We start from the raw sequence: 144,179 nt of genomic DNA on the forward strand, positions 1-144,179 counted from the left end.
ATGACTTAGTAAGTAACAGATCAGTAGTGCGGGACAATGGACCTACTTCTAGAGTGACTGGCTTTGATATCTCATTTACTATTGGTTTTCCTGAAAATCCAAGGGAAACATTTCTTGAGCCTGAGAGCGGAGCCCCTGGAACTTCGGCGTGACTAATTGTGGTCCTACTTGCCCCTGTATCGATCAAAAACTTTCTGTCTTTCCCTAATACTTGACTGTGAACATAGGGACCTTCTTGATCTACAGGTATCTCGATGAGAGGCAAGCCTACCTCCCTCTCTAGGCTGTTTCATGAATATGGCTGGTACTCTGGATACTCGGACTGTGCATACTGGTACATCTGCGATGTAACGTGCTGTGTTGCAGCAATGGGCTGCGGTGCGGGAACTGTCTGTTGTGCATTCTGTGACTGAGGAATCTGTGAGACTTGTTCTTGTCTAGGCGGACGTGGTCTTTCTTTAGTCTTACCAGTAGCTATATTATGTTTCAGAACTGCACACTCGTTTACAAAATGACCTGGCTGTTTACAATAATTGCAGTTCCCTTTAACGGGAGCTGCAGGATGACTGGCTTGATTCGGACCCCTCTTCTGACTGTCTTGCGGAACAGATTGTGCAACTAGCACTTTCATTTTCGTGTCTTTCATACGTTTTCTTTCGTGTTCTTGCTCTTCCCTGATTCTATTCTGGTGATACTGGAGCATCTGGAGCATTTGGGACGGAGTATTTGCTTGCCAGGTGCTTTCGACTTTCAAAACTCGATTTTTAATTTGTGGACTTGAATTCTCGACTAATTTGGTAACAAAAAGGTGAGGGTATGACTCACTACTTGTCTTGAGACCACTATTGATACTGAAACATTTCTCAAATCTAGAATAAAAATCACTAATATCTTCATCTTGTTTCTGTTTACAGGCTGAGATTGCATCCCAGTCTTCTTTTCTCGTTGTCAATAATCTGGGTAAAACTTGAATCAATAATTCTGGTAATTCTTTACATTTATCTCCGAGACCGGTACCTGGTACTCGTGCCTTGTCTTCAGCTTCTAGAACTGCCCAATCGATCTTTTTCTCTCCCACCTCCCATTCTTTTTCCTTTAACTTTTCATACACCCCTGCGGGTAACAGGACCTTTAACATTTTAATGATATCTGGGTAAGTGTATTCTCCCATACGGAGCATGTCCTTTAATTCTCTATGGAACCCTGCTGGATCTTTGTCATGACAGGGAATTAATTTCTTCATTTCAAGAAGTTCCATCTTTGAAATCGGAGTGTATACAAACACTCGTTGCATTACGCCACCCGCCCCTTGGACTGGGTGGACTTCTCGTAACGGATTCTGTCTGTCTATGTAGAATGATTTACTTTCTGGGGGTGAGACATGAACAAAATGCGGGTTCAGGAACGTTCTATATTTGTGGCGCTGTTCTAGAATGACACTAATTAAATCGGTACCTAGACCTCTCCATTTATACTGGAGTAACTCGTTCAGGATATCGTGTAACGGGCCTGGATCAGAGTGTTGACCCTCATACAGAGTAATAAGGTGTTGGATCATATACATTCCCACCAGTCGTTGCTCGGCTGGGGGCAATTTCAGGAACATTTGTGCCACTATTTCGTCTGGAAAAGTGGTAGAATCAGTAATCCATCGGACTGCTGATCGGGCTAGTTCTTGTTCATGCATGGTACTTAACTCACTATAACCGACTCGTGATTTCAGAATGTGGTCGGTAGCTTGGAATACTTGTTCTAGGGAACCTTGTTCTGGCGCTGAATGATGAAAAATAGACTTGGATTCTAGGCGTAAATGGCGATCGGGAAATCTGGATTTTCCTACATACGCTATTCTGGCGGGATTCTCGTCTTCCTCTTCAGGATCAGAGATACTTTCTTTCTCGCTTACTTGTGCTGCTTTACGTTGTTCGTGTATCTTTATTATTTCTTTACGGATTTTCTTGTACATACTCTCCATAGCACTGACGGTCTTGTGCTTACCCTCGGCTATATTATCACTCCACCTTGTCAGGATTCTCATTTCGGCGGGATCTTTAGACGGATAATCTTGTTCTCTTATTAGACAATTGATCAGGAACTTTAATATCATGAGCTGAATCTCGGCTTTCCTTTGAGACATAATCTCGCCAATACTTTCTGGATCATCCCCTGTACGGATGAAACGATATATTCTGTCTAGATCTTCTTTCATATTCGGTAAGGTGACTAGATACTCGGTCACCCTCCTTACGCGTACGGAATATAAAACCATATTATACTCGCCTGGGACTGCGTCATAGACACATTCGCCAAGGGCTTGTCTGATTTCTGTGACAGACTTATTACTTTTAGGAGTACGCTGTGATGCTTGAGCATGTAATTCGAGTGCTGATAAACGCTTGTGTGGCGGCGGGGTTTGAGGAGTAGCTCCTCCTGTGGCCCCTAGACTGGAGTCGTCTACTGAGGCTCTACGTCCTGGCAGAGTGGGAAATGGAACTGTAGGCTGGACTTGTATGACGGGCTGGACCGGGGGTACCGTAACAGGTACTCCGGTGTCTGGAGGAACGGGAAGTGCCTGATTTACAGGGATAGGCGGAGCGCGAACAGGATTCGCATATTCTGGGACTGTGTCGTCCAAATAGGACGAAATAAAAATATCAGCTGCGGTCGGTTTGTGACGTAGCTTGGTCGGAACTAATGGTGGCGGGAAATTACTGGACGCCTCTGGGGTCGCTTTTGGCAAACCTTCGGCAAGAAGAGGATACATACCCTTAATGAGGGCATGCCTCTGTCTGTCTGACTGTTCGGCTTTGACTTGTTCACCGATCTCGATTAATTCTCTTTCTTGGGCTCGTTCTTGGGATTCTCTACTTAACTCTGACTTTCTGACTTCCTTTTCGGTTCTTCTATGCGCTTCTTTACGCCATAACTCGATGGCATCTTTCTGTGACTGTCTGGCTTTCTTTTTCCATAATGCTTCTTCTACTCGCATGATACATTCGGCATCCCATGTACCCGATACGGGCCATCTATACTTTTCTTCTAACTGTTTGGTATACTCTACCCATAAATCTAGATACAATATGGCGCTTATGCCATGTTTCTGATACATAAAGTGACCTGGACTGTCCCTAGGCGGAACAGGAACTGCTTCTTCTAATAAACCCTTTCTAGTTTTTAACTGTCGTAACTTGGAAAAGAGCGGCATTGTAAACTTGAATCGGAACACAATACAATACACAAAGAACAATAACAATTGGGAAAACAATTCAGGCATACCACGACATTGGGAATACATTGAACAACATCATAACATAACAGTTCGGACAGAATACTACCTGAAAATACTGAGAACAGAAACGGAGCAGATTTTCTCGAGAACGGAACAGACTAGAGTTACTGGATGCACTGCTGTAACAGTACGGAACATACCGGTCCCATAAAGGGACGCATCAAGACCCGTATCCACCTAGGTGAACACTTCGTTTGTGAGTCTGGGCACCACCAACCCACGGACCAGGAGTCAATTTAGATTGGTCCTGTCTAGATACTACCCCAGCAATGGTACTCACCGGGCAGCACGGAACGGAAGGCCTCGGACGGGACTGGACTGCTACGACGACGAACTTCGGACTTCAGTTACGGGTGGGCCTCCGGATACCTCGGACCTTGGACTCTCGGCTTGGGCTCTGGTCGGGACTCGCCGCGTTCCTCCACCGTCTCGTTCGGATGCTGGACCGCCTCCTCCGTCTCCTCCGTGGGCCTGAGGGATACTTGAGCAGAAATATCTGCCACTGCGCAGAAGAGTTCCGTCACGACTGCAGAGGGTCAGGGGGTCGGCGTGGCTTCACCGACGCGTGGGGAAAGGGCAAGTCCCTATTCGGGCGCCATTATGTGGTAAATAAATAAATAATACCCTATTTTTGACTAAGCATATATCATAGCAGGTAGCTCAATAAATAAGAGTCAAGATTCGAGGTAGTAGGAGTTTCTGCAGGTTTATTACAGCATAAGGACAGGATCGGGACAACCTGCATAGGATGACCCAGCAGCTGCTGGGGCCGGGTCTAGGATGAGCGCGCTAGCTTTTAATAACAATACATGGACTTATATACATAGCGCAAACACATAGCATTACATTGCAGTAGGCGTAGCAGTGGGTGGAACAGAAGGCGTGACGCGTAGCAGTCGCGAAAGATAACAGTAAAAAGAGGTGTAACTGGGAGTATACATAGACATGTGATGCAAACGTAACAGAATATGTCATGAATGGGCGGAAACATTGGAGGGGGCTACCTAAGGAGCCGGGACCTCTAACCTGGTGGTGCGCGAAAACTGGCAATGACGTATCACTAAGAGAAGCTGGGGGCTATGAACTCTGTGCTAGGAGCAGAGACTAGAGTCTGGAGGGTCGGAGCGACATGTACCTGAGCCCTATCTGGTATCTGATGTTTAGGGAACATGTTGATATAAACTAGAAGTCATGAGGGGAAAGGCTAACTTGATTCTAAGACTGGACCATGCATTATTCTACATGTAGTGCGTGATGAAGAATATTAAATGACCATTAAATACAGTATTTCTCTAACGTGGAGCCGCATAGGCTAGACAATGACGGAAACTATTGATGCAGTTCAGTAGCTTAGGAATGCAGAGAAGGAGGACTGAACTGATAACTGGAACCATAACATACTTTTGGTAGACTCAGAGGCAGAGCCAGGCTGCACCGGGCACTGCGAGGCAGGAAGTAAGTGAAGGGTCGAGGATACAGGTGGGGGCTGTATCGCTCCTCAGCGAGGCTTTCAGGAGACAGGAGCTGAATCTGATGTCCGGGCCCTTTTGAGGCCTGGAAACGGGGACTTTACAATGGAATAACGTGCACACTGAGAAACGTGGCAACGTAGCTTTACATAGGCCTGATATTCGTAGTATTCACGAGGACTGGAAAATGACATACCAGAGGTGGACACAACTGGAATTGCGTCATTAATCGGACATGGGGAATAACATATGCATATTGGTCATGCACACATAACATATGATGGATGAGGCGTAGGGACACAGAACATGGCAAAATTTACTTTTCCACAGTCTCAGGGACAAAAGACTTCATCTTCAGCTCCCCTCTGAATTTTCTTGCTGGGAATTCTCACTGCAGACATTTCCGTGTCGCTGGGAGCTGGAAGCGCGAAGCATCTCAAGGAAGCATGTCGCCGCCGCAGCTGAGATTGTCGCATTGCCGGAGATGCGTGCTACAGTCGCATCTCCCTGGAAGTGTGTCTTTGTCAAACCTGCCTGCTGTTGCATCACCGGAGAAGCGTGACGCCATCGAGAGAGTCGCCATCGCCACCGGAGAAGCGTGTCGCAGGGCCTGTCGCGGCTCCAAAGTACAGAGTCGTCGCAAGGCTGCCAGGGCGCCTACGCATCATCATCGAAGCATCATCGCATCGTTGCATCAAGGGCGCCATCTTCTCGCATCGCAACTGGATCATTGCATCGCATCAAGGCACCATCTTGCGCATCTCCGCGGGCCTGCAGGCTGAGAATCTACCATCAACCCCGCACCAGTTATTGATCACGACGCATCCCCTACTCTGCACAAGCATTGAGGCACACGCATCCTTTCCCCCGGATTACGGAACCAACGCATCTCCCCTTTTGCAAGCCTTTTGTTCACTTTGCTGTATGCATCCAGGTACTTTGTTGAGAACTTTGTCGCATTGATCATCAACTTGGACTAAGCAACTTTTAGCTTTAAGTATAGTATTGTGGATTTTTGTCGTTTGTGGTCTTGTGTTGAGTCTGTATAAAGAATACTTATTTTGATAAAACCTGTGTTGTGTCCCTCTGTAGTGTTTTCACTGTATTACTGTGTATATTCAGAAATGCTTAACGCACTGCCTCTGAGATAAATCTGTCAGATGGTGCCAAGCTACCAAGGGGGTGAGCAGGGGTTATTTAGGAGTGTAATCCCCTTATCTTGACTTGGAAGTAAGGGTCCCTATTTGGACATAGGTGAATACCATTGCCAACTAGAGACACCCAGATCTAACAGTTTTGCTCATGCTCTAGCTTACAAAGGGAAATTTAAAACAAATGCCCCAAAGTCACTCTTGAGAGCAAAATTGCCTTATGGCACTCAATATGGCTGAATCAGGAAGCTAGCCTGAACCAGTTAGTTATTAAACACTGCTTGTCTTGTGACCAGGACCTTGGCATTCCTTGGCTAGCTTTTAGAGCTGTCTTTGAAAACCCTTTGCTTGCCATAAGCATGACAAAAAGTTAATGCCATAAATTCTTTGAACAAGCGCGCATCACATGAGATTCCTTGGAACATGGGATACCAACACTATTAGCCTAAACAAATGTAAAGAATTCTAGTGGATTCGAATATTGTCTATCCCTAACCAAGGGCTCTGTGAGAGGTCTTTGCTGTTCCGCCTCAGAGCAGGAGCAGTCATATTTTTACTCTTTTTCCCATTAGGATACCTCAAAAATGTCTCAACCTGCACCTGCACGTGTGAAGGTAAGGCTTCCAAGTATTTATTACACTTTTTCTTTATAGAAATTAAACAAAAGGAAGCACTTAATTCGACAGATTAGAGTAGCATTAAGATATTTGCAATTGCTGCCTGATGCAGACAGCTGTTATTATGTGGGTTCCTTTTTGAAGTCAGCTGTGCGCTCTTGAAGCAACTAGATTTTAACTGTTAGTGTTTTTATGTGATATGAGTTGATGGGATCCATTTTATCACTGAGCTGTACAAAATCTGTCTTATGAAGTGTGTGCTGATTATTTTATCTTTTTTGATGTACATTTATGGGTGTTTTTAACACTTAAATAAAGCTTCTTTGATTTGATTTGCAAAAGCTGTTCTGATTGGGAGCATCGGCCACCTTCCATCAAGTGCTGTCAAATGGAATTGAACAAAGTGGACCTGGTAAACACTGTCTTGGCTCACCAGCTGTGTTGGACAAATTACAGAAATTTCTGATCACAAAAAAAGAGTTCTATAATATAGCTTTATTGCCCGCTTCCAAAGGCTCTACTGGTTGTTAAAGGAGCTGAACCAAAGATACAGGACCGAGCTGCTGGAGAGGGCCTATATCAAGGGAAAGGGCTTTTAACAACTGGGATAGCCGAAGACGGAAGGGATACAAGACAATTAGAACATTCCATCCGCTAAGGGTAGAATGTTCTCAAATAAAAAGGGGGAAACATGAAGACAAACATTGTAATGTTGGAGGTCCGGGCTTATAGCAGCCATTATAAGCCAGGAGCTACTGTATTGTCTTCAATGGAGCTCACAACATTCCAATGTTCTAATATAGCCTTAGAGCCAGACCTAGCGGGCTCTACTGGCCATTAAAGGCCTGCTCCAGCGTTAAAGGCCTGAGCCGAAGTCGAGGGCCTTTAAAAAGGGAGTGGGCCTTTAATGGCCGGTAGTGCCCACTAGGAGGGCTTTATGGCTATTTGAACATTTCGCCCCTAGAGGGCAGAATGTTCTAACTAGTCAAAACAAAGGCCTCTCGGAGTCTGAGGGGATTTAAATCCCCTCGGGCCCCGAGAGGCCTTTGTTCATAACAGCAGCTGTGAAAGTAAAAAAACATTGGAATACTGCACTCTTGGCTTCTACCAGTCAGTCTACAATGGAGTGTGAAACATTCTAATGTTCTAATATGCAGCTGCTGGAGGATATCTGACAATATAGCTCTATTTATGGTGTCAAATGCTGTTTGCAGGTCCTTGAAAGCTCTTGTTTATTTGGTGATTGCTGGAAATTAAAATGATAATCAAGTTTACCCACAGCAGACCTACTCTCAGTTTGGAGAAGAAGGATGAATTTGTTTCCTTGTCTCACCTCTTTATGAGGGCCATTAAGAATATTGCAATAACATATTGCTTTAAGTTTGTGTTACCAATTTGAAAAACATCCCCAAAAAATTAATATCGATGATGTATAGCATAGTTCTCCAAAGTTAATTTAACAAGGGCTACTTCTGATCAATGAAAATAGCCCAAGGTACTAATGACTTTAATAACTGTTGCAACAGTGACCACATCCGAGACAATCACAATAGTGACCACACCTGGTAAGATTACCAGTCGTGATCACCCAGGTGTTTGTCAGAATGTTGAGAAATGCCAAAATATCATATCCAGAATACTGACTAATACAATATCATGTCAAATTTAAGATAGGCAGTACTGGTTTCAAAGACCGCACATCTCAATTCGCACAGTATAGGGAATATATCAAAGACTTTTTAACCATATGTAAGTGGTGCTGTAATGGTACAATAGCACCCTACTATCAAAGGTGCCTTAAGACATTTTGGTATAAAAATAAAATACCTCCATGTAAACTTAAAAGAACTTAGTACCCAAGCACTCAAAAGAGAAGTCCAAGTACAATAATTTGAACTATCACAGTCTTGCTTATCTTAGCCACTGTTAGTTCAAATGAAAGACAGACGTTTGTTTCTATAGCGTATATTCAACACAGAAACAGCCAACACGTGTTTCGTCACAATGAGGTGACTCTTCAGGGCTAAGATGACAGTCATTCTGTCAATCAATACATGTCAATTGTTGTTGGTAGAGTTATCAAGTCAAAATTGGTCCAAATAATGTTTAGTCAAATCATGAAAAGACATCGCTAAGGATTCTTATTGTCACCTGCTTTAGTGAATTTGGAGATCAATTTAGAAGAGTATGATTAAAAATAGGTCATGTTAAACCTGTGTCAATCTGCCGTCCATTGATAAGTATGAATTCATAGACATCCTAATAGCTTAGATCTTGATCCTTGATAAGTTTCATAAACATAATTTCTTAGTTGTGCGTGCTCCTAGCATCCCGGAAATCACTAAAGTAGCACTTCGAAAAACTTTGTGTCTAAGACCTGCCACTGTAGGCCTAAGTAAGGGTGGGCGATAAATGTCACTCCGCCGATGGAGTTCGCAGAGTTTTGCCTACTCTGAGTTACACTTGTCACACAGAGTTTTGGCAAAACTCTGTCAACCGCCGTGTGGCAGAGTTTTTTTTTGCATGGCTCGCCAACAGCAAGTTGGCGAGTGTGAGTGAGAATTGGCATCCCCAGCCACATTTTCTCAATGTGGGATAGTTATGACCGTTCGTGGTAAGAAAGCTGCCGCTTGAGTAGAAAATCTACTTGAGCAGCAGAAAAGAAGCAGCGTGTTCTGGTGCGCCACGTGGTGCCACGCACACTGTTTTTGCAGCAAGCAACAAGCTCCCAGTGTTAAAAACAGCACAAGCAGTGCAACGTGCCAATTCCGCCTGCTCGCAGAACTCTGTGGAATCTCGTGGAGTTTTCATGTAACTCAGTAGAATTTCGCAGATTTAAACTGCGCAAAATCCACCCACCCCTAGCCTAAACCTTCCTTTTTTAATACTTATAAATCATCCCTAAGTAGCCTCTATAGGCTAATTGGGCAGGGTGCTTTTTATTTAAATAGTATGACATGTGTACTTAAGTTCTACGGGCCCGATTCACAGAACTAACTTCAGACAAAATCCTAAACTTACTTCCATTTTGGTATTCACAGAAGGCTCTTACTCATTTCGGTATCCGAAATAACCAGACAACTACTTGTCTGATTATTGTCAAGAATTAAGGGGCATATTATCAAGGACGGCGTTAAAATTATCACTGGTTTAGCGGCAGAAAACTGCAGCTAAAGCTGCGATAATAGGCTTGATAATATGCCCTGGAGAATTCCAATAGAAGCCCATGTTCACACCAGAACATTGACTTCTATTGGAATTCTCAAGGGCATATTATCAAGCCCATTATCGCCACTTTAGCGGCAGTTTTCTGCCGCTAAACCGGCGATAATTTTTAGCAACATCCTTGATAATATGCCCCCAAGTCATGTCTCTTATGTAGGTGTTCATTTTCAGCACGCTGGGTTGAAGATATTTATCTAAAAATGTCCCTGTGGGTTTGTGCATGCTTCCTCTGGTAGATACCATCGGTCTGAACAGAGGGTTGTTTACATCTTTATGGATTTTTGGTAGCATGTCCATTTCTGAGCTTCTAGGATTAGGATGTATGAGATATCGTTTGACTCGTTCATTAATTACACCTTTCTCAACGGCATTGTTGACAACATTCTTCAGTAGGTTTAAAAACTGATCCGTAGGGTTGGCATCAAGTTTTGAGTGTGTGCATTCATCATGAATATGGGCTTCGACTTGGGTTTCATAATGTGTGGTGTTTAACACAACAAAGGCTCCTCCTTTGTCTGCTTTAACACAAGAGGTTGCAGTGTGTTTGCTATGTTTTGTAATACCCTAAACTCTTTGTTGGTTAAGTTCACTCTTCGAGATCTTTTCTTAAAATTGAGTTTGTAAAGATCTTGTTTGACAAGATTTTCAAAACTGTCAAAGCTCTTGTGTGTGATAGGCGCCATGTAAGTGGTTCCAGGTTTGAGGTCCAAATGTTGGTCTTAAGCTGGATTTTTACAGTCTTTCATGACATTTTCAAAGAAATGCCTTAAATGTAGATTTCTCAATAATTAAAACAAACTTATTTCCGATTCCAAGCAATTCGTATGGCTTGTGGGCACAAAAGAAGTGCCTTTCTGTAAGATTAAAAGTTCTGTTTCGGTAAAATGGTAATCTGATATGTTTATAACGAGATTTAGCTTGTCCTCTTCCCCCTGTCCTTCTTCCCCGTGGTGGTGATACTCCGAGTTTGAGGAGGTTCTTGTTCTATGTTCTTTTCTTTTTCTTTGGCCCGCTGGGTCGCCTTTGTCTGCTAGGCCAAATCCTAAAAAAGACACACCAGATGTTTGGGGAGATTTCTCAGATTGTATAGAAGTATCAAGTATTTTCCGGGGTTGGTTTGAAGTTGGTATTCATTGAATATGGTTTGTTTTGTCGTCTCCAGGCATAAACTTCTGCCCAGTTGTACACCTCGCCAAGTTTATAGTCCACCGTATCCCTAGGGAATTTTCAGATTTTTCTTTCATTAATTCCTTGCGAGTGTTTGTTAGCTTTGTTTACTTGAATATTAATATCCTCCAGAATTTTCGACCATTCGTCTGTGGACATTGATTGAGATAATTCGGTTTTAATGCTCGCAATTTCTTTGGATAATTCCTCCAATATGTTTGCCAGCTCTTTAATGATTAATAAGATCAGATAGGCTGTGGCCTCCTGATTTCCCCCGCCCCACTTTGTCTGTGTGACGGCACCCGAGTACGAGGTCTACTGCCTTTCATTGACAGAACCACGCCATGAATTTAAGGACTGGCTGTGTTTGCTAAATAGTTTTTACTCCTTGGGTTGTCTCAAACAAGTATAACCAAACGGCGTCTGGAATATATTTCCTGTTTGAGACCTCTTCATTAAGGGCTGAGAGATAGATCACTTTCCATTTTTGGGAACATTGGAGCCCATCATTGCAGCGCCTTGAGACCCTTGCGGGTGAGTAGCGTGCTCTTTAAATGTGTTTAATTGATTGATTGGTGGCCAACCTCATTGCTGGGACGCTGTCTTACTACAATCTAGGTCCCCCCCCCAGTCCGTCCTGAGGAAGACCCGTAGCTGAGGTGTTGATCCTCCCTCTACAGCGCAAGGGTCGAAACGTCGATGATCTACCCCATTTTGAAGCCTGCACCCCTGCTCCCCCTCGAAAATTATAAGCAAATTGTATGACTAAATACGTGGGGCAGGCTCATACTAAGGGAATAGAACCTTAGCTCTTGTTACAATTATTGGATTATCTTTTACATTCATTTTCTCTCTTTCACTTGAGCACGTACTTTTGCATTTTCTACTGCACCTGGCAGCATTTCCCCTCCCCAATCTCTCGATTTTAAATATATGTATATATAAATGTGAAATAGATTGCAAATCTATATTGACCTATGCAACTTTGTGTTCAAAATTATTTTTGGGTATCATTAATAAGACCAGATACGCATTTGGCTTTCTGTATGTTCTTTTCTCCCTTTGTATTTTTCAGGATCAAGTCCCGTGAAATAACTCAGATTTAAAATGAGTATTACATTTCAATGTGTTGAATAATTTATGTCCAGGACCACTTTGTTTGCTATACCACCGCGGGTAAGGGCACCGCCAAAAATCTTGGGGTTTGGTTCGATGAAAACCTGAACTTCTCGACACAGGTGAAGAAGCTGACAGGGACCTGCTTTGGCACCCTGAAAATCTTGAGAAAATGTCTTCCTCTCTTGCCAGCTAGCGTCAAAGAGACTGTGGTCCGGGCCCTGATTTTGTCCCGATTAGACTACGCCAATGCTCTCTTGGTTGGCAGTCCAAAATATCTGGTTAGGAAACTGCAAGTAGTTCAAAATTCGGCAGTCAGACTGCTACTGGGACTCTCATCCAGACAGAGTGTCCGTAACCATCTACGTAACTTGCACTGGCTCCCAGTCGAATCTCGACTAAAATATAAAATGCTGTCCATTGCCCATCGGGCCCTACATGAGCTAGGCCCTATTTATCTACATAAGAGATTTCCCTTTTATAAACCCACTAGACAACTTTGATCGTCTGATCAGCTACTAATACAGACTCCTCGGTTCAAGCGCCAGAGGCTTGGTGGGAGCGCTTTCTTCGCAAAGCAGGCTTGGCTTGGAATAAGCTACCGCTGGCTCTTTGGAGTATCCAAGACCCTTTGCTTTTCAAGAAAAAAACTAAAAACGCTGCTTTTTTAGCTTTTGATCTGAGTGTGGATTAACTTTCCGGAGCAAGCGCCGGGATACTTCGAGTAGCCGTGCGCTGTACAAATTAAATATAACATAACATAACAGATTGAGGGAACATTTATTCAAAATAGCGTACCAGTGGTCTTTGATTTTCGGTATGATCTTACATAGTGAAGGCTTCAGTGGGATTCTCAGGCCTCGTGCAATCCGTTGGACACGATGATACTTTATGAGTGTGCTTGTGTGTAATCTTTGAATAACTTCACGTTGAGAAAGGTAGATTAATTGTCTGATGTTCTGTTCTTTGCTGCAGGTTGTTGAAACGTGGGCGGCTTCCTCATGTATTAAGGCGTAAATTCTGTTCGCTTCATCACTGGAAAAGGCGAAGGTATCCGCATGTATTTCAGTCAAGTTCGAAATGTCTTCATAGACAGTGTTGGTTGTCATTGTGTGCTATGTACATGGAAGCTGAAAACATTAAAATAGCTTTCATTACAGAATCCTGGACGGATAATGCTTCCGGCCCAGACCTGGTCAAGGCGACGCCTCCGAATTGTGTTTGTCATAATCTGAATAGGCCTAAGGGAAGAGGAGGTGGTCTAGCGATTATCTACCATTCCTCCCTTATTAGGCATTACACTTCTTCCACCTATCTCCCCACTATACTTTTCAAGGCTCACTTGTCTACAGACCACCAGGCCCTAGAGGCCAGTTCATTGAGCAGGTGGTCAAACTCATTGAATCCGGTATCCTGGCTAGTTCCTATACCATTCTAGGTGATTTTAATTTCCATTTGGAAGCTTTTTTAGATCCTGACTCAGCTAAACTACTAGACGTGATGAACAACCTAGAGCAACTGGTGATGGAGGCGACTCATCAGGCAGGACACACTCTTGATGGTATTTTTTCTAATAACTCGTAGTTATTAGTCACCAAGATTACTGCACTTCCGTGGTCAGACCACAAAGCCGTGTTATTCAATCTCTTTGTTCCAGAGCATCTTTCGCAGAAGCCAGTTGTAAAAAAGAAACTGGTGAAAAGAGCGTGGAATAAAGTGGTGGCTGAGGATCTGTGTGATACCCTAAATAAGACCATAGGCATGCCCCCCTAATTTAGAAGATGCAACACTCTTCTTCTCTAGCTGGTTAGAAACAGCAGGGAATGTGCTTGCCCCTAAACAAATGTTCTATCCCACCAGACCGCGGCCATCCGCCCCATAGTATTCACAGGTTGCAAAAATTGATATGTAAACATCTGGAGAGAAAGTGGAGAATAGACTATAAGGATACCAACAAGAAGAAGTATAAATGCGCTCTTTCCATTTACAAACAGCAGGTTCACCAGGCTAAACTTCTATTTTTCTCCATGAGGAATAATAGAGCAAAAAACTCAGCGAGGGAACTGTTCAATACAGTCACTAGCTTTGCCAATCCAGTGACAATCACAGCTATGCCTAGTCAGGAGTTATGTGAAAAACTGGCTAGTTTCTTTTTTGAGAAAGTGGATGCTATCTTTTCCACTTTTTCCAATGCTACAGCTAAGAACATGGCAAAGCAAACTGTCGATCGACAGAGAGAGATGAAGGCGGTATTAGACAAATTTGTTCCACCATCAGCATTAAAAACTGGTAGACTTCTCAGTCAGGTGAAATCTGAATCCCCTTCGGACCCATGTCCGATTGCTTTATTAAAGCTAGCGGCTGAGCCAGTATCTCAAGTTCTGACACCCATTTTCAATTTAATGTACTCAGAGGGATACTTCCCGTTAGATTGGAAAAAACTTCTATTCTGCCCCTCCTGTGGAAACCTAATCTTGATTCAAAAGACCCAAACAATTATAGTTCTATTTCTAGACTCACGGTTCCTGCTAAAATTATTGAGAAAAATTTAAACATGCAGCTTAGCCAATTCTTGGAGTCCACTCAAGCCCTGGACCATACACAATACGGCTTTCGAGGGGGCCACAGTACTGAAGCTGCCCTCTTGAAATCAACAGAAGAGATAAGGACTATTCTAGATCTTGGCGGCAAGGCGGCCCTGATCCTGTTAGATCTCTCTGCAGCATTCGATACGGTCCATCACGCTTTGTTGATGGATCGGCTGCAGGAGATCGGGGTACAGGGCTCGGCCTGGAGACTCCTAAGATCATTTCTATCTAACCGGACTCAGCAGGTGGCTTTGGGAGAATTTGTATCCAAACCTTTTTCATTACCATGTGGGGTCCCTCAGGGGTCCTCACTGAGTCCGACACTATTCAATATTTATGTGTCCTTCCTCGCACCCCTTATTCAGTCCTTTGGGTTTAGACTGACTAGTTACGCAGATGACACCCAAATAGTGGTGTCTTTTCTTCCAGCCGAACTAAAAAGTACGGCAGTCCGTTTTAAAGATTGCATGAATGCAGTGGGAACATTGATGGCCCAGAACTGCCTTAAGTTAAACTCCAATAAGACGGAGGTGGTATGATTTGGGAATGATCCCAATTTCTGGACGCCAGAATGGTGGCCAGATACCCTGGGTCCTCTTCCCACACCTAATAGGAAGGTTAAAAATCTAGGGGTGTGGATTGATCAGAAGCTTAATTTCAAAGACCAGGTTAATTCAGTGGCTTATGCCACTTCTTTCGCCTTGAGGTTCTGCAAGAAAATTCATCCTTTGCTACTGACTGAATGTCGTAAAACAGTGATCACAGCTCTCACTATGTCAAGGCTGGATTACTGTAATAGTCTGTACTCTAATATCCAGGAAGGCTCATTGCAGAAGCTGCAACTCTTACAGAATTCAGCTGCTAGACTGCTGCTGGGCATTCCTAAATATGCTCCAATAGCGGAAGAGATTCGAAAACTACACTGGCTGCCACTCAGGAAACGTACTATGTTCAAGGCGATGTGTTTGGTCCATAAGGCTCTTTATGGAGTAGGGTCTGCCTACTTAAAAGAACGTCTTTATTGGTACAAGCCAAGCAGATTACTACGTTCATCTGATGCCAAACTGGTTTATATTCCATTTGTTAGAAAGGCCACTTGGGGTGGGAAAAGCTTTGTGGCAAATGCACCCAAAGCATGGAACAAGCTTCCCCATTGGCTTAGAGCTATACCGAAACTTTTTACCTTTCGAAAAGCTTTAAAAACTAGGCAGTTTACGGAATAGTTTACTAAGGATCATGTTACCGGCTGGACCCTCTGGAAAGATTTCACACAGCGCCAGGACACCCATGGGTAACAGTGCGCTCTATAAATGCTATAAATAAATAAATAAAATAAAATGTAGAAAGGATCGGAAAGTGGCATAGAATGAATAAGTGTACTACGTGCACAACCTAATTTTCCAAACAGATTTTAGATAGAGTGCAAGATTTTTGATGTGCTGCCTAGGTAGCGTTCTCTGTTCAAGAATGTGACACAAATATCAGTAAGTAGCATGCCAAGCCATAGGCGTGTCACCCAGGGCACAATCCTAACCCTGGACAGGATTTTTCAAATTATAGTCATTCAAAATAAACAGAGTTTAGAAAGTTGACATTTTCTTGTCCAGACCATTTGTGCCTTCAGCCGGCGTCCTGGATCACATGACTGTGAATGGCTCTGCTGCTGGAGTTTGTGTATTGCTTCCAAACAGTAACACAAAGAGGATTTAGGTGTGGACAGGATGGATTATCCTGGCAAGATGACTGGGGAGTGGCCAGTTCGTTCCAAGACACCACCTTCCACAACAACTGCCAATGCGACGCTCTAGTATAACCTGCACTCAGCATCAACAGCAACCGCCAGCAGCAGCCAGCAATGCAATACCAGCACTTCACAATATGGTACCAGCAGTGCATGACGACTGCCAACGTAAAGCTAAAGCAATGACCATCCATGGTGCTTGACCAGTCTTTGCTCCACATCAAAGACCATCCTTGACGTCCGACCTACTCTTCGTCCTAGAGTGCTGACCATTTGTACAACTCATCCTGCTCCTTTTGGCCTCCTCCAACGCAAATGGAACATTGTGCGTTCAGCTTAGAAGGTAAATCTGCTGTGGAACTAACCTGGGCCCTTTACCCAACATACACTACATCGCGATTGGACTGAACTTGTGACTTTCTCATGGACTAGCTCGACCACATGACCGTGAAGTGGTGCTTTGTGTTTCTAGGTGCTATTTTCACTTAAAACTTTACAATTTACTATCTCTGGTTCCACCGATTGGATTTTTGTTGTTCTGGTATTATTTTATTTATTAAAATGAATTCTATAATTTCTTTAATTGATTTGGGAGTTTGCTTGTGTTTTGTTTTCACTTTATTACTGTTTGTGTTTATGCATAAATACTTTACACATTGCCTCCAAGTGAAGCCTGAATGCTTGTGTGCCAAGTTACTCGAGGGTTAGGCACAGGTTAATTTATTGACTTTCATGGTTCACCCTGATAAGGATTCTGAGTGCTGCTTGAGTGGGTTTCCCACCCCTCTCAACCAATAACCCAATTTTTTTACACACACATAGATAGGTAAGTGTAGATTTGCTATTCTAAATTCCACATCTACGTACCTTGAGATATGCATAGCTCCAAGATAAATAGATATGTTCTTAAGAATTTAAATAAAACCATACCCTCTTATACATACTTACTTTAATTATATTGCAGTAGTTTATATTGTAGGTACAATTTTCTGGGTGGACGATATTTGAAATTCGAGATTAATGTGATAGACCCCCAACTACCGCAGCGCATCAAACAGGGTTACTAACTGCAAGGCCAGGAAAAGCTTTATCGTAATAAAATGCCTATACATGACTAATAAATAGCAGTTGGAGCAGAAAGTGCCGATTGGTAAAAATTAAATATTAAAAGCTGTTCACATATGTGTATGAACTACCATTCAAAGTGCAGCGTAAATATGTTTTGAATATTCAATTATTTAGTTTCGAACATCAGTATCCCACTTTCTCAAAATACATGTTTTTCTATCAAATATGCACTTTACATTTCAGGTTAACATACTCAAAGAAAATCTTATCTTGTTCTGAAAACCTCATTTTTTGCCTCTAAAATCAGATTTCATGCATGGTTTCTAAATATCAGCTTGTCATTACCTTAGTACAAATGCATCACATAGACAGATTCTGTTCCATCTGCCAAATCGTTATCACCACATGCAAGGATGCCTTAATTGGGCCATTGCTACCCACCATAATGCTAAGAATTCCCACATCCTGTCAGCCATGGACATTCTTATTTCATGGATGGGCAAGATGAAGTTATAGATGGTCACAATTAGAGCATGCATACTCACAATATGTCAAGGATACGTGTGATTCTGACTCTAAGGATGCCAAGCATATGTCAAGATTGACCATTATCATGCCCGTACAACATTATGTCAAAACTAGACATGTTTGTGGCAGAAATGAACCCATTGTTTTGCTGGCACCAGATATATTTGATACACCAGAAAAGGCTTCCAAGAATAGACAGTTTCTTTCAAGGAGAGTCACAATGCTAGTCACCCACATAAAAGCATATTATGCATAAACATACACCCAGAAACCCTTAAACAAATACATATACATACATATATACACCATCCCTACTGTCTGAAGCATATAAAGGCCTTACCTGTCTCCACTCTCAATCTAGCCTTTGCTCTCCTTCACTGATGGATTGGTAATGTATGGTCCTCAGTATCTTTCACTGTAGCACTGGAAATCCCACACCCTAGAGCCTTTAGTCTGGCTATTGTTACCACTTGTTTTCTGGCCCAGTTTGCACATGCATTGTATGACTGAGAGAGTGGGACTTGCACAGTGACCATTCTGCATTTGACTTTGCTACATTGAGAACAAACACAAGTACTGCAGGGTGTTACAGTATGTTTTTGTGTATAAGCATGTCACCCTAAATGTGATTTAATTGGAGGTTACACCAAGGATTTAGAGATGTATAGCGCTGCCCCCTTAAATATGGCTATAGCCTCTGAATTACATACTGTGCTGGGTGCCTTATATGGAGCTACTTCCAGTTGCCCTTTGGAGACCCCTGATATATACCAATTTGCCAGCCATAGGATCTTATGACAATCTATACCCTAGACCTCCTATTCTGAAGCTTGGATGTCACCAACATCTGCGAAATACACAGTGCCACAGAAACGCTTCTAAATGACTAGATGAATGTCATGTTAAATGCCATCATAAAAGTCACCACAATTCCAAAATCCATCAGCTGTGCACAGGTGCAACAAGGAACTGAACACCCATAAACTGTAAAAACAATGCCATACCCCAGATCCTCTACAAGCTTTAAAATATTTTTTAAAAACTCACAGCAAGCTTGGGCTTTACTTAGAGATTACAGTAAGAGACAATTGTAAACAAGGGGTAGCATCTTTCACGAGATTGGCTCCACAATACTTTACCCATTGTGGAGGACATTTAGCTGGTAGATTGTACCCTGTATTTGGAGTTTCCTCCAGAAATTGGAGATTTGCATTTCTACCTGTTAGAACTGGCTATTTCTGGTAGGCTAAGGCTGACGCCAAAGCCAGGCAGCAACCACCATTCTAGTCAGGGCAAGGAAGTCACACGCCAAGATAACCCCTGCTCACCCCCTTGGTAGCTTGGCACGAGCAGTAAGGCTAAACTCGGAGGCAATGTGTAAAGCATTTGCGCCAGCACACAACAGCAACAACATCCTAGGCACACCACAAAAGGAACTCCACACAAGGTTATATGAAAATAACTTCTGTATTGTCAAAACCACATCAGATAGAAATCACACATGTACATTGTGCCAACTGGCACGGGCAATATTCATAAGGGATTATTTACAGGACAGGGCCACATGGGTCACTGTCAGAATCAACACATTTAGAAATAGTACTTTGTAGATCATAGAAAATAAGAAATGAAACAAAATAACAGTTATAAATCACATCCAGTAACTACTGGGAACAGGTAAGTACTACCTACGCAACCCTAACCACCTTAGGAGAATGTCACGCAGGGAACCAGGACCTCACTAGGACCACCTGTACTAAAAAGAACAACCACCAGGTATCACACAGCATTTAGGGGTATAAACAAGAACACATTACCCATGATGCATGAAACACATTCAGAGGAGTAGTAAAGGAAAACACATGATGCATAAACCTACACATTCAGCGGTGTTAAGAATAAAGCACATGATGCATCACAAACACATTCAGAGGTGCAGCGCTAGGAGACACATGACGCCTAAAACATTCAGAGGTGCAGCGCAGGGAAAGAAAGACACAACTCAATAGCGCAAAGACACATGATGCCTAAAACATTCAGAGGTGCAAGGAAAAACCACACAATTGCGCAAAACCTACATAAGCCACCACCTGTGGCAGTCCCTAGGCCAACTGGCCTTGTTGGGGCTAGGACACCCTTTGTCCCGATGTCAGGAGCCTAAACGGTGCAGGTGCCCACTACTTGCTGGGCACCTGTGAACATCCCAAGACCTAAACGGTGCAGCTGCCCACTAAATGTTGGGCAGCTGGAGATCAACAAAACTGTGGCATGGGCTCTCAGTAGCCCTTGAACATAAAACTGCGCCACACGGAGCCACACAGGCTCTGACAACAACTGTGCCCCCTTGAGCCTCTCTGGGCTCGAGATCAATGGGGCCTTCTGGACCCCCTCTGGGGCCTCTCTAAACGTACATAGCCCCACTGAGCCACACAGGCTCTCTACACAATTATGGCCCCGTCGTTGGAGCCATCTGGGCTCGGGACACACACCTTCCCTCAGGGAGCCTCTCGGGGCTCCAGACAACATGCCCCTTAGGGAGCCTTCTCAGGGCTCAAAAACAATATTGCGGGCATGGAGCCTCTCAGGGCTCTTCATGAACAACTCTCGCCATGTTGGAGCGGCCCGCTATCAAGTGGGGCCGCTCAGGGTGAAGGCACCGGCAATGTGCCTCCTCACTCCCCCTCTTCCCCTCCCAGCCGGCTTCGACTCCCCGGCTTCGGGGACTTCTCCGGCGCTCCTTCACTGGCGGCGGGGGCGGGCACCGGCAATGTGCCCCGCGCCCCCTCCGCCCTCTCCGTACTGCTGGCTGGTGCCTGCGGGGCTCTCCCTCAGCAATGGGAGTCCCGCACCGGCGGCACTGGCCGCCATCTCCCGGGCGCCTTCCTCTCTCGGCCGCACTTCAGCCGCGAGCTCTCCCAGGCAAACCCGGCTCTCACTCCTCACTGGAGCCCCGGTGATGACGCGTCTCTCTCTCCTTCCGGTGGGCAGCCAATGGCAGTGCGGGCCACCAATACGAGCCCCCAACAGCAGCCCAATCACCTCGCGGCTCCGAGGACGAGCCTCCCGCAGCCCGCCAATGAGAGCGCGGTGCCTTCGGTTCTTCTGGCGATTCCAAGCCCGGGCGGCGGCGGTGAATTGGAGGCAAATGCCGGGTGGGCACCAGCTACTTTAAAATAATTAGATAAAAACGGGGTGGCACCCGTAAATAAGCTAAATAAACGGGGAATAACAACGCTACCAAGCGCTAGAGGACCAACATGGTCCTAGTGAAAATAAAAGTGCTCCCAGGCGCTTAGTGCAGGAATAAAGCGCTCCCAGTGCTAAAAGGACATCCAAGGTCCAGCAAAGTCCTTCAGAGGTCCAGGACAAGTCCATCAGGTGTCCAGGGGCTGGGCAGGGCCCAGGGATTCCCCTGAGCCCAAGCAGCAGCACACCCCTGGCAGATTCAAGTCCAGAAACATGAACATTTTGGAAGGGGACACAGCCCCTTCTTATACACAGAAAAGTCTTTGAAGTCTTTGTGCAGGCAGTGTGAGAACCAGCTAGAACTGGTTATAGGGAAGTCCTTTCAGTATCAGGGACAGAGGTGACAGTCGCCCAGCGGGGAGGTGGGGCCAGCATTGTGGCAGGCAGACACAGCCTCATTCACTCTCAGGTGCTATCTCCACCCACTTCCTTGGCAGCAGAGGCTGCCTTTCATCCACGGGCTGACTCAGACAACCTCCTGGGGCTCTGCAGCCCCTGTCACCCTCAAACCAGACAGTCAATCCACAAGCAGGCCCAGGTACTCTGGGCCAGGCTCACCAGCCAATCACACGCCAGGCACAAATTACACAAATATGCCAACTTCTCAAAGTGGCACTTCTAGACAAGACACAACCATGCCGCATACACCATTACGCAGCATTCAATCTCACGAGTTCGCACATATCAAACTCGACCCTGCACTCCCCACACTTCAGGAACTACCATGGGCATACATATTCCCCATTCATTCCTATGGGAGGGCAGGTCACTCACCATACATACACAGAGAGCTCACGCACTTTACACTGTACCACAGTGAAAAAGTGTGCAAAGGCCTAAAATCACCAACACCAGGTTCCAGAAACAGGCTAGGAAAAAGCAAAAAGTTTAGGGGTGAACCTGCCAAAATTGCCAGGTCCAACACTACCAAACTCAATATGAGGCCCCAGTCCTTCAAACAAAGACCAAGGTCTTTAAAAAGCAGATGGGTGTGACTTTGGCCTACCCTAAGATGCTCACCCTGAGATGCTCTTTTAATCCATCAAACACTTCGTAAGCCATGACTAAAACTTTCCAACAAAATCATAAAGACTCTTCCGCACTAAACTTGCCCTACTTTCTTAATTTAAGTCAATTGGCAAGGACACCATCCTACATATCACAACATTATCAAAACCTATACATGTTTAATGATCACATCCCAGCTAACCTGTTCAATACATATGCCTACTCATGTGTTCCCCTGTTCCTCAATATGATCATTTCTTCACTCAAAAAAGGTTTAGGGTCACATGCATCAAGGTAGGCTTTTGGAATTCCTTAATTGCGATTATTAAGGAATCGTAATTAAGGAATCACAAAAACCTATGCATGGAGCAAAAAAAATAGCCATTTCATAGGAATGAATGGGAATTGCATGCACAATTTGCGAGTACCCAATAGGTACTCGCAAATTACGCATGCAATTTCAAGGGTGCCAAAATGACACCCTGTTGTAACCCTGAAATTGATATGTGCATACATGTTGCGCACACAGGGCATATGTGTGTGTAATCTGGAACTTTGAAAAAGGCATTTGAATGAATTTTTCAAAGTTTGCGCAAATTACCATTAGGTATAATTTTCCGGTAATTATTGGACCCTTATAGCGAAATCGCTATTTTAAAAGGCATCTTGCGTTGCATTCAAGGCATCGCAATTTGCATTCCTTAAATGAAATCGCAATTTCGATTAATTAAATGCAGTTGCAATTTGCGATTTTTGCATTTGGGATGATGCATCCCAAATACAAAAATACCGGTCGCAAAGGGGCAGATTCTGAGAATCTGCCCATTTGCAACCGGTTTTTCCTTTGATACATGTGTACCTTGGTTCCCCTTTCTTTTAAAGCTGGATAGATCACTCCTCAACTGAATAAGCAAACATTGACCCCTACGACTTTCAAAACCTGAAACCAGTTTTCAAACTACCTTTCCTCAGGGTTTTAGAAGTTTTTAGAAAACGTTTCATACATACATCTTCTTTGCCACTAATCAAACAACCACCTCTTAAATTCCTACCAATTTGGATTCCATCCAAAATGTATCCCAGAAATGGAAATCACAGCCTTTTTTTATCTATTAATATTAAAAGATGAAGGCCCTTTCCTCCTGCTCTTGTCCTTGATTGTCTTTTTTTTTATTTTTTTTAAACTCTTTATTCTCGACTGCACAATAATAATGACATCAAATCGAACTTACTTTCTATACAGCACAGTCATTTTCTCTTTTTCTCCCCAACTGGACATATTGACCATTTGCATAAACAACATGGCACGTCATGTAGCTAAAAAATTTTATGATATCCTAGACATTTCTCTGGTATGCTACTCCGTGACCACTTGCAGGAGCATCGTTATTCAGTACATTACGTCATTTAAGAACCCATTAAACAAAAAAAGAACCATAACCCCCGTCCCTCCCTCCCTCCCCGCAGCTCCCACCCCTGCCCTACCCGTCTCCTGGTCGTGATAAAAGCCAGAATGTGTCTCTCCTCAACAGTGATGTCGAACTATCATATTACAATGCAAGGGTTACGAGCAGCCTGCACATTTGTGGGCTCTTGCTCATCTCAACTACACAACCGGGCACACAACGTGTTTTTTTTTACGGCCTATCTGCCTGTGATGGTACCAATTCCATCTCTTCCAAGTCTATCAGCATGATTTCCCAGTCCTGTGCTATGGGATACTTCCGCTGGCCTCTCTCCTCCTCCCTTCAAAGCGCTGCACCTTCCGCCCTGCCCCACCTCACTAGGTCAGTCTGCCACAAAGATGTTCTGGGTGGTCTGGGGTACGCCCTGTGGAGCACCATTACCTGTATGAATTTAAATTTCACATTCCTCGACACCCTCTTGGGATGCTCAAGGATAATCTGCCATGCCCTATCAGACAGTACCTCACCCGTGTCCTGAACCCAGGTTTCTCTAAGTGTAGTGAGTGAGATGGCTGCATGTTCCCTGATCCCCGTATATAGCCATCGCACCAAATGGCCTCCCGCTCCCATATAATAGAGCAAGTGAACCAGTTCGTGTTGCATGGGTCTAAGTCGTTGTGGAGCCCAGGTATGTCGTATGTAATGGGACACTGTGGCGTGCAGCAAATATAACCTCTGGGGGGCACCCGTGACCCGTAAAAAGGAATCATGATCCATCAAGGTATCGTCCCCAAAAAAGGCGCCCACCTCAACTACTCCAGCTTCCATCCAGGGACGCAGTTTATGCTGCGTGAGTCTACCCTGCGGTGTTGGGATGCCCAGCAGGGGAATGTTCTCCACGAAGGGTACTGTTGCTGAAGTGTATGATAGTGCCTTCTTCCAGCACAGTAGGGCTGTGCGCAGAAGAGGGTGGCAATCCAAAGGGAGCTTGCTTCTGGGTAATAACTGGGAATGTAGTTCTCCCCGTGCCAGCCGGTCTGCTGTAAAGTCAATCTCGTGAAGGTTCTTGCCCGCTACCCAATGTGCTAGCCACTGGAGTTGGATGGCATAGTAATACCCACGGAAGTCCGGTGCCCCCAGACCTCCCAATCTGGTCCCTAGTTGGAGCTAACGGAGACTGATACGTCTCCGCCCGGAGCCCCAGATGAGGTTTATCATGATCGTGTTCAGTGCATTAAATATCTGTTGAGGGATAATGACAGGCAAATTAACGAAATAATATAACAGGCGAGGGAGCATGACCATCTTTGAAATAGCAATCCTACCCATAACGGATAGGGGCAAAACCCTACACTGCTACGGAGGCGTGTAATAGCTCTTCTGATGTTTCCCTCAATCTGGTATCTGAACGTGGTCTGGGCTACCAGGATCAGATGTCTCCCAAAGCGGATGAAAGGGGGGTGGGGCGACTCTCTAAAATAGAAACCAGTGGACTTTTCAGGGTTAATGGCCTGACCGGACACCTCCTCAAATTGGCTAAAAATGTCATATAGTGTTGAGTGGTCTGCCTCTAGGTCACGGAAGTACAATAAAATGTCATTTGCATAGAAGGATATCAGGTTGTGTGTCCCTCTAATCGAAATACCATCTGGTCCCCGTGAGCCCGAAGGGCTATAGCTAGGGGTCCAAGGCCAATACAAACAGAATTGGCGATAGGGGGCAGCCCTGTCGAGTGCCTCTGTATACTGAGTAGCTTTCCGATATGTATCGGCTCGTGCGTGCCCGGGCCGAAGGGTCTGTGTATATTAATCTAATCCATTTCAATAAGGAGTCCGGGAAGCCAAAGCGCTTCAAGGATTCAAACATAAACGTCCATGACAGAGAGTCAAATGCCTGTTTGAGGTCCAGTGCTATACAGCCTGCCTGAGAGTATTCCTGTGGCGTGGCCGTCAGTAGGGCATGTAGTCTCCGCGTGTTCTGAGATGTACTCCTTCCCGGAAGGAACCCGCATTGGTCTTGATGCACAAGAGCGGGGAGATGAGATTGTATCCGCAGGGCAATAGCCTTACTAAGGATCTTGTACGCTGTAGAGAGCATTGACAGGTCCTATAATTTGTCAGTTCGAGCGTATCCCTTCCCGGCTTGGGTATGGGTGTAACCAGGGCCTGCATCGTTGATGCAGGTAAGTGACCCTCCTCAAATGCCGCCTTATATACCTTATCTAGGACGGGCACTAGGATTTCAGAATATGTCAAGTAAAACTCTACTGGAAGCCCATCCATGCCCGGCGTCTTATTTCGATTAAGGGACCGGATGGCAGCGCGTATCTCGTGTTGTGTAATGAGACCATCTATTTCCCTCTGTATGTCATCTGACAGGACTGGAAAGGGTAGACCATGTAGGAACTCAGCCACACGGTCTGGTTCCTCTAGGGGAAAGGAAGCATATAACGCTCTCAGGTGATCGTGGAATGCCTTATTATTCTCAGACTGCGTGTGGACTATGATGCCCGACATGTCACGGATCTGGGTGATCACCGGAGGGTCCGGACGATCTCGTCCCAGGCGGGCCAGTAAAGTGCCTGATCTATCGGCTTCGGCTTGTTGACAGCGTAAGTATTCTTTGTGATCAATGGTCCTCAGTGATTCTAGTACTTCCGCGTGATCAATGTTCCCTGCCTGCAGTTCTCCCCTCTTCCCAGGGTCCACACTTGTCTCCCTCTCTAGTGTTTTCAATCGTTCCTCAACCTCGCGAAGTTTCTTATGGATTTCTTGCCTAGCCCCCACTAACTGACCAATGGCGTTGCCCCGCACCACAACCTTCATGGCATCCCATACCACCAGGTTAGACGTAGCAGAGTCCCAGTTTTCTGTGAAGTAATTATTCAAGGTGTCAGACAGGGATGTGCGAAAGGGGCCATCCTCCTAAAGGAGTGGGTTAAGCCTCCAGGTGGGCACCGGGGTCGATACCCTACCCCAAAGGAGGCCAAGCGTCAGAGGTCTATGATCAGAGAAAGTTTTGGCTAAATACTCCGAACCACCTATGTTCGTCACTAATGATCTTGAACACAGAAACCTATCAATCCTGGTGTGTAGGTTGTGTACGGGGGAATAATAGGAATACTCTTTCTGATTCGGGTGTAATTCCTGCCAAGCATCAACCAGTCCCCAGCCCGTAGTCCAAGCCGCAAACATCTCAGTCAATTTTGTTACCCCAGCCATCTGAAGAGGGGGATGCGATCTGTCCAGTCGCAGGTCTAATACCATGTTCCAGTCACCGCCCAATATCCAAGGGATATCCACCCAATCCGACAAGGCCAGACCCACTGTGCAGAGAAATTTATCTTGATCAAAGTTTGGGGCGTGTATACTGCCAATCACTATCAATGTACCATCCAAGGTGCCTTTCACTATGATATACCTGCCCTGATCACCTTCCCTCCTCTCTATTCTTACAAATGGTGTCCCATGTCGGTCCCAGATAGTCGCCCCGCTGGAAAAGGCGGAATAGGACGTGGAATAAATAGTACCCCTCCATTTCTTTCTCAGTGTCTTAGCTTCTGATATCGTGAGGTGGGACTCCTGAAGAAATGTAATCTGTGTGTGATGTCGTAATAAAAACGCATGAATCCAGTGCCTTTTCTGTGTTTCCCCGAGCCCACGCACATTCCAGGTAGTGCATCTATAGGACCCTACAGCGGACCCTACAGCTTCAGCCATAATCCCCTTCTATCGGACCTTGGAGTGTTAGTAGGACCTTCTCAGGACTTTGTATAAATAATCAACCAGGAGACGTCTTTTCCTAAATACCCCGCCAAAAAATGAACTAACTTGGCGCAGCAAAATAACAGCACTGAGCCGAACAGAAAAACCATGAACCAAGAAATCCAAACACAAGTGCATACACCATTGGGGGGTGGCAAAGCACCATGCTAGTCATCTTAACTGTCAGACCGGGTGCTGCTGGCTCAACGGTGTACCTGCCCGGGGGCATATCTTTTAGGAGCACACTCTTAGTTACCGACTGGAGGTATCCCTATAAGGGGGACAAATAGTTCTGTGGGGGGTGCAACAGACCAGGGCGATCCCGCCTCGGAGCCCCGCTCTGCGAGGGAGCGAGCCCTCCCAAGTCCCACCCCATGAAACCAAAATAAATACAGTTCCCCAGCCCCCCCCCGATACCCGACTGCATGCCAAAACCATGATATAATAACCAATTATGGCTCTGAAAAAGGATACCAAGAGTCATTGTGTATTTTTCCACTCTGAGTGGAGCCATCTATCTCCTCAATTGTCCAGCATTTCATCTGCCGCTCTGGGTGTGATGGTCGGGAACAGGACCACGCTGTGGTCCGAGTCAGAGTGGACCATGCTGTCCTCCGAGTCCGTGACAATCGTCTCCTGGTCCTCCCATAAAGGTGCCCACCATAGCTAGCGCTCCCAGCTGTCCTTCTTTCTGTTGCTCCCGCGATGGACCACATCGTCCCGATCTCCTCCCCGTGCCAAGGGGGTCTCCGTCTTCTTGTCCAGATCCTCCTCTTGAGCCACCGGCAGTTGTGTCCTGGGTAACGTCCTGACTGCTTTCTATGCCCATCACTTCTAACCATTCGTCCGCATCGTGGGGCTCTCGAAGAAGTGTGCGTCTTCTTATCATACACAATCTTCAGGCGAGCGGGGAACAGAAGTGCATATTTCAACTTGGCCTTTTGCAACGTCTTTTTCACTTCCAGGTATGAGGAACGTTGCTTCTGGACTACATTGGTATAATCCGGGTGGAGGGATATCCGTTGATTCTCATATTGTATAAGAGATTTCTCTCGTGCCTTCTGTAGGAGGACATCCCTGTCTCGATAGTTTAGTATCCGTACAATCAGGGGGCGAGGTGGGCGGCCCGGTCTAGGTCTACCAGTGGGGTTTCGGTGCGCCCTCTCCAAATGTGGTGACAGGCCCTCCGCAGTGGCGTGGTCTCAGAACCATTGGTCCATAAAGTCCGCTGTATGGGTCCCCTCACAGCGCTCCGGAAGGCCAATGACGCGGATGTTATTGCGACGATTGCGGCCTTCCGCATCCTCCACACGATCCATCAGGGAAGCAACTTGCTGTTGTAGCTGCTGGATAGAGGTGGTCTGATCCGTCACCGTTGGAGTAAGGTCTGCGATAGTAAGGCCCTGATCCTTCACTCTATCGCCCAATTTACTGTGATCCGCCTTGAGCAAGGATAGGTTCGTGGTGAGGGCCCCCAGCTGCAGCTCCATTGCCGACCTGGAGTCCCTGATCTCTTTCAGGATTAAGTCTAGTTTATCCGCTTGTTGTTCACCAGCAACGCTCGACTCAGAGGCCCCCAGCGGAGCCCGTCCCACCTCAGCACCCAATGCATGGTGTGTGACTGCAGGTCCTTCTTGACTCTCTGGTGCTTTCGCTCCCTTTCGGACCATGGCGAGTAGGAGCAGGGTCTGTCCGACCCTTGATGTGCAGGCACTGCCCAAGGAAGGTGCTATGATATGTGTCTTTGGGGCGGGGTCACCGCACTGCGCCACCCCTTGGATTCCTCCCGTCCGATATGTAGGCCTCACAACGCGGCACCCCGGGGCAGGAAGAGTAGCAGTCCAGCTCCACCAGCAGTGTTCGTCCCCTCTCCTGGGCAGAGCCGCGGTGTCCACACTTCGCTGTCCCAGGCCGGCACCCAGGTCCCTTCAGCAGCGGGAGAGGGGGAGATGAGGGGGGCAGGGTGGGGGGCCGCAGTCCACACATCGTCACGTCTGGGCTCCACGCCGCCAGTCACCCAGCGCGGGCCCATGAACAAAGCAGCGTGGGGGGGCCCCTTCAATGCAATTGGCGTCTCCCCCCTTCTCAGGCTTTGTGGTTGCCTACCTCCAGATCGCCCCAAGCAGTGTCCCGGCTCTCCGCCGTCCCCAAAACGCAGGCGGTTCAGGTCTGATCCTGACCGCTCGGAGCAGGCCGCCCAGCAACACCGGTCCTCGTCTACCTCAGGGCCGGGTGAGCGCTCTCCGGGGTAGTAGGCAGTATCCATCGAGGGACGTCCTTTCCACAAGTCCCCGACGTGCAAAGCACCAGCAGGGGCCTCAAGGCCAGAGGGCCGAGCACTTCCGGCGCGTCTCTTGTCCCGGCCGGTTCGGGCTCCGCTCCCACCACAGTCCCCGGCTTTCCCCTGGATAAGGCCGCAACAGGCCCGAGCCCCTGCAACAGGCATTCGTGGCTCTCAGCTCCCGCTGGCAGCACACAGGGTCTCCCGGGGGGTCCCGCTGGTGTTCCCTCACAACAGCAGCAACTAGGGTCCGTCCAGTCGCTCAAAGCCAGGAGAAAGCCCCAGGCGGACCCGGAGCTTAACAACAGCCGACCGCCATCGTGGCTGGCTAGCCACGCCCCCCTTGTCCTTGATTGTCTGAGGTGTATCCTAGTTTCCTAGTAGTCGATATGTTCACTGCCCTTAATGTGGGTAAGGCCCTAATCATGTAGTTAAGTACTGAGTAAATTGGGAGGAATTGGGTGTTGTCAGCATAAGTAGGTAAGTCAGCAGGTAATTAAGGACCCTTTGCTTTGCAAACGTGTAAAATACATGGATAGCATTTAAGACCATCTATTGACATATAGTATAAGTATCCTCAGTCTGAATGGTTATTCAAATTAATCAATATTCATAAGCATTGTTCTCTTAGAGGTCTCTTTTATTCTTCTTGATTATAGTGTAGTGTAGCTCCTATCATCCCAATAGGCTCTGCGCATTGGAATAATACCTACAATAGTAAAGGCCTAGACCAGACGTTAACTAGGTCTACTACTGTCGATATTAGACTTAAAGTTTTGGGTTTGCCAGCTTAGCTCAGAGTTCACTAGAAACTTTCTCGAATGTTCAGGAAAGAATTAACTTCCCTGATTAGACAAGAAGGGATTTAGTTTCTGACAACCATAGAACATGACAACTTTGCTCTGCCCTAATCAAGAGTAAATCTCGAGAGTCGTGTGAACAAAAGGCAATTTATTTTACTCAGTCAGTACGTGCATTCTTAGTCTCATCAGATGTAGAGAAAAGGAAGAGACGGGCGTGTTCAATAAAAAGGTGTTATTTATTGATCAGTCTCTTTTCTCATACAAGAGAAATGGATCGATATTATTGCAATACTTATAGTTAAGTAAAGTGCATACATTAAAAGCAGCAGTATAAAATAATACTGTAAAAACATTGATATGGTTTCTAAGCCATAAGATGTTTAAAATGAATAAAATATATTACATACACATATACATTTGACCAAACGTACTCAACTGGTGTTTCTAGATACCCGTGTACCTGACCTAAGTCTAATACGAGGGCGGGAATAGAAAGTTACAGTTTAAGTTAAGTTTGTTTTTGCCAAGTAAATAACTTAAGAATTCTCTGTGAGGGGTTATTCAGTTCTGTACCTGGAAGTTAGGATGAATGAGGAATGGTATCTCTTTCTCTGGTCTCGATATTCCAGGCTGCCTGCGAGGGCTACCCGGAAGCGCCGGTGCTTGGTTTCTCGGCAGGAGAAAGCAGCTTCTCGTTCTCAGCGCGTCAGAAAGGCGGGGCTGCTGCCAGCGGGGTCTGCTCTGCTTCTGGGCTTCGGCAAGTATGGCTGCTCCGTCTCGTCACCACGCGTGTGTTTGCATAGGGCAAGATCGGTAATATTTATACCTTTAAGGTGCCGAGATTGACGTAAGGATGGACATAGGTACGTCAATAAGGATGTCATACGACTTGCTCGTTAGCACATTCTTTTGCTGAAGTTCTCGGTGAAATCAAAACAATGGCCGCAGGGTTTTGCCCAGGTTGTCATAGGTTTGATTTGTTATGAGAACTCCGTATGCCTTATCAGGGGCTGGAGGAATATCGCTTGTCTAATTAGATCGCAAGCGTTATGACCTAATCAGATAACACGTTCCTGTGCCGCAGTGTGACTGCGTCAGATAACGGTATCTGCATCATGGGGTTTTTCTGCCTCATGGGCTGATTACTTAGTTAACTTGTTAGTTTGCTAACCAGAATAGGGTCAGGAATAGGGGGATCGATTCAGAACCTATAGGAATACATCACACCCACTCCACGCTAACTATGGTCATATTTACTAATCTATGCATAGTATAACATAGTACAACATACTATAGAGTATAGTGTATACCTTACCACCCCAAAATACATAAATGCATTTTGAAATTTTCAAATATACGGAAAAATTGCAGTCATATGTATTGTATGCACTCAAGCTATGGAATAATGCTAAAGTAATCACGCATTTGTATACATTATTGCTTATTTGGTATATGAGAAATTACACATGAAATGGCTCTTAATACAGAAAAAAAGTTCGAGATCATTCCATCACAGAATAAAATATTTATGAACATACCAGCGGGCAGCTAATGTCTATATGCTATCTAAAATTCAGAATTATTAGTTCTTTAAGAATAGTTTCTTACTTTAAGCAGAAGATAGTGTCCCGAAAAATATGCAAAAATATTTTGGGGTTGCTGAAAAACTTGCTGTCCGTGAACTGGAGGGAAAATTGTTCATGTGACTTTATTTTTAAAGTTGAAGGCCGAATTCAGGGAACGCCGTGTGCGAGCTTGCTCAAAAGTCTCTATTTCTGCTCTGGAGAGAACATCATATCATTCAGGCTTTCGAAAAAGCTGTCAACAGCTTCCTGGGAAAGTTCCACTAACTCGGAAATAGGTGTAATCATGCATTCGTGCGCATGATTGTCTCCATTGACATTCTGATTCGCATTGCTGACAGAAGGTCGTACCTGATCGATGCTGCTTTCATCTTGAACTTCACTACCCATCAATCGTAGTGGTGAAGCTTCCACGAATGCCGTCATCAGGATTGGTAGCCTTTGAGGGCAGCACAAAGCATGAACCTTGATCGGGCTCAACAATGTTTCTGCATCCATTGGCGCATCCGATTGTAGCGTCAGACAGGTGTCTAACACGCATTCTTCTCCGCATAGCAGACACCTTAATACAGGTAAAACACATCTTTGCCACATTGGTCGAAATGATAGAAACCAAGTCATGTTCAGGTCTCTAAGCCGGGAGAGTCCCAGGATTTTTGATATCCGGTCCCGGTATCCAATGGCTAGGATTGTTTCTTCCCTTGTCGCAAGAGTTTTGTCTGTGACATGGGTTGCCATAACGAAAAATAAGGACTAAGAATAGTATTCCTGCAATTAGTCCCAAGATCAGGGGAAGTCCGCCAAAAATCGAATGGACGAAATCTGGAAAAATACCCAGTATGGCTTTGAATGGTGTTAATGCCATCGAAAATACTGTCTTAAATACCTTTGAGACCCCATTGGTATCAGAAATATTTAAGATTTCATTAAGGATTTCCGCGAAATGTATGGGGGAATTAGTTGATAACAATGAATGTATCTCTGCAGTCGTCCTTGCGACTTGGAGATCATATGTTTCTTTTGATGACGAGAGCCTGGTAGGCGTCTGAAGAAGCACTGTTTTCATTCTGCTTAAAGTATCTATTCGAATAGAAGTAATTTTCAAATTGGGCCATGCCCTTGCCTCCCTGTCTGGAAAGGAGCTGGGGAACAATGAGCGTCCACAGCACTTGACCTTCGCAGTCGTAGTTACGAGATAAGGAGTCCCGGGCATAAGACTACAACATCTGCGATCTACAATTAGAATGTAACTCCCATTATAGAGTCTTTGAAAGAATGGTTCTATTTCTGTTGCAGGTGCGCCTTGCTGGTGACATGAAAGGTTGTCTGAATTCCCTTCACAGGCTCCATGCAAACTAATTCCGTTACACAGAAGTGTGCCACTTAGTGACATCGCACAATTGTTGCCACTAAGAAACACTTTCTGTCCTTTATTACTGACACATGCGTGTGAATAGGGCAGGTTCCATGTTGTTTTAATGTACCCCTTTCCCAATTTCTCGTACATGCCAGCCTGTATATATTTTTGGCAGTATTGAAACCTGAAGGTTGAGATTGGAATATTAATTATCCCATGTATTATCCATTCACTGACAGGTCGTTCTGACATTGTCACTGGTAATCTTTCTAGTTTTTCAATGCTCAAGATTGTATAATCAGCACCCCTTTGCGCCATACTGATTTGTCTATCAGTAAGGTTAAAGATTTGGAATAGTGACGTTGTGTTGATTAAACGCCAAGGCACATAGCCTGAACGCAAGTTTTGTAACGTCCAGCCAAGCTGTACAATAGAACGCAATTGGGACTGACCGTGTTGTAGCAACAGTAAGTCCTGCGATAATATGTCGATTGCTGAAGACACAATGCTGTCCAAAGAAAAAATTCTGGAGGACAGAGTCATTAACCCATTGTCCACTACAGAAAGTGATTTTTCCAAATTAATACGGTCAATTTCCCGTATTCTCTCTGCTGTCTCAATTTGAGTAACCTTCCAGGCCTCATTGTATGCTGCATATACAGAGGCTGCTATGAAACGTTTTTGACGCTGTTTGCGTGGTCCCATTATGAAATCACGCAAGTCAGCACCATCAGTAAGTAAAGTTAGGTGTTGCTTAATTTCTGCCAGTGTGGAGGTTTGTAGCCATTGAAGGCATAATTTGCCCACACTGTAGGTTGTTATTATCCCTGGGTGATGTCTTTGGGGATATCTAGGGTCTGGCCTGGTCATTTTGAACCCCTGTGTTTTGTTCAGGAATCTGTCTTGACAGTTATTAGTATCTGTGGGCCAGATCAACCATTGTTTCCAATCAGGATGTGTTCTGTTTTGGTTTAATATATGGTTTACGTCTATCTCTTCATCTGTAGTAGTGTTGCTAAACATTGTTGGCTTTGGAATAGACGGTTTATTTAAATCTTTGATTTTGGCTAGGCCAAGACAGGTGGTTTGTTGAACAGTGTCATTTAAAAATATCATTTGTTCTGGGATCATGCAGGCTCTAAACAAAGCTTCTATACCCTGTACTTGCCAATCTTTTGTACCCCAAACACTTTTCAATTCAACATTTTTGTCCCAATAATCAAAACCAAAAGTATTCATTTTTTCAAAAAATGAGTCCGAATATATCAATTTTGTGTTGGTTATCATGGTTTTTGTCCCTGTCTTGTTTGACAATTTAAAATAAAATGTTTCAGCATTACTTGTGTTAAACCCTGAAAAATATGAGTATTTTTCGTAAACGGTTCTTGAGCTTCCTTTTGGAGGTGTTGCACAATGTTCCCATTGATTATAATTTAAAACATTTCTAGGTTGTGCAGATCTATGTAGAAAATGGTTACCATAGTGGTTATAACAGTACATACTATCATAATTGGTAGAACCCTGCAAATAATCATGTTTGGTAAATTTAGCAGACATTACTAAGTCAGACATCATATTATTAATGCTTTCAAAGTCCCAATCATCAGCAAATGAGTTTGGTTTTACAAAGTCACTCAAGGAGATCTTAATTTGGTGTGGATATTTCAGGATTTCGACCGGACCATAAATTTCATAGTCAGTGTTGTCCCATGCTACCCCACCCGGTATAGGATTGGCTGTGAAGTTGGCTGAAGAAAGTTCTCTTTTCTCGACGTTTGAAGATGTGTGTGGTTTGAGGATCAAGTTGATTTTCTGACTTGCTGTGTCCATTTTTGCATATTTTCCCTCAATGAAGCGTCCCAAAGTTAGTACCATGATGAGCCAAAGTATGAGGATAAATGCACCAAAACCCACCCAAAATTCAATCCATGGGGAAATCAGATATGTTTCTTTCAGTTGTTTCAAAAGTTCTTTAGCTTTATCTTTAAACGTTTTTGATGATGGCTGTGTCTTTGATTCACTGAAGCCTTCAGAGGAATCATCAAAGTTTATGAAGTAGCCGGATGCAGTTCTGTCAATTGTTCCAATTGCTTCAGGATTTCTGTTTCTTGCATGTTCACTTGGTACTTCACTATAAATTGGTGTGTCTCTGCTAAATGTTTTTATTTGGGTTTTCAGAGGTCTGAGTTCTATTGCATTGTTGCATAGTCCTTGTTGTTCTTCTGTAGGTGTTTCAAATGTGATGAGCCTCTTCGTTAGGACCTCTGTACTGGTAGCAAACCTTGGTGTTCTGCTACTTATTGGGAGTCCACTTGGCCTACTGTTTGTTATCGGCCACATGATTGTGGTTTTACCAGGTCGATGGATACAACTCGGTTCTCCTTTTTTCCAGCAAGTGGCGGTAGTATAACTGATCTTGTCCCGTTGACAGACAAGACAGGAACTGCTTTTCTGTAAGAAGGCCCAAATTCCTTCTTTACCGCGATCTTCTCCCTGACTAGATCCCCGACTTTTGGAATCCAGACAGGTCTTGCTGGGACAGGTGGTGGTTCTTCAGTGGATGTTGGCTGTTGTTTCAACTTTATGTTGCTCAGGTCTTTTCTTGTTTTGTTTAAGTCCTGCAAAATAGCCAAACGGTCTTTGATATCAAAGCTTTTTTCTTTCACCACTGAAGTCTGACTGTCAAGGTCAGAGATTAACATCCTAGTTCCGAATAATAATTCGTACGGACTGAATCCCTTCAGAGAATTTCTTGGCAAGTTATTTAGACTACGTTGGACACTTATTAGATGTTTGACCCACCCAGCTCCCGAACCTAATACCTTTGCCGTTATAGATTGCTTTATGTCACGTTTTTTTCTTTCAACAATTCCGTTCCCCTCAGGGTGAAATGGACAAGAGTACCGCAAATTCACGCCCATGCCGACCATGGCCTCCTTATAAGCTCTAGAGCTAAAAGCAGGACCATTGTCCGAATACAGCATGCCAATTGCGTATGTGCCGATAAAGACTCGCAAATCTTTTATAACAGTTCTGGCGTCAGCCGTTCGCTGGGGCCACATCCATATGAATCTCGTGCATGAATCCACTGCGACCAAGATATATTTATAGTTACCATCCGTTTGTAAGGGACCGCAGTGGTCTAGATAAACACAGGCTAATGGTTTATCCGAGATTAGAAGGGGCGTCTGAGCTGGACGTCTCACCGTTGATACTTACATTCTTTGACATATTTCACATTCTAAAACATAGTTCCTAGTTTGTCTTCTCATTTGTGGCCACCAGTATCTCTGTTTTAATAATGATACTGTGGCTGAGACGCTAGCATGTATAGAAGCAAGCCCTTCATGTGCCGCTATTATTAGTCCTAACCTATGTTCCATGTTTGGAATTGCCCTATCCCCCACTCCAGGGATTCGAGCAAAAGGAACATTGTTTGCATCAGTTATGTATGAGTATTTTACTGGAAAGCCTTTCGGGAGTGGTTCTATCGAATCCTTTTCTGAAGCGTTGACAGCTTGTAATATTTCGCTGTCTATTTTTGTTTTTGACCGGGTGATGGCAGCTACGGAAGCCGTTTGTACAGCTGCCTTCGCGGCCTCATCAGCCAATGAATTCCCTGCAACGTGAACGCCATCACGTTGATGACTCAGTGTGTGTATCACGTGAGTCTTTGGTAGTTCTTTTTGTAAAAGAGCTGTTTGTTCCCAGAGCAGTTTCTGCTTTATTGGTGCATCTGTGTCATCTTTGTAACCGTTTTGAATCCATGTCTGCAAATCCTTGTTATATGATTTGACGCAGTAATATGAATCTGACACTATAAGTGTCGGGAATTCGCGATCCGCATTATCTAGCGCCATTTTCAATGCTAATATTTCAGTCTGTTGTTCTGAATTAGTTTCTATTGAGTGTGTTTTTGTTAATAGAGGTTTTAGTTTACCTCCGCGCCACACTTCTTTTGTAATCTCACATGTGGGGTTGTATGCTTGTTTTCCCAAAACGGAGGGTTGAGCATGTCCGTTTGTATAGATTACACAGGCGTAATGTCGTAAAGGCAGAATGTCGATAGGCAGAGGGAATGTTTTTTCATATTCTAGATTTTTTAATTCTTCTAGTTCTAGAAAATTGTCAGCCAGGCTTTTGCCTTCACTTGATAACTCATATCCTAAGATTAGGACTGTCAGATGGGCAATTCTGGATTTTTTAAAGTTGAATTTGTAACCCTCTGCTGCGAACCCAAGTATTATGGTGTTCACTCTCTTCAAGTGAGTCTCCAAGTCATCATCTGTTAAGTAAATGTCATCGACATAAGATAATGCTTCATCATCATATATTTGTAGTAATTCTGTTACTCTCGCTGAGAATACCCCCGGGCTGTTCTTGTACCCCTGGGCTAATCGACAGAATTGTTTTTGAGTGCCATTTATTGAGAACGCAGTTAAATATCTGCTCTCTGGTGCTATGTTTTGACAAAAGAATCCATTAGAGATGTCTAAGGTTGTTTTGTATTTTTTGCGCACTATGTTATTCATTAGTGCAGCACTGTGTGAGTTTTGCACTGCAAAAGTTTTGCAACATGTGTTAAGGTGTCGGTAATCCAAAACTAGACGATATGAATTGTCTGGTTTGGAGACCGGAAACAAAGGGTTGTTCATTTGTGAGGTGCAAGTTTCAATCACCCCCTGGTATTCTAGCTGATCTAGTATTTCATTTACCTGTTTTTTAGCTTCTTGCTTAATTGGGTACTGCCTTTGTGCAGTTGGTTGTGATTTTAACTGGATTTTGTGAGGAGGAGAGTCCTCATCCCATGTGATTTTTATATAAAGCAGGAGCTAGAGCTACTGCCCACTTTCTGGCAAGTGTGTATTTTTTATGAATTGGGATATGATTTGAGAAGGCAGGCATAATTACTTCTTCGCCATGAGGGCACTCCCTGACAAACTCTGGTGGCCAGTCTTTTTCAGCTAGAAGGATATCATAGCCCTTGGAGAGATTATCCCAAAATAGTCCCCTTATTTTTCTAGTCTTATCCCCCTCTATACGCAATGTTATTTCGTATATTTTGTGAGGTTTGCTAACTCTGGTGTCCGCAGTTTCCACTTGAAGATATTCATTCGTGTCCACTGTCTCCAGATGATTCATAAGGACTTTGCGAGCTATGCTCACTTCTGCTGCGCTGTCTAGCATTGTCTGAGCCCATTCTCCGTTTTTCAGTTGTGTCCTCAGTATTCTCGGCATTGTTAACTACCTTGATACTGGCTACCTTCTTTTTTGGAAATTGTAATTTCTTTTTTAGCTGAGCAGGTTCCTTGTCTTTGGACTTGGCGTGCTCTTCTCTTTGTTCTGATCGTCCTCTTCTTTCCGATTTCTGCGAGGAAGTCTGAAAAGATTGAGAGGGACGTGTATCAATGTCTTGATATCTATCAGGCTTTTTTATATTATCCCTATTTCTAAGGTTATATCTTTTCCCAGAGGGGTCACTCTGGGGTGACCTGTGTCTTTGGTTCGGAGATTTTTCTCTTCGCCTAGGAGACCTTCCTCGGGACTGGAATTTCTTTTCTTTAGGATTGGATTGTTTGTTTCCATCCCAGTTCTTTTTTGGTAATGTTGAATTATTATTAAAAAATATTTTTTCAGGACTTTCAATCAGTTGTGGTTTTACTGGTATTCCACCTAAACTATCCCTACCTAGTTCCTCATAGGATTTTTCTATGATTCTGGCAATTTCAGCTGGTTGGTCTGCTATATCTGTCTCTTTTAACCTCTGGCGGATCGCCACGTTTGCTGCTTCACCTTTTATGTTTGCTAATAATATAGCCGAGACCTGCTTGAAGTCTTTTAGTAATTTCATACCAAGAGTTAAAGCGGGTTCTGGACCGTATTCATCTTGAATTTGTTTTAGCACATCTGGTATTACCGAAATGGATGGAACACCGTGCGTTTTTGTGTAGATGGAAGCAAAGACTGTACCCCAAGTGTCACAGTCCTCTATGTGTGGTGCGATTCCCATTGGGAGACAGATAGTCAGAATCCTGTGCTTTTCTAGCGGGGTGGTGTCTGGAAACACCGCCTCTATTTGGGTGATTTTCTGCGCCAACCAGAATGGTATTTGTTCCCGTTTAGCCGGTACTTTACCTAAGCAGGATTGGATGTTCTGTGGTGTAATTTTATTTGTGTTCCCCTGGTGAGGGGTCAGCTGTGGAAGTTTAATCGCTGGCTGAATTGTTGAAGTCCGCATCACATACTGGACTAATTGTCTATGTATTTTTATTAATTGTTTTAGCTGTGTTAACAGCTCTGCTGCAGACATCCCATTGATGTCTGGATGTGGTGTGTATCCGGCTAGGACCGGCCACGTTGCTCCTGGTCTACCTAAAGGTCCGAGCTTGGTGATGTGATTGTTATGTTTTAGGGCGCCATCAAATAAGAGCAAATGCTCTTGAAATTTGAGTGGTACTTCCACCTCCTCGAAAGGAGTGTACTCATTAGGAGGTTCCTCTATTTTGTAATAGTGGAAGTACTTTGTTACAGCATTTGCTGCTGGAAAATGTATCCATGAATAGTATACCTCTGTCTGCCGATATTCGTGTGCCTCAATTACGAATATGACTGTGCCACCTCTAGGTGTCAGTCCATTTTCTATAAGTTTTAGAGTTATAGATCTCCTTTTGATGACCGGGATGAGTATTATATCCTCGTCCGCTGCCTGCATGGTAGCATCAGCTGCTGCGAGTTCAGTTGCTAATCTAACTGCCTCTCTTTCATCCTCATTGTCTGACATTTTACTGTCCAAAAGGTTATTTTGTTTGTTTGCAGATCAGGTTTCTTATGGAAACAAAGATTAGATGCACAATATTTTGGAACTGTTTTTATCCTTCAACGTTGACTAAACCAAGTACCATACATAGGAGTTTCCTCCTGCGAGGTTTGGCGGATATTACCTTTCACCCACTCCAGACGTCTTTGGAGTATTGTGGGAAAAGGGGTCTGAGTGAGAAAGCACGACTGAGTTACTCTAAATGTCTTACGTTAGTTTTATCGCCCTTTCCAAACACGTTGGGCGCCATGTAGTGTAGCTCCTATCATCCCAATAGGCTCTGCGCATTGGAATAATACCTACAATAGTAAAGGCCTAGACCAGACGTTAACTAGGTCTACTACTGTCGATATTAGACTTAAAGTTTTGGGTTTGCCAGCTTAGCTCAGAGTTCACTAGAAACTTTCTCGAATGTTCAGGAAAGAATTAACTTCCCTGATTAGACAAGAAGGGATTTAGTTTCTGACAACCATAGAACATGACAACTTTGCTCTCCCCTAATCAAGAGTAAATCTCGAGAGTCGTGTGAACAAAAGGCAATTTATTTTACTCAGTCAGTACGTGCATTCTTAGTCTCATCAGATTGTAGAGAAAAGGAAGAGACGGGCGTGTTCAATAAAAAGGTGTTATTTATTGATCAGTCTCTTTTCTCATACAAGAGAAATGGATCGATATTATTGCAATACTTATAGTTAAGTAAAGTGCATACATTAAAAGCAGCAGTATAAAATAATACTGTAAAAACATTGATATGGTTTCTAAGCCATAAGATGTTTAAAATGAATAAAATATATTACATACACATATACATTTGACTAAACGTACTCAACTGGTGTTTCTAGATACGCCTACCCCGTGTACCTGACCTAAGTCTAATACGAGGGCGGGAATAGAAAGTTACAGTTTAAGTTAAGTTTGTTTTTGCCAAGTAAATAACTTAAGAATTCTCTGTGAGGGGTTATTCAGTTCTGTACCTGGAAGTTAGGATGAATGAGGAATGGTATCTCTTTCTCTGGTCTCGATATTCCAGGCTGCCTGCGAGGGCTACCCGGAAGCGCCGGTGCTTGGTTTCTCGGCAGGAGAAAGCAGCTTCTCGTTCTCAGCGCGTCAGAAAGGCGGGGCTGCTGCCAGCGGGGTCTGCTCTGCTTCTGGGCTTCGGCAAGTATGGCTGCTCCGTCTCGTCACCACGCGTGTGTTTGCATAGGGCAAGATCGGTAATATTTATACCTTTAAGGTGCCGAGATTGACGTAAGGATGGACATAGGTACGTCAATAAGGATGTCATACGACTTGCTCGTTAGCACATTCTTTTGCTGAAGTTCTCGGTGAAATCAAAACAATGGCCGCAGGGTTTTGCCCAGGTTGTCATAGGTTTGATTTGTTATGAGAACTCCGTATGCCTTATCAGGGGCTGGAGGAATATCGCTTGTCTAATTAGATCGCAAGCGTTATGACCTAATCAGATAACACGTTCCTGTGCCGTAGTGTGACTGCGTCAGATAACGGTATCTGCATCATGGGGTTTTTCTGCCTCATGGGCTGATTACTTAGTTAACTTGTTAGTTTGCTAACCAGAATAGGGTCAGGACTAGGGGGATCGATTCAGAACCTATAGGAATACATCACAATAGATTCTAAAGGCTCCCAAGCTCGAGACCCTGCCACACGTTTCGCTCAATAAGGCTTATGTGTCCTGGGGTTTCGCAAGGCTTGTGGCACTTAGTAGCAGCTTCAGTACTGTGTACGTTTGGTACAATGCCGGGTCTGTGGAGCAAGGAATCACAATGTGGTCTCTGAAGGGAGGTGTCAACTCCAAAAGGTCTATTCGGTCCGTCAATAGTTCTACCTCCTGTTCGGTTTGTCTGACTCTTGTCATCTCCATGCGCCCCTCACTAGCTCCTAAACGTCCTCACTGATGATGTGGTGCTCATTATAGGTAATCCTATCTTCATTGTATTTTATGGTTCTTAGTTAATTGTGATACGTTCCACGGCTCATGCGGCTGAGTCTGCACTTACTTATGAATGAATAAATACATAGAATATGATGACGCTTCTGAGAGCAGGAGGAAGATTATCAGCTGTGCACTTCTTGTGATTTAAGGCCTCTTCCCTTCTTTCTTTTAACAGGTATCACCTGGAAGCTTTTTTCGAAACTTCAACAAGGCGATCCAGTTAATTTTGTTAAATTAATTCGAGATAATAACTACCTCTGACGCTTGGGCAGATAAATCAAGTCAGTATCAGGCATATAATTTGAGCCACTTGGTTAATCAAACTGCTACTTCTATTAAATTTCTGCCCTACAGTTAATCGGGCAACAAAATAATACGAAAGCTAAAGTTGACTTCATTGGACCACTGCAAAGTCTATTCAGGATACACTGATGAGATATTACAGAAAATTCCAATGGTTTCAAAATCAGCCTCTTAACATGTTTAAGGCATGAGGCATTGAATTTACATCTTCTGTACTATCATAGATTCACATTTGTTATCAGATATGCAAATCTTTCTTCTAAAATATTTTAAGGGTTGGCTGGCTGACTTTTTGTACTGCGGAACATCTGAACCAGGTGCGGGCTTGGGATGAGCGCTAGCTAATCGCTCATTGAGCAGGGATATCTACCGATATCTACCCATGCAAATTCCTCCCTGAACACCTGCAGGTTCTTTGATAAAGAAAACACGTTGGTAAAGGGAAAATTGTGAAAACATGTCCAACAAAGGACAGGCGAGTATAGATTCCAGGCTTACTTCGAGCCCACCACAAGTACCTGCAGGAGAATGACAAGGGCAGACCTCTCAACAACAGCTGTGCCAACAACTATCCATAGTAAAAACTCAACACATCCCACCAAAATGTCCATCCATTCCACATTCAATGTTCCACCAGCCAGGTGGGTTTTCCAGTTGGTAAGACTGAATCTGCACGTAATTCCCCTTTGTGACATGTGAAACTTGGATTCGCCTTGAAAAAATACCCAGTGGTAATACCACAGTGTGCAGTTGCAGCAGTTCCCAGGTCAGTTCTACTAACCGCAATTTCCAGACACCTCTGAACAGAGCTGCAATTGCTTTTGCAAATTCTGTTATCAAAGTCCTCAATAGCAGGCTTTTTGCATACAGCATCCGCTTGGGCTCTCCTGGTGAAATGTGCAATCTGTTCACTGACAATGAAATTCTAAATCCCTGAGATCAGGGTTCTAGTAATGTCTATGTAATCTGGAGCAGGCAAGCTGGGCTCTAAAACAACAGTAAAGTCACCCTTTGTTGATGTTTTCAATACATTTTTGGACAAAGGTGGACATTTGTCTTCTCACGTTCTCTCCTTTTTTTTACCTCTGTTGGGTGTGCTTCTGCACAGGCGCCAGTGCTGTTCAATAATCTTGGGCACGCATAAAAAACCCACACTCACCTACATATCCATTTCCAGTCTCAGGCCACTTACAGCAGGTGGCCCTGTCTATATGCACATAAATCCAGAAGTGAGCACAAACGAGCACACATTCATGTTTATGCTAATGCACACATATAGGACCATGCCTTCTTTAGTACTTAATGGTGAATACCATTTCTTGAGAATGAAGGAAATTGTGAGTTAATGTAGAGTATTTTCATGCACAATTCCTATTATCTATCACACATTGACCCAGATGTTCTATAGCATGTGAGTAGGTCACGCCTCTGCTACTGAGAAATCATTTGTGGAGCTATCAAAATAACACTGGTGATGACTTTAAAGAATTCGTATGCGCTAAAGAAGTTAAGACAAGTCGAAGAGTGAAGAACTGAATGCCTCCCGTGCATTTCCCATCAGACAGCCTCATGGTACTTCGACAGTGAAAAGAGAAAGCGAGAAGAGCTCTGGCACCAGCGTCTTCAACAGCCAGGCCTGTCTTATTTGTCCAAACGGCTTCAGAAATTCGATTGAGATATCACAGAAGAACTTGAGGCTGGAAGGTTGCTTCCAAAGACGTCTGCTGGGCAAGACATCCCAAGAACTCTCTGCAGCAGGCTGCCTGCCTCTTGCAATCTAATGGTGTTAGGAGGAGGTACATGGTAGCCGTCATTCCTGATGAAGAAGAACAAAAGTGCAGTTTAGGAGCAGGAATCGCATTGAGAGGCAGGGGGAGACACGAGCACAGGAAGGAAGTGATAGAGCGCTTATAGCAATCTAAATTGTATGGGTGCATTATACTCATGGTTCAAACGCACTTACATATATTTTGTCGTTTGCAGTGTTTCATGATTATTAAAATGCATTTATTCTAGTCACATGAGCATTTGTAAGGTAGTATGCACATTTAAGTAGGACTTTGTATGTATTAGAAAAGTTTATTATTCCTGTATGTACAATGTGCTAGGATGAAATTATGTTTGTATAATGCAATTGTGTCTAGTTTAAGTTGCCTGCATTGTAGGCCCAAACTGCAGGTTGTTTTGAGTTTCGTTTCTCCTTGGTTGCTCAAGAAATAATTAATTAATCCTTTTTGTATTCGGAGACAGTATCTTTTCATCCTACTGCAGGTGCAGTAATTCGACCTCGTTATTCTTAGATTAAGGAGATACCCGGAATGTCTTTGAAGAAGACTGGAAGGCAAAAAGGGCGTGTCTGGCCCATCTGAGTACCAAGGCCACTGGAGAGGAGCTGAACAAATTGAGGCTCCTGTGGAAACTTACAGAAATGTTGCAATGAAAAAGTTCATTGTGTGACGTATTGTGTGTTGAACATTGTCTTTTTGTATGATGCGCAAGGACAGAATCGAGAGACTTCTGCTTTTTCGGCGAAGAAGGAGCATCTTAGAACAAGCTCCATAGCCTTAAGCTATCAGACCCAATTTGACGTGAGTACTTCTTAGGAAGTCGACACGTGCTGGCACCATTGGGGTATGAGATAAGGGAGATAGGCAGAACCCTTATTTAGAGCTATGTAGGGAAATATTTCTTTTGTTTTTCTTCTCAATGAAAAGAGAATTGGACTCAGCTTCTATCCTGGGTTGAATTTTGATTCTGGAGTTCATCACATTATGCCTTTTGTGCCGAATGAATTGTATTCATAGACTTGGCTCTGTATTGAGTTTTATGTACCTATATTCTCTGATATTAAGGTGTATTTATAGTCAATTATTTTTGGCCTCATAATAAATTCATCTAAAGGAAGTCCAGAGTCTGTGTTCCTTTAACGCATGACTAATTTGTAAATATAATCTTGAATTGTTTTGCTCCCCTCTACCACTTTTAGCAGGCAAATAAAAGACCATCAGTATTGAATCCCGTAGGGAAGGTAAAGATAAAATGTAGCGTAATCAGAAGCATTCACCTTGCTGCATGATATGGTGTCAGTACTGAGTGCGCTCTCCTCACTGCTGTCCCTCATGGAACAAACAAGTCAAAAATCCAGACTGTGGAGACCGTCTGAGTGTGCCTGTCATGTGGATGGAACCGCAAAACAGAAGACGGACTGCACAGAAGATGGGACAACAAACGCGCCTCTGTTCCTCCTGGCTACTGAAAACTGCACGGGGAATGACTCTCTGTTAACTCCTTGTGGGTAAAGAGCATCTTTCTTGTTTTATAGAGCTGAAGACAGTTTTTGAAGGAGTTCTTTAGGAAGAATTGTCTGGAGCCTGCATTTGTGGCTCCATGAATGTTTACAGTAAAATCACATTGACACTTCCAGTCAGAAAGGTTTTATGATTAGGCAATACACTTTTAGGTTTGAACTGCAAGGTTTTATTCATCTGACGTTTTTCATACTGAGGACTTGGCAACAGTGATCAGGAGCTCTGAGCTTTTTGAACAGTATTTTTTTCCTACTTCTGCTCATGAAATAGTTGTTTATTAATATTGGGGACCCCCTGCTGGATATTTGGCTGTTCTTACCCGGATTCCTTGTCGCACACTGTGCTTTGGTGTGCCCCTGCTGTGTGGAGTTTCATTAACGACTCATTAACGACTCATCAACGTTTCATTAACGACTCGCCGGACCCGCTTCGCGGGTCCCGCAACGCGTCTTTGACCGAGGAGGTTGCTGGCTGCTTGTGGATTGCTGGGAGGAGCGCGGGACAGGCGTTGGGACCGGCGGGGCTGCGAGCTGTTAGGCAGGGACTCCAGCGTCCAGGAGCCCCTGCGTGCCCAACCTGAAACACCTGGGCTGCTCTCCCCGCTGGCCACGCCCCCCCGCCTACGGAGTGATAAGCGGCATTCACTCACAGCTTGCTGGGACCCCCTGCTGGATATTTGGCTGTTCTTACCCGGATTCCTTGTCGCACACTGTGCTTTGGTGTGCCCCTGCTGTGTGGAGTTTCATTAACGACTCGCCGGACCCGCTTCGCGGGTCCCGCAGCGCGTCTTTGACCGAGGAGGTTGCTGGCTGCTTGTGGATTGCTGGGAGGAGCGCGGGACAGGCGTTGGGACCGGCGGGGCTGCGAGCTGTTAGGCAGGGACTCCAGCGTCCAGGAGCCCCTGCGTGCCCAACCTGAAACACCTGGGCTGCTCTCCCCGCTGGCCACGCCCCCCCCGCCTACGGAGTGATAAGCGGCATTCACTCACAGCCTGCTGGGACCCCCTGCTGGATATTTGGCTGTTCTTACCCGGATTCCTTGTCGCACACTGTGCTTTGGTGTGCCCCTGCTGTGTGGAGTTTCATTAACGACTCGCCGGACCCGCTTTGCGGGTCCCGCACCGCGTCTTTGACCGAGGAGGTTGCTGGCTGCTTGTGGATTGCTGGGAGGAGCGCGGGACAGGCGTTGGGACCAGCGGGGCTGCGAGCTGTTAGGCAGGGACTCCAGCGTCCAGGAGCCCCTGCGTGCCCAACCTGAAACACCTGGGCTGCTCTCCCCGCGGCCACGCCCCCCCCCGCCTACGGAGTGATAAGCGGCATTCACTCACAGCTTGCTGGGACCCCCTGCTGGATATTTGGCTGTTCTTACCCGGATTCCTTGTCGCACACTGTGCTTTGGTGTGCCCCTGCTGTGTGGAGTTTCATTAACGACTCGCCGGACCCGCTTCGCGGGTCCCGCAGCGCGTCTTTGACCGAGGAGGTTGCTGGCTGCTTGTGGATTGCTGGGAGGAGCGCGGGACAGGCGTTGGGACCGGCGGGGCTGCGAGCTGTTAGGCAGGGACTCCAGCGTCCAGGAGCCCCTGCGTGCCCAACCTGAAACACCTGGGCTGCTCTCCCCGCTGGCCACGCCCCTCCCGCCCATCAACCAACGAGCTACCGGCACCAGTGTACTTAGGACCCCAGTGCCCCCGCTACGCGGGAGCGCGCCGGGAGAAGCCCGGGACAAGGGCGGGACCGTCTGTGGCCGTCCGGGGCCGCTGGAGGCCGGGCTGGGCCACCCCGCTGACATCTGCATATATTTGCTAGTTAGTGGTAAATAGGGTTCCTAATCCTAGAAAATGCCAGATAACCCTAACAACATAGCCTTGAGGACTTCACCGGGCGATACCGGCCAATCAGTTGTTGGTCCATTGGATAAGTTCTTCAACCGCCCCATTCAGTCGATTGATAAAGAACTATCGCTTGCCGAGAGGCGTGCAGAGCGAAGATTATCAATTGAACTTTTAAAAAACCCTGGGGATAAGCGCTTTGGACAAATTTATCCTGCTTTAGTTACACCATTGTCTTCACTACATTTACCTGTCTTATCCAACTTGGGTCATGATGTAACTATTAATGGGGTCAATCAGGGTACTGTGGGTGAATTGATTCCTCTCTGTGCAAGTTCCACAGAGACTACAACTTGCCCAACTGAGGTGTGTGCTCCATTGGCCAATTCCAAACCAGGTCTTAAAAGGAAAGTTAATAGCTTATCTAGGAAATGCCTCCCACTTAAGCCACCTCATAAATTTAGGAAAGTTAACAAAAACATGCATTCTAGCAAGGCAGCCCCCGTAGTGAGCCGTGGGGGAGAAACTATGCAAGAGGGGGCTGTTGTACCTTCTGGCAGTCCAGAACCGAGTTCTACCATCCCTATAGATACAGGGACGGTAACGGTAGATAAACAGCCAAGCTTGAGCAGTCTGCTCCCTGAAGTAGAACGGATGTTACGGTCCCTATTGCTTCCACTAGAGGAACGTATGATGAAGCTCACAGACCGCCTAGACCATTTCGAGCAGGCAACATTAGACAATTTCTTCTCCACCAAGGCACTGATAAAAACACAAGCTAGGTTGGATGGTAACAGTAATTGCCAGAATACTGCTCAAGTCCCATCACATGGTAAGGGACAAAGGGAACAATCCAACTCGCCTTTACCTATAAAAAGTAATAGTGTGGTGGTAAAGAGACTCCCGAAGTCGCTTAATTCGGCACAACAGGGTATTGTCGTAAATGCACCCATTATTGCAGTACCGGCCCAGTCTGTTGCGCATCAGTCGTTGCCTAGCACAAATCCCTTGGTCACTTCAGTGGTAGGAGGAGTGGAGGGCACTAAAAAGGGTACTGCTATAACATCTGCCCCACCTAGTGGAAATCAACCATTAGTGAATAATTCGATACTCCGCCCTGCCTCTACTGTTCCCAGACCGTCCTTACCACCTCTGAAAAAGCCACCTCACAAGAAACCCCCCATGAACCTCACCCCAGATTCCTTCCCCTTTGTAGCAGTCCTGATAAATGTCCCACCACTTCCACTGGGACAGAGAGAAACCTTCCAGATGCTTAAAAACAAAGCTATGCACTGGTTAAGGGTGAACAGGCCTCTACCCGGGGAAGTTGATGGTCTCATATTGGGAGTGAGGCGAATAGATTGGATAGGTTCCACCACTAAAAATCTGGGGGGGGACTGTATTGTGGTTAATTTTCAAGATCCAAGGGTGGTAGGATGGCTTACGAGACAGGGCTGGTGCACGGGTAAGGGAGGAATTGGTATTGTCGACCTTACTTTTTTTTATCCACGCCCCACTAGTGTTTCAACCTCTTTGATCAATGAGTTTAACGGCCCCAGAGGTTGCTTGTGGCCAGGGACTGGTACAGCAGGCCCATCCTCACAGAATTATAACCATACTAGTGTCCCGTTTACTATTGATTTGGGCGGGTGGCAAGATTTAGGGAGGGGATGGTGACAATCCCTTGATCGCCAGGAAAAAAATAGGAGCCTAACTACTAATAGAGCGGTTGGTATTTCTAACTGCGGAAATTCAAACTCCGCAGCAGAACCCAACCCATTGCCCACTTTAGGAGAGCACATGGATCCAGGTGATACAAGGGAACCAGGGGTAGTGCCGATTTTAACCGAGTCTTCAAACACCTGCTCCTCGGTGGGAGTTATAGACCTGGTAGATACCGTCGAGGCCGGTAGCACCCCGATTGTGACGGACCCACTTATTAGGGTTCTCAGTTGGAACGTGGCCGGTCTGGATAGGAAATTGCCCCTGCCTGATTGGAACGCCTTGGTGGAGGAATACTCCATATGTTTGTTCCAGGAAACCTAGTGCAGGGAGCCCTCTCATAAGGCGGGTTATTCGTCCTGCCATATACCAGCAGTACAAATAGAGAGTGGCAGAGGCCGTCCTTCAGGAGGCCTCCTTGTCTGGGTAGCCACTGCACTTAATTGTAGGGTGGATGAGCACGATACCCAATGTCCTGACCTTCTTAATATCACATTGAAAAACTCAAAGGGCCAGGTCATCTTAAATATTTTTAACATTTACGCCTGAGGTGTGAAGGGTGGCAGAGAATCCCCCACAATTGCGCGTTTGGAAGCTTTGCTTCGATCCTCGCAACATAAGCATCGCACCCTGGTTGGAGGTGACCTTAATTGCACTTTTGAGCCCCTTTGCCTCGAAGTTTCACAGGACCAAGAGGTTGCCGATAACAGGTGGGGTATACCGGCTCTAGAGCTTTGTCCAATCAAGAAATGGTCGGAAGTGGTGTTCCAGGTCAACTCTATAACAACTGAGTTTGACCTGAGGGCACTCAATGGTAGGACAAATTCTGATAAAAAGGGAGCCCATACATATAATAGGCCCGCGCATTCCTCTAGAATAGACTATCTTCTTCTTGATATCCATCTGTGGAGTATGGTTAAGGACATGGTCATTATACCCTCTGTAGAAAGTGACCACAATCTTCTTTCTCTTACCCTGACCAATAGGTGTTTAGACGGTTTAGGCAGCAGAACCTTGGGTTCTTCCGTCCCGGACATGTCGATAGTTTCAAATTGCGGTCGACGGCTAAAGTGGGCTAAGCTGTCGCTCTCAGCAGAGAAACTACTGTCCATATCGCAGAACTTAGCAGCAGTCGTAGGCAACCTTGACACTCTGGGGGGAGGGTTGGGGGATGTGTCTGCCAGATTTTGTAACCTAACCCTTGCTCTTAGTGATCTTTTTATTGTTCCAGGCAGTACCAATGGAAAGAGACCAGGTTCCCGGGCTAGACAAGGCTGGTTTAACCGTACGTGCAGAGAGGCGAAGACTCTGCTCGTTGACGCAGTTAAATCTAAATCCCAAATTAGGATTAGGGAGGCCAGAAGGTCATACTCACACTGCCAAAGAGTCGCTTAGGAGGAATGGGAATACAACTTTTGGCAGGAACTCCTGACGGCCAGTCGAGGGAGAGATGCCAAAGGATTTTGGGATCTGGTGGGTAGTAGGAATCGTCCTGATGACACCTTGAGGACTTGCACTATTACTGCCAAGGCATGGTTTGACCGTTTTTTGGGTCTCTATTGTGCCATTGAAGGCCCACTTAATGATCAATTCATCCTTCCCCCCTATTCTTTTGATAGAGACATGGATTTCTTTTCCGCGTGTGAAGTCACAAACCTAATTAAAACCCTCACTCCATTAAAAGCAGCCGGCCCAGATGGGTTACCAGGGGATCTTCTTCGTGCTTATCCAGGTGATTGGGGGGTATTGATTTCTGCTCTCCTAAATGCCATCATTGAGGGAGGGTCTGTCCCAGAGTCCTGGAAAGGGGCAGAGGTAGTCCCAATTTTCAAAAAGGGAAACCGTGATATACCAGGAAACTATAGGCCTATAAGCCTTATAGATTCGACCCAGAAGGTGGCGGGTAAAGCAATTTTGGGAAGGATTCTTTCTTGGGTGGATGATAATCATATACTATCCGAGATGCAGGCCGGGTTTCGCACAGGCACAGGAACAATTGAACAAGTCTTTAGACTCCTGTTACTGTACTGGAAGGTGGTGGTGCTGGGCAAGGGCAGTCTTTATTTGGCCTTTATAGACCTGAAGACTGCCTTTGACCTAGTTCCCAGGGATGAACTTTGGAGGGTGTTGTATGGTCTCGGGATGCCCCCATATATTGTGGACCTCCTAATGAAGTTGCATAATGCTAACTATGCACAGGTTAGATGGGGTTTGAATGGGGAGAAGACTGACAAGATCCAGGTAGAGAGGGGTGTCCGGCAGGGCTGCGTCCTAGCACCCACCCTCTTCTCGCTATATGTGAACGGGGTGGTAGACCATTTGCTAGAAGAACCAGCAGACGCCCCCACACTCTGTGACGTCAAGATCCCAACTTTGTTGTTTGCCGACGACACCCTTCTCATTTCGAAAACACCCCAGGGCTTTCAGAAGCTCCTGAACCGGTTTCAGGATTTTTGTGTAATGAGAGGACTTGTTATAAATGTAGAAAAAACCAAATATCTAGTCATGCATCCTCCCAGAAAACTAGGTCGCCCCCCCATCCTGAATTCTATCCCCCTTGAAAAAGTCTCTGAATTTGACTACTTGGGAATTCGGTTGAGTGACTGTATGAATTGGATGCCCCATACCAACAAAATGTCACTGGTCCACAAAAGGGTGGGGGGAGCCTTGTTAAAGGAGTACAATACTTCATCGAAACACTGTGTATCCCCGATTATTGATATATACAAGGCTAGAGCAGTACCCGCATCACTTTACGGAGCGGAGTTATGGGGTCTGGGCAACATGGAGTCTCTGACTAAAGCGGAGAACAAATTTATTAAGGATTTAATGGCAGTCCCGATGAGCACCCCGACAGTCCCGGTGCTTATGGATGCGGGCTGTAAACCAATTAAAGACCTGGCCCGCCTCCGGCCTCTCCTACTGTGGGCCCGACTGTGGAAGGTCCCGGAATTAAAATCTTATGCAGATGGGCTGGCAGAGGTAATGCATTCGGATGGCTGGCAGAAGATCAAATGGCTCAGGGGCATCAAACACCTGCTCGGGGAACTAGGTCTGGGTTCCTGCTGGTTTAATCACTCAGCTCCCCCGAAGGAGTCTCTGAAAAAAATATATTGGGACTGGGTGTCCTCAAAGCTCATGAGCAATCAGTATCACTGCAATTCCACCGCAGCATATCTGAGGATTAAAGATGTTACTGCCTTTGAACCCTTTTTGGATATTATCACCATTCCAATGGACCGGGCCTTGTACATCAAATTCAGACTAGGAATTTTACCCCTAGCCGACCTCCTTTCCAGATGGAACTCGAATAAGCAGGTATCATGCTATTGTGCCCTTTGTCCTGACTGCTGCGAAACAGTGGCACATTTTCTCCTTGATTGCCCTGACTATGCGCGCCCAAGATCTTATTGGCTTAAACCGCTTTGTAAAGAGTTGGGAATCCGCCAGCACTCGGTGGCTTTACGTATTTTATTGACCAATACTGCTCCTCCTATCGTTTGTGCTGTCTCTAAATTTATTAAATGGGCTTGGTTGATTCGCCTAAAAAGACTGTCCTTATCGATTTAATGCTTTTTTAAAACGTATTTATTCTGTTTTTACTACTTGATGTTTTTATGTACAGTCTATGATTTCTGATGTGCTGTTTTATATATTTCTGTGTAACGCTTTTATGATATATGCATATCGAAATAAAGCTATCAACCAACCAAGCAATATTGAAGGTGTTTATGGGATGAGTGTTGGTTGATGCCCTTTTGTCATGACATGGCTGTTGATTGAAAGATACCTACTGTGTTATTTACAAGAGTCCAAGTTATGGGATGAGCAAGGGTTGAAGGATGGCTATTGTGTTATTCACGCAAATCAGGCTTGCCGCAGTGTAGAGTAGCGTTGCTATACTTACAGTTTTTAAGCTCAAACAACATTTCTTATTCCATGTGTGCTTTTTTGAAAGCTGCCTTTCTGGTTAGGAAGACTATGGATGGCTAATTTTGCTTGTATTGACCCCCCTACATGGTTAGAGAGCACCAGATCGAGGCATTCTTTACTTATTTTGTTAGTATCAGCAAGGGGCACATGGCGGACCCTAATAGTGGTTTTTGTTCTCTTATCTGATCTCAAAACTGTATGTCCGTGAGCGTGCCTAAGAGCGTGTCTGTGTTTTGTGTTTTTTTTTTTTAAGTTGGTTTTATGATGAAGTCAGCGACCAAAATTGTGCTGTTGCAATTGCATTCTTAAGTGCTTTTAAATCAATGGAAATTTGGATTTTTATGTTTGCTACATTGAGGAATTTATATTTGATATCATGCGCTTTTATGGTCTATTCTACATGACCGAATAAAGAATGTTGAATTGAATTGAAGATACCCACTGCGTTATTAACAAGATTGCAAGTTATGGGATGAGCAATGATTAAAAGATACCCACTGTGGTATTCACAAGATTCCAAGTTATGTGATTAGCGAGGGTTGAAAGATACCCATTTTGGTATTTACAAGAGTCCACGTTATGGGATGAGCGGGGGTTGAAGGATGCCTATTGTGTTATTCACAGTCATGGTACGAACAAGGGTTGAAAGAAGCCCATTGTGTTATTCACACAATTCCAAGTTATGGAATGAGTGAGGGTTGACAGACACCCACTGTGCTATTCCACAATTCTATATTATGGGACAAGTGGTCTCACTATCCCAACTGATGGAGAACCCTGATTTACTGCACTCCTGTCTGTCTGAAGTCCACACCTGGATGTGTGAGTCAGCTGTTAAGCCTAATGGCTCAAAGACAGAAATTATGCTGTTAGGGAATAAGACCCCCTCACTCCCTCTGACTAGTTGGCCTAGCTGTATGGAAGAGCTCCCGAGCCCAAAAAAGGAGATCAAGAGCTTAGGGGTCTGGTTAGAGCAAGACCTATCGCTTAGGACCCAGGCGAAAAAAACAGCAGGAGTCTGTTTTGGTCTTCTCCGGTCAGCTCGCAAAGTCCTGCCTCTTCTTCCTTTGACATCAAGGAAGTTGCTTATTCAGGGGCTTATTACATCGAGACTTGATTATTGCAATGCTATTTTCTTGGGTGCCCCTGAAGCAACGTTTAATACACTCCAGCAGGTCCAAAATGCTGCTGCTAGGCTACTTATGGGCGTGCCTAGGATACAGTCAGCTAAACCGGCCTTAAAGGCGCTGCACTGGCTCCCGGTGCGGGAAAGGGTGATATTCAAGGCCCTCTGCACAGCCCATAAAATCCTTCAGGGGAAGGGCCCTCCCATACTGAGGAACTTAGCGGCGCCTTATAAAGCTAACAGAGCGTTGCGCTCTGATCAGAAATATCTTCTCCAAACTCCCAGAGTAAAAAGGGCCCGTACTGGTGGGAGAAGATTCTCGGTTAACACAGCTATGCTGTGGAATGCGCTCCCTTTGAAGTTGCGCTCTGAGACCTGCACTCTGCGGTTTCGTAAATGCCTCAAAACCTTTCTGTTTCCTGCTTGACCGCACCTGAACTGGCCGGGGGTTAATTGGTGGTGTCTGGACAAGCGCTGGGATGCCCGAGGGTAACTGTGCGCTATATAAAATTTTAAATAAATAAATAAAAATAAAGTGAGGGCTGAAAGATACTGATTGTGTTATTCACACAATTCCAAGTTGCGGTATGAGTTTGGGTTGAAAGATACCAACTGTTATTCACACAATTCAAAGTTATGGAATGAGTGGGAGTTGAAGGCTACCCATTGAGGTATTGACAAGATTGCACGTTATGAGACTAGTGAGGGTTGAAAGATACCCATTGCATTATTCACAAGATTGCTAGTTATGGAATGAGTACTTATTGATCAATACCCACTGTTATTCATGAGATTCCAAGTTATCGATGACTGAATGTTGAAATATTTACCTGTGTTATCTATGAGATTCCAAAGTATGGGATGAGTGATAGTTGAAAGATACCCACTGTGTTATCCGGAGATTCCAAAGTATAAAATGAGTAAAAATTGAACGATACCCACTGTGTTATCCAGAAGATTCCAAGGTATGGAATGAGTGAGGCTTGAAAGATACCCACTGGTTTATCCATGAGATTCCAAGGTATGGGATGACTGAGGGTTGAAAGATACCCACTGTGTTATTCGCAAGTTTCCAAGTTAAAGGGATGAGTGCGGGTTGAAAGATACACGTTGTGTTATTCCCAAGATTGCAAGTTTTGGGATGAGTGAGGTTTGAAAGATACACATCGTGCTGTTCTTAAGATTGCAAGTTTTGGAATGAGTAAAGCTTGAACGATACCCACAGTCTTATTCACAAGATTCCAAGTTATGGGATGGGTGAGGGTTGAAAGATACTCACTGTGTCATTCACAAGATTCCAAGTCATAGATTTAGTAAGGGGTGGAAGATATCAACTGTTTTTTTCATGTGATTTCATGTTATAAGATGAGTGAGGGTTGAAAGATACCCACTGTATTATTCACAAGATTGCAAGTTATGGGATGAGTAATGATTGATAGATACCCAATGTGTAAATCACAAGGTTCCAAATTATGGGACGAGTGAGGGTTGAAACACACCCAATGTGTCAATCTCAAGATTCCAAGTTATAGGATAAGTGACGGTTGAAAGATACGCATAGTGTTATTCACGAGATTCTGTGGGTTTTGTCAGGTTCATATGATTCTGTGTCTCCAGGAATCTCGTTTATTTTGCAGAGTGTTCAATGTCTTTTATGTTGCTTCTAGAGGCTAGTCACTTGTTTTTTTCGGTGTTTAAAGAAGAATGTTTTATGTGTCCTTGCTGCCCAAGAGTGCTGATCTAACAGCTACATTTGTTGATAACTGAGTGTGAGCAGCGAAGTTCCATGATCTTGGTGGGATATTGTTAGATCTAGGGGTCTCTAGTTGGCAGAAGTAGGTACTAATGTTCAAATAGGGACACTTGCTTCTAGTCAGGTTAAGGGGGATGCACTCTTTGTATAACCCATGCTCACCCCCTTGGTAGCTTGGCACGAGCAGACAGGCTTATCAAAGTCAATGTGTAAAGTATTTGTACCAACACTCACAGGAACACAGTGAAAACACCACAAATGGACTCCACACTAGTTTAGAAAAATAAAGTATCTTTGTCTAAACTACAAAAGACCAAAATGACAATAAATCCAACATACACAGTTCGAAAATATGATTTTAAAAGAGTTCAAGGGTTTGCGTCAAAATAATCCACAGTTGCGTCACTTTTAGCCCAACGTACCTGTAGATGCGACAAAAGTTCCAAGCGGCAGCTGCAGCATCAGAAAACAAGATATGTGTCACTCCTGAGACCCTGGGGAGGCGATGCGACAACCCCGCTGCACATAGCGGGCGGGTTGCGTCGAATCCAATCTATATGGGGAGCGATGTGATACCTTGTATGGATTCCGGGTTGCAGGTTCCATAGGAAGCGTCTCGCACAGGCATGATGCGACGATCTCCAGGACGGTGACGATCTTCGATGCGGCGGCAATGCGCGGCGCAGCGGTGATCTTCTTCTGTCGTGACCCCTCGATGCATTGACTCTGCGACAATGCTCGCAGTGACGAGGTGCGGTCCGCAAGCAAGTGGTGCGACAATTCTGACAGCAACGACAGGCTCTGCGTCGATACTCGCAGCAACAGGAATCTTCCCGCACGGGGTGGTGCGCTCCGCAAGTGAACGATGCATCGGTTCTTGCAGCGGCAACAGGCGCTGCGACAATCTTTGCGGTGACGGGAATTCTCTCACACTGTCGACTATGCGCTCCACAAGTCAGCGATGCGTGCACAATTGTAGATCTTATTTTCTTCTTCTTTTCCAGCTCCCCAAACAGCAGGCACCAACCTCCAGAGGCCCCACAAATGGATCAAGCACTCTAGGCAGGTCAGAAATCCCACAGCAGAGTTCAGGGTGGAAGCTGGGGGGTGTAGCCCTTTTTTCCTTGGACTTCTTAACAGGAGGCCAGCTCTTCTCATGCCCTTGGAGATCTCTTCAAGCAGGGGACACAGTAACAGCAAAGTCCTTCCCCTCTCCTTGGCAGAATAGCAACTGCAGGTCAGCCTACAACACACAGCAGGACAGTCCTTCCTCTTCAGTCTTCCAGCTTTTCTCCTTGGCAGATGTTCCTTCTTGATTCCAGGATGATTTAAAGTCGTTGGGTCTGGGTACTCCTTTTTATACCAATATTCCCTTTGTTCTCTGAAGACAGAAGTGGTGTCACAATGGTCAGTTGTGGGAGACTCAGCCCTTCTGGCTGGTCCCTGACCCACTGGTTTTCCCACTGGGGAACACATCCCACTCTCACCCCTCAGTCTGGACTTCTGTACCCTCCCAACTGGAGCGGTACTGCCAGACACCAGAACCACTGGAGCTCTGGTTACAGATGCTCCCGGTTCTCTTGACACTAGGAGGTCCCCCTCAAATAGCATGCAAGTACAGCCTAGGTCCCCAACCTGGTGTTCCCTTAAGGAACCCTCCAGGCCCTGAGACTGGGTTTTGGGCGCCTTGGGACCCACAGTCTCACACTCACTCCTTCTCCACTGAGACAGGACGTGAGCCCCTACGCCCCTCCCACTACATTGGGACCTAACTGGGCTACACTGCACCTCTTCCACCTCACAGGTCTGGAAGATTTCTGCACCACTCCTTTTGGGATCACTACCCAATGCCTCTTCAGACTCTCTGGAATCCACCAAGAGGTCTGCCTCCTGCGCAAGTTCCCTGGAATCAGAGAACTCACACTCCACCGGGTGTTACATAGCTCTGGAAAACAGGGACTTAGAATATGCTCTCCAATAAATGAATCACACAGCCCTCTACAAGGGTTAACCAAACCATCCTTCATCTCACCATCCAGTGCCTTGCACACGTACCCCACACCACTCTCCTGAGACTAGCAAGACAGTATCTGACTGTCTCTATCACACAACCCACACTCTTCTGGGCGGTCTTCACACTCACACACCAAGGTGTCTACCATGGGGGAACCCCTCTGCCTGTACCTCTCATCTAGAGTCAGTAGAGTGTCCCTCCCACCACTAGGAATATGGGGGCATATTACCAAGCAATAGCGATAATTATCGCTATTGCTTGGTTAGAGACAAAATTTTACCGCTGAGCTGCGGCGATTTTTATCGCAGATAAACCTTGGTATTACCAAGGTTTATCGCAAATGCGATAAAAAACGGCCGCAATGCATGAATATCGCTGAAAAGTCAGCGATATTCATGCATTACCGAGCTAATGCTCTTAGCCATGTTATCCACCTCCCATTGGATAACATGGCTAAGAACTGCTCAGGGCAGGTGTTAGCTTTTGGAGATATTCGCGCTTAGCACGAATATCTCCAAAAGTTGGTAATAGGAGATAGCGATGTTAGCGACTGTTTCCAGTCGCTAACATCTTGGCACGCCCACTTTGCATGTCATTAGTGATAAATATCACTGACATGCAAAGTGGGGCCCAAGATGGTGCTATCTCCTACTAGCTGTCGCTAACTGGTGTTAGCGACAGCTAGGTAATAGGGAGATAAGGAGATAATTTTATCTCCGCTTTCTTGGCTTTTAAAGCCAAAAAAGCGGAGATAAACCCCCTTGATAATATGCCCCATGGTTTCCTGTGTCAGTCCCCCAATCTACTTCAGGGACACTGCACCCCACTGGAACTACATCATAAACCTGAACCCCCCTGGTGTATGTCAACCCCCTCCCTCAAGTCAGGTGCCACATCTCCTGATATTTATATCTTGCTCTCAGCACTAGACACTCCAATCTTGCTGCCACCTTCTGAGCTGGACTCCACCTCCAACTCAGCAAAGCTCACTTCTTGAGCTACACATTTTTCTTCTTTCTGGGCTAAGGCCCACCGGATCTCAGCCTTCTTGATTTCCCGGTCTAATTCTCTGTTCCTTCACTCAGCAACAAGGAGCCATTCACTTTTCTCTCCTTCACCGTCAGGGAAGTCCTCCTCCTCAGAATCGTCTCTTAGTGTTGCTTCACAAATTCTGACCTCATAGGAATGCAGGCGTGCCTCAAGATTCCTCCTTGCGGACCCTCTCTCCACGAGCAGCCCTCTCTTTTTGCAAAAAGCTTTATCTCCTCCACTATGTAGCTAAACAGGTGGAAAAAGTTGACTTCCATTTTGGCAAGACTTCACAGGTGCAACACTAGCCAGAGTCTCAGTATCCAAAAAATACTTCAAGGAGGACACCAGGAAACAAAACAAACAGTATGTGTCTGTTTAGTGGTCTGTACTAATCTAGTGATGTACACCAATTACTGTGGGTCAAGTACAAATAGAAGTTTTAAATCCTCACCGCTGACCACCAGTGTTAGATCTGGGGGTCTCTAGTTGGCAGAGGTAGGTGTCAATGTCCAAATATGGACCTTGCTTCTACTCAGGGTAAAGGGGATACACTCTTTGGATAACCCCTGCTCCCCCCCTTGGTAGTTTGACACGAGCAGACAGAATTATCAAAGGCAATGTGTAAAGTATTTGTACCAACACTCACAGTAACACAGTGAAAACACCACACATGGACTCCACACCAGTTTAGAAAAATAAAGACCAAAATGACAAAAATCCTACATACACAGTTTAAGAATATGATTTTAAAAGAGTTCAGGGTTTGTGTCAAAATAATCCACAGGTGCGTCACTTTTAGCCCAAAGTACCTGTAGATGCAACAAAAGTTCAAAGTGGCAGCTGCAGCGTCAGAAAACAAGCGACGCGTCACTCCTGAGACCCTGGGGAGGCGATGCGAGAACCCCGCTGCACGCGGGCGGGTTGCGTTGAATACGATCTGTAAGGGGAGCGATGCGATACCTTGTATGGATTCTGGGTTGTAGGTTCGATAGGAAGCGCCTTGCATAGGCACGATGCTACGATCTCCGGGACAACGACGATCTTTAGTGCGGCAGCAATCGGTGGTGCAGCGTTCATCTTCTTCTGTCGCGGCCCCTCGATGTGTTGACTCTGCGACGATGTTCGCAACGTCGGGGTGCGGTCCGCAAGCAAGCGGTGCAACGGTTCTCACAGCGACGACAGGCTCTGTGGCGATACTCACAGCGACATGAATCTTCCCGCCCCTGGGCAATGCGCTCCGCAAGCGAACGATGCGGTTCTTGCAGCGACAACAGGAGCAGCGACGATCTTCGCTGTGATGGGAATTCTCTCGCACTGTTGACAATGCGCTCCGCAAGCGAGCGATGCGTGCAAAATTGTAGATCTTCTTCTTCTTTTCTAGCTCCCCAAACAGCAGGCAACAACCTCCAGAGGCTCCACAAATGGATCAAGCACTCTAGGCAGGTCAGAACTCACACAGCAGAGGTCAGGGGGGAAGCTGGAGGGTGAAGTCCTTTTTTCCTGGGACTTCTTAACAGGAGGCGAGCTCTTCTCAGGCCCTTGGAAATCTCTTCAAGCAGGGGACACAGCAACAACAAAGTCCTTCCCCTCTCCTTGGCAGAATAGCAACTGCAGGTCAGCCTACAACACACAGCAGGACAGTCCTTCCTCTTCAGTCTTCCAGCTTTTCCCCTTGGCAGAGGTTCCTTCTTGATTCCAGGATGATCTAAAGTCTTGGGGTCTGGGTGCCCCTTTTTTATACCAATATTCCCTTTGCTCTCTGAAGGCAGAGAGGCCTTTGCCTAGTCAAAGCCAGTTCTGTCAGTCCTGGAGCACTCTGTTTACCTGACTCCTTCTTTCCTTTGAGAGAGATGGGCAGGGCCGTCAGCTACCCAGCAGGAGGTGGAGCCAGCATTGTGGAAGGCAGGCACAGCCCTATTCAGGCCCATATGCTATCCCCTCCCACCACTCAAGATGCAGATGAAGCTATTCAGCCTAGTGCTGACTCACCCAGCCTCCTGGAACCACCCCAGCCCCTGTCACTCACAAACCAGACAGTCAATTCACAAACAGGCCAAGGCACACAGAAAGGTCAGACAGGAAAACAGCCACTTTCTAAAAGTGCTGTTTTCAAACACAGGATTTAAAAACCATCCTTCCTAAAATATGGGTTATTAAATTCTGAGTTCAGGGATACCAGACTTTAATTTTCTATCTTGCTCCTATGGGAAGATAAGCAGGTAAACATTATACGCAGCATTCCCCATTCTAGCCTATGGGTAAGGTAGCCTTTCAATAGTGAAAAACAAAATTGGCAGTATTTCACTTTAAGAGCATGTCAACCACACTAGTACATGCTCTACCTTTCACATACAGTGCACCCTGCCCAGGGGGCCGATTTTGGAAAAAGGGGGTGGTGATGGACAGAGTTTCTGAATGATGTAGAATACTCATACCAAGTCAAGAGATCATGGTTTTAATCCATCACCTGTTTTTTAGCTCATTGCACCATCCCAGCTCAGAACCTGGCTATATGCAAATTAGTCTGTTCCTGTCCCAGTGCATGATGGGAACAGGGCAAACCAAACTACCAAGCCAATTCTTATACTGGGAAGGAGACAAGCTTCCGGGGACCGGTTTCTGGCATCACAGCCTTCGTCGGCCCGGCTTGCTTGAATCCTGATGGTGCAATGAGCAAGGGACTCACGTCTGAGTATACCCTCCCACACATAGTGTGGATAAAATCGATTTTGGAAAAAGGGGGTGGTGATGGACAGAGTTTCTGAATGATGCAGAATACTCTTACCAAGTCAAGAGATCATGGTTTTAATCCATCACCTGTTTTTTAGCTCATTGCACCATCCCAGCTCAGAACCTGGCTATATGCAAATTAGTCTGTTCCTGTCCCAGTGCATGATGGGAACAGGGCAAACCAAACTACCAAGCAAATTCTTATACTGGGAAGGAGACAAGCTTTCGTGGACCGGTTTCTAGCATCACAGCCTTCGTCGGCCCGGCTTGCTTGAATCCTGATGGTGCAATGAGCAAGGGACTCACGTCTGAGTATACCCTCCCACACATAGTGTGGATAAAATCGATTTTGGAAAAAGGGGGTGGTGATGGACAGAGTTTCTGAATGATGCAGAATACTCTTACCAAGTCAAGAGATCATGGTTTTAATCCATCACCTGTTTTTTTAGCTCATTGCACCATCCCAGCTCAGAACCTGGCTATATGCAAATTAGTCTGTTCCTGTCCCAGTGCATGATGGGAACAGGGCAAACCAAACTACCAAGCCAATTCTTATACTGGGAAGGAGACAAGCTTCCGGGGACCGGTTTCTGGCATCACAGCCTTCGTCGGCCCGGCTTGCTTAAATCCTGATGGTGCAATGAGCAAGGGACTCACGTCTGAGTATACCCTCCCACACATAGTGTGGATAAAATCGATTTTGGAAAAAGGGGGTGGTGATGGACAGAGTTTCTGAATGATGCAGAATACTCTTACCAAGTCAAGAGATCATGGTTTTAATCCATCACCTGTTTTTTAGCTCATTGCACCATCCCAGCTCAGAACCTGGCTATATGCAAATTAGTCTGTTCCTGTCCCAGTGCATGATGGGAACAGGGCAAACCAAACTACCAAGCCAATTCTTATACTGGGAAGGAGACAAGCTTCCGGGGACCGGTTTCTGGCATCACAGCCTTCGTCGGCCCGGCTTGCTTGAATCCTGATGGTGCAATGAGCAAGGGACTCACGTCTGAGTATACCCTCCCACACATAGTGTGGATAAAATCTATTTTGGAAAAAGGGGGTGGTGATGGACAGAGTTTCTGAATGATGCAGAATACTCTTACCAAGTCAAGAGATCATGGTTTTAATCCATCACCTGTTTTTTAGCTCATTGCACCATCCCAGCTCAGAACCTGGCTATATGCAAATTAGTCTGTTCCTGTCCCAGTGCATGATGGGAACAGGGCAAACCAAACTACCAAGCCAATTCTTATACTGGGAAGGAGACAAGCTTCCGGGGACCGGTTTCTGGCATCACAGCCTTCGTCGGCCCGGCTTGCTTGAATCCTGACGGTGCAATGAGCAAGGGACTCACGTCTGAGTATACCCTCCCACACATAGTGTGGATAAAATCGATTTTGGAAAAAGGGGGTGGTGATGGACAGAGTTTCTGAATGATGCACAATACTCTTACCAAGTCAAGAGATCATGGTTTTAATCCATCACCTGTTTTTTAGCTCATTGCACCATCCCAGCTCAGAACTTGGCTATATGCAAATTAGTCTGTTCCTGTCCCAGTGCATGATGGGAACAGGGCAAACCAAACTACCAAGCCAATTCTTATACTGGGAAGGATACAAGCTTCCGGGGACCTGTTTCTGGCATCACAGCCTTCGTCGGCCCGGCTTGCTTGAATCCTGATGGTGCAATGAGCAAGGGACTCACGTCTGAGTATACCCTCCCACACATAGTGTGGATAAAATCGATTTTAGAAAAAGGGGGTGGTGATGGACAGAGTTTCTGAATGATGCAGAATACTCTTACCAAGTCAAGAGATCATGGTTTTAATCCATCACCTGTTTTTTAGCTCATTGCACCATCCCAGCTCAGAACCTGGCTATATGCAAATTAGTCTGTTCCTGTCCCAGTGCATGATGGGAACAGGGCAAACCAAACTACCAAGCCAATTCTTATACTGGGAAGGAGACAAGCTTCCGGGGACCGGTTTCTGGCATCACAGCCTTCGTCGGCCCGGCTTGCTTGAATCCTGATGGTGCAATGAGCAAGGGACTCACGTCTGAGTATACCCTCCCACACATAGTGTGGATAAAATCGATTTTGGAAAAAGGGGGTGGTGATTGACAGAGTTTCTGAATGATGCAGAATACTCTTACCAAGTCAAGAGATCATGGTTTTAATCCATCACCTGTTTTTTAGCTCATTGCACCATCCCAGCTCAGAACCTGGCTATATGCAAATTAGTCTGTTCCTGTCCCAGTGCATGATGGGAACAGGGCAAACCAAACTACCAAGCCAATTCTTATACTGGGAAGGAGACAAGCTTCCGGGGACCGGTTTCTGGCATCACAGCCTTCGTCGGCCCGGCTTGCTTGAATCCTGATGGTGCAATGAGCAAGGGACTCACGTCTGAGTATACCCTCCCACACATAGTGTGGATAAAATCGATTTTGGAAAAAGGGGGTGGTGATGGACAGAGTTTCTGAATGATGCAGAATACTCTTACCAAGTCAAGAGATCATGGTTTTAATCCATCACCTGTTTTTTAGCTCATTGCACCATCCCAGCTCAGAACCTGGCTATATGCAAATTAGTCTGTTCCTGTCCCAGTGCATGATGGGAACAGGGCAAACCAAACTACCAAGCCAATTCTTATACTGGGAAGGAGACAAGCTTCCGGGGACCGGTTTCTGGCATCACAGCCTTCGTCGGCCCGGCTTGCTTGAATCCTGATGGTGCAATGAGCAAGGGACTCACGTCTGAGTATACCCTCCCACACATAGTGTGGATAAAATCGATTTTGGAAAAAGGGGGTGGTGATGGACAGAGTTTCTGAATGATGCACAATACTCTTACCAAGTCAAGAGATCATGGTTTTAATCCATCACCTGTTTTTTAGCTCATTGCACCATCCCAGCTCAGAACCTGGCTATATGCAAATTAGTCTGTTCCTGTCCCAGTGCATGATGGGAACAGGGCAAACCAAACTACCAAGCCAATTCTTATACTGGGAAGGATACAAGCTTCCGGGGACCTGTTTCTGGCATCACAGCCTTCGTCGGCCCGGCTTGCTTGAATCCTGATGGTGCAATGAGCAAGGGACTCACGTCTGAGTATACCCTCCCACACATAGTGTGGATAAAATCGATTTTGGAAAAAGGGGGTGGTGATGGACAGAGTTTCTGAATGATGCACAATACTCTTACCAAGTCAAGAGATCATGGTTTTAATCCATCACCTGTTTTTTAGCTCATTGCACCATCCCAGCTCAGAACCTGGCTATATGCAAATTAGTCTGTTCCTGTCCCAGTGCATGATGGGAACAGGGCAAACCAAACTACCAAGCCAATTCTTATACTGGGAAGGAGACAAGCTTCCGGGGACCTGTTTCCGGCATCACAGCCTTCGTCGGCCCGGCTTGCTTGAATCCTGATGGTGCAATGAGCAAGGGACTCACGTCTGAGTATACCCTCCCACACATAGTGTGGATAAAATCGATTTTGGAAAAAGGGGGTGGTGATGGACAGAGTTTCTGAATGATGCAGAATACTCTTACCAAGTCAAGAGATCATGGTTTTAATCCATCACCTGTTTTTTAGCTCATTGCACCATCCCAGCTCAGAACCTGGCTATATGCAAATTAGTCTGTTCCTGTCCCAGTGCATGATGGGAACAGGGCAAACCAAACTACCAAGCCAATTCTTATACTGGGAAGGAGACAAGCTTCCGGGGACCGGTTTCTGGCATCACAGCCTTCGTCGGCCCGGCTTGCTTGAATCCTGACGGTGCAATGAGCAAGGGACTCACGTCTGAGTATACCCTCCCACACATAGTGTGGATAAAATCGATTTTGGAAAAAGGGGGTGGTGATGGACAGAGTTTCTGAATGATGCACAATACTCTTACCAAGTCAAGAGATCATGGTTTTAATCCATCACCTGTTTTTTAGCTCATTGCACCATCCCAGCTCAGAACTTGGCTATATGCAAATTAGTCTGTTCCTGTCCCAGTGCATGATGGGAACAGGGCAAACCAAACTACCAAGCCAATTCTTATACTGGGAAGGATACAAGCTTCCGGGGACCTGTTTCTGGCATCACAGCCTTCGTCGGCCCGGCTTGCTTGAATCCTGATGGTGCAATGAGCAAGGGACTCACGTCTGAGTATACCCTCCCACACATAGTGTGGATAAAATCGATTTTAGAAAAAGGGGGTGGTGATGGACAGAGTTTCTGAATGATGCAGAATACTCTTACCAAGTCAAGAGATCATGGTTTTAATCCATCACCTGTTTTTTAGCTCATTGCACCATCCCAGCTCAGAACCTGGCTATATGCAAATTAGTCTGTTCCTGTCCCAGTGCATGATGGGAACAGGGCAAACCAAACTACCAAGCCAATTCTTATACTGGGAAGGAGACAAGCTTCCGGGGACCGGTTTCTGGCATCACAGCCTTCGTCGGCCCGGCTTGCTTGAATCCTGATGGTGCAATGAGCAAGGGACTCACGTCTGAGTATACCCTCCCACACATAGTGTGGATAAAATCGATTTTGGAAAAAGGGGGTGGTGATTGACAGAGTTTCTGAATGATGCAGAATACTCTTACCAAGTCAAGAGATCATGGTTTTAATCCATCACCTGTTTTTTAGCTCATTGCACCATCCCAGCTCAGAACCTGGCTATATGCAAATTAGTCTGTTCCTGTCCCAGTGCATGATGGGAACAGGGCAAACCAAACTACCAAGCCAATTCTTATACTGGGAAGGAGACAAGCTTCCGGGGACCGGTTTCTGGCATCACAGCCTTCGTCGGCCCGGCTTGCTTGAATCCTGATGGTGCAATGAGCAAGGGACTCACGTCTGAGTATACCCTCCCACACATAGTGTGGATAAAATCGATTTTGGAAAAAGGGGGTGGTGATGGACAGAGTTTCTGAATGATGCAGAATACTCTTACCAAGTCAAGAGATCATGGTTTTAATCCATCACCTGTTTTTTAGCTCATTGCACCATCCCAGCTCAGAACCTGGCTATATGCAAATTAGTCTGTTCCTGTCCCAGTGCATGATGGGAACAGGGCAAACCAAACTACCAAGCCAATTCTTATACTGGGAAGGAGACAAGCTTCCGGGGACCGGTTTCTGGCATCACAGCCTTCGTCGGCCCGGCTTGCTTGAATCCTGATGGTGCAATGAGCAAGGGACTCACGTCTGAGTATACCCTCCCACACATAGTGTGGATAAAATCGATTTTGGAAAAAGGGGGTGGTGATGGACAGAGTTTCTGAATGATGCACAATACTCTTACCAAGTCAAGAGATCATGGTTTTAATCCATCACCTGTTTTTTAGCTCATTGCACCATCCCAGCTCAGAACCTGGCTATATGCAAATTAGTCTGTTCCTGTCCCAGTGCATGATGGGAACAGGGCAAACCAAACTACCAAGCCAATTCTTATACTGGGAAGGATACAAGCTTCCGGGGACCTGTTTCTGGCATCACAGCCTTCGTCGGCCCGGCTTGCTTGAATCCTGATGGTGCAATGAGCAAGGGACTCACGTCTGAGTATACCCTCCCACACATAGTGTGGATAAAATCGATTTTGGAAAAAGGGGGTGGTGATGGACAGAGTTTCTGAATGATGCAGAATACTCTTACCAAGTCAAGAGATCATGGTTTTAATCCATCACCTGTTTTTTAGCTCATTGCACCATCCCAGCTCAGAACCTGGCTATATGCAAATTAGTCTGTTCCTGTCCCAGTGCATGATGGGAACAGGGCAAACCAAACTACCAAGCCAATTCTTATACTGGGAAGGAGACAAGCTTCCGGGGACCGGTTTCTGGCATCACAGCCTTCGTCGGCCCGGCTTGCTTGAATCCTGATGGTGCAATGAGCAAGGGACTCACGTCTGAGTATACCCTCCCACACATAGTGTGGATAAAATCGATTTTGGAAAAAGGGGGTGGTGATGGACAGAGTTTCTGAATGATGCAGAATACTCTTACCAAGTCAAGAGATCATGGTTTTAATCCATCACCTGTTTTTTAGCTCATTGCACCATCCCAGCTCAGAACCTGGCTATATGCAAATTAGTCTGTTCCTGTCCCAGTGCATGATGGGAACAGGGCAAACCAAACTACCAAGCCAATTCTTATACTGGGAAGGAGACAAGCTTCCGGGGACCAGTTTCTGGCATCACAGCCTTCGTCGGCCCGGCTTGCTTGAATCCTGATGGTGCAATGAGCAAGGGACTCACGTCTGAGTATACCCTCCCACACATAGTGTGGATAAAATCGATTTTGGAAAAAGGGGGTGGTGATGGACAGAGTTTCTGAATGATGCAGAATACTCTTACCAAGTCAAGAGATCATGGTTTTAATCCATCACCTGTTTTTTAGCTCATTGCACCATCCCAGCTCAGAACCTGGCTATATGCAAATTAGTCTGTTCCTGTCCCAGTGCATGATGGGAACAGGGCAAACCAAACTACCAAGCCAATTCTTATACTGGGAAGGAGACAAGCTTCCGGGGACCGGTTTCTGGCATCACAGCCTTCGTCGGCCCGGCTTGCTTGAATCCTGATGGTGCAATGAGCAAGGGACTCACGTCTGAGTATACCCTCCCACACATAGTGTGGATAAAATCTATTTTGGAAAAAGGGGGGTGGTGATGGACAGAGTTTCTGAATGATGCAGAATACTCTTACCAAGTCAAGAGATCATGGTTTTAATCCATCACCTGTTTTTAGCTCATTGCACCATCCCAGCTCAGAACCTGGCTATATGCAAATTAGTCTGTTCCTGTCCCAGTGCATGATGGGAACAGGGCAAACCAAACTACCAAGCCAATTCTTATACTGGGAAGGAGACAAGCTTCCGGGGACCGGTTTCTGGCATCACAGCCTTCGTCGGCCCGGCTTGCTTGAATCCTGATGGTGCAATGAGCAAGGGACTCACGTCTGAGTATACCCTCCCACACATAGTGTGGATAAAATCGATTTTGGAAAAAGGGGGTGGTGATGGACAGAGTTTCTGAATGATGCAGAATACTCTTACCAAGTCAAGAGATCATGGTTTTAATCCATCAATTGTTTTTTAGCTCATTGCACCATCCCAGCTCAGAACCTGGCTATATGCAAATTAGTCTGTTCCTGTCCCAGTGCATGATGGGAACAGGGCAAACCAAACTACCAAGCCAATTCTTATGCTGGGAAGGAGACAAGCTTCCGGGGACCTGTTTCTGGCATCACAGCCTTCGTCGGCCCGGCTTGCTTGAATCCTGATGGTGCAATGAGCAAGGGACTCACGTCTGAGTATACCCTCCCACACATAGTGTGGATAAAATCGATTTTGGAAAAAGGGGGTGGTGATGGACAGAGTTTCTGAATGATGCAGAATATTCTTACCAAGTCAAGAGATCATGGTTTTAATCCATCACCTGTTTTTTTAGCTCATTGCACCATCCCAGCTCAGAACCTGGCTATATGCAAATTAGTCTGTTCCTGTCCCAGTGCATGATGGGAACAGGGCAAACCAAACTACCAAGCCAATTCTTATACTGGGAAGGAGACAAGCTTCCGGGGACCGGTTTCTGGCATCACAGCCTTCGTCGGCCCGGCTTGCTTGAATCCTGATGGTGCAATGAGCAAGGGACTCACGTCTGAGTATACCCTCCCACACATAGTGTGGATAAAATCGATTTTGGAAAAAGGGGGTGGTGATGGACAGAGTTTCTGAATGATGCAGAATACTCTTACCAAGTCAAGAGATCATGGTTTTAATCCATCACCTGTTTTTTAGCTCATTGCACTATCCCAGCTCAGAACCTGGCTATATGCAAATTAGTCTGTTCCTGTCCCAGTGCATGATGGGAACAGGGCAAACCAAACTACCAAGCCAATTCTTATACTGGGAAGGAGACAAGCTTCCGGGGACCGGTTTCTGGCATCACAGCCTTCGTCGGCCCGGCTTGCTTGAATCCTGATGGTGCAATGAGCAAGGGACTCACGTCTGAGTATACCCTCCCACACATAGTGTGGATAAAATCGATTTTGGAAAAAGGGGGTGGTGATGGACAGAGTTTCTGAATGATGCAGAATACTCTTACCAAGTCAAGAGATCATGGTTTTAATCCATCACCTGTTTTTTAGCTCATTGCACCATCCCAGCTCAGAACCTGGCTATATGCAAATTAGTCTGTTCCTGTCCCAGTGCATGATGGGAACAGGGCAAACCAAACTACCAAGCCAATTCTTATACTGGGAAGGAGACAAGCTTCCGGGGACCGGTTTCTGGCATCACAGCCTTCGTCGGCCCGGCTTGCTTGAATCCTGATGGTGCAATGAGCAAGGGACTCACGTCTGAGTATACCCTCCCACACATAGTGTGGATAAAATCGATTTTGGAAAAAGGGGGTGGTGATGGACAGAGTTTCTGAATGATGCAGAATACTCTTACCAAGTCAAGAGATCATGGTTTTAATCCATCACCTGTTTTTTAGCTCATTGCACCATCCCAGCTCAGAACCTGGCTATATGCAAATTAGTCTGTTCCTGTCCCAGTGCATGATGGGAACAGGGCAAACCAAACTACCAAGCCAATTCTTATACTGGGAAGGAGACAAGCTTCCGGGGACCGGTTTCTGGCATCACAGCCTTCGTCGGCCCGGCTTGCTTGAATCCTGATGGTGCAATGAGCAAGGGACTCACGTCTGAGTATACCCTCCCACACATAGTGTGGATAAAATCTATTTTGGAAAAAGGGGGGTGGTGATGGACAGAGTTTCTGAATGATGCAGAATACTCTTACCAAGTCAAGAGATCATGGTTTTAATCCATCACCTGTTTTTAGCTCATTGCACCATCCCAGCTCAGAACCTGGCTATATGCAAATTAGTCTGTTCCTGTCCCAGTGCATGATGGGAACAGGGCAAACCAAACTACCAAGCCAATTCTTATACTGGGAAGGAGACAAGCTTCCGGGGACCGGTTTCTGGCATCACAGCCTTCGTCGGCCCGGCTTGCTTGAATCCTGATGGTGCAATGAGCAAGGGACTCACGTCTGAGTATACCCTCCCACACATAGTGTGGATAAAATCGATTTTGGAAAAAGGGGGTGGTGATGGACAGAGTTTCTGAATGATGCAGAATACTCTTACCAAGTCAAGAGATCATGGTTTTAATCCATCATTTGTTTTTTAGCTCATTGCACCATCCCAGCTCAGAACCTGGCTATATGCAAATTAGTCTGTTCCTGTCCCAGTGCATGATGGGAACAGGGCAAACCAAACTACCAAGCCTATTCTTATACTGGGAAGGAGACAAGCTTCCGGGGACCTGTTTCTGGCATCACAGCCTTCGTCGGCCCGGCTTGCTTGAATCCTGATGGTGCAATGAGCAAGGGACTCACGTCTGAGTATACCCTCCCACACATAGTGTGGATAAAATCGATTTTGGAAAAAGGGGGTGGTGATGGACAGAGTTTCTGAATGATGCAGAATATTCTTACCAAGTCAAGAGATCATGGTTTTAATCCATCACCTGTTTTTTTTAGCTCATTGCACCATCCCAGCTCAGAACCTGGCTATATGCAAATTAGTCTGTTCCTGTCCCAGTGCATGATGGGAACAGGGCAAACCAAACTACCAAGCCAATTCTTATACTGGGAAGGAGACAAGCTTCCGGGGACCGGTTTCTGGCATCACAGCCTTCGTCGGCCCGGCTTGCTTGAATCCTGATGGTGCAATGAGCAAGGGACTCACGTCTGAGTATACCCTCCCACACATAGTGTGGATAAAATCGATTTTGGAAAAAGGGGGTGGTGATGGACAGAGTTTCTGAATGATGCAGAATACTCTTACCAAGTCAAGAGATCATGGTTTTAATCCATCACCTGTTTTTTAGCTCATTGCACTATCCCAGCTCAGAACCTGGCTATATGCAAATTAGTCTGTTCCTGTCCCAGTGCATGATGGGAACAGGGCAAACCAAACTACCAAGCCAATTCTTATACTGGGAAGGAGACAAGCTTCCGGGGACCGGTTTCTGGCATCACAGCCTTCGTCGGCCCGGCTTGCTTGAATCCTGATGGTGCAATGAGCAAGGGACTCACGTCTGAGTATACCCTCCCACAAATAGTGTGGATAAAATCGATTTTGGAAAAAGGGGGTGGTGATGGACAGAGTTTCTGAATGATGCAGAATACTCTTACCAAGTCAAGAGATCATGGTTTTAATCCATCACCTGTTTTTTAGCTCATTGCACCATCCCAGCTCAGAACCTGGCTATATGCAAATTAGTCTGTTCCTGTCCCAGTGCATGATGGGAACAGGGCAAACCAAACTACCAAGCCAATTCTTATACTGGGAAGGAGACAAGCTTCCGGGGACCGGTTTCTGGCATCACAGCCTTCGTCGGCCCGGCTTGCTTGAATCCTGATGGTGCAATGAGCAAGGGACTCACGTCTGAGTATACCCTCCCACACATAGTGTGGATAAAATCGATTTTGGAAAAAGGGGGTGGTGATGGACAGAGTTTCTGAATGATGCAGAATACTCTTACCAAGTCAAGAGATCATGGTTTTAATCCATCACCTGTTTTTTAGCTCATTGCACCATCCCAGCTCAGAACCTGGCTATATGCAAATTAGTCTGTTCCTGTCCCAGTGCATGATGGGAACAGGGCAAACCAAACTACCAAGCAAATTCTTATACTGGGAAGGAGACAAGCTTTCGTGGACCGGTTTCTAGCATCACAGCCTTCGTCGGCCCGGCTTGCTTGAATCCTGATGGTGCAATGAGCAAGGGACTCACGTCTGAGTATACCCTCCCACACATAGTGTGGATAAAATCGATTTTGGAAAAAGGGGGTGGTGATGGACAGAGTTTCTGAATGATGCAGAATACTCTTACCAAGTCAAGAGATCATGGTTTTAATCCATCACCTGTTTTTTTAGCTCATTGCACCATCCCAGCTCAGAACCTGGCTATATGCAAATTAGTCTGTTCCTGTCCCAGTGCATGATGGGAACAGGGCAAACCAAACTACCAAGCCAATTCTTATACTGGGAAGGAGACAAGCTTCCGGGGACCGGTTTCTGGCATCACAGCCTTCGTCGGCCCGGCTTGCTTAAATCCTGATGGTGCAATGAGCAAGGGACTCACGTCTGAGTATACCCTCCCACACATAGTGTGGATAAAATCGATTTTGGAAAAAGGGGGTGGTGATGGACAGAGTTTCTGAATGATGCAGAATACTCTTACCAAGTCAAGAGATCATGGTTTTAATCCATCACCTGTTTTTTAGCTCATTGCACCATCCCAGCTCAGAACCTGGCTATATGCAAATTAGTCTGTTCCTGTCCCAGTGCATGATGGGAACAGGGCAAACCAAACTACCAAGCCAATTCTTATACTGGGAAGGAGACAAGCTTCCGGGGACCGGTTTCTGGCATCACAGCCTTCGTCGGCCCGGCTTGCTTGAATCCTGATGGTGCAATGAGCAAGGGACTCACGTCTGAGTATACCCTCCCACACATAGTGTGGATAAAATCTATTTTGGAAAAAGGGGGTGGTGATGGACAGAGTTTCTGAATGATGCAGAATACTCTTACCAAGTCAAGAGATCATGGTTTTAATCCATCACCTGTTTTTTAGCTCATTGCACCATCCCAGCTCAGAACCTGGCTATATGCAAATTAGTCTGTTCCTGTCCCAGTGCATGATGGGAACAGGGCAAACCAAACTACCAAGCCAATTCTTATACTGGGAAGGAGACAAGCTTCCGGGGACCGGTTTCTGGCATCACAGCCTTCGTCGGCCCGGCTTGCTTGAATCCTGACGGTGCAATGAGCAAGGGACTCACGTCTGAGTATACCCTCCCACACATAGTGTGGATAAAATCGATTTTGGAAAAAGGGGGTGGTGATGGACAGAGTTTCTGAATGATGCACAATACTCTTACCAAGTCAAGAGATCATGGTTTTAATCCATCACCTGTTTTTTAGCTCATTGCACCATCCCAGCTCAGAACTTGGCTATATGCAAATTAGTCTGTTCCTGTCCCAGTGCATGATGGGAACAGGGCAAACCAAACTACCAAGCCAATTCTTATACTGGGAAGGAGACAAGCTTCCGGGGACCGGTTTTTGGCATCACAGCCTTCGTCGGCCCGGCTTGCTTGAATCCTGATGGTGCAATGAGCAAGGGACTCACGTCTGAGTATACCCTCCCACACATAGTGTGGATAAAATCGATTTTGGAAAAAGGGGGTGGTGATGGACAGAGTTTCTGAATGATGCAGAATACTCTTACCAAGTCAAGAGATCATGGTTTTAATCCATCACCTGTTTTTTAGCTCATTGCACTATCCCAGCTCAGAACCTGGCTATATGCAAATTAGTCTGTTCCTGTCCCAGTGCATGATGGGAACAGGGCAAACCAAACTACCAAGCCAATTCTTATACTGGGAAGGAGACAAGCTTCCGGGGACCGGTTTCTGGCATCACAGCCTTCGTCGGCCCGGCTTGCTTGAATCCTGATGGTGCAATGAGCAAGGGACTCACGTCTGAGTATACCCTCCCACACATAGTGTGGATAAAATCGATTTTGGAAAAAGGGGGTGGTGATGGACAGAGTTTCGGAATGATGCAGAATACTCTTACCAAGTCAAGAGATCATGGTTTTAATCCATCACCTGTTTTTTAACTCATTGCACCATCCCAGCTCAGAACCTGGCTATATGCAAATTAGTCTGTTCCTGTCCCAGTGCATGATGGGAACAGGGCAAACCAAACTACCAAGCCACATCTTATACTGGGAAGGAGACAAGCTTCCGGGGACCGGTTTCTGGCATCACAGCCTTCGTCGGCCCGGCTTGCTTGAATCCTGATGGTGCAATGAGCAAGGGACTCACGTCTGAGTATACCCTCCCACACATAGTGTGGATAAAATCGATTTTGGAAAAAGGGGGTGGTGATGGACAGAGTTTCTGAATGATGCACAATACTCTTACCAAGTCAAGAGATCATGGTTTTAATCCATCACCTGTTATTTAGCTCATTGCACCATCCCAGCTCAGAACCTGGCTATATGCAAATTAGTCTGTTCCTGTCCCAGTGCATAATGGGAACAGGGCAAACCAAACTACCAAGCCAATTCTTATACTGGGAAGGAGACAAGCTTCCGGGGACCTGTTTCTGGCATCACAGCCTTCGTCGGCCCGGCTTGCTTGAATCCTGATGGTGCAATGAGCAAGGGACTCACGTCTGAGTATACCCTCCCACACATAGTGTGGATAAAATCGATTTTGGAAAAAGGGGGTGGTGATGGACAGAGTTTCTGAATGATGCAGAATACTCTTACCAAGTCAAGAGATCATGGTTTTAATCCATCACCTGTTTTTTAGCTCATTGCACCATCCCAGCTCAGAACCTGGCTATATGCAAATTAGTCTGTTCCTGTCCCAGTGCATGATGGGAACAGGGCAAACCAAACTACCAAGCCAATTCTTATACTGGGAAGGAGACAAGCTTCCGGGGACCGGTTTGTGGCATCACAGCCTTCGTCGGCCCGGCTTGCTTGAATCCTGATGGTGCAATGAGCAAGGGACTCACGTCTGAGTATACCCTCCCACACATAGTGTGGATAAAATCGATTTTGGAAAAAGGGGGTGGTGATGGACAGAGTTTTTGAATGATGCAGAATACTCTTACCAAGTCAAGAGATCATGGTTTTAATCCATCACCTGTTTTTTAGCTCATTGCACCATCCCAGCTCAGAACCTGGCTATATGCAAATTAGTCTGTTCCTGTCCCAGTGCATGATGGGAACAGGGCAAACCAAACTACCAAGCCAATTCTTATACTGGGAAGGAGACAAGCTTCCGGGGACCGGATTCTGGCATCACAGCCTTCGTCGGCCCGGCTTGCTTGAATCCTGATGGTGCAATGAGCAAGGGACTCACGTCTGAGTATACCCTCCCACACATAGTGTGGATAAAATCGATTTTGGAAAAAGGGGGTGGTGATGGACAGAGTTTCTGAATGATGCAGAATACTCTTACCAAGTCAAGAGATCATGGTTTTAATCCATCACCTGTTTTTTAGCTCATTGCACCATCCCAGCTCAGAACCTGGCTATATGCAAATTAGTCTGTTCCTGTCCCAGTGCATGATGGGAACAGGGCAAACCAAACTACCAAGCCAATTCTTATACTGGGAAGGAGACAAGCTTCCGGGGACCGGTTTCTGGCATCACAGCCTTCGTCGGCCCGGCTTGCTTGAATCCTGATGGTGCAATGAGCAAGGGACTCACGTCTGAGTATACCCTCCCACACATAGTGTGGATAAAATCGATTTTGGAAAAAGGGGGTGGTGATGGACAGAGTTTCTGAATGATGCACAATACTCTTACCAAGTCAAGAGATCATGGTTTTAATCCATCACCTGTTTTTTAGCTCATTGCACCATCCCAGCTCAGAACCTGGCTATATGCAAATTAGTCTGTTCCTGTCCCAGTGCATGATGGGAACAGGGCAAACCAAACTACCAAGCCAATTCTTATACTGGGAAGGAGACAAGCTTCCGGGGACCTGTTTCCGGCATCACAGCCTTCGTCGGCCCGGCTTGCTTGAATCCTGATGGTGCAATGAGCAAGGGACTCACGTCTGAGTATACCCTCCCACACATAGTGTGGATAAAATCGATTTTGGAAAAAGGGGGTGGTGATGGACAGAGTTTCTGAATGATGCAGAATACTCTTACCAAGTCAAGAGATCATGCTTTTAATCCATCACCTGTTTTTTAGCTCATTGCACCATCCCAGCTCAGAACCTGGCTATATGCAAATTAGTCTGTTCCTGTCCCAGTGCATGATGGGAACAGGGCAAACCAAACTACCAAGCCAATTCTTATACTGGGAAGGAGACAAGCTTCCGGGGACCGGTTTCTGGCATCACAGCCTTCGTCGGCCCGGCTTGCTTGAATCCTGATGGTGCAATGAGCAAGGGACTCACGTCTGAGTATACCCTCCCACACATAGTGTGGATAAAATCGATTTTGGAAAAAGGGGGTGGTGATGGACAGAGTTTCTGAATGATGCAGAATACTCTTACCAAGTCAAGAGATCATGGTTTTAATCCATCACCTGTTTTTTAGCTCATTGCACTATCCCAGCTCAGAACCTGGCTATATGCAAATTAGTCTGTTCCTGTCCCAGTGCATGATGGGAACAGGGCAAACCAAACTACCAAGCCAATTCTTATACTGGGAAGGAGACAAGCTTCCGGGGACCGGTTTCTGGCATCACAGCCTTCGTCGGCCTGGCTTGCTTGAATCCTGATGGTGCAATGAGCAAGGGACTCACGTCTGAGTATACCCTCCCACACATAGTGTGGATAAAATCGATTTTGGAAAAAGGGGGTGGTGATGGACAGAGTTTTTGAATGATGCAGAATACTCTTACCAAGTCAAGAGATCATGGTTTTAATCCATCACCTGTTTTTTAGCTCATTGCACCATCCCAGCTCAGAACCTGGCTATATGCAAATTAGTCTGTTCCTGTCCCAGTGCATGATGGGAACAGGGCAAACCAAACTACCAAGCCAATTCTTATACTGGGAAGGAGACAAGCTTCCGGGGACCGGTTTCTGGCATCACAGCCTTCGTCGGCCCGGCTTGCTTGAATCCTGATGGTGCAATGAGCAAGGGACTCACGTCTGAGTATACCCTCCCACACATAGTGTGGATAAAATCGATTTTGGAAAAAGGGGGTGGTGATGGACAGAGTTTCTGAATGATGCAGAATACTCTTACCAAGTCAAGAGATCATGGTTTTAATCCATCACCTGTTTTTTAGCTCATTGCACCATCCCAGCTCAGAACCTGGCTATATGCAAATTAGTCTGTTCCTGTCCCAGTGCATGATGGGAACAGGGCAAACCAAACTACCAAGCCAATTCTTATACTGGGAAGGAGACAAGCTTCCGGGGACCGGTTTCTGGCATCACAGCCTTCGTCGGCCCGGCTTGCTTGAATCCTGATGGTGCAATGAGCAAGGGACTCACGTCTGAGTATACCCTCCCACACATAGTGTGGATAAAATCGATTTTGGAAAAAGGGGGTGGTGATGGACAGAGTTTCTGAATGATGCAGAATACTCTTACCAAGTCAAGAGATCATGGTTTTAATCCATCACCTGTTTTTTAGCTCATTGCACCATCCCAGCTCAGAACCTGGCTATATGCAAATTAGTCTGTTCCTGTCCCAGTGCATGATGGGAACAGGGCAAACCAAACTACCAAGCCAATTCTTATACTGGGAAGGAGACAAGCTTCCGGGGACCGGTTTCTGGCATCACAGCCTTCGTCGGCCCGGCTTGCTTGAATCCTGATGGTGCAATGAGCAAGGGACTCACGTCTGAGTATACCCTCCCACACATAGTGTGGATAAAATCGATTTTGGAAAAAGGGGGTGGTGATGGACAGAGTTTCTGAATGATGCACAATACTCTTACCAAGTCAAGAGATCATGGTTTTAATCCATCACCTGTTTTTTAGCTCATTGCACCATCCCAGCTCAGAACCTGGCTATATGCAAATTAGTCTGTTCCTGTCCCAGTGCATGATGGGAACAGGGCAAACCAAACTACCAAGCCAATTCTTATACTGGGAAGGAGACAAGCTTCCGGGGACCTGTTTCTGGCATCACAGCCTTCGTCGGCCCGGCTTGCTTGAATCCTGATGGTGCAATGAGCAAGGGACTCACGTCTGAGTATACCCTCCCACACATAGTGTGGATAAAATCGATTTTGGAAAAAGGGGGTGGTGATGGACAGAGTTTCTGAATGATGCAGAATACTCTTACCAAGTCAAGAGATCATGGTTTTAATCCATCACCTGTTTTTTAGCTCATTGCACCATCCCAGCTCAGAACCTGGCTATATGCAAATTAGTCTGTTCCTGTCCCAGTGCATGATGGGAACAGGGCAAACCAAACTACCAAGCCAATTCTTATACTGGGAAGGAGACAAGCTTCCGGGGACCGGTTTCTGGCATCACAGCCTTCGTCGGCCCGGCTTGCTTGAATCCTGATTGTGCAATGAGCAAGGGACTCACGTCTGAGTATACCCTCCCACACATAGTGTGGATAAAATCGATTTTGGAAAAAGGGGGTGGTGATGGACAGAGTTTTTGAATGATGCAGACTACACTTACCAAGTCAAGAGATCATGGTTTTAATCCATCACCTGTTTTTTAGCTCATTGCACCATCCCAGCTCAGAACCTGGCTATATGCAAATTAGTCTGTTCCTGTCCCAGTGCATGATGGGAACAGGGCAAACCAAACTACCAAGCCAATTCTTATACTGGGAAGGAGACAAGCTTCCGGGGACCGGTTTCTGGCATCACAGCCTTCGTCGGCCCGGCTTGCTTGAATCCTGATGGTGCAATGAGCAAGGGACTCACGTCTGAGTATACCCTCCCACACATAGTGTGGATAAAATCGATTTTGGAAAAAGGGGGTGGTGATGGACAGAGTTTCTGAATGATGCAGAATACTCTTACCAAGTCAAGAGATCATGGTTTTAATCCATCACCTGTTTTTTAGCTCATTGCACCATCCCAGCTCAGAACCTGGCTATATGCAAATTAGTCTGTTCCTGTCCCAGTGCATGATGGGAACAGGGCAAACCAAACTACCAAGCCAATTCTTATACTGGGAAGGAGACAAGCTTCCGGGGACCGGTTTCTGGCATCACAGCCTTCGTCGGCCCGGCTTGCTTGAATCCTGATGGTGCAATGAGCAAAGGACTCACGTCTGAGTATACCCTCCCACACATAGTGTGGATAAAATCGATTTTGGAAAAAGGGGGTGGTGATGGACAGAGTTTTTGAATGATGCAGAATACTCTTACCAAGTCAAGAGATCATGGTTTTAATCCATCACCTGTTTTTTAGCTCATTGCACCATCCCAGCTCAGAACCTGTCTATATGCAAATTAGTCTGTTCCTGTCCCAGTGCATGATGGGAACAGGGCAAACCAAACTACCAAGCCAATTCTTATACTGGGAAAGAGACAAGCTTCCGGGGACCGGTTTCTGGCATCACAGCCTTCGTCGGCCCGGCTTGCTTGAATCCTGATGGTGCAATGAGCAAGGGACTCACGTCTGAGTATACCCTCCCACACATAGTGTGGATAAAATCGATTTCGGAAAAAGGGGGTGGTGATGGACAGAGTTTTTGAATGATGCAGAATACTCTTACCAAATCAAGAGATCATGGTTTTAATCCATCACCTGTTTTTTAGCTCATTGCACCATCCCAGCTCAGAACCTGGCTATATGCAAATTAGTCTGTTCCTGTCCCAGTGCATGATGGGAACAGGGCAAACCAAACTACCAAGCCAATTCTTATACTGGGAAGGAGACAAGCTTCCCGGGACCGGTTTCTGGCATCACAGCCTTCGTCGGTCCGGCTTGCTTGAATCCTGATGGTGCAATGAGCAAGGGACTCACGTCTGAATATACCCTCCCACACATAGTGTGGATAAAATCGATTTTGGAAAAAGGGGATGGTGATGGACAGAGTTTCTGAATGATGCAGAATACTCTTACCAAGTCAAGAGATCATGGTTTTAATCCATCACCTGTTTTTTAGCTCATTGCACCATCCCAGCTCAGAACCTGGCTATATGCAAATTAGTCTGTTCCTGTCCCAGTGCATGATGGGAACAGGGCAAACCAAACTACCAAGCCAATTCTTATACTGGGAAGGAGACAAGCTTCCGGGGACCGGTTTCTGGCATCACAGCCTTCGTCGGCCCGGCTTGCTTGAATCCTGATGGTGCAATGAGCAAGGGACTCACGTCTAAGTATACTCTCCCACACATAGTGTGGATAAAATCGATTTTGGAAAAAGGGGGTGGTGATGGACAGAGTTTCTGAATGATGCAGAATACTCTTACCAAGTCAAGAGATCATGGTTTTAATCCATCACCTGTTTTTTAGCTCATTGCACCATCCCAGCTCAGAACCTGGCTATATGCAAATTAGTCTGTTCCTGTCCCAGTGCATGATGGGAACAGGGCAAACCAAACTACCAAGCCAATTCTTATACTGGGAAGAAGACAAGCTTCCGGGGACCGGTTTCTGGCATCACAGCCTTCGTCGGCCCGGCTTGCTTGAATCCTGATGGTGCAATGAGCAAGGGACTCACGTCTGAGTATACCCTCCCACACATAGTGTGGATAAAATCGATTTTGGAAAAAGGGGGTGGTGATGGACAGAGTTTCTGAATGATGCACAATACTCTTACCAAGTCAAGAGATCATGGTTTTAATCCATCACCTGTTTTTTAGCTCATTGCACCATCCCAGCTCAGAACCTGGCTATATGCAAATTAGTCTGTTCCTGTCCCAGTGCATGATGGGAACAGGGCAAACCAAACTACCAAGCCAATTCTTATACTGGGAAGGAGACAAGCTTCCGGGGACCGGTTTCTGGCATCACAGCCTTCGTCGGCCCGGCTTGCTTGAATCCTGATGGTGCAATGAGCAAGGGACTCACGTCTGAGTATACCCTCCCACACATAGTGTGGATAAAATCGATTTTGGAAAAAGGGGGTGGTGATGGACAGAGTTTTTGAATGATGCAGAATACTCTTACCAAGTCAAGAGATCATGGTTTTAATCCATCACCTGTTTTTTAGCTCATTGCACCATCCCAGCTCAGAACCTGGCTATATGCAAATTAGTCTGTTCCTGTCCCAGTGCATGATGGGAACAGGGCAAACCAAACTACCAAGCCAATTCTTATACTGGGAAAGAGACAAGCTTCCGGGGACCGGTTTCTGGCATCACAGCCTTCGTCGGCCCGGCTTGCTTGAATCCTGATGGTGCAATGAGCAAGGGACTCACGTCTGAGTATACCCTCCCACACATAGTGTGGATAAAATCGATTTCGGAAAATGGGGGTGGTGATGGACAGAGTTTTTGAATGATGCAGAATACTCTTACCAAATCAAGAGATCATGGTTTTAATCCATCACCTGTTTTTTAGCTCATTGCACCATCCCAGCTCAGAACCTGGCTATATGCAAATTAGTCTGTTCCTGTCCCAGTGCATGATGGGAACAGGGCAAACCAAACTACCAAGCCAATTCTTATACTGGGAAGGAGACAAGCTTCCCGGGACCGGTTTCTGGCATCACAGCCTTCGTCGGCCCGGCTTGCTTGAATCCTGATGGTGCAATGAGCAAGGGACTCACGTCTGAGTATACCCTCCCACACATAGTGTGGATAAAATCGATTTTGGAAAAAGGGGGTGGTGATGGACAGAGTTTCTGAATGATGCAGAATACTCTTACCAAGTCAAGAGATCATGGTTTTAATCCATCACCTGTTTTTTAGCTCATTGCACCATCCCAGCTCAGAACCTGGCTATATGCAAATTAGTCTGTTCCTGTCCCAGTGCATGATGGGAACAGGGCAAACCAAACTACCAAGCCAATTCTTATACTGGGAAGGAGACAAGCTTCCGGGGACCGGTTTCTGGCATCACAGCCTTCGTCGGCCCGGCTTGCTTGAATCCTGATGGTGCAATGAGCAAGGGACTCACGTCTAAGTATACCCTCCCACACATAGTGTGGATAAAATCGATTTTGGAAAAAGGGGGTGGTGATGGACAGAGTTTCTGAATGATGCAGAATACTCTTACCAAGTCAAGAGATCATGGTTTTAATCCATCACCTGTTTTTTAGCTCATTGCACCATCCCAGCTCAGAACCTGGCTATATGCAAATTAGTCTGTTCCTGTCCCAGTGCATGATGGGAACAGGGCAAACCAAACTACCAAGCCAATTCTTATACTGGGAAGGAGACAAGCTTCCGGGGACCGGTTTCTGGCATCACAGCCTTCGTCGGCCCGGCTTGCTTGAATCCTGATGGTGCAATGAGCAAGGGACTCACGTCTGAGTATACCCTCCCACACATAGTGTGGATAAAATCGATTTTGGAAAAAGGGGGTGGTGATGGACAGAGTTTCTGAATGATGCAGAATACTCTTACCAAGTCAAGAGATCATGGTTTTAATCCATCACCTGTTTTTTAGCTCATTGCACCATCCCAGCTCAGAACCTGGCTATATGCAAATTAGTCTGTTCCTGTCCCAGTGCATGATGGGAACAGGGCAAACCAAACTACCAAGCCAATTCTTATACTGGGAAGGAGACAAGCTTCCGGGGACCGGTTTCTGGCATCACAGCCTTCGTCGGCCCGGCTTGCTTGAATCCTGACGGTGCAATGAGCAAGGGACTCACGTCTGAGTATACCCTCCCACACATAGTGTGGATAAAATCGATTTTGGAAAAAGGGGGTGGTGATGGACAGAGTTTCTGAATGATGCACAATACTCTTACCAAGTCAAGAGATCATGGTTTTAATCCATCACCTGTTTTTTAGCTCATTGCACCATCCCAGCTCAGAACCTGGCTATATGCAAATTAGTCTGTTCCTGTCCCAGTGCATGATGGGAACAGGGAAAACCAAACTACCAAGCCAATTCTTATACTGGGAAGGATACAAGCTTCCGGGGACCTGTTTCTGGCATCACAGCCTTCGTCGGCCCGGCTTGCTTGAATCCTGATGGTGCAATGAGCAAGGGACTCACGTCTGAGTATACCCTCCCACACATAGTGTGGATAAAATCTATTTTGGAAAAAGGGGGTGGTGATGGACAGAGTTTCTGAATGATGCAGAATACTCTTACCAAGTCAAGAGATCATGGTTTTAATCCATCACCTGTTTTTTAGCTCATTGCACCATCCCAGCTCAGAACCTGGCTATATGCAAATTAGTCTGTTCCTGTCCCAGTGCATGATGGGAACAGGGCAAACCAAACTACCAAGCCAATTCTTATACTGGGAAGGAGACAAGCTTCCGGGGACCGGTTTCTGGCATCACAGCCTTCGTCGGCCCGGCTTGCTTGAATCCTGATGGTGCAATGAGCAAGGGACTCACGTCTGAGTATACCCTCCCACACATAGTGTGGATAAAATCGATTTTGGAAAAAGGGGGTGGTGATGGACAGAGTTTCTGAATGATGCACAATACTCTTACCAAGTCAAGAGATCATGGTTTTAATCCATCACCTGTTTTTTAGCTCATTGCACCATCCAGCTCAGAACCTGGCTATATGCAAATTAGTCTGTTCCTGTCCCAGTGCATGATGGGAACAGGGCAAACCAAACTACCAAGCCAATTCTTATACTGGGAAGGAGACAAGCTTCCGGGGACCGGTTTCTGGCATCACAGCCTTCGTCGGCCCGGCTTGCTTGAATCCTGATGGTGCAATGAGCAAGGGACTCACGTCTGAGTATACCCTCCCACACATAGTGTGGATAAAATCGATTTTGGAAAAAGGGGGTGGTGATGGACAGAGTTTCTGAATGATGCACAATACTCTTACCAAATCAAGAGATCATGGTTTTAATCCATCACCTGTTTTTTAGCTCATTGCACCATCCCAGCTCAGAACCTGGCTATATGCAAATTAGTCTGTTCCTGTCCCAGTGCATGATGGGAACAGGGCAAACCAAACTACCAAGCCAATTCTTATACTGGGAAGGAGACAAGCTTCCCGGGACCGGTTTCTGGCATCACAGCCTTCGTCGGCCCGGCTTGCTTGAATCCTGATGGTGCAATGAGCAAGGGACTCACGTCTGAGTATACCCTCCCACACATAGTGTGGATAAAATCGATTTTGGAAAAAGGGGGTGGTGATGGACAGAGTTTCTGAATGATGCAGAATACTCTTACCAAGTCAAGAGATCATGGTTTTAATCCATCACCTGTTTTTTAGCTCATTGCACCATCCCAGCTCAGAACCTGGCTATATGCAAATTAGTCTGTTCCTGTCCCAGTGCATGATGGGAACAGGGCAAACCAAACTACCAAGCCAATTCTTATACTGGGAAGGAGACAAGCTTCCGGGGACCGGTTTCTGGCATCACAGCCTTCGTCGGCCCGGCTTGCTTGAATCCTGATGGTGCAATGAGCAAGGGACTCACGTCTAAGTATACCCTCCCACACATAGTGTGGATAAAATCGATTTTGGAAAAAGGGGGTGGTGATGGACAGAGTTTCTGAATGATGCAGAATACTCTTACCAAGTCAAGAGATCATGGTTTTAATCCATCACCTGTTTTTTAGCTCATTGCACCATCCCAGCTCAGAACCTGGCTATATGCAAATTAGTCTGTTCCTGTCCCAGTGCATGATGGGAACAGGGCAAACCAAACTACCAAGCCAATTCTTATACTGGGAAGGAGACAAGCTTCCGGGGACCGGTTTCTGGCATCACAGCCTTCGTCGGCCCGGCTTGCTTGAATCCTGATGGTGCAATGAGCAAGGGACTCACGTCTGAGTATACCCTCCCACACATAGTGTGGATAAAATCGATTTTGGAAAAAGGGGGTGGTGATGGACAGAGTTTCTGAATGATGCAGAATACTCTTACCAAGTCAAGAGATCATGGTTTTAATCCATCACCTGTTTTTTAGCTCATTGCACCATCCCAGCTCAGAACCTGGCTATATGCAAATTAGTCTGTTCCTGTCCCAGTGCATGATGGGAACAGGGCAAACCAAACTACCAAGCCAATTCTTATACTGGGAAGGAGACAAGCTTCCGGGGACCGGTTTCTGGCATCACAGCCTTCGTCGGCCCGGCTTGCTTGAATCCTGACGGTGCAATGAGCAAGGGACTCACGTCTGAGTATACCCTCCCACACATAGTGTGGATAAAATCGATTTTGGAAAAAGGGGGTGGTGATGGACAGAGTTTCTGAATGATGCACAATACTCTTACCAAGTCAAGAGATCATGGTTTTAATCCATCACCTGTTTTTTAGCTCATTGCACCATCCCAGCTCAGAACCTGGCTATATGCAAATTAGTCTGTTCCTGTCCCAGTGCATGATGGGAACAGGGAAAACCAAACTACCAAGCCAATTCTTATACTGGGAAGGATACAAGCTTCCGGGGACCTGTTTCTGGCATCACAGCCTTCGTCGGCCCGGCTTGCTTGAATCCTGATGGTGCAATGAGCAAGGGACTCACGTCTGAGTATACCCTCCCACACATAGTGTGGATAAAATCTATTTTGGAAAAAGGGGGTGGTGATGGACAGAGTTTCTGAATGATGCAGAATACTCTTACCAAGTCAAGAGATCATGGTTTTAATCCATCACCTGTTTTTTAGCTCATTGCACCATCCCAGCTCAGAACCTGGCTATATGCAAATTAGTCTGTTCCTGTCCCAGTGCATGATGGGAACAGGGCAAACCAAACTACCAAGCCAATTCTTATACTGGGAAGGAGACAAGCTTCCGGGGACCGGTTTCTGGCATCACAGCCTTCGTCGGCCCGGCTTGCTTGAATCCTGATGGTGCAATGAGCAAGGGACTCACGTCTGAGTATACCCTCCCACACATAGTGTGGATAAAATCGATTTTGGAAAAAGGGGGTGGTGATGGACAGAGTTTCTGAATGATGCACAATACTCTTACCAAGTCAAGAGATCATGGTTTTAATCCATCACCTGTTTTTTAGCTCATTGCACCATCCAGCTCAGAACCTGGCTATATGCAAATTAGTCTGTTCCTGTCCCAGTGCATGATGGGAACAGGGCAAACCAAACTACCAAGCCAATTCTTATACTGGGAAGGAGACAAGCTTCCGGGGACCGGTTTCTGGCATCACAGCCTTCGTCGGCCCGGCTTGCTTGAATCCTGATGGTGCAATGAGCAAGGGACTCACGTCTGAGTATACCCTCCCACACATAGTGTGGATAAAATCGATTTTGGAAAAAGGGGGTGGTGATGGACAGAGTTTCTGAATGATGCAGAATACTCTTACCAAGTCAAGAGATCATGGTTTTAATCCATCACCTGTTTTTTAGCTCATTGCACCATCCCAGCTCAGAACCTGGCTATATGCAAATTAGTCTGTTCCTGTCCCAGTGCATGATGGGAACAGGGCAAACCAAACTACCAAGCCAATTCTTATACTGGGAAGGAGACAAGCTTCCGGGGACCGGTTTCTGGCATCACAGCCTTCGTCGGCCCGGCTTGCTTGAATCCTGATGGTGCAATGAGCAAGGGACTCACGTCTGAGTATACCCTCCCACACATAGTGTGGATAAAATCGATTTTGGAAAAAGGGGGTGGTGATGGACAGAGTTTCTGAATGATGCACAATACTCTTACCAAGTCAAGAGATCATGGTTTTAATCCATCACCTGTTTTTTAGCTCATTGCACCATCCCAGCTCAGAACCTGGCTATATGCAAATTAGTCTGTTCCTGTCCCAGTGCATGATGGGAACAGGGCAAACCAAACTACCAAGCCAATTCTTATACTGGGAAGGAGACAAGCTTCCGGGGACCGGTTTCTGGCATCACAGCCTTCGTCGGCCCGGCTTGCTTGAATCCTGACGGTGCAATGAGCAAGGGACTCACATCTGAGTATACCCTCCCACACATAGTGTGGATAAAATCGATTTTGGAAAAAGGGGGTGGTGATGGACAGAGTTTCTGAATGATGCACAATACTCTTACCAAGTCAAGAGATCATGGTTTTAATCCATCACCTGTTTTTTAGCTCATTGCACCATCCCAGCTCAGAACCTGGCTATATGCAAATTAGTCTGTTCCTGTCCCAGTGCATGATGGGAACAGGGCAAACCAAACTACCAAGCCAATTCTTATACTGGGAAGGATACAAGCTTCCGGGGACCTGTTTCTGGCATCACAGCCTTCGTCGGCCCGGCTTGCTTGAATCCTGATGGTGCAATGAGCAAGGGACTCACGTCTGAGTATACCCTCCCACACATAGTGTGGATAAAATCTATTTTGGAAAAAGGGGGTGGTGATGGACAGAGTTTCTGAATGATGCAGAATACTCTTACCAAGTCAAGAGATCATGGTTTTAATCCATCACCTGTTTTTTAGCTCATTGCACCATCCCAGCTCAGAACCTGGCTATATGCAAATTAGTCTGTTCCTGTCCCAGTGCATGATGGGAACAGGGCAAACCAAACTACCAAGCCAATTCTTATACTGGGAAGGAGACAAGCTTCCGGGGACCGGTTTCTGGCATCACAGCCTTCGTCGGCCCGGCTTGCTTGAATCCTGATGGTGCAATGAGCAAGGGACTCACGTCTGAGTATACCCTCCCACACATAGTGTGGATAAAATCGATTTTGGAAAAAGGGGGTGGTGATGGACAGAGTTTCTGAATGATGCACAATACTCTTACCAAGTCAAGAGATCATGGTTTTAATCCATCACCTGTTTTGTAGCTCATTGCACCATCCAGCTCAGAACCTGGCTATATGCAAATTAGTCTGTTCCTGTCCCAGTGCATGATGGGAACAGGGCAAACCAAACTACCAAGCCAATTCTTATACTGGGAAGGAGACAAGCTTCCGGGGACCGGTTTCTGGCATCACAGCCTTCGTCGGCCCGGCTTGCTTGAATCCTGATGGTGCAATGAGCAAGGGACTCACGTCTGAGTATACCCTCCCACACATAGTGTGGATAAAATCGATTTTGGAAAAAGGGGGTGGTGATGGACAGAGTTTCTGAATGATGCAGAATACTCTTACCAAGTCAAGAGATCATGGTTTTAATCCATCACCTGTTTTTTAGCTCATTGCACCATCCCAGCTCAGAACCTGGCTATATGCAAATTAGTCTGTTCCTGTCCCAGTGCATGATGGGAACAGGGCAAACCAAACTACCAAGCCAATTCTTATACTGGGAAGGAGACAAGCTTCCGGGGACCGGTTTCTGGCATCACAGCCTTCGTCGGCCCGGCTTGCTTGAATCCTGATGGTTGAATGAGCAAGGGACTCACGTCTGAGTATACCCTCCCACACATAGTGTGGATAAAATCGATTTTGGAAAAAGGGGGTGGTGATGGACAGAGTTTCTGAATGATGCAGAATACTCTTACCAAGTCAAGAGATCATGGTTTTAATCCATCACCTGTTTTTTAGCTCATTGCACCATCCCAGCTCAGAACCTGGCTATATGCAAATTAGTCTGTTCCTGTCCCAGTGCATGATGGGAACAGGGCAAACCAAACTACCAAGCCAATTCTTATACTGGGAAGGAGACAAGCTTCCGGGGACCGGTTTCTGGCATCACAGCCTTCGTCGGCCCGGCTTGCTTGAATCCTGATGGTGCAATGAGCAAGGGACTCACGTCTGAGTATACCCTCCCACACATAGTGTGGATAAAATCGATTTTGGAAAAAGGGGGTGGTGATGGACAGAGTTTCTGAATGATGCACAATACTCTTACCAAGTCAAGAGATCATGGTTTTAATCCATCACCTGTTTTTTAGCTCATTGCACCATCCCAGCTCAGAACCTGGCTATATGCAAATTAGTCTGTTCCTGTCCCAGTGCATGATGGGAACAGGGCAAACCAAACTACCAAGCCAATTCTTATACTGGGAAGGAGACAAGCTTCCCGGGACCGGTTTCTGGCATCACAGCCTTCGTCGGCCCGGCTTGCTTGAATCCTGATGGTGCAATGAGCAAGGGACTCACGTCTGAGTATACCCTCCCACACATAGTGTGGATAAAATCGATTTTGGAAAAAGGGGGTGGTGATGGACAGAGTTTCTGAATGATGCAGAATACTCTTACCAAGTCAAGAGATCATGGTTTTAATCCATCACCTGTTTTTTAGCTCATTGCACCATCCCAGCTCAGAACCTGGCTATATGCAAATTAGTCTGTTCCTGTCCCAGTGCATGATGGGAACAGGGCAAACCAAACTACCAAGCCAATTCTTATACTGGGAAGGAGACAAGCTTCCGGGGCCTGGTTTCTGGCATCACAGCCTTCGTCGGCCCGGCTTGCTTGAATCCTGATGGTGCAATGAGCAAGGGACTCACGTCTAAGTATACCCTCCCACACATAGTGTGGATAAAATCGATTTTGGAAAAAGGGGGTGGTGATGGACAGAGTTTCTGAATGATGCAGAATACTCTTACCAAGTCAAGAGATCATGGTTTTAATCCATCACCTGTTTTTTAGCTCATTGCACCATCCCAGCTCAGAACCTGGCTATATGCAAATTAGTCTGTTCCTGTCCCAGTGCATGATGGGAACAGGGCAAACCAAACTACCAAGCCAATTCTTATACTGGGAAGGAGACAAGCTTCCGGGGACCGGTTTCTGGCATCACAGCCTTCGTCGGCCCGGCTTGCTTGAATCCTGATGGTGCAATGAGCAAGGGACTCACGTCTGAGTATACCCTCCCACACATAGTGTGGATAAAATCGATTTTGGAAAAAGGGGGTGGTGATGGACAGAGTTTCTGAATGATGCAGAATACTCTTACCAAGTCAAGAGATCATGGTTTTAATCCATCACCTGTTTTTTAGCTCATTGCACCATCCCAGCTCAGAACCTGGCTATATGCAAATTAGTCTGTTCCTGTCCCAGTGCATGATGGGAACAGGGCAAACCAAACTACCAAGCCAATTCTTATACTGGGAAGGAGACAAGCTTCCGGGGACCGGTTTCTGGCATCACAGCCTTCGTCGGCCCGGCTTGCTTGAATCCTGACGGTGCAATGAGCAAGGGACTCACGTCTGAGTATACCCTCCCACACATAGTGTGGATAAAATCGATTTTGGAAAAAGGGGGTGGTGATGGACAGAGTTTCTGAATGATGCACAATACTCTTACCAAGTCAAGAGATCATGGTTTTAATCCATCACCTGTTTTTTAGCTCATTGCACCATCCCAGCTCAGAACCTGGCTATATGCAAATGAGTCTGTTCCTGTCCCAGTGCATGATGGGAACAGGGCAAACCAAACTACCAAGCCAATTCTTATACTGGGAAGGATACAAGCTTCCGGGGACCTGTTTCTGGCATCACAGCCTTCGTCGGCCCGGCTTGCTTGAATCCTGATGGTGCAATGAGCAAGGGACTCACGTCTGAGTATACCCTCCCACACATAGTGTGGATAAAATCGATTTTGGAAAAAGGGGGTGGTGATGGACAGAGTTTCTGAATGATGCAGAATACTCTTACCAAGTCAAGAGATCATGGTTTTAATCCATCACCTGTTTTTTAGCTCATTGCACCATCCCAGCTCAGAACCTGGCTATATGCAAATTAGTCTGTTCCTGTCCCAGTGCATGATGGGAACAGGGCAAACCAAACTACCAAGCCAATTCTTATACTGGGAAGGAGACAAGCTTCCGGGGACCGGTTTCTGGCATCACAGCCTTCGTCGGCCCGGCTTGCTTGAATCCTGATGGTGCAATGAGCAAGGGACTCACGTCTGAGTATACCCTCCCACACATAGTGTGGATAAAATCGATTTTGGAAAAAGGGGGTGGTGATGGACAGAGTTTCTGAATGATGCACAATACTCTTACCAAGTCAAGAGATCATGGTTTTAATCCATCACCTGTTTTTTAGCTCATTGCACCATCCCAGCTCAGAACCTGGCTATATGCAAATTAGTCTGTTCCTGTCCCAGTGCATGATGGGAACAGGGCAAACCAAACTACCAAGCCAATTCTTATACTGGGAAGGAGACAAGCTTCCGGGGACCGGTTTCTGGCATCACAGCCTTCGTCGGCCCGGCTTGCTTGAATCCTGATGGTGCAATGAGCAAGGGACTCACGTCTGAGTATACCCTCCCACACATAGTGTGGATAAAATCGATTTTGGAAAAAGGGGGTGGTGATGGACAGAGTTTCTGAATGATGCACAATACTCTTACCAAGTCAAGAGATCATGGTTTTAATCCATCACCTGTTTTTTAGCTCATTGCACCATCCCAGCTCAGAACCTGGCTATATGCAAATTAGTCTGTTCCTGTCCCAGTGCATGATGGGAACAGGGCAAACCAAACTGCCAAGCCAATTCTTATACTGGGAAGGAGACAAGCTTCCGGGGACCGGTTTCTGGCATCACAGCCTTCGTCGGCCCGGCTTGCTTGAATCCTGACGGTGCAATGAGCAAGGGACTCACGTCTGAGTATACCCTCCCACACATAGTGTGGATAAAATCGATTTTGGAAAAAGGGGGTGGTGATGGACAGAGTTTCTGAATGATGCACAATACTCTTACCAAGTCAAGAGATCATGGTTTTAATCCATCACCTGTTTTTTAGCTCATTGCACCATCCCAGCTCAGAACCTGGCTATATGCAAATTAGTCTGTTCCTGTCCCAGTGCATGATGGGAACAGGGCAAACCAAACTACCAAGCCAATTCTTATACTGGGAAGGATACAAGCTTCCGGGGACCTGTTTCTGGCATCACAGCCTTCGTCGGCCCGGCTTGCTTGAATCCTGATGGTGCAATGAGCAAGGGACTCACGTCTGAGTATACCCTCCCACACATAGTGTGGATAAAATCTATTTTGGAAAAAGGGGGTGGTGATGGACAGAGTTTCTGAATGATGCAGAATACTCTTACCAAGTCAAGAGATCATGGTTTTAATCCATCACCTGTTTTTTAGCTCATTGCACCATCCCAGCTCAGAACCTGGCTATATGCAAATTAGTCTGTTCCTGTCCCAGTGCATGATGGGAACAGGGCAAACCAAACTACCAAGCCAATTCTTATACTGGGAAGGAGACAAGCTTCCGGGGACCGGTTTCTGGCATCACAGCCTTCGTCGGCCCGGCTTGCTTGAATCCTGATGGTGCAATGAGCAAGGGACTCACGTCTGAGTATACCCTCCCACACATAGTGTGGATAAAATCGATTTTGGAAAAAGGGGGTGGTGATGGACAGAGTTTCTGAATGATGCACAATACTCTTACCAAGTCAAGAGATCATGGTTTTAATCCATCACCTGTTTTTTAGCTCATTGCACCATCCAGCTCAGAACCTGGCTATATGCAAATTAGTCTGTTCCTGTCCCAGTGCATGATGGGAACAGGGCAAACCAAACTACCAAGCCAATTCTTATACTGGGAAGGAGACAAGCTTCCGGGGACCGGTTTCTGGCATCACAGCCTTCGTCGGCCCGGCTTGCTTGAATCCTGATGGTGCAATGAGCAAGGGACTCACGTCTGAGTATACCCTCCCACACATAGTGTGGATAAAATCGATTTTGGAAAAAGGGGGTGGTGATGGACAGAGTTTCTGAATGATGCAGAATACTCTTACCAAGTCAAGAGATCATGGTTTTAATCCATCACCTGTTTTTTAGCTCATTGCACCATCCCAGCTCAGAACCTGGCTATATGCAAATTAGTCTGTTCCTGTCCCAGTGCATGATGGGAACAGGGCAAACCAAACTACCAAGCCAATTCTTATACTGGGAAGGAGACAAGCTTCCGGGGACCGGTTTCTGGCATCACAGCCTTCGTCGGCCCGGCTTGCTTGAATCCTGATGGTTGAATGAGCAAGGGACTCACGTCTGAGTATACCCTCCCACACATAGTGTGGATAAAATCGATTTTGGAAAAAGGGGGTGGTGATGGACAGAGTTTCTGAATGATGCAGAATACTCTTACCAAGTCAAGAGATCATGGTTTTAATCCATCACCTGTTTTTTAGCTCATTGCACCATCCCAGCTCAGAACCTGGCTATATGCAAATTAGTCTGTTCCTGTCCCAGTGCATGATGGGAACAGGGCAAACCAAACTACCAAGCCAATTCTTATACTGGGAAGGAGACAAGCTTCCGGGGACCGGTTTCTGGCATCACAGCCTTCGTCGGCCCGGCTTGCTTGAATCCTGATGGTGCAATGAGCAAGGGACTCACGTCTGAGTATACCCTCCCACACATAGTGTGGATAAAATCGATTTTGGAAAAAGGGGGTGGTGATGGACAGAGTTTCTGAATGATGCACAATACTCTTACCAAGTCAAGAGATCATGGTTTTAATCCATCACCTGTTTTTTAGCTCATTGCACCATCCCAGCTCAGAACCTGGCTATATGCAAATTAGTCTGTTCCTGTCCCAGTGCATGATGGGAACAGGGCAAACCAAACTACCAAGCCAATTCTTATACTGGGAAGGAGACAAGCTTCCCGGGACCGGTTTCTGGCATCACAGCCTTCGTCGGCCCGGCTTGCTTGAATCCTGATGGTGCAATGAGCAAGGGACTCACGTCTGAGTATACCCTCCCACACATAGTGTGGATAAAATCGATTTTGGAAAAAGGGGGTGGTGATGGACAGAGTTTCTGAATGATGCAGAATACTCTTACCAAGTCAAGAGATCATGGTTTTAATCCATCACCTGTTTTTTTAGCTCATTGCACCATCCCAGCTCAGAACCTGGCTATATGCAAATTAGTCTGTTCCTGTCCCAGTGCATGATGGGAACAGGGCAAACCAAACTACCAAGCCAATTCTTATACTGGGAAGGAGACAAGCTTCCGGGGCCTGGTTTCTGGCATCACAGCCTTCGTCGGCCCGGCTTGCTTGAATCCTGATGGTGCAATGAGCAAGGGACTCACGTCTAAGTATACCCTCCCACACATAGTGTGGATAAAATCGATTTTGGAAAAAGGGGGTGGTGATGGACAGAGTTTCTGAATGATGCAGAATACTCTTACCAAGTCAAGAGATCATGGTTTTAATCCATCACCTGTTTTTTAGCTCATTGCACCATCCCAGCTCAGAACCTGGCTATATGCAAATTAGTCTGTTCCTGTCCCAGTGCATGATGGGAACAGGGCAAACCAAACTACCAAGCCAATTCTTATACTGGGAAGGAGACAAGCTTCCGGGGACCGGTTTCTGGCATCACAGCCTTCGTCGGCCCGGCTTGCTTGAATCCTGATGGTGCAATGAGCAAGGGACTCACGTCTGAGTATACCCTCCCACACATAGTGTGGATAAAATCGATTTTGGAAAAAGGGGGTGGTGATGGACAGAGTTTCTGAATGATGCAGAATACTCTTACCAAGTCAAGAGATCATGGTTTTAATCCATCACCTGTTTTTTAGCTCATTGCACCATCCCAGCTCAGAACCTGGCTATATGCAAATTAGTCTGTTCCTGTCCCAGTGCATGATGGGAACAGGGCAAACCAAACTACCAAGCCAATTCTTATACTGGGAAGGAGACAAGCTTCCGGGGACCGGTTTCTGGCATCACAGCCTTCGTCGGCCCGGCTTGCTTGAATCCTGACGGTGCAATGAGCAAGGGACTCACGTCTGAGTATACCCTCCCACACATAGTGTGGATAAAATCGATTTTGGAAAAAGGGGGTGGTGATGGACAGAGTTTCTGAATGATGCACAATACTCTTACCAAGTCAAGAGATCATGGTTTTAATCCATCACCTGTTTTTTAGCTCATTGCACCATCCCAGCTCAGAACCTGGCTATATGCAAATGAGTCTGTTCCTGTCCCAGTGCATGATGGGAACAGGGCAAACCAAACTACCAAGCCAATTCTTATACTGGGAAGGATACAAGCTTCCGGGGACCTGTTTCTGGCATCACAGCCTTCGTCGGCCCGGCTTGCTTGAATCCTGATGGTGCAATGAGCAAGGGACTCACGTCTGAGTATACCCTCCCACACATAGTGTGGATAAAATCGATTTTGGAAAAAGGGGGTGGTGATGGACAGAGTTTCTGAATGATGCAGAATACTCTTACCAAGTCAAGAGATCATGGTTTTAATCCATCACCTGTTTTTTAGCTCATTGCACCATCCCAGCTCAGAACCTGGCTATATGCAAATTAGTCTGTTCCTGTCCCAGTGCATGATGGGAACAGGGCAAACCAAACTACCAAGCCAATTCTTATACTGGGAAGGAGACAAGCTTCCGGGGACCGGTTTCTGGCATCACAGCCTTCGTCGGCCCGGCTTGCTTGAATCCTGACGGTGCAATGAGCAAGGGACTCACGTCTGAGTATACCCTCCCACACATAGTGTGGATAAAATCGATTTTGGAAAAAGGGGGTGGTGATGGACAGAGTTTCTGAATGATGCACAATACTCTTACCAAGTCAAGAGATCATGGTTTTAATCCATCACCTGTTTTTTAGCTCATTGCACCATCCCAGCTCAGAACCTGGCTATATGCAAATGAGTCTGTTCCTGTCCCAGTGCATGATGGGAACAGGGCAAACCAAACTACCAAGCCAATTCTTATACTGGGAAGGATACAAGCTTCCGGGGACCTGTTTCTGGCATCACAGCCTTCGTCGGCCCGGCTTGCTTGAATCCTGATGGTGCAATGAGCAAGGGACTCACGTCTGAGTATACCCTCCCACACATAGTGTGGATAAAATCGATTTTGGAAAAAGGGGGTGGTGATGGACAGAGTTTCTGAATGATGCAGAATACTCTTACCAAGTCAAGAGATCATGGTTTTAATCCATCACCTGTTTTTTAGCTCATTGCACCATCCCAGCTCAGAACCTGGCTATATGCAAATTAGTCTGTTCCTGTCCCAGTGCATGATGGGAACAGGGCAAACCAAACTACCAAGCCAATTCTTATACTGGGAAGGAGACAAGCTTCCGGGGACCGGTTTCTGGCATCACAGCCTTCGTCGGCCCGGCTTGCTTGAATCCTGATGGTGCAATGAGCAAGGGACTCACGTCTGAGTATACCCTCCCACACATAGTGTGGATAAAATCGATTTTGGAAAAAGGGGGTGGTGATGGACAGAGTTTCTGAATGATGCACAATACTCTTACCAAGTCAAGAGATCATGGTTTTAATCCATCACCTGTTTTTTAGCTCATTGCACCATCCCAGCTCAGAACCTGGCTATATGCAAATTAGTCTGTTCCTGTCCCAGTGCATGATGGGAACAGGGCAAACCAAACTACCAAGCCAATTCTTATACTGGGAAGGAGACAAGCTTCCGGGGACCGGTTTCTGGCATCACAGCCTTCGTCGGCCCGGCTTGCTTGAATCCTGATGGTGCAATGAGCAAGGGACTCACGTCTGAGTATACCCTCCCACACATAGTGTGGATAAAATCGATTTTGGAAAAAGGGGGTGGTGATGGACAGAGTTTCTGAATGATGCACAATACTCTTACCAAGTCAAGAGATCATGGTTTTAATCCATCACCTGTTTTTTAGCTCATTGCACCATCCCAGCTCAGAACCTGGCTATATGCAAATTAGTCTGTTCCTGTCCCAGTGCATGATGGGAACAGGGCAAACCAAACTGCCAAGCCAATTCTTATACTGGGAAGGAGACAAGCTTCCGGGGACCGGTTTCTGGCATCACAGCCTTCGTCGGCCCGGCTTGCTTGAATCCTGACGGTGCAATGAGCAAGGGACTCACGTCTGAGTATACCCTCCCACACATAGTGTGGATAAAATCGATTTTGGAAAAAGGGGGTGGTGATGGACAGAGTTTCTGAATGATGCACAATACTCTTACCAAGTCAAGAGATCATGGTTTTAATCCATCACCTGTTTTTTAGCTCATTGCACCATCCCAGCTCAGAACCTGGCTATATGCAAATTAGTCTGTTCCTGTCCCAGTGCATGATGGGAACAGGGCAAACCAAACTACCAAGCCAATTCTTATACTGGGAAGGATACAAGCTTCCGGGGACCTGTTTCTGGCATCACAGCCTTCGTCGGCCCGGCTTGCTTGAATCCTGATGGTGCAATGAGCAAGGGACTCACGTCTGAGTATACCCTCCCACACATAGTGTGGATAAAATCTATTTTGGAAAAAGGGGGTGGTGATGGACAGAGTTTCTGAATGATGCAGAATACTCTTACCAAGTCAAGAGATCATGGTTTTAATCCATCACCTGTTTTTTAGCTCATTGCACCATCCCAGCTCAGAACCTGGCTATATGCAAATTAGTCTGTTCCTGTCCCAGTGCATGATGGGAACAGGGCAAACCAAACTACCAAGCCAATTCTTATACTGGGAAGGAGACAAGCTTCCGGGGACCGGTTTCTGGCATCACAGCCTTCGTCGGCCCGGCTTGCTTGAATCCTGATGGTGCAATGAGCAAGGGACTCACGTCTGAGTATACCCTCCCACACATAGTGTGGATAAAATCGATTTTGGAAAAAGGGGGTGGTGATGGACAGAGTTTCTGAATGATGCACAATACTCTTACCAAGTCAAGAGATCATGGTTTTAATCCATCACCTGTTTTTTAGCTCATTGCACCATCCAGCTCAGAACCTGGCTATATGCAAATTAGTCTGTTCCTGTCCCAGTGCATGATGGGAACAGGGCAAACCAAACTACCAAGCCAATTCTTATACTGGGAAGGAGACAAGCTTCCGGGGACCGGTTTCTGGCATCACAGCCTTCGTCGGCCCGGCTTGCTTGAATCCTGATGGTGCAATGAGCAAGGGACTCACGTCTGAGTATACCCTCCCACACATAGTGTGGATAAAATCGATTTTGGAAAAAGGGGGTGGTGATGGACAGAGTTTCTGAATGATGCAGAATACTCTTACCAAGTCAAGAGATCATGGTTTTAATCCATCACCTGTTTTTTAGCTCATTGCACCATCCCAGCTCAGAACCTGGCTATATGCAAATTAGTCTGTTCCTGTCCCAGTGCATGATGGGAACAGGGCAAACCAAACTACCAAGCCAATTCTTATACTGGGAAGGAGACAAGCTTCCGGGGACCGGTTTCTGGCATCACAGCCTTCGTCGGCCCGGCTTGCTTGAATCCTGATGGTTGAATGAGCAAGGGACTCACGTCTGAGTATACCCTCCCACACATAGTGTGGATAAAATCGATTTTGGAAAAAGGGGGTGGTGATGGACAGAGTTTCTGAATGATGCAGAATACTCTTACCAAGTCAAGAGATCATGGTTTTAATCCATCACCTGTTTTTTAGCTCATTGCACCATCCCAGCTCAGAACCTGGCTATATGCAAATTAGTCTGTTCCTGTCCCAGTGCATGATGGGAACAGGGCAAACCAAACTACCAAGCCAATTCTTATACTGGGAAGGAGACAAGCTTCCGGGGACCGGTTTCTGGCATCACAGCCTTCGTCGGCCCGGCTTGCTTGAATCCTGATGGTGCAATGAGCAAGGGACTCACGTCTGAGTATACCCTCCCACACATAGTGTGGATAAAATCGATTTTGGAAAAAGGGGGTGGTGATGGACAGAGTTTCTGAATGATGCACAATACTCTTACCAAGTCAAGAGATCATGGTTTTAATCCATCACCTGTTTTTTAGCTCATTGCACCATCCCAGCTCAGAACCTGGCTATATGCAAATTAGTCTGTTCCTGTCCCAGTGCATGATGGGAACAGGGCAAACCAAACTACCAAGCCAATTCTTATACTGGGAAGGAGACAAGCTTCCCGGGACCGGTTTCTGGCATCACAGCCTTCGTCGGCCCGGCTTGCTTGAATCCTGATGGTGCAATGAGCAAGGGACTCACGTCTGAGTATACCCTCCCACACATAGTGTGGATAAAATCGATTTTGGAAAAAGGGGGTGGTGATGGACAGAGTTTCTGAATGATGCAGAATACTCTTACCAAGTCAAGAGATCATGGTTTTAATCCATCACCTGTTTTTTTAGCTCATTGCACCATCCCAGCTCAGAACCTGGCTATATGCAAATTAGTCTGTTCCTGTCCCAGTGCATGATGGGAACAGGGCAAACCAAACTACCAAGCCAATTCTTATACTGGGAAGGAGACAAGCTTCCGGGGCCTGGTTTCTGGCATCACAGCCTTCGTCGGCCCGGCTTGCTTGAATCCTGATGGTGCAATGAGCAAGGGACTCACGTCTAAGTATACCCTCCCACACATAGTGTGGATAAAATCGATTTTGGAAAAAGGGGGTGGTGATGGACAGAGTTTCTGAATGATGCAGAATACTCTTACCAAGTCAAGAGATCATGGTTTTAATCCATCACCTGTTTTTTAGCTCATTGCACCATCCCAGCTCAGAACCTGGCTATATGCAAATTAGTCTGTTCCTGTCCCAGTGCATGATGGGAACAGGGCAAACCAAACTACCAAGCCAATTCTTATACTGGGAAGGAGACAAGCTTCCGGGGACCGGTTTCTGGCATCACAGCCTTCGTCGGCCCGGCTTGCTTGAATCCTGATGGTGCAATGAGCAAGGGACTCACGTCTGAGTATACCCTCCCACACATAGTGTGGATAAAATCGATTTTGGAAAAAGGGGGTGGTGATGGACAGAGTTTCTGAATGATGCAGAATACTCTTACCAAGTCAAGAGATCATGGTTTTAATCCATCACCTGTTTTTTAGCTCATTGCACCATCCCAGCTCAGAACCTGGCTATATGCAAATTAGTCTGTTCCTGTCCCAGTGCATGATGGGAACAGGGCAAACCAAACTACCAAGCCAATTCTTATACTGGGAAGGAGACAAGCTTCCGGGGACCGGTTTCTGGCATCACAGCCTTCGTCGGCCCGGCTTGCTTGAATCCTGACGGTGCAATGAGCAAGGGACTCACGTCTGAGTATACCCTCCCACACATAGTGTGGATAAAATCGATTTTGGAAAAAGGGGGTGGTGATGGACAGAGTTTCTGAATGATGCACAATACTCTTACCAAGTCAAGAGATCATGGTTTTAATCCATCACCTGTTTTTTAGCTCATTGCACCATCCCAGCTCAGAACCTGGCTATATGCAAATGAGTCTGTTCCTGTCCCAGTGCATGATGGGAACAGGGCAAACCAAACTACCAAGCCAATTCTTATACTGGGAAGGATACAAGCTTCCGGGGACCTGTTTCTGGCATCACAGCCTTCGTCGGCCCGGCTTGCTTGAATCCTGATGGTGCAATGAGCAAGGGACTCACGTCTGAGTATACCCTCCCACACATAGTGTGGATAAAATCGATTTTGGAAAAAGGGGGTGGTGATGGACAGAGTTTCTGAATGATGCAGAATACTCTTACCAAGTCAAGAGATCATGGTTTTAATCCATCACCTGTTTTTTAGCTCATTGCACCATCCCAGCTCAGAACCTGGCTATATGCAAATTAGTCTGTTCCTGTCCCAGTGCATGATGGGAACAGGGCAAACCAAACTACCAAGCCAATTCTTATACTGGGAAGGAGACAAGCTTCCGGGGACCGGTTTCTGGCATCACAGCCTTCGTCGGCCCGGCTTGCTTGAATCCTGATGGTGCAATGAGCAAGGGACTCACGTCTGAGTATACCCTCCCACACATAGTGTGGATAAAATCGATTTTGGAAAAAGGGGGTGGTGATGGACAGAGTTTCTGAATGATGCACAATACTCTTACCAAGTCAAGAGATCATGGTTTTAATCCATCACCTGTTTTTTAGCTCATTGCACCATCCCAGCTCAGAACCTGGCTATATGCAAATTAGTCTGTTCCTGTCCCAGTGCATGATGGGAACAGGGCAAACCAAACTACCAAGCCAATTCTTATACTGGGAAGGAGACAAGCTTCCGGGGACCGGTTTCTGGCATCACAGCCTTCGTCGGCCCGGCTTGCTTGAATCCTGATGGTGCAATGAGCAAGGGACTCACGTCTGAGTATACCCTCCCACACATAGTGTGGATAAAATCGATTTTGGAAAAAGGGGGTGGTGATGGACAGAGTTTCTGAATGATGCACAATACTCTTACCAAGTCAAGAGATCATGGTTTTAATCCATCACCTGTTTTTTAGCTCATTGCACCATCCCAGCTCAGAACCTGGCTATATGCAAATTAGTCTGTTCCTGTCCCAGTGCATGATGGGAACAGGGCAAACCAAACTGCCAAGCCAATTCTTATACTGGGAAGGAGACAAGCTTCCGGGGACCGGTTTCTGGCATCACAGCCTTCGTCGGCCCGGCTTGCTTGAATCCTGACGGTGCAATGAGCAAGGGACTCACGTCTGAGTATACCCTCCCACACATAGTGTGGATAAAATCGATTTTGGAAAAAGGGGGTGGTGATGGACAGAGTTTCTGAATGATGCACAATACTCTTACCAAGTCAAGAGATCATGGTTTTAATCCATCACCTGTTTTTTAGCTCATTGCACCATCCCAGCTCAGAACCTGGCTATATGCAAATTAGTCTGTTCCTGTCCCAGTGCATGATGGGAACAGGGCAAACCAAACTACCAAGCCAATTCTTATACTGGGAAGGATACAAGCTTCCGGGGACCTGTTTCTGGCATCACAGCCTTCGTCGGCCCGGCTTGCTTGAATCCTGATGGTGCAATGAGCAAGGGACTCACGTCTGAGTATACCCTCCCACACATAGTGTGGATAAAATCTATTTTGGAAAAAGGGGGTGGTGATGGACAGAGTTTCTGAATGATGCAGAATACTCTTACCAAGTCAAGAGATCATGGTTTTAATCCATCACCTGTTTTTTAGCTCATTGCACCATCCCAGCTCAGAACCTGGCTATATGCAAATTAGTCTGTTCCTGTCCCAGTGCATGATGGGAACAGGGCAAACCAAACTACCAAGCCAATTCTTATACTGGGAAGGAGACAAGCTTCCGGGGACCGGTTTCTGGCATCACAGCCTTCGTCGGCCCGGCTTGCTTGAATCCTGATGGTGCAATGAGCAAGGGACTCACGTCTGAGTATACCCTCCCACACATAGTGTGGATAAAATCGATTTTGGAAAAAGGGGGTGGTGATGGACAGAGTTTCTGAATGATGCACAATACTCTTACCAAGTCAAGAGATCATGGTTTTAATCCATCACCTGTTTTTTAGCTCATTGCACCATCCAGCTCAGAACCTGGCTATATGCAAATTAGTCTGTTCCTGTCCCAGTGCATGATGGGAACAGGGCAAACCAAACTACCAAGCCAATTCTTATACTGGGAAGGAGACAAGCTTCCGGGGACCGGTTTCTGGCATCACAGCCTTCGTCGGCCCGGCTTGCTTGAATCCTGATGGTGCAATGAGCAAGGGACTCACGTCTGAGTATACCCTCCCACACATAGTGTGGATAAAATCGATTTTGGAAAAAGGGGGTGGTGATGGACAGAGTTTCTGAATGATGCAGAATACTCTTACCAAGTCAAGAGATCATGGTTTTAATCCATCACCTGTTTTTTAGCTCATTGCACCATCCCAGCTCAGAACCTGGCTATATGCAAATTAGTCTGTTCCTGTCCCAGTGCATGATGGGAACAGGGCAAACCAAACTACCAAGCCAATTCTTATACTGGGAAGGAGACAAGCTTCCGGGGACCGGTTTCTGGCATCACAGCCTTCGTCGGCCCGGCTTGCTTGAATCCTGATGGTGCAATGAGCAAGGGACTCACGTCTGAGTATACCCTCCCACACATAGTGTGGATAAAATCGATTTTGGAAAAAGGGGGTGGTGATGGACAGAGTTTCTGAATGATGCACAATACTCTTACCAAGTCAAGAGATCATGGTTTTAATCCATCACCTGTTTTTTAGCTCATTGCACCATCCAGCTCAGAACCTGGCTATATGCAAATTAGTCTGTTCCTGTCCCAGTGCATGATGGGAACAGGGCAAACCAAACTACCAAGCCAATTCTTATACTGGGAAGGAGACAAGCTTCCGGGGACCGGTTTCTGGCATCACAGCCTTCGTCGGCCCGGCTTGCTTGAATCCTGATGGTGCAATGAGCAAGGGACTCACGTCTGAGTATACCCTCCCACACATAGTGTGGATAAAATCGATTTTGGAAAAAGGGGGTGGTGATGGACAGAGTTTCTGAATGATGCAGAATACTCTTACCAAGTCAAGAGATCATGGTTTTAATCCATCACCTGTTTTTTAGCTCATTGCACCATCCCAGCTCAGAACCTGGCTATATGCAAATTAGTCTGTTCCTGTCCCAGTGCATGATGGGAACAGGGCAAACCAAACTACCAAGCCAATTCTTATACTGGGAAGGAGACAAGCTTCCGGGGACCGGTTTCTGGCATCACAGCCTTCGTCGGCCCGGCTTGCTTGAATCCTGATGGTTGAATGAGCAAGGGACTCACGTCTGAGTATACCCTCCCACACATAGTGTGGATAAAATCGATTTTGGAAAAAGGGGGTGGTGATGGACAGAGTTTCTGAATGATGCAGAATACTCTTACCAAGTCAAGAGATCATGGTTTTAATCCATCACCTGTTTTTTAGCTCATTGCACCATCCCAGCTCAGAACCTGGCTATATGCAAATTAGTCTGTTCCTGTCCCAGTGCATGATGGGAACAGGGCAAACCAAACTACCAAGCCAATTCTTATACTGGGAAGGAGACAAGCTTCCGGGGACCGGTTTCTGGCATCACAGCCTTCGTCGGCCCGGCTTGCTTGAATCCTGATGGTGCAATGAGCAAGGGACTCACGTCTGAGTATACCCTCCCACACATAGTGTGGATAAAATCGATTTTGGAAAAAGGGGGTGGTGATGGACAGAGTTTCTGAATGATGCACAATACTCTTACCAAGTCAAGAGATCATGGTTTTAATCCATCACCTGTTTTTTAGCTCATTGCACCATCCCAGCTCAGAACCTGGCTATATGCAAATTAGTCTGTTCCTGTCCCAGTGCATGATGGGAACAGGGCAAACCAAACTACCAAGCCAATTCTTATACTGGGAAGGAGACAAGCTTCCCGGGACCGGTTTCTGGCATCACAGCCTTCGTCGGCCCGGCTTGCTTGAATCCTGATGGTGCAATGAGCAAGGGACTCACGTCTGAGTATACCCTCCCACACATAGTGTGGATAAAATCGATTTTGGAAAAAGGGGGTGGTGATGGACAGAGTTTCTGAATGATGCAGAATACTCTTACCAAGTCAAGAGATCATGGTTTTAATCCATCACCTGTTTTTTAGCTCATTGCACCATCCCAGCTCAGAACCTGGCTATATGCAAATTAGTCTGTTCCTGTCCCAGTGCATGATGGGAACAGGGCAAACCAAACTACCAAGCCAATTCTTATACTGGGAAGGAGACAAGCTTCCGGGTCCTGGTTTCTGGCATCACAGCCTTCGTCGGCCCGGCTTGCTTGAATCCTGATGGTGCAATGAGCAAGGGACTCACGTCTAAGTATACCCTCCCACACATAGTGTGGATAAAATCGATTTTGGAAAAAGGGGGTGGTGATGGACAGAGTTTCTGAATGATGCAGAATACTCTTACCAAGTCAAGAGATCATGGTTTTAATCCATCACCTGTTTTTTAGCTCATTGCACCATCCCAGCTCAGAACCTGGCTATATGCAAATTAGTCTGTTCCTGTCCCAGTGCATGATGGGAACAGGGCAAACCAAACTACCAAGCCAATTCTTATACTGGGAAGGAGACAAGCTTCCGGGGACCGGTTTCTGGCATCACAGCCTTCGTCGGCCCGGCTTGCTTGAATCCTGATGGTGCAATGAGCAAGGGACTCACGTCTGAGTATACCCTCCCACACATAGTGTGGATAAAATCGATTTTGGAAAAAGGGGGTGGTGATGGACAGAGTTTCTGAATGATGCACAATACTCTTACCAAGTCAAGAGATCATGGTTTTAATCCATCACCTGTTTTTTAGCTCATTGCACCATCCCAGCTCAGAACCTGGCTATATGCAAATTAGTCTGTTCCTGTCCCAGTGCATGATGGGAACAGGGCAAACCAAACTACCAAGCCAATTCTTATACTGGGAAGGAGACAAGCTTCCGGGGACCGGTTTCTGGCATCACAGCCTTCGTCGGCCCGGCTTGCTTGAATCCTGACGGTGCAATGAGCAAGGGACTCACGTCTGAGTATACCCTCCCACACATAGTGTGGATAAAATCGATTTTGGAAAAAGGGGGTGGTGATGGACAGAGTTTCTGAATGATGCACAATACTCTTACCAAGTCAAGAGATCATGGTTTTAATCCATCACCTGTTTTTTAGCTCATTGCACCATCCCAGCTCAGAACCTGGCTATATGCAAATGAGTCTGTTCCTGTCCCAGTGCATGATGGGAACAGGGCAAACCAAACTACCAAGCCAATTCTTATACTGGGAAGGATACAAGCTTCCGGGGACCTGTTTCTGGCATCACAGCCTTCGTCGGCCCGGCTTGCTTGAATCCTGATGGTGCAATGAGCAAGGGACTCACGTCTGAGTATACCCTCCCACACATAGTGTGGATAAAATCGATTTTGGAAAAAGGGGGTGGTGATGGACAGAGTTTCTGAATGATGCAGAATACTCTTACCAAGTCAAGAGATCATGGTTTTAATCCATCACCTGTTTTTTAGCTCATTGCACCATCCCAGCTCAGAACCTGGCTATATGCAAATTAGTCTGTTCCTGTCCCAGTGCATGATGGGAACAGGGCAAACCAAACTACCAAGCCAATTCTTATACTGGGAAGGAGACAAGCTTCCGGGGACCGGTTTCTGGCATCACAGCCTTCGTCGGCCCGGCTTGCTTGAATCCTGATGGTGCAATGAGCAAGGGACTCACGTCTGAGTATACCCTCCCACACATAGTGTGGATAAAATCGATTTTGGAAAAAGGGGGTGGTGATGGACAGAGTTTCTGAATGATGCACAATACTCTTACCAAGTCAAGAGATCATGGTTTTAATCCATCACCTGTTTTTTAGCTCATTGCACCATCCCAGCTCAGAACCTGGCTATATGCAAATTAGTCTGTTCCTGTCCCAGTGCATGATGGGAACAGGGCAAACCAAACTACCAAGCCAATTCTTATACTGGGAAGGAGACAAGCTTCCGGGGACCGGTTTCTGGCATCACAGCCTTCGTCGGCCCGGCTTGCTTGAATCCTGATGGTGCAATGAGCAAGGGACTCACGTCTGAGTATACCCTCCCACACATAGTGTGGATAAAATCGATTTTGGAAAAAGGGGGTGGTGATGGACAGAGTTTCTGAATGATGCAGAATACTCTTACCAAGTCAAGAGATCATGGTTTTAATCCATCACCTGTTTTTTAGCTCATTGCACCATCCCAGCTCAGAACCTGGCTATATGCACATTAGTCTGTTCCTGTCCCAGTGCATGATGGGAACAGGGCAAACCAAACTACCAAGCCAATTCTTATACTGGGAAGGAGACAAGCTTCCGGGGACCGGTTTCTGGCATCACAGCCTTCGTCGGCCCGGCTTGCTTGAATCCTGATGGTGCAATGAGCAAGGGACTCACGTCTGAGTATACCCTCCCACACATAGTGTGGATAAAATCGATTTTGGAAAAAGGGGGTGGTGATGGACAGAGTTTCTGAATGATGCAGAATACTCTTACCAAGTCAAGAGATCATGGTTTTAATCCATCACCTGTTTTTTAGCTCATTGCACCATCCCAGCTCAGAACCTGGCTATATGCAAATTAGTCTGTTCCTGTCCCAGTGCATGATGGGAACAGGGCAAACCAAACTACCAAGCCAATTCTTATACTGGGAAGGAGACAAGCTTCCGGGGACCGGTTTCTGGCATCACAGCCTTCGTCGGCCCGGCTTGCTTGAATCCTGATGGTGCAATGAGCAAGGGACTCACGTCTGAGTATACCCTCCCACACATAGTGTGGATAAAATCGATTTTGGAAAAAGGGGGTGGTGATGGACAGAGTTTCTGAATGATGCACAATACTCTTACCAAGTCAAGAGATCATGGTTTTAATCCATCACCTGTTTTTTAGCTCATTGCACCATCCCAGCTCAGAACCTGGCTATATGCAAATTAGTCTGTTCCTGTCCCAGTGCATGATGGGAACAGGGCAAACCAAACTACCAAGCCAATTCTTATACTGGGAAAGAGACAAGCTTCCGGGGACCGGTTTCTGGCATCACAGCCTTCGTCGGCCCGGCTTGCTTGAATCCTGATGGTTCAATGAGCAAGGGACTCACGTCTGAGTATACCCTCCCACACATAGTGTGGATAAAATCGATTTCGGAAAAAGGGGGTGGTGATGGACAGAGTTTTTGAATGATGCAGAATACTCTTACCAAATCAAGAGATCATGGTTTTAATCCATCACCTGTTTTTTAGCTCATTGCACCATCCCAGCTCAGAACCTGGCTATATGCAAATTAGTCTGTTCCTGTCCCAGTGCATGATGGGAACAGGGCAAACCAAACTACCAAGCCAATTCTTATACTGGGAAGGAGACAAGCTTCCCGGGACCGGTTTCTGGCATCACAGCCTTCGTCGGCCCGGCTTGCTTGAATCCTGATGGTGCAATGAGCAAGGGACTCACGTCTGAATATACCCTCCCACACATAGTGTGGATAAAATCGATTTTGGAAAAAGGGGGTGGTGATGGACAGAGTTTCTGAATGATGCAGAATACTCTTACCAAGTCAAGAGATCATGGTTTTAATCCATCACCTGTTTTTTAGCTCATTGCACCATCCCAGCTCAGAACCTGGCTATATGCAAATTAGTCTGTTCCTGTCCCAGTGCATGATGGGAACAGGGCAAACCAAACTACCAAGCCAATTCTTATACTGGGAAGGAGACAAGCTTCCGGGGACCGGTTTCTGGCATCACAGCCTTCGTCGGCCCGGCTTGCTTGAATCCTGATGGTGCAATGAGCAAGGGACTCACGTCTAAGTATACCCTCCCACACATAGTGTGGATAAAATCGATTTTGGAAAAAGGGGGTGGTGATGGACAGAGTTTCTGAATGATGCAGAATACTCTTACCAAGTCAAGAGATCATGGTTTTAATCCATCACCTGTTTTTAGCTCATTGCACCATCCCAGCTCAGAACCTGGCTATATGCAAATTAGTCTGTTCCTGTCCCAGTGCATGATGGGAACAGGGCAAACCAAACTACCAAGCCAATTCTTATACTGGGAAGAAGACAAGCTTCCGGGGACCGGTTTCTGGCATCACAGCCTTCGTCGGCCCGGCTTGCTTGAATCCTGATGGTGCAATGAGCAAGGGACTCACGTCTGAGTATACCCTCCCACACATAGTGTGGATAAAATCGATTTTGGAAAAAGGGGGTGGTGATGGACAGAGTTTTTGAATGATGCAGAATACTCTTACCAAGTCAAGAGATCATGGTTTTCATCCATCACCTGTTTTTTAGCTCATTGCACCATCCCAGCTCAGAACCTGGCTATATGCAAATTAGTCTGTTCCTGTCCCAGTGCATGATGGGAACAGGGCAAACCAAACTACCAAGCCAATTCTTATACTGGGAAAGAGACAAGCTTCCGGGGACCGGTTTCTGGCATCACAGCCTTCGTCGGCCCGGCTTGCTTGAATCCTGATGGTGCAATGAGCAAGGGACTCACGTCTGAGTATACCCTCCCACACATAGTGTGGATAAAATCGATTTCGTAAAAAGGGGGTGGTGATGGACAGAGTTTTTGAATGATGCAGAATACTCTTACCAAATCAAGAGATCATGGTTTTAATCCATCACCTGTTTTTTAGCTCATTGCACCATCCCAGCTCAGAACCTGGCTATATGCAAATTAGTCTGTTCCTGTCCCAGTGCATGATGGGAACAGGGCAAACCAAACTACCAAGCCAATTCTTATACTGGGAAGGAGACAAGCTTCCGGGGACCGGTTTCTGGCAACACAGCCTTCGTCGGCCCGGCTTGCTTGAATCCTGATGGTGCAATGAGCAAGGGACTCACGTCTAAGTATACCCTCCCACACATAGTGTGGATAAAATTGATTTTGGAAAAAGGGGGTGGTGATGGACAGAGTTTCTGAATGATGCAGAATACTCTTACCAAGTCAAGAGATCATGGTTTTAATCCATCACCTGTTTTTTAGCTCATTGCACCATCCCAGCTCAGAACCTGGCTATATGCAAATTAGTCTGTTCCTGTCCCAGTGCATGATGGGAACAGGGCAAACCAAACTACCAAGCCAATTCTTATACTGGGAAGGAGACAAGCTTCCGGGGACCGGTTTCTGGCATCACAGCCTTCGTCGGCCCGGCTTGCTTGAATCCTGATGGTGCAATGAGCAAGGGACTCACGTCTGAGTATACCCTCCCACACATAGTGTGGATAAAATCGATTTTGAAAAAAGGGGGTGGTGATGGACAGAGTTTCTGAATGATGCAGAATACTCTTACCAAGTCAAGAGATCATGGTTTTAATCCATCACCTGTTTTTTAGCTCATTGCACCATCCCAGCTCAGAACCTGGCTATATGCAAATTAGTCTGTTCCTGTCCCAGTGCATGATGGGAACAGGGCAAACCAAACTACCAAGCCAATTCTTATACTGGGAAGGAGACAAGCTTCCGGGGACCGGTTTCTGGCATCACAGCCTTCGTCGGCCCGGCTTGCTTGAATCCTGACGGTGCAATGAGCAAGGGACTCACGTCTGAGTATACCCTCCCACACATAGTGTGGATAAAATCGATTTTGGAAAAAGGGGGTGGTGATGGACAGAGTTTCTGAATGATGCACAATACTCTTACCAAGTCAAGAGATCATGGTTTTAATCCATCACCTGTTTTTTAGCTCATTGCACCATCCCAGCTCAGAACCTGGCTATATGCAAATGAGTCTGTTCCTGTCCCAGTGCATGATGGGAACAGGGCAAACCAAACTACCAAGCCAATTCTTATACTGGGAAGGATACAAGCTTCCGGGGACCTGTTTCTGGCATCACAGCCTTCGTCGGCCCGGCTTGCTTGAATCCTGATGGTGCAATGAGCAAGGGACTCACGTCTGAGTATACCCTCCCACACATAGTGTGGATAAAATCGATTTTGGAAAAAGGGGGTGGTGATGGACAGAGTTTCTGAATGATGCAGAATACTCTTACCAAGTCAAGAGATCATGGTTTTAATCCATCACCTGTTTTTTAGCTCATTGCACCATCCCAGCTCAGAACCTGGCTATATGCAAATTAGTCTGTTCCTGTCCCAGTGCATGATGGGAACAGGGCAAACCAAACTACCAAGCCAATTCTTATACTGGGAAGGAGACAAGCTTCCGGGGACCGGTTTCTGGCATCACAGCCTTCGTCGGCCCGGCTTGCTTGAATCCTGACGGTGCAATGAGCAAGGGACTCACGTCTGAGTATACCCTCCCACACATAGTGTGGATAAAATCGATTTTGGAAAAAGGGGGTGGTGATGGACAGAGTTTCTGAATGATGCACAATACTCTTACCAAGTCAAGAGATCATGGTTTTAATCCATCACCTGTTTTTTAGCTCATTGCACCATCCCAGCTCAGAACCTGGCTATATGCAAATGAGTCTGTTCCTGTCCCAGTGCATGATGGGAACAGGGCAAACCAAACTACCAAGCCAATTATTATACTGGGAAGGATACAAGCTTCCGGGGACCTGTTTCTGGCATCACAGCCTTCGTCGGCCCGGCTTGCTTGAATCCTGATGGTGCAATGAGCAAGGGACTCACGTCTGAGTATACCCTCCCACACATAGTGTGGATAAAATCGATTTTGGAAAAAGGGGGTGGTGATGGACAGAGTTTCTGAATGATGCAGAATACTCTTACCAAGTCAAGAGATCATGGTTTTAATCCATCACCTGTTTTTTAGCTCATTGCACCATCCCAGCTCAGAACCTGGCTATATGCAAATTAGTCTGTTCCTGTCCCAGTGCATGATGGGAACAGGGCAAACCAAACTACCAAGCCAATTCTTATACTGGGAAGGAGACAAGCTTCCGGGGACCGGTTTCTGGCATCACAGCCTTCGTCGGCCCGGCTTGCTTGAATCCTGATGGTGCAATGAGCAAGGGACTCACGTCTGAGTATACCCTCCCACACATAGTGTGGATAAAATCGATTTTGGAAAAAGGGGGTGGTGATGGACAGAGTTTCTGAATGATGCACAATACTCTTACCAAGTCAAGAGATCATGGTTTTAATCCATCACCTGTTTTTTAGCTCATTGCACCATCCCAGCTCAGAACCTGGCTATATGCAAATTAGTCTGTTCCTGTCCCAGTGCATGATGGGAACAGGGCAAACCAAACTACCAAGCCAATTCTTATACTGGGAAGGAGACAAGCTTCCGGGGACCGGTTTCTGGCATCACAGCCTTCGTCGGCCCGGCTTGCTTGAATCCTGATGGTGCAATGAGCAAGGGACTCACGTCTGAGTATACCCTCCCACACATAGTGTGGATAAAATCGATTTTGGAAAAAGGGGGTGGTGATGGACAGAGTTTCTGAATGATGCAGAATACTCTTACCAAGTCAAGAGATCATGGTTTTAATCCATCACCTGTTTTTTAGCTCATTGCACCATCCCAGCTCAGAACCTGGCTATATGCACATTAGTCTGTTCCTGTCCCAGTGCATGATGGGAACAGGGCAAACCAAACTACCAAGCCAATTCTTATACTGGGAAGGAGACAAGCTTCCGGGGACCGGTTTCTGGCATCACAGCCTTCGTCGGCCCGGCTTGCTTGAATCCTGATGGTGCAATGAGCAAGGGACTCACGTCTGAGTATACCCTCCCACACATAGTGTGGATAAAATCGATTTTGGAAAAAGGGGGTGGTGATGGACAGAGTTTCTGAATGATGCAGAATACTCTTACCAAGTCAAGAGATCATGGTTTTAATCCATCACCTGTTTTTTAGCTCATTGCACCATCCTAGCTCAGAACCTGGCTATATGCAAATTAGTCTGTTCCTGTCCCAGTGCATGATGGGAACAGGGCAAACCAAACTACCAAGCCAATTCTTATACTGGGAAGGAGACAAGCTTCCGGGGACCGGTTTCTGGCATCACAGCCTTCGTCGGCCCGGCTTGCTTGAATCCTGATGGTGCAATGAGCAAGGGACTCACGTCTGAGTATACCCTCCCACACATAGTGTGGATAAAATCGATTTTGGAAAAAGGGGGTGGTGATGGACAGAGTTTCTGAATGATGCACAATACTCTTACCAAGTCAAGAGATCATGGTTTTAATCCATCACCTGTTTTTTAGCTCATTGCACCATCCCAGCTCAGAACCTGGCTATATGCAAATTAGTCTGTTCCTGTCCCAGTGCATGATGGGAACAGGGCAAACCAAACTACCAAGCCAATTCTTATACTGGGAAAGAGACAAGCTTCCGGGGACCGGTTTCTGGCATCACAGCCTTCGTCGGCCCGGCTTGCTTGAATCCTGATGGTGCAATGAGCAAGGGACTCACGTCTGAGTATACCCTCCCACACATAGTGTGGATAAAATCGATTTCGGAAAAAGGGGGTGGTGATGGACAGAGTTTTTGAATGATGCAGAATACTCTTACCAAATCAAGAGATCATGGTTTTAATCCATCACCTGTTTTTTAGCTCATTGCACCATCCCAGCTCAGAACCTGGCTATATGCAAATTAGTCTGTTCCTGTCCCAGTGCATGATGGGAACAGGGCAAACCAAACTACCAAGCCAATTCTTATACTGGGAAGGAGACAAGCTTCCCGGGACCGGTTTCTGGCATCACAGCCTTCGTCGGCCCGGCTTGCTTGAATCCTGATGGTGCAATGAGCAAGGGACTCACGTCTGAATATACCCTCCCACACATAGTGTGGATAAAATCGATTTTGGAAAAAGGGGGTGGTGATGGACAGAGTTTCTGAATGATGCAGAATACTCTTACCAAGTCAAGAGATCATGGTTTTAATCCATCACCTGTTTTTTAGCTCATTGCACCATCCCAGCTCAGAACCTGGCTATATGCAAATTAGTCTGTTCCTGTCCCAGTGCATGATGGGAACAGGGCAAACCAAACTACCAAGCCAATTCTTATACTGGGAAGGAGACAAGCTTCCGGGGACCGGTTTCTGGCATCACAGCCTTCGTCGGCCCGGCTTGCTTGAATCCTGATGGTGCAATGAGCAAGGGACTCACGTCTAAGTATACCCTCCCACACATAGTGTGGATAAAATCGATTTTGGAAAAAGGGGGTGGTGATGGACAGAGTTTCTGAATGATGCAGAATACTCTTACCAAGTCAAGAGATCATGGTTTTAATCCATCACCTGTTTTTAGCTCATTGCACCATCCCAGCTCAGAACCTGGCTATATGCAAATTAGTCTGTTCCTGTCCCAGTGCATGATGGGAACAGGGCAAACCAAACTACCAAGCCAATTCTTATACTGGGAAGAAGACAAGCTTCCGGGGACCGGTTTCTGGCATCACAGCCTTCGTCGGCCCGGCTTGCTTGAATCCTGATGGTGCAATGAGCAAGGGACTCACGTCTGAGTATACCCTTCCACACATAGTGTGGATAAAATCGATTTTGGAAAAAGGGGGTGGTGATGGACAGAGTTTTTGAATGATGCAGAATACTCTTACCAAGTCAAGAGATCATGGTTTTCATCCATCACCTGTTTTTTAGCTCATTGCACCATCCCAGCTCAGAACCTGGCTATATGCAAATTAGTCTGTTCCTGTCCCAGTGCATGATGGGAACAGGGCAAACCAAACTACCAAGCCAATTCTTATACTGGGAAAGAGACAAGCTTCCGGGGACCGGTTTCTGGCATCACAGCCTTCGTCGGCCCGGCTTGCTTGAATCCTGATGGTGCAATGAGCAAGGGACTCACGTCTGAGTATACCCTCCCACACATAGTGTGGATAAAATCGATTTCGTAAAAAGGGGGTGGTGATGGACAGAGTTTTTGAATGATGCAGAATACTCTTACCAAATCAAGAGATCATGGTTTTAATCCATCACCTGTTTTTTAGCTCATTGCACCATCCCAGCTCAGAACCTGGCTATATGCAAATTAGTCTGTTCCTGTCCCAGTGCATGATGGGAACAGGGCAAACCAAACTACCAAGCCAATTCTTATACTGGGAAGGAGACAAGCTTCCGGGGACCGGTTTTTGGCATCACAGCCTTCGTCGGCCCGGCTTGCTTGAATCCTGATGGTGCAATGAGCAAGGGACTCACGTCTAAGTATACCCTCCCACACATAGTGTGGATAAAATTGATTTTGGAAAAAGGGGGTGGTGATGGACAGAGTTTCTGAATGATGCAGAATACTCTTACCAAGTCAAGAGATCATGGTTTTAATCCATCACCTGTTTTTTAGCTCATTGCACCATCCCAGCTCAGAACCTGGCTATATGCAAATTAGTCTGTTCCTGTCCCAGTGCATGATGGGAACAGGGCAAACCAAACTACCAAGCCAATTCTTATACTGGGAAGGAGACAAGCTTCCGGGGACCGGTTTCTGGCATCACAGCCTTCGTCGGCCCGGCTTGCTTGAATCCTGATGGTGCAATGAGCAAGGGACTCACGTCTGAGTATACCCTCCCACACATAGTGTGGATAAAATCGATTTTGGAAAAAGGGGGTGGTGATGGACAGAGTTTCTGAATGATGCAGAATACTCTTACCAAGTCAAGAGATCATGGTTTTAATCCATCACCTGTTTTTTAGCTCATTGCACCATCCCAGCTCAGAACCTGGCTATATGCAAATTAGTCTGTTCCTGTCCCAGTGCATGATGGGAACAGGGCAAACCAAACTACCAAGCCAATTCTTATACTGGGAAGGAGACAAGCTTCCGGGGACCGGTTTCTGGCATCACAGCCTTCGTCGGCCCGGCTTGCTTGAATCCTGACGGTGCAATGAGCAAGGGACTCACGTCTGAGTATACCCTCCCACACATAGTGTGGATAAAATCGATTTTGGAAAAAGGGGGTGGTGATGGACAGAGTTTCTGAATGATGCACAATACTCTTACCAAGTCAAGAGATCATGGTTTTAATCCATCACCTGTTTTTTAGCTCATTGCACCATCCCAGCTCAGAACCTGGCTATATGCAAATGAGTCTGTTCCTGTCCCAGTGCATGATGGGAACAGGGCAAACCAAACTACCAAGCCAATTCTTATACTGGGAAGGATACAAGCTTCCGGGGACCTGTTTCTGGCATCACAGCCTTCGTCGGCCCGGCTTGCTTGAATCCTGATGGTGCAATGAGCAAGGGACTCACGTCTGAGTATACCCTCCCACACATAGTGTGGATAAAATCGATTTTGGAAAAAGGGGGTGGTGATGGACAGAGTTTCTGAATGATGCAGAATACTCTTACAAAGTCAAGAGATCATGGTTTTAATCCATCACCTGTTTTTTAGCTCATTGCACCATCCCAGCTCAGAACCTGGCTATATGCAAATTAGTCTGTTCCTGTCCCAGTGCATGATGGGAACAGGGCAAACCAAACTACCAAGCCAATTCTTATACTGGGAAGGAGACAAGCTTCCGGGGACCGGTTTCTGGCATCACAGCCTTCGTCGGCCCGGCTTGCTTGAATCCTGATGGTGCAATGAGCAAGGGACTCACGTCTGAGTATACCCTCCCACACATAGTGTGGATAAAATCGATTTTGGAAAAAGGGGGTGGTGATGGACAGAGTTTCTGAATGATGCACAATACTCTTACCAAGTCAAGAGATCATGGTTTTAATCCATCACCTGTTTTTTAGCTCATTGCACCATCCCAGCTCAGAACCTGGCTATATGCAAATTAGTCTGTTCCTGTCCCAGTGCATGATGGGAACAGGGCAAACCAAACTACCAAGCCAATTCTTATACTGGGAAGGAGACAAGCTTCCGGGGACCGGTTTCTGGCATCACAGCCTTCGTCGGCCCGGCTTGCTTGAATCCTGATGGTGCAATGAGCAAGGGACTCACGTCTGAGTATACCCTCCCACACATAGTGTGGATAAAATCGATTTTGGAAAAAGGGGGTGGTGATGGACAGAGTTTCTGAATGATGCAGAATACTCTTACCAAGTCAAGAGATCATGGTTTTAATCCATCACCTGTTTTTTAGCTCATTGCACCATCCCAGCTCAGAACCTGGCTATATGCAAATTAGTCTGTTCCTGTCCCAGTGCATGATGGGAACAGGGCAAACCAAACTACCAAGCCAATTCTTATACTGGGAAGGAGACAAGCTTCCGGGGACCGGTTTCTGGCATCACAGCCTTCGTCGGCCCGGCTTGCTTGAATCCTGATGGTGCAATGAGCAAGGGACTCACGTCTGAGTATACCCTCCCACACATAGTGTGGATAAAATCGATTTTGGAAAAAGGGGGTGGTGATGGACAGAGTTTCTGAATGATGCAGAATACTCTTACCAAGTCAAGAGATCATGGTTTTAATCCATCACCTGTTTTTTAGCTCATTGCACCATCCCAGCTCAGAACCTGGCTATATGCAAATTAGTCTGTTCCTGTCCCAGTGCATGATGGGAACAGGGCAAACCAAGCTACCAAGCCAATTCTTATACTGGGAAGGAGACAAGCTTCCGGGGACCGGTTTCTGGCATCACAGCCTTCGTCGGCCCGGCTTGCTTGAATCCTGATGGTGCAATGAGCAAGGGACTCACGTCTGAGTATACCCTCCCACACATAGTGTGGATAAAATCGATTTTGGAAAAAGGGGGTGGTGATGGACAGAGTTTCTGAATGATGCACAATACTCTTACCAAGTCAAGAGATCATGGTTTTAATCCATCACCTGTTTTTTAGCTCATTGCACCATCCCAGCTCAGAACCTGGCTATATGCAAATTAGTCTGTTCCTGTCCCAGTGCATGATGGGAACAGGGCAAACCAAACTACCACGCCAATTCTTATACTGGGAAAGAGACAAGCTTCCGGGGACCGGTTTCTGGCATCACAGCCTTCGTCGGCCCGGCTTGCTTGAATCCTGATGGTGCAATGAGCAAGGGACTCACGTCTGAGTATACCCTCCCACACATAGTGTGGATAAAATCGATTTCGGAAAAAGGGGGTGGTGATGGACAGAGTTTTTGAATGATGCAGAATACTCTTACCAAGTCAAGAGATCATGGTTTTAATCCATCACCTGTTTTTTAGCTCATTGCACCATCCCAGCTCAGAACCTGGCTCTATGCAAATTAGTCTGTTCCTGTCCCAGTGCATGATGGGAACAGGGCAAACCAAACTACCAAGCCAATTCTTATACTGGGAAGGAGACAAGCTTCCCGGGACCGGTTTCTGGCATCACAGCCTTCGTCGGCCCGGCTTGCTTGAATCCTGATGGTGCAATGAGCAAGGGACTCACGTCTGAGTATACCCTCCCACACATAGTGTGGATAAAATCGATTTTGGAAAAAGGGGGTGGTGATGGACAGAGTTTCTGAATGATGCAGAATACTCTTACCAAGTCAAGAGATCATGGTTTTAATCCATCACCTGTTTTTTAGCTCATTGCACCATCCCAGCTCAGAACCTGGCTATATGCAAATTAGTCTGTTCCTGTCCCAGTGCATGATGGGAACAGGGCAAACCAAACTACCAAGCCAATTCTTATACTGGGAAGGAGACAAGCTTCCGGGGACCGGTTTCTGGCATCACAGCCTTCGTCGGCCCGGCTTGCTTGAATCCTGATGGTGCAATGAGCAAGGGACTCACGTCTAAGTATACCCTCCCACACATAGTGTGGATAAAATCGATTTTGGAAAAAGGGGGTGGTGATGGACAGAGTTTCTGAATGATGCAGAATACTCTTACCAAGTCAAGAGATCATGGTTTTAATCCATCACCTGTTTTTTAGCTCATTGCACCATCCCAGCTCAGAACCTGGCTATATGCAAATTAGTCTGTTCCTGTCCCAGTGCATGATGGGAACAGGGCAAACCAAACTACCAAGCCAATTCTTATACTGGGAAGGAGACAAGCTTCCGGGGACCGGTTTCTGGCATCACAGCTTTCGTCGGCCCGGCTTGCTTGAATCCTGATGGTGCAATGAGCAAGGGACTCACGTCTGAGTATACCCTCCCACACATAGTGTGGATAAAATCGATTTTGGAAAAAGGGGGTGGTGATGGACAGAGTTTCTGAATGATGCAGAATACTCTTACCAAGTCAAGAGATCATGGTTTTAATCCATCACCTGTTTTTTAGCTCATTGCACCATCCCAGCTCAGAACCTGGCTATATGCAAATTAGTCTGTTCCTGTCCCAGTGCATGATGGGAACAGGGCAAACCAAACTACCAAGCCAATTCTTATACTGGGAAGGAGACAAGCTTCCGGGGACCGGTTTCTGGCATCACAGCCTTCGTCGGCCCGGCTTGCTTGAATCCTGACGGTGCAATGAGCAAGGGACTCACGTCTGAGTATACCCTCCCACACATAGTGTGGATAAAATCGATTTTGGAAAAAGGGGGTGGTGATGGACAGAGTTTCTGAATGATGCAGAATACTCTTACCAAGTCAAGAGATCATGGTTTTAATCCATCACCTGTTTTTTAGCTCATTGCACCATCCCAGCTCAGAACCTGGCTATATGCAAATTAGTCTGTTCCTGTCCCAGTGCATGATGGGAACAGGGCAAACCAAACTACCAAGCCAATTCTTATACTGGGAAGGAGACAAGCTTCCTGGGACCGGTTTCTGGCATCACAGCCTTCGTCGGCCCGGCTTGCTTGAATCCTGATGGTGCAATGAGCAAGGGACTCACGTCTGAGTATACCCTCCCACTCATAGTGTGGATAAAATCGATTTTGGAAAAAGGGGGTGGTGATGGACAGAGTTTCTGAATGATGCAGAATACTCTTACCAAGTCAAGAGATCATGGTTTTAATCCATCACCTGTTTTTTAGCTCATTGCACCATCCCAGCTCAGAACCTGGCTATATGCAAATTAGTCTGTTCCTGTCCCAGTGCATGATGGGAACAGGGCAAACCAAACTACCAAGCCAATTCTTATACTGGGAAGGAGACAAGCTTCCGGGGACCGGTTTCTGGCATCACAGCCTTCGTCGGCCCGGCTTGCTTGAATCCTGATGGTGCAATGAGCAAGGGACTCACGTCTGAGTATACCCTCCCACACATAGTGTGGATAAAATCGATTTTGGAAAAAGGGGGTGGTGATGGACAGAGTTTCTGAATGATGCAGAATACTCTTACCAAGTCAAGAGATCATGGTTTTAATCCATCACCTGTTTTTTAGCTCATTGCACCATCCCAGCTCAGAACCTGGCTATATGCAAATTAGTCTGTTCCTGTCCCAGTGCATGATGGGAACAGGGCAAACCAAACTACCAAGCCAATTCTTATACTGGGAAGGAGACAAGCTTCCGGGGACCGGTTTCTGGCATCACAGCCTTCGTCGGCCCGGCTTGCTTGAATCCTGATGGTGCAATGAGCAAGGGACTCACGTCTGAGTATACCCTCCCACACATAGTGTGGATAAAATCGATTTTGGAAAAAGGGGGTGGTGATGGACAGAGTTTCTGAATGATGCAGAATACTCTTACCAAGTCAAGAGATCATGGTTTTAATCCATCACCTGTTTTTTAGCTCATTGCACCATCCCAGCTCAGAACCTGGCTATATGCAAATTAGTCTGTTCCTGTCCCAGTGCATGATGGGAACAGGGCAAACCAAACTACCAAGCCAATTCTTATACTGGGAAGGAGACAAGCTTCCGGGGACCGGTTTCTGGCATCACAGCCTTCGTCGGCCCGGCTTGCTTGAATCCTGACGGTGCAATGAGCAAGGGACTCACGTCTGAGTATACCCTCCCACACATAGTGTGGATAAAATCGATTTTGGAAAAAGGGGGTGGTGATGGACAGAGTTTCTGAATGATGTACAATACTCTTACCAAGTCAAGAGATCATGGTTTTAATCCATCACCTGTTTTTTTAGCTCATTGCACCATCCCAGCTCAGAACCTGGCTATATGCAAATTAGTCTGTTCCTGTCCCAGTGCATGATGGGAACAGGGCAAACCAAACTACCAAGCCAATTCTTATACTGGGAAGGAGACAAGCTTCCGGGGACCTGTTTCTGGCATCACAGCCTTCGTCGGCCCGGCTTGCTTGAATCCTGATGGTGCAATGAGCAAGGGACTCACGTCTGAGTATACCCTCCCACACATAGTGTGGATAAAAACGATTTTGGAAAAAGGGGGTGGTGATGGACAGAGTTTCTGAATGATGCAGAATACTCTTACCAAGTCAAGAGATCATGGTTTTAATCCATCACCTGTTTTTTAGCTCATTGCACCATCCCAGCTCAGAACCTGGCTATATGCAAATTAGTCTGTTCCTGTCCCAGTGCATGATGGGAACAGGGCAAACCAAACTACCAAGGCAATTCTTATACTGGGAAGGAGACAAGCTTCCGGGGACCGGTTTCTGGCATCACAGCCTTCGTCGGCCCGGCTTGCTTGAATCCTGATGGTGCAATGAGCAAGGGACTCACGTCTGAGTATACCCTCCCACACATAGTGTGGATAAAATCGATTTTGGAAAAAGGGGGTGGTGATGGACAGAGTTTTTGAATGATGCAGAATACTCTTACCAAGTCAAGAGATCATGGTTTTAATCCATCACCTGTTTTTTAGCTCATTGCACCATCCCAGCTCAGAACCTGGCTATATGCAAATTAGTCTGTTCCTGTCCCAGTGCATGATGGGAACAGGGCAAACCAAACTACCAAGCCAATTCTTATACTGGGAAGGAGACAAGCTTCCCGGGACCGGTTTCTGGCATCACAGCCTTCGTCGGCCCGGCTTGCTTGAATCCTGATGGTGCAATGAGCAAGGGACTCACGTCTGAGTATACCCTCCCACACATAGTGTGGATAAAATCGATTTTGGAAAAAGGGGGTGGTGATGGACAGAGTTTCTGAATGATGCAGAATACTCTTACCAAGTCAAGAGATCATGGTTTTAATCCATCACCTGTTTTTTAGCTCATTGCACCATCCCAGCTCAGAACCTGGCTATATGCAAATTAGTCTGTTCCTGTCCCAGTGCATGATGGGAACAGGGCAAACCAAACTACCAAGCCAATTCTTATACTGGGAAGGAGACAAGCTTCCGGGGACCGGTTTCTGGCATCACAGCCTTCGTCGGCCCGGCTTGCTTGAATCCTGATGGTGCAATGAGCAAGGGACTCACGTCTGAGTATACCCTCCCACACATAGTGTGGATAAAATCAATTTTGGAAAAAGGGGGTGGTGATGGACAGAGTTTCTGAATGATGCAGAATACTCTTACCAAGTCAAGAGATCATGGTTTTAATCCATCACCTGTTTTTTAGCTCATTGCACCATCCCAGCTCAGAACCTGGCTATATGCAAATTAGTCTGTTCCTGTCCCAGTGCATGATGGGAACAGGGCAAACCAAACTACCAAGCCAATTCTTATACTGGGAAGGAGACAAGCTTCCGGGGACCGGTTTCTGGCATCACAGCCTTCGTCGGCCCGGCTTGCTTGAATCCTGATGGTGCAATGAGCAAGGGACTCACGTCTGAGTATACCCTCCCACACATAGTGTGGATAAAATCGATTTTGGAAAAAGGGGGTGGTGATGGACAGAGTTTTTGAATGATGCAGAATACTCTTACCAAGTCAAGAGATCATGGTTTTAATCCATCACCTGTTTTTTAGCTCATTGCACCATCCCAGCTCAGAACCTGGCTATATGCAAATTAGTCTGTTCCTGTCCCAGTGCATGATGGGAACAGGGCAAACCAAACTACCAAGCCAATTCTTATACTGGGAAGGAGACAAGCTTCCCGGGACCGGTTTCTGGCATCACAGCCTTCGTCGGCCCGGCTTGCTTGAATCCTGATGGTGCAATGAGCAAGGGACTCACGTCTGAGTATACCCTCCCACACATAGTGTGGATAAAATCGATTTTGGAAAAAGGGGGTGGTGATGGACAGAGTTTCTGAATGATGCAGAATACTCTTACCAAGTCAAGAGATCATGGTTTTAATCCATCACCTGTTTTTTAGCTCATTGCACCATCCCAGCTCAGAACCTGGCTATATGCAAATTAGTCTGTTCCTGTCCCAGTGCATGATGGGAACAGGGCAAACCAAACTACCAAGCCAATTCTTATACTGGGAAGGAGACAAGCTTCCGGGGACCGGTTTCTGGCATCACAGCCTTCGTCGGCCCGGCTTGCTTGAATCCTGATGGTGCAATGAGCAAGGGACTCACGTCTGAGTATACCCTCCCACACATAGTGTGGATAAAATCAATTTTGGAAAAAGGGGGTGGTGATGGACAGAGTTTCTGAATGATGCAGAATACTCTTACCAAGTCAAGAGATCATGGTTTTAATCCATCACCTGTTTTTTAGCTCATTGCACCATCCCAGCTCAGAACCTGGCTATATGCAAATTAGTCTGTTCCTGTCCCAGTGCATGATGGGAACAGGGCAAACCAAACTACCAAGCCAATTCTTATACTGGGAAGGAGACAAGCTTCCGGGGACCGGTTTCTGGCATCACAGCCTTCGTCGGCCCGGCTTGCTTGAATCCTGATGGTGCAATGAGCAAGGGACTCACGTCTGAGTATACCCTCCCACACATAGTGTGGATAAAATCGATTTTGGAAAAAGGGGGTGGTGATGGACAGAGTTTCTGAATGATGCACAATACTCTTACCAAGTCAAGAGATCATGGTTTTAATCCATCACCTGTTTTTTAGCTCATTGCACCATCCCAGCTCAGAACCTGGCTATATGCAAATTAGTCTGTTCCTGTCCCAGTGCATGATGGGAACAGGGCAAACCAAACTACCAAGCCAATTCTTATACTGGGAAGGAGACAAGCTTCCGGGGACCGGTTTCTGGCATCACAGCCTTTGTCGGCCTGGCTTGCTTGAATCCTGATGGTGCAATGAGCAAGGGACTCACGTCTGAGTATACCCTCCCACACATAGTGTGGATAAAATCGATTTTGGAAAAAGGGGGTGGTGATGGACAGAGTTTCTGAATAATGCAGAATACTCTTACCAAGTCTAGAGATCATGGTTTTAATCCGTACCAGGGGGTACCTTGGGCCTTCCATAGAAGTGTCCAATATGTACAGAAAGGGAAGGGTGAGGCCTGGTCAGGTTAGCATGGCAGTTAGCAACTGTACACAGGCACGGCGGTGGCAGGCCTGAGACACAATTTTAGGGCTACTCATGTGGGTGGCAAAATCAGTGCTGCAGGCCCACTAGTAGCATTTGAATCACCAGCCCTGGCACACTCAGTGCACTTTACTAGGGAACTACTGGTAAAACAAATATGCCAATCATGGATAACAAATCACAATAACAATTTATACAGAGAGGATATGCACTTTAGCACTGATCAGCAGTGGTAAAGTGCCCTGCTAAGCAGCGTCTTGTCTCCACTAGAACATAAGCAATCACAGACATGTTTCGTCTCTGTTACAATTGCGCCAAGTTGTGTCCAAGGCACAATTAGCACCCTGAATACAGCAGACTCTTGGCTAAGGAAAATAAAACTCTCATACCAAACCCAGTTCCATCCTTGCTTTCCATTGCAACTTCATTGCACTGCAAATGAAGAAGCTGCCATCACATTGCAACATTAGAGGAACGTGCACCCGGTGCCTAATGATGTCAGGCAGAAGATTACGCATACATCTCTGGTGCACCGGGGGAAGGAGTGAATGGTTAATCAAGGCGTTGATAATCATCTCAAAGGTACAGATGGTGTCAGCGACATTTAAGAAATCTCAGCCCATTGATTGACACAATTCGTTAACATTAAAGCATTCGCTAATGAAGTTGCCATGTTTATTCAGTGGGAATAGGTGCTAAATATCGTGGCAATTTGGGAAATTGCCTCAGTAACGTTCCATGAGACTTTGCAATGTCTATGGCACCATCTGTAAATATAAAGTAATTCGTTCCTAAGCAATCACAAACAATCCTATTTCACACTGTCACATTCGCGATGAGCCACCAGGATCAGATTTTCTTAGTATTTTTTGGAGGAGAGTGAGTTTTACCCTTTATGGGTCGTTTGTCCTGACCTTAGATTAGACGATCAGCACCTCTGTTTTACCCTTAAACGTAATAAGGTCAAATAAATGACTAGCCACAAGTCTGGTCTCAGCTAGCAGGATCTACGCTGCATTCTTCCCAAGCTGTTTACACTAAAAGGGGAGGAGGCACTGACGTGTGCATTGGAAGGTCATAGTCCAGCCATCCCAAGTGGAGTTAAGCTGCTACTGGGCAGAGCTGTTTCCTGCTATGCTTAGGTGGCCAAAAAGGCTTAGACCGGGTACTTTTACTAATCAGTACCTGGGATTAGATATGTGGATTTACAGCCTAAGAACCAGATACTGTTGGCTGTAGGAGCAGAAATTCCAGGGGATGCTTAAAGGTCAGAGAGGCTAGAATAACTTCCAGGTCCCCTGTGGGTTTGGGCGATTTCAGCTTCTAAAGGGGAACACCCAGGCAGGTCAAGGATTCGCTATAGACAGTGAGACAGAGCAGGCCTCAGTTTTAAGAATTTACATATATGCCGTATTGTAAGAGAAAAAACTCAGTGTACACAACTTCATCCTTGATTCTTCAGACACATGCCTTATCAAGTAGGTACCACCCTCCTACCACCCACATACACCGACAGGTTCTCACAGCCCGTCCGCAGTGGAGCCTCTGACATAATGTCATCTAACGCCCTGGACTTCCTGCTTTTGATTTTCAAGCCCAACATACTATGTTAGCAAATAAGGATAAGGGAAAACACTATACCGCAATTGTAGGTGCTTCCTCTTTCCAGTATAACCTCTCTTTACTTCTGTGCTTGGGAACCCTCTTTATTTATAAATGCACTCATTCGCCACCACCACCAACTGAGTAGTCCAGTGAAAAGTGAATGTCACTTTAAATTTCGAAAAGTGAAAGCCCATAACATGTTCTAATGTGGTATGGCATGGTGTATTTTGTCTCGTAAGATTTGTTGTATGCCCATATGGAGTAGAAATGCTTTCCTTGCGCAGCTTGGCACCCATGTGGGCTTGTGTGAGTTAGTTGGCAGGTTCAAGCTAGCTGGTCAAAGACTCTCTAAAAGTAGAGGACTTGGAAATGTTGGTAATGGTGGATATCATTAAAGGGCTCATCTCTGAGGTGCACTGGTTCCCTCAGCCCTGCACTCCTGTCAGGCTGGATCCTCTAAAGGCATCTGAAGGCTCATGAGCCGGCCTCTAATTACAGCAGCGGTCAATGATCTTAGTTGTAATTGGGTATTAGATGGAATAGGCCACGTTACAACGCATGCAAACACATCACATGCCATTACAACGCAGTCATTACAACAACCACGTAATTAAATTGCATACCATTACAACGCAAGCCGTTACAATGACTTGCTGTAGGGGGCGCACTGGATTTTGGAATAGTATACTCTACTATTGCAACGCCAGTCTGTGCAACAGAAGGGAAGGTGTTGGTTTTTAAATTCAACACCTTCTGCCACTAACAGCAAATCGTTGTAACAACTTGCATTGTAATCGTTTGCGATGTAACAACGTGGTTGTTGTAATGATCGCGTTGTAATGGCGTGTGATGTATCGCATGCGTTGTAAACGAAGTTTCCCATTAGGTGTGGTCAGATGCAGGACTTTAAACTCAGACTCTATCCTACGACCTTCTGGGTCAGTGTAATCAAAATCAAGTGATTTGACCCAAAGCTAGAGCTGTTTCTTTATAAAATAGCACAAGAGGTTATTCTAACCAGGATAAGATGCCCCTGTACTTTTTGCATGATAAAGAAACAATTTTGCACATTAAATGTAATATTCAATTAATTTATTTCATTTTACTGCTGTGGTAAACATTATGCCAAAGCCTAAACGCGCATGTACCACTACAAAACAATACAGATCATAATAATCCCATTGCACAACAAGACCAGTGCACCCCGTTTATCACAGATACTGGCCATCAGGACCAGTACTCTGTACTCATTTGGGTTTCTATAGGAAACATTAACGCATCACCTTAGAGAACAATGCACAATTGCCGGCCTCCTGATTGCTTGGATACAAGGCTGGGACTGAGCCTCAGACAAGAGGGAAATCTAAAGCTGCTGTCCTTGTTTGGAATATGAAGAGCTTGACGACCACCCAGAGTGTACAGGACATTTCCAGACTGAGAGAGACAGAGCCAAGACCTACCTGAGGCACACATGAGGGGAAGATAGATTCTAAAATACTTTATGCCCAAGCACACCAGTGGCCTGAATTGAAGCAAAAAATAAAGAGTTTAACTAAGCAGGACTAAAGTTCTCTATTTGCTGGGAGCCTACATGCCCCCACCAACCTACCAACCTAGACACCTGCCCTAGACTACTATCTTGAACACCTGGGCCTGTGACGAAGAAATGGACAGATAGCGTGGCCTCAAGAGGGTACTAGAAACATTTGCAACATTGGTGGTCCAGGCAACTCCCATTTTGAATCCCAGAGGAATACTACGGATCCTCACCTTTCACTAAGGATCCCTAAGGCAGAGCATTTTCTGTTTTAATTCCCCAACTTTGGAACCAATTGCCTGAGAATCTCCATGAGGAACCCACCCTTCTTCGTTTTAGGAAATGCCTCAAGACTCATCTGTTCAGAGAGGCACTGGACATTGTCTAAATCCTTCACCCAAGGTGCTCCCAAAATTGGCATATGGCTCCTGTGTCTTCTCAACAATCGCTAAGAGACCTGCCGGTGATTATGCGCTATACAAATTGTAGTTACCATAACATAAGATGTTTGCCTAGGCCTAGTTGTGCTGAACGTTTGAGCCATTGGAATTTCCTCTGTATGTATTCTGGGTCTTGCTGCCTGTGTATGCATCCCTGTGCAGTGGAGGCCCCCTATACTGAAATCCTGACAGCTAGTTCTGACATAGAGGCTGCAGAACCCCATATACGAACAATTGCCAGGTAACACTTTGGGTCAGCCTGAGGTTCAATGATCCCCTTGTACTTTGGGAGCCCCTGTTACAGACTTCGGTATTTCTGCCATTCTATCCATTTTTTGTGCTGAATAGTAACTTCTCTGTCAGTACCTCTGGGATCCTCAGTATACCCCTAGATAGTAGCGTGTTTGGTGGATTAGACGACAGTGCTGCAGGTTTAGCTTAGACCCACTGAGCTATCTTCCTTCAATACTGTGCTAATGAGAAAATCGGATGAATAGCAGCTCTATCATAGAGCCTGATCTGGAGTTTCACAGATGGACTAGTGTTCGTCAAGATGGTCTAGGGCATTACCACTCTGCCTCCCAAATTTAGAGATGAATGCTGACCCTGGGGTTGTCTTTGCACATTGAAAGGGACCAGAATCATAGCAGTTCCTTTTAGTTTACTAATCGTTTGGTGCACGGCTGCTGTTAGATGTGATGGCCATCCACCTAACTTTTAACATTGTTTTGTTTTTCAAAAACAACTCCCAAAATGGAAGTTTGTTTTTGAAAAACGACTTACCCCAACACACTTGGAGCTGACACCATCTGTCCCTTTGTTTTTTCCTTGTCCCTCAGGCCTGGTTTTCGCTGGCAGTGACGGAAAGGAAGAAAAGTAATTACACTTTTCACCCTAACAGTGCGTCAGTAGAGAAAATACAAAAAAATTATTCATCTCTGTTTCCAGTACATTTATGAGATAAGGAATTGCATGTGATGACTGAATGTATTTTACAGATGCAAATAGTCCCCCATGCACTGCAATGCAAGTACTCCAAAGGAGTTGGAATGATACACTAAAAGGAAAATTGCATAGAATGGTAGAGAAATTCTCAAAGCAGCACAGACTTTTTTTCACTAATAGTCTGTTTCTTGACAAAAGGGTAATTTCATAGGATGTAATGTTGACTTCTCACCCAAACTAATGCTAGAGGGTCAAGACAACAAAGATTGTATTTGGGCAATCTAATTGGAGGACAGCAGTATTCAAGTCCCAGGGAGACTAGAGTTATATAGCCATAAACAACACAGATGCTCCCCAATAAATGTTGGCTACCAGGAAGACATCTCACAATTAGGACAAGTATTTTTGCCTATGAAAATACATCAGGCCTTCCAGAAGGTAATGAACATATTGCAGAAAACGTTTTGAGAGAAAAAATAGGAATTCGTTTGTTCTGCACCTGAATGAGAGAGATTCAGTCTGTCATTTCAGCTCCTGGGTAGGGATTCAGATTGTCATTTCAGCCCCGGAGGGACAGTTCAGGACATATACAGGCCTTAGTTGGCAAAGAGTTTGAGTAGATGTGTTTTCAGATATTTCCTGACTGTATGGATGGTAGGTTTGGTTCTGATGTTTGTTGGAAGTGAGTTCTAGGCACATATTGCAGATCTAGAGAAGGATAAATTCTCAGCAAAGTTGATTTTCAACTTATGAACATCCATTCTGAGAGCATTTCAACTTCCAAGTTGTCTTTGGCCTCGCAAGATGGGGAGTAGAGCAGAGACTGAGATAAGAAGTGATATTTGGTAGATAAGGTCTTCTGTTTCAAGTAGCACCATTTGAAGATTATCCTAGCTCTTGGAGGTAGCTCCTGCAATTCATCTAGGATGAGTGAAATGTGTCCAGAGTGTCTTAAACAAGACACTAGCCTGGCCACAGAATGGAGTCTGGCTTTTAGTGGGACAAGGGTGAAATGAGGAACCCCTGCTAGGACTTTCCTAAGTCAAGACTGATCACTAGAGCAAGAACTGCAAGTAAGAGTTCAACTTCGTCTTGTTTGATCGACGTCCATGGGTGGGCTAGTGTATTTTGCTCTGATGTAAGGGGATAGATACCTAGTCCTGTACGTAATAGGTGATGGAAAGTGGGTGGGATGGCCAGGAGCTTTCCCCGAGCCATGGGAGATGTCAGTTGCACATGCAGTGCTATGACTGTTGTTTTACTTAAAGGTCCATCACAGCGCTTTGAAATGACTGAGGGTCACTGCATTCCTGCTCACAGCCTGTTACATTTATACAGGCCTCTCTGCTGTTTCTAGATGGTGCAGTAAGGCGAAAGGCTGTGCCTATTTTTGAAGTTAATTTGATGCTAAATCAAATGCATGAGTGTTATACCAAATTTATGAACCCTGCACAGAGTACAAGTTTGGATAAATGTTATATTACCTAGCAGAAGGTGACAGTTTCCTAGAATCAGCATTTCTCAAGAACAATAAAATGGCAAATGGTAATACGAATTAGAATGTGAATCACATGCTTGCTAATATTTTAGCCTTGAAGAAGTCCAGGTTGTTGAGGGACAAACCTTGTGTCGGCTGTTATTTCATATTCATCATTGTGAGGAGGACAGCATTTGAACGCTAAAGAACATAGTTGTGTTTGAGATAATATACATAAGGAAGGACTGTCCTAAGACTAAAACCAGCACGTGGTGTATTGTCCTGCCTAGATAGATTTTACTTGTTTGGCTTTGTAAAAGCAACAACTTAACTGCTTGACTGTTGGAGTAAATGAGATGCAGCATCTCTGCAGAACACTTGCTAGTTGGAAACATAAATGTTTGTGCGAAATCCCATCCGCTGCTCCTCTATTGTACTAATCTCAGACTGGCAGGGCACTGTTGGTGCTAAATATGCCATTGAATGTGTGTACTGAAGCATGGGTATGGACAATAACCAGTTGTTCCAGGTTGGTGGTGGTGTCCAGCAGTGCTAAGGTTGATGGTATGCTGCATTGTTAAATCCAGATGTGGATAGTGATGTGTGAGTGTGTGAGTATTAGTTAATTTAGCCAAAACTGTCTGTGAAGTGGAGGTGTCGGGCTGGTAGCCGGTACCGAATAAGGGAAATCCCTCCTCAGAGTATGAGTGATTTCCAGGTGGTAGGAGATCTTGCTAGTGTTATTCTGTTGTAGATTTGTTTGCCTTCTGTGTGTTTAATTTGGAAAAAAAATGTATGCCTGAAAAACATGAGGTATGCATGTATGAAAGTGGTATTTGTAGAGTGCAAACCTAGTCTTAAAGCAGCAGAGCACTGTGCAAGGTCAAAGGCAAACATGCATTCAATGAGTGATTGGAGGAGACGCGGGGTACTGAGAGTGGAGGTGGACTGCACGCATGCATGTTGTATTTGTACAGAGCCAACATGAGAGCAAGTTTAACAGCACAAACACTCTGAAAGTAGTTGAGATATTTTTGTAGGAGAAGGGAATGTGTACCACTTTCAATAATTGTATTCATTACAATTCACTTGGCGAACATACAAAATTCTAGACCACGGGACATTCTGTTTGGAAAACTAGAAGAGCGGATGGAAACCATCGGCTTCTGCAAGTCATTTTTAATGCAGCTCATGATCCCTCTTGGCCGCCTTGAGTGGGATGAGGGTCAGCAGGCCGAGCATAGCTCCCAGTAGGAGAGTACCCCAGGTGGCACTACTTGTGTTGCACTTTGACCAGTAAGCTGACAGCCATGAGCATCAGTAGCTGCAGTTCCAGATGGCCAAACCATACAGTACCCTATGTCTCACAAACCAGCCTAGCGGCTGCCGCTTTATATTTTAAAAACCCAGGGTCTGGGTGCGAACACGTCATGCCCACAGTCAACAGGTTTGCAGTGTGCTACATATTGAGAGCTGTGGCCATGAGCATCATTCTAGTCACAGAATGAGAACAGAACACCCTTAAAACTCGTTGGAGTGCATAGGAAGGGGGTTCTTCAAGAGTGAAAATGTGTTTTCTTTGAAGAACAAAATAAAAACAAATCAAAGGCATTTTCACATAAGCAATTCCCTCTGTAACCAATTCGGAATACTTATAACTTTTCTGTAATTACTCTAGGAAACCTGAAAGTGTTACCAATTTCCTGGAGTGTGCTTGGGGCCGCATTATGTAGAATGCATCACTGTCCCAATCTAAGCAGGGTGCCCCCTCAGGTGGACTTGGCACAGACTGGAACAGTTTGGAATGTTACATTAAAAAACACTGCAGGTGCCATTGCAGGCGAGCACCCTTACCTGTATATGGGACTGTTCAACACTGAAAGGCATCGCAGGGGTTTGAAACCACTGGTCCATTTTTCTATGTATAGGGACTGACACCAAGTTCAAGATGGGGCACAACCAGTGTGCCTCCCAACAGCCCCTGCGACCGTGGGTCCAGAGGCAAAGGTTTTCTTGCAAATGAGGGGGTGCCTCTTGTGTATCGAGCAGGCATAACATGTGCCCCGGTGCAATCCCTATTACAGGAGGGGTTGCACAAGTGTCTGACCCAATATGTAATACCAAAGTGTTCCAGAGATGCAACAATGGGAGCAAACACTTACTGTTATAGAGCCCCTACAAACCTTTATTTTTCCTAGTCTCAAAAACAATCGTACATTTCTACAGATACACTGCCTCGCTTGACCGCAGATTTGCACATTTCTTTCCAATCCATGAAGTTTTCCCAGAGAACTCTAAGATACAGTTGGAGGAGTGCTCTTGGAAACAAATGTGTGAATTTCGAATTACATGCATGAAAAGACAGCTCTACACATGCAGTTGTTCACAGTGCACAATTGACATGTGCACCTGTGAGAAGGGCTATTTCTGGATAGAGTTACACAGGCTAGGGTAAAATTATGCATGATAAAATCACACACTTTTAGTCAAGCGGATTAAGTGCATAATTGAAGCTCCACATGGGAATGGCTTTGTGAATTAGGCACTGTAAATTCAGAAAATGTGTGAGTTAGCCCTGAAGCAAGGGAATACACCTACAGATTGAGATGTACCTTTTAGAAAATAAAATATATACATTTAGGAGCTTTTGCAGGAGAAACCCGTAATAAGGTTACACAAACAATCCACCAAAATCCTTTCATATGAAGACTAAACAAACTTTTGCACCGATGAATAATATATGTTCTGCTGCAGAAGAATAAGTAAGGCTTCTGAATGTCAACTTTTAAGTGTTGCGTGGTTTTGTGACACTTTTTGAGAACTGTTTTCAAAAGTTTGTATTTTTCTAGCCCATGCAGTTGGAAAGTGACTCTTTTAAATTTGTCTTTTTGCTCAATTTTAAATTATATCACAGCGAGACATCCCCAAATGGCATCTTCTCTGCTGTCCGGGAAACTCATTTTCTGGTAAGTAAAGTCAAATCTTGTGGAGTTGTTATATTTCATATACTGACCCTCATGTGCAATTCCTTCATATATTTCCACATTCTAAAACACCGGGTGAAAATGTGACCTTATTACCATGCTCAAGTTGTGTTGGCCTGTCTTATGTCCAGACCTGACCATCAGATGTCTCCATACAGCTTGGAAGATGTGATCACTACTCGATTGCAAGGACCCTCCTGCGCTGGCCACCCGTGAAAAAAAGAATCAAATTAAAGGTGTAATGCCTCCTGCCTACAGTGTTCAATTCCACTCAAAAATATGTTCCACAATAACGGTTCAAGCATGCACAGGAGTCTGCACCCCGGGGTTCCTTGGACCATCAGCCTTCTTGGCCCTCGCCTCTGGATTCAACTCCCCCTTAACAAGGAAATCATTCCATCACGTTCTAATTTCAGAAAGGACCTCAAAACCTGCCTATGTAATTACCCTGCCCATGTAATTACCCTGCCCTTATTGTAATCCTTGTTTTAGGCTGCAGACTGACTTTGTGTCCCTTAGCGCCAAGATGCCCCTTGGGGAGAATGAGAGTTTTGTACAATCAAATCAAATCTCTATGCACAGCAATAAAAGATTCTCCCTTTATAAATGCCAACACTAATGAGTTTGTCAGTGCTTGTTTACTACTTGGCTGTGATTGACAGGTCGTGTTATTAGTGCTGCCTGGCGGCCCCAGCTGCTTGCACGTTCCAGACTAAGGCAGTGTGGTGCATAGGCCGCATCGCTCACCAAAGTGTGTTAATGGAAGCGCGCAGCTGACGCCCGTCTGTAATCTCTCCATCAGCGGGCCATAGGAAGCAGATTCAGGTCAGATGCTGGCGGGAGAGAACTCCCGCACGTTTTATCACTACGTTTACTGCTGCATTTTATAAGTGGAGGCCGAAAGGGCTCGTTATGTTTGATGCATGTGTATAAAAGGCTGTGGAACACCCCACCCATCTCTCTTTCTTGCAAATTATGAAATGAGCAAAACAGAACTTCTGCTCTTGCAGTGGTATTGACAAATGGCTGAGCTCTTGCTGGTACCTGTCCTCAGGTAAATGTACCTGAGGATGAGGGCAACATGCATGCATAGTGAGGCTGGGCCCTGTAAGGACAACATTTCCCTGAGCAGCTCTGCAATTCCTGACAATTTTCCATTGACCCTGAAGGTTTCCCGTTATTGTTATTGGTTATTAGCAGGGCCACTGGAATTATGCGGCGGGAGGCTGCCAAATTATGCGGCAGGGTTGAGTAAATTATGCGGCAAGAAAAGGCAAATTATGCGGTGTAAAGTGACACATTTTTTAATAGTAGCACTTCATTATTTTGTACTTTTTGCACTTGTTAACAGTGTATGGGCATTGGGTGCACCGCGTTAGTACCAGTTTATTAACCAAATGTAGAAATAAGCATAAGAAAGATGACCAGTCAACCTTTGCAAAATGTCTCCCACTGCGCTGTAACATGTGCTGCTGTGTTTTAGTAACTTTTGCACTGTTTGAGCTAGAAACAAAAACCTTTTTTGGTTAAAATCTGCAGATTATGCAGCAGGTGATATATTATGTAGTAAATGCGGCAAATCTATAATTATGCAAAAATCGCCACAGCCGCACAATCGTACAATTCCAGTGGCTCTGATTATTTGGTAGCAGCTGGTGAAGATCCGCTTAAGCTGCAAATTCAACCACCCCTGAAAATTTGAAATTTACTCCTGTAAATTTCCTTCCATATATGAACTAAAATAGTTTTCTTTTGGAAACATTACAATCTGCGATTGCACATGGAAGAAATTTCTCCATATGTAAATATATACTATGCACATGTACAAATGCAGAAAACATTTGAGTGTGATTGAATGCGTATAGAGAAATGTGTGCAGTTCTGTTCCCGGAAAACTGCGAAAGGCACTGTTTCTCCTGAATACTCCAGGAAAACGTTTATGAAATCCTGTCTACTGAGAAGCTTAACATTTTCTACATGAGTAAATATACATAATGTAGATAATATAGTGCTTAACCCTTTTTTTGCTATTTGGGGTAGTTCACCATTATTTATTTATTTATTATTTAAGAGATTTATTGAGCGCGCAAATACCCATGGGTGTCTCGGCGCTATGGATACGCTGACAGTAAAGAGCAGTTTTTATTGATTGAAAAGCCACGTTTTTATCTGCTTCCAAAATGTTAATAAAGAAGTGCTGGTCTTAATATGGGATGGTAGGTTATTCCAGAGTTTGATGGTTGTAACTATGAAAGACCTATCACCCCATAAGACTTTTTTTGTTTTTGGGACCTTCAGGAGACCTGCTGTGGAAGAGCGTAATGATCGTGCCGGAGTGTAGGGACATAAAGATTGTTTTAAAAATGCAGGTACAGAGGCATTAATTGATTTAAAAGCAATACATAAAGCTTTTAATTGTGTTTGGTTTCTTACCGGTAACCAATGGAGCTGCCTGATGATTTTGGAAATTGGTTTGAATTTAGGGGTCCCTGTGATCAATCTGGCGGCCGCATTCTGTAACAACTGTAACTTGTTCAAGACTTTTTCTTGAGCATTAATTAAGTGCCCGTTGCAATAGTCAATACGTGACATCACAAGTGTGCTGACTAGAGTTTTGCCTGCATCGGTGGGAAGATAGGGGAGGAGTTTCTTAATCATTTTTATAGTAAAAAATGAAGACGAAACCATCGCATTTGCATGATGCATAAATGACAGTTTACTGTCAAAAATGACCCCCAGGTTTCTAACCTTGGCAACTGGAGAGGGAGGAGATCCGAGGTCTGCTGGCCACCACGTGGAGGACCAGGCTGGAGAAAGATTACCGAAAACCATCACCTCCGTTTTATTGGAATTTAATTTGAGGCAATGTTCCGCCATCCACGCACTTATTGCTAGCATTCCCAGTTGGAAATTGTGGGCCACTTTCTCTCCTTTGTTGTTGACAGCCAACACCAGTTGAGTATCATCTGCGTTTGATGTTAAAGCCAGGTGGTGGGATTTAATGACCCTGCCAAGTCACACACATAGATATTGAAAAGTGTCGGACTTTGCGAGGATCCCTGGGGAACACCACAAGGCAAGATGAATGGTGTTGAGTTGAATTTGCCAAAGGACACAGACTGGACACGATTAGCAAGAAAAGAGGAGAGAAGGGTTTTAGCTCCATGTGATATCCCTGCTGCCGAGACACGGTCCATCAGCGTGACATGATCGACCGTGTCAAAGGCCGCAGAGAGATCTAACAATATAAGAACTGCGGCCCCCCTCCATCCAGTATCATCCTAATTTCATCTGAGGCTTTAATAAGCAGAGTTTCTGTCCCGTGTCCTCTCCTGAATCCAAATTGAGAATAAAATCTGAAATCTGGGCGTTCATCATTTTTTCCACAATTTTGACTGGAAATGGGAGACAGGCTATAGGCCTGTAGCTGGTAACATTGGTAGGATCCAAGGTACTCTTTTTATTAAGAGGTTTGATAATAGTTTTCTTCCAAATGGAAGGGAAGATACCTGATTTAAACATAGCCTTAAAAAACTCAGCAAGTTTAGGACCAATAATCTCAGGAGATAACTTGATAATAGATGGAGGGCAAGGATCATCCGGGGAACCAGAGTAAATGGTGGTAAGAAGATGTGATACCAATTCTGGGGAGACCTGACTGAAATCTTGAAATGTCAGGACAACTTTTGTGTCAGAAACAGGTAACAGTTTCACACCAGTCTTAGAATCTATTAATGGAGTTGGTACGGGGGGATCAATGATGGTATGTGTCTTAAAGTGCGAGTAAATATCACTGACTTTTCCTTGAAAATAAGTTGCCAGAGAGTCACACAGATCTTGAGTAGCATCATTGGAGGTGGATGAGCCCTGTCCCGATAAGTGTGTGACGACTTGAAAGAGGTGTTTCACTGAGTCTTGTGCCAATTTAATTTGACTGCTGTAAAATTTACTTTTTTCTGAGATGACAAGCTGTTTATATTTATCCAGCCTTTGTTTATAGCATAGGGCTCCATAACTTTTTTCACACATAGGGTATTTATGCCAAGTTTGCGTCCTTTTTTCCAATATCATGGGGATTCTGAAGGTACCCAGGGTTTGTGGATTCCCCTGGAGAGGACCGAGAAAATAGGCACATATAGCTACATTTTGAGTTTTTGGGGAAAAATAGGAAAAAAGTCCTTTGGATAAAAGTGTCTGTTTTGTTCCTAATAATGGCATCGATGAACGGTTTGCTATGATGACTTTTACAGCTTTCCGGAACATGCATAGCTGAATAAAAGGAAACAAAGTTTTTTTTACCACAGTTTTGGCAATTTTAAAAGTGGCAGTCGATTTTTCCAATTTTTTAGGCTCTCAACTTAATTCAAATTTGTGGTGGAAACCAGTGTGAGTGAACCCCATTGATGATCCAGGTAAGTTATAGATTCCTGAAAAGTCAATAAAATTCTAAATTTAGCAAAGGGTCGTAGGTGTAGATCCCTGAAGGTTTTCCTATAAGAAACTGTTGCAATAAAGAAAATTTGAAAAAGAGTAGGAAAAAACGGACAATTATGACAACATTTTCATCTGGAACTTTTTGTCACTGTAGCCGATTTACAAAAGTCATATACCATTATGTCCAGTGTTCCCTTCTGGTTGCCGGGATATAAAGGATTTGTAGGTTCTACAAGAACCCAACAGACCCAGAGCTAACAACTGAGCTGCACCGTACAATAGGGTTTCATTTTGTACCGAGTATAGACCAATTCGTATGGTAAAATACATAGAGTGAAAAATGGGAATACAGGAAATGTATGTACTTTTGAAATGGGCTCAAGATATGTAGTTTAGGAGCAGGGGTTATTTGTACATCTCTGAATCTGTGGGTACCCGTTCTAACTAATGGCTTAGGGCAGTGGTTCCCAAACTGTGCGCCCTGGCTCCCTGGGGAGCCGTGAAACCTAGCCAGTGGAGCCGCGCACCAAGCACTTTAATGCATTTCATTTTGAAGGGTCTGTTGGCTTCAGTTAAACTAATTAGACTTAAACACTAGGGGGCAGATTTATGATGCCCTTGCGCCTCCTTGCGCCGCAATTGCGTCACGTAATGTGATGCAACGGTGGCGCAAACAATGCACCCTATTTACAACGTGACGCATCTAGGAGATGCGTCACGTTGGAAACCCCTGCGCCATAAGGAGGCGTTCCTGCGCAGGGGGGGGCGTTCCTGCGCAGGAACGCCTCCTAAAAGTGGCTGAGTGAAATCTATGAGATTTCACTCAGCCACTTTCTACGTCAATTCCTTACGCCTGCTTGAAGCAGGCGTAAGGGTGACGCACAATGCATTGAATAGGTGGCTCCTGTGCATTGCAGGAGTCATGTCGCACTTGCGACATGACTCCTGCAATGCGCCGCCCGTACGCCGAGAGATGCGTCACGCATCCTCACTGCCTTGCACCATGGTGCGCCGCATCATAAATGCGGCGCACCATGGGTGGCGGAGCAGTGGCGCACTGTGGCGCATGTTAACTGGCGCATCCCTGGGGATGCGCCAGTTAACATAAATCTGCCCCATGATGTTGATGATTTGTAAGTGACATGCCTAAAGCTGTAAACGTAGTGCTTAATTGATGGCATGTTGATGGAGAAGGCCTCCATATTTGACTGGATCCCCACTTCTCAACACTCCCAAAGTAAGCGGAAGATGCCTGATGTATTTTGTTACACTTGTTAATAGTTTCATTTTTTTCCAAATGCATTTTACACCAATGCAAGTTTTCAGGAAAGTACAGTTGTCCTGTCTATTAAATACACTAAGTATTATTGAGTATTGATATTTGCAGTTCAATCATAGGTACTTCCAGTACACATTTTGTTCCGTACACACAAATTTCCAGACATGCCTGCTTTCTCCTTGAGTGCAGGGAAGTAAGACACCATATACAGCATAATGCTAACATTTGGAAGCAGGAAAGAGGGACGTTTTAAAAAAAAGAAAAAAAATCGGAGGAATTTATTTTACTGGCATTGATTTGGCAGCGATTTTAGGGAGGAGACAGCAAAAATAAAGCTGTAGGTGTTTAAAAAATCATGAGTTACCCTGCTGAGACAGGTGTGTTGGCACGTATGAAATGAGTCGAAATGGTAGTGCATGCAAATATTCTTCAAGCGCACAAACACTTTGGCAATGGGGCCTACATGCCCAGGGGTGCTATCTAGCACTATAAGTGGGATAACAAAGTTTGAGAGGGTTCTCTAAAAAAGTCATGGGCAAAGAAGTGTAACTAGGAATATTTTATTAGAGGCGCTGCCTTAGTAATACGAAACATACTGCATATATAAATATAACACTTTCATCAGCTTCATCTCAAATATTTTCAGGGAGAAAATTCAAATACTCCCGAGACGGAGCTTACATCCACCCCGCCTTATAAAAAAAGTCACAGTGGGGAGCCACCGGTAATGGCCAATGGGTCAAAAAAGTTTGGGAACCACTGGCTTCAATCAATCAATCAATCAGGTGTTTGTTAAGCAAGATTACTCAACCGAAAGGGTCTCAAGGCGCTGGAGTGGTGGGGAAGGGTCGCAGGTTCCAGTCCTTCAAGGAGGGGGTCTGTCGTAGAGCCAGGTTTTGAGGTTTCTTGTGAAGATGGGGAGCAATGTTATCTGTCTGAGGTGGAGCAGAAGGTCGTTCCAGGTTTTGGCCGCGCGGAAGGAGAAGGAGCAGCCTCCCGATCTGGTCTTTCTGGTGTGGGGGACCAAGGCATAGGAGAGCTGGGCTGATCGTAGGGCCCTTTGGGATGTGAGGAATTTGAGTCAGCTGTTCAGGTACGCTGGTCCGGTGTCGTGGAGGGCCTTGTGAGCTTGGATTAGCATCTTGAAGGTGACTCTAGCTTCGATGGGGAGCCAGTGGAGTGTGCGCAGGTGCTGGGAGATGTGGCAGTGTCTTGGCAGGTTGAGGACCAGTCTTGCGGCGGCGTTTTGGATGTTCTGTAGCTTAGCTTGCGGGTGAGGTTTTTGTTTATTCCAACATAGAGTGCCTTGCTGTAGTCGAGCCAGCTGGTGACCAGGGCATGAGTGACGGTCTTCCTGTGTTCGAGGGGGATCCATTTGAAGTTCTTACGTAGGAGGTGGAGGTTGTGGAAGCAGGGGGTACTTTTCAGTATGGATTCTTTCTGACACATTGGATTACATTTAGAAGGCACAAATGCAGCATAATCAATTGGTAGTAACAAATGTTCTACTATTCGATGCTGCCATGTGCTTTCCGATAAAAATGGTACCTTGCGTTTGTGGGTAGCCCTAGTGCCCGCTATAAGAAATATCACAAAACACAATTTGGACACATCACATTTTTTCACTGAACACTGGACCTTTTTTCCAATGTGGGTAGCAGTGACGTTTTGGCCTTAGCTTACCCGGCAGCTGGGGAATCTTAGTAAACTTGCACATTATTTTAAACTAGACACCTGGGGAAATCCACTGTGGGGTGACTTGCATGGCTCTCACCAGCTTTTTAGGTCTTGTGACCTATCAATGCGCATGCGCATTGAGAGAAGCGAGACTATAGGGCTTTAAACAAAGTTTACCTAACTGTGGCGATTTGGTGCTGTGCCCGTGGCTTTTAGGTCAATGCGCAAGCGCATTGACCTAAAATGCGCGTGCACATCACCAAATCGCCGTCTGTTCCCTCAGCCGCACTCCTCCCACACCTTTGAAGTGAAGCTTAGCTTCACTTCAAAGGCCCCGGCTGCTTCACACCCTCATGCCGCTCTCCCCGCTCCGCCCCCTCCCCTGCCCGCCGTGTGCATTTCTCCTCCCCCCCTCCCCACAGCAATGCCCTCCGTCTTGTTTCCTTTCTTGTTTTTCTTTCAGGTGAGATATCTTTTCCATCATTTGCGATAATACAGTTCTCATATGCTCTAAATCACAGTTGCCATTTGACCTGTGGTTTACCAGGAATCTGGAGAAATGGACTGGGTTAATGATTAAATAACTTATTTGAAGCCATACTTTAACAAGTCAAATAATTTTCACAATGAAACAAGCAGAGGAAACACACCTCAAAGCTAGTTAAGTCTTGAAAGTTGCCTCAATGCGTTCCTGCATATAAGCTTCTGTTGCAATAATAAACTGTGTGAGCAGTGAAAGGTTGTCTATATTTAGCGCACTCTACTCAAGCACATTATACTGAGCGTGTGTGACATTCCCAGCATGCACGGAGAAAACGTCACACAACCATGACGGCACGCATTGGTACACAAATGTCTCAGGAGGCTGACGTGCACAGCTTGGAACAGCGCGCGCAATAGACTCAAGGCAGTAGGACGTGGGGTTAAAAATCTGCACATGAAGCACGTAACGATGTAGTGATTTTTTTGTTTGAATCTGTTATTTGAGTTTTTCAAGATTTCCAAAATAGTACAACATGCACATAGCTCATATAATTGTTCGAGGTTCGTGTCAGACAGTTACAGGGAAATTAACTCGTGATTCAAATACTGCTAAAAATAAAACAGAAAACTGTAATAATAAAACAAGCACTGGCAAAGCCAATAGGCCTCGCCTTTGGAAGCTTATATGAACCCATCTCAACCCCTCACCCTCACACCCTCACCCTCAACCCCTCACCCTCACCCCCTCACCCTCAACCCCTCACTCACCCCCTCACCCTCAACCCCTCACCCTCACCCCCTCACTCACCCTCAACCACTCACCCTCACCCCCTCACCCTCACACTCACTCACACTCACCCTCAACCCCTCACCCTCACTCACCCTCAACCCCTCACCCTCACCCTCAACCCCTCACCCTCACTCACCCTCAACCCCTCACCCTCACTCACCCTCACTCACCCTCAACCACCCTCAACCCCTCACCCTCACTCACCCTCAACCCCTCACCCTCACTCACCCTCAACCCCTCACCCTCACTCACCCTCAACCCCACTCACCCTCAACCCCTCACCCTCACTCACCCTCACCCTCACTCACCCTCATTCACCCTCACCCTCACTCACCCTCACCCTCACTCACCCTCACCCTCACTCACCCTCAACCCCTCACCCTCACTCACCCTCACCCTCACTCACCCTCACTCACCCTCACCCTCACTCACCCTCACTCACCCTCACTCACCCTCACCCTCACTCACCCTCACCCTCACTCACCCTCACTCACCCTCACCCCCACTCACCCTCAACCCCTCACCCTCACTCACTCACCCTCACTCACCCTCAACCCCTCACCCTCACTCACCCTCAACCCCTCACCCTCACCCTCACTCACCCTCAACCCCTCACCCTCAACCCCTCACCCTCACTCACCCTCACCCTCAACCCCTCACCCTCACCCTCACTCGCCCTCAACCCCTCACCCTCACTCACCCTCACTCACCCTCACTCACCCTCAACCCCTCAACCTCACTCACCCTCACCCTCACTCACCCTCACCCTCACCCTCACTCACCCTCACTCACCCTCACCCTCACTCACCCTCACCCTCACTCACCCTCACCCTCACTCACCCTCACTCACCCTCACTCACCCTCACCCCCATTCACCCTCAACCCCTCACCCTCACTCACTCACCCTCACCCTCACTCACCCTCAACCCCTCACCCTCACTCACCCTCAACCCCTCACCCTCACCCTCACTCACCCTCAACCCCTCACCCTCAACCCCTCACCCTCACTCACCCTCACCCTCAACCCCTCACCCTCACTCACCCTCACCCTCAACCCCTCACCCTCACTCACCCTCAACCCTTCACCCTCACTCACCCTCACTCACCCTCAACCCCTCACCCTCACTCACCCTCACCCTCACTCACCCTCACCCTCACCCTCACTCACCCTCACTCACCCTCAACCCCTCACTCACCCTCACTCACCCTCACCCTCACTCACCCTCAACCCCTCACCCTCACTCACCCTCAACCCCTCACCCTCACTCACCCTCAACCCCTCACCCTCACTCACCCTCATCCCCTCACCCTCACTCAACCTCAACCCCTCACCCTCACCCTCACTCACCCTCAACCCCTCACCCTCAACCACTCACCCTCACTCACCCTCAACCCCTCACCCTCACTCACCCTCAACCCCTCACCCTCAACCCCTCACCCTCACCCTCACTCACCCTCACAACACATATTGTATTACAATAGGTGTCACATTTGTGAAAGATAAAACTATTGGCATTGTAAATAACAAAGCTATTAATTTCGCTATTTTCAAAACAAGCACATAAATAAAAAATGTGTCCTTTACAATACCAATAGCTCAAACTTTCCTAATGCGAGACCTATTGCATTGCTGTGCTTCTCTCCCCTGCTGCACTCTCCTGCTTTCTAGAGATGTGGCCTAACGACCAGAGCTGCCATCTAAGTCACGTAAATACAAAACATGTTGCATTCCAAATGCTATAGGTGTCACATTCGCGAAAGTTATAACTATTGGCATTGTAAATGACAAAGCCATCAATTTAGCAATTTTAAAAACCAACAAATAAATAAAATATGTCATTTACAAGACCAATAACTCCAACATTTCTAATGCGAGACCTATTGCATTTCCAATGCTTGTTTACTTAGAATCCATTGCAAACCTCAACTTTGACTAAAATAACACATTTTCCTCACATTTCTGTGATGTGAAGTTCTGAATTCTGTAGGAAGTGTAGGAGCTGGCTCTTTATGTGATATATCAATAATTTAATATACCGTGCGAAGAGTTCAGGGTTCGCTTAATAGTGGACGGGGCGTTGCTATGCAATCCCAAGTGCTTAGATTTAGGCTTAACACAGTTGAGTGCAAGACATTCACAAAATAAATGATAACACGATTCAAGAAGGAGAACCACACCAATTTAGAAATATAGCAAATATCTTTTGTTCTGGTAAGTATGTTTTTAAATATAAATTCTTTTCTCTTTTTAAAAGTGTACACTAGACTTTCTGAGTTCTGCAAGGTTATCCTATGGAAGGAAACAAACGTTCTGCAAACAGGTATAGTACACAGACTTACAGGAAAATCTCCAGGAGTTAAGGTGAGGTTCAAGGCAGCACCAACAGTACACCACCAGCTGCACGAGGGCGTCTGGGTGCAGGGTGCAAAACAGCATCGGGTGCCCAATGCATTTCAATGGGGATCGGTCTCTGTAAAAAGAAGCTGCAGGCTTGGGATAGGAAGCCATTCGGGCTGAACCACTGAGTGGGCTCTAGCCTTGCAATGCTCATGGATGGAGGGACACCTTTGGTCCTTTTCTCCAAGGCTCGGGGCGACGGGTGCTGTGGTGTCTTTAGGTGTCTGGGTTTTCCTTACTGGAGTAGTTGCATTAGAGGGGGTCTGCGTGCAGAGGCTGCAGGTGACATCGGGGAGACCAGGAGGGGTGAGACCATGATGGAAACAAGCTCAGGAACCTTTGTGGTACTGTTGGCCCACTTCAACTCTGGGCCAGATGAAGGGTACAGTGTTTGCTTCAGGCATCAGGTTGTGGCGGTTCTGGAGGCCTC

This window comes from Lissotriton helveticus, chromosome 2_1 (assembly GCF_964261635.1).
Source record: "Lissotriton helveticus chromosome 2_1, aLisHel1.1, whole genome shotgun sequence".
NCBI classification, from domain to species: Eukaryota; Metazoa; Chordata; class Amphibia; order Caudata; family Salamandridae; genus Lissotriton; species Lissotriton helveticus.